This window comes from Thermobia domestica, chromosome 17, assembly GCF_964235325.1.
Source record: "Thermobia domestica chromosome 17, izTheDome1.hap1.1, whole genome shotgun sequence".
Classification (NCBI taxonomy): Eukaryota; Metazoa; Arthropoda; class Insecta; order Zygentoma; family Lepismatidae; genus Thermobia; species Thermobia domestica.
In genome coordinates this window covers 112,801,075-112,945,253 of record NC_137470.1, presented here as the reverse complement: position 1 = coordinate 112,945,253, position 144,179 = coordinate 112,801,075, and the positions used below count along the sequence as shown (strand labels likewise).

Below are 144,179 nucleotides of genomic sequence, written 5' to 3'. Positions count from 1 at the left end.
TTATCCCGTTTGATGCGGTCTTATTACCGTATATGGTCATATGGTCATGTATATAGGTTCATTTCCTATCATAAGACATGAGTACATTGATGCACCCTTTAAAAATTTGGGAGGGGTATCTTGACTCATCCACTCAGTTTTAGAAATTGTTTAATATAAGCATTTGGTATCTTCGTACAGGTCTTCAATATGTACCACTATAAATTTGGATGGTCCACATCGTTCCCTTTCATGAGTAAAGAACTACCAAAAATCAAATTTCGGAGGTTATTGACCCTTTGATAAGTATTTAGCACGTTATATGGTTTATTACCTTTATATGTTTATGTTCTCTTTTAAATTTGGGAATTATAAAATAACATAATTTGGTAAACGTTTTCTAGGACCCATTGTAGATGTTGGTGTTCCTCTTATGGCCAAATATTCAAAATTTAAAGGTTATTGACCGGCTTTATTATTGAATAACTACAGGATTTATTACTTTTTCATAAGACACAGGTGTATTTGTGTACCAATCTTAAATTTCGGGAGGGGTACATTTCTTATTGTCATATCAATAATTGGTAATTGTTCTTAAAATTGGATAGTATCTCATTCATTGGGTAAATCATTATGATCACGTGATCAGTTATTGACCTATGATGGGATTAGGAGTCCAGGACATTGGTACATTTAAACTTTGTAGGATAATTTGAGAATGCGTCATTGGTATTGATTATTACAGCCAAATATAAACGTAAGCAATACGATGTACCACGTGATTGACCTTGATGAGGTAGTGTACAGGGATACATAGCTAACCTTATTGAATCTTATGACTCATAGTCTTAAAGGAATACATGCTACAACACTGGCAAAGTTATTGTTGATGTAATTTGATTGGTTGATCACTATCTTTCGTGCAATCTGATTGGCTGATCACTATCTTTCGTGCAATCTGATTGGTTGCTGATTTTCAAATCTTTGCTGCATTCAGTTTTGTTTTAACATTTAAAAGTTTGAAACTTTGGTTTGACATTTTTTCGTTTGATATTTTTAGTTTAAAAATTTTTGTTTCGAAATTTTTTGTTTGAAAATTTTGTTTCAAAATTTTGTTTGAAACTTTTCGTTTGAAATTTTTGTTTGAAAAGTTTTTGTTTGAAATTTTTGTTTCAAAATTTTTTGTTTGTAAATTTTTGTTTCAATTTTTTTGTTTAAAATTTTTTCGTTTGAAATTTTTCGTTTCCAAAATTTTTTTTCTGTTTAAAAATTTTTGTTTGAACAGTTTTGTTAGGCAAATTTTGTTTCAAATTTTTTTGTTTGAAAATTTTTGTTTGAAAATTTTTTGTTTGACATTTTTAAAAGTTTGTGCACTCATTAGTAAAGAACCGGAACTGTTTAGAACTAAAACCTCTGGCAACATTGTGGTGCAATAGTACACATCAGAATATGGGGTTGTACTTGAAATGAAAAAACACAATTCATTGAAATGGATCATTTTATTACACTCCACATACATCCATACCAGATAGTGGTTCTGGATATTGTCGATACAATGTATTTTTAACTTCTTGCACTAGTTTGACTTTATCGTATAATTTTAATTCCAATTGAAGTCTTTTAAGGTCTATTGCGATATCAATTGGTGGAAACTCAATGTCCATTTGATCACAAATAAACTGTTTATCAATACAGTTATGCACCCACGAACGATGTTGACAACCATCACAATATCTAGATACATGTTGTACAATATGCATAACACATTTTTCAAAATAGTACTTTTTCAGGAATATACTTGTTTTGTTGCACACTTCCGCTGCATGTTTAACACACTGAAATACGCTGATGAATTTGTTCCATTCCGTTTGTGTTAGATACACCATGTTGCGAGGGACATGGAATGTACTCTTTTTACGTAACAGCACCATCTTCTCTTCGAGGACTGTACGCAGCACCACTTCATGATTTGAGCCTAATGATTTGACTATGGTCAGATTTAGCTCATCATGAAAATAATCGTTCATTTGGTCGATTCGTGAACATAATATTTGCTTTTCTTCACAGGTCAGTTGTACACGAAATTGTTCTGCTTTGCCCAATCGAGTTACTGGTTCAAATGTTTTAGCACTGATACCAATCATCACATGTTTTGTTTGAAATATATTTATTGGATAATAGCTTGCGAAGATGAACTCTTTATCGTTAGAAGTACACATCTTTCCTCCTGAAAAGCACTTGCTCAAATGATTTCGTGGGATGACAGTGTATTGGTTGATTTATAGAACTACGGCTGACGTCATTGGAAAGGAATGTGCTGACGTTTGAATTCATGGTTTCATCACAGTTGCTGACGTCATGCTGACCAACCAAATTCATACAACTATGTCTGATGTGCTGACGTTTGAATTCATGATTTCATCACAATTGCTGACGAATCTGGCTGTGTACTAAATTCAAATTGATGACTTCGACCCAAGAATCCTTTGTAACATAAAGATACAGATCCAGTATTTAAGAAACGCAGCAGTTCTTCTTGTTTTGATGCTTCCATGGGAAAATATCTTGCTGGTAAAATTATATTCTTATCATTTTCAAGCTTCACTACGATTCTTAATCCAAACTTTGTAGGGATCGTTTGGCTAGCTAAGATTCTATAAGGTACATTCTGTTGTAAATCAGTAATCTTGGTAAATGATTTCATTACATCACGTGTGTTTAGAAACTGCAGACAAGTAGCCATGATGATGTTATCATGAATACTAACTCGAACGATACTTATATATGACGCAAAACTGATGACGTTGCATCATTTTCTGACGTGTACTATTGCACCAAAATGTTGCCAGACGTTTTAGTTCTAAACAGTTCCGGTTCTTTACTAATGAGTGCACAAACTTTTAAAAATGTTAAACAAAAAATTTTCAAACAAAAATTTTCAAACAAAAAAATTTGAAACAAAATTTTCCAAACAAAACTGTTCAAACAAAAATTTTTAAACAGAAAAAAAATTTTGGAAACGAAAAATTTCAAACGAAAAAATTTTAAACAAAATTTTGAAACAAAATTTTCAAACAAAAAATTTCGAAACAAAAATTTTTAAACTAAAAATATCAAACGAAAAAATGTCAAACCAAAGTTTCAAACTTTTAAATGTTAAAACAAAACTGAATGCAGCAAAGATTTGAAAATCAGCAACCAATCAGATTGCACGAAAGATAGTGATCAGCCAATCAGATTGCACGAAAGATAGTGATCAACCAATCAAATTACATCAACAATAACTTTGCCAGTGTTGTAGCATGTATTCCTTTAAGACTATGAGTCATAAGATTCAATAAGGTTAGCTATGTATCCCTGTACACAACCTCATCAAGGTCAATCACGTGGTACATCGTATTGCTTACGTTTATATTTGGCTGTAATAATCAATACCAATGACGCATTCTCAAATTATCCTACAAAGTTTAAATGTACCAATGTCCTGGACTCCTAATCCCATCATAGGTCAATAACTGATCACGTGATCATAATGATTTACCCAATGAATGAGATACTATCCAATTTTAAGAACAATTACCAATTATTGATATGACAATAAGAAATGTACCCCTCCCGAAATTTAAGATTGGTACACAAATACACCTGTGTCTTATGAAAAAGTAATAAATCCTGTAGTTATTCAATAATAAAGCCGGTCAATAACCTTTAAATTTTGAATATTTGGCCATAAGAGGAACACCAACATCTACAATGGGTCCTAGAAAACGTTTACCAAATTATGTTATTTTATAATTCCCAAATTTAAAAGAGAACATAAACATATAAAGGTAATAAACCATATAACGTGCTAAATACTTATCAAAGGGTCAATAACCTCCGAAATTTGATTTTTGGTAGTTCTTTACCCATGAAAGGGAACGATGTGGACCATCCAAATTTATAGTGGTACATATTGAAGACCTGTACGAAGATACCAAATGCTTATATTAAACAATTTCTAAAACTGAGTGGATGAGTCAAGATACCCCTCCCAAATTTTTAAAGGGTGCATCAATGTACTCATGTCTTATGATAGGAAATGAACCTATATACATGACCATATGACCATATACGGTAATAAGACCGCATCAAACGGGATAAATTGGGCCAAAAACCAAACACGTGATACAACATATTGCTTATGTTTATATTTTGGCATTTTTTTTACTCATGAAAGGGAACAAGGTGGACCACCCAAATTTATCATGATACATATTGAGGTCATGTACTATGATAGCGAATGCTTAAATTGAAAAATTTCCAAAATTTAAGGGATTGGCTGTGGTACCCCTCCCGGGGTGCATCAATGTACCTATGTCTTATGATAGAAAATGGACCCCTATACATGACCATATAATCATATTAGGTAATAGGACCTCATCCAAGTGAATAAATTAGGTGAAAAAAACGAAACACGTAGTTGTACTAAAATTTGGCAATTTCGTACCCATGAAAGGGAACGAGATGGACCACCCAAATTTATAGTAATATATATATATATATTAGGGTCTTATACTATTATACCAAATGTTTAAATTGGGCAATTTCCAAAATAAAGAGGTGGGCCAAGGTACCCCTCCCAAATTTTTAAAGGGTGCATTAATATACCCATGTCTTATAATAGGGAATGGACCAATATACATACCGTATAATCATATAAGGTAATAGGACCTCATCCAAGGGGATAAATTGAGCCAAAACAAACACGTGGTACAACGTATTGCTTACGTTTATATTTTGACAATTTTGTACCCCTAAAAGGGAACGAGGTGGACCACCCAAATTTATCATAATAGATGTTAGGGTCCAGTACTATAATACCAAATATATAAAATGGGCAATTTCTAAAATTTAAGGGGTGGGCCAAGGTACCCTTCCCGGAGTGCACAAATGTACCTATGTCTTATGATAGGGAATAGACCCCTATACATAACCATATAACCATATAAGGTAATAGGATCTCATCCAAGGGGATAACTTAGGTCAAAACCAAACACGTGGTACAACGTATTGCTTACGTTTATATTTTGGAAATTTTGTACCTCTAAAACGGAACGAGGTGGACCACCCAAATTTATCATAATACATGTTAGGGTCCAGTACTATAAAACCACATATATAAAATGAGCAATTTCTAAAATTTAAGGGGTGGGCCAAAGTACCCCTCCCGGGGTGCAGAAATGTACCTATGTCTTATGATAGGGAATAGACCCCTATACATAACCATATAAGGTAATAGAACCTCATCCAAGAGGATAAATTGGGCCAAAAGAACAAACACGTGGTACAACGTATTGCTTACGTTTATATTTTGGCAATTTTGTAGCCCTAGAAGTGAACGAGGTGGACCACCCAAATTTATGATAATACATGTTAGGGTCCAATACTATAATACCAAATATATAAAATGAGCAATTTCCAAAATTTAAGGGGTGGGCCAAGGTACCCCTCCCAAATTTTTCAGGGGTGCATTAATATACCCATGTCTTATGAAAGGGAATGGACCCCTGTATACGCCCATATAACCACATAGGGTAATAACACCTCATTAAAGGGGATAAATTAGGTCAAAAACCTCCGAAATTTGACTTTTTGGCAATTTTTTACCCATGAAAGGGAACGACATAGACACCCAATACTGATAGAGGTACATACTATGGTCCTAGGCTACCATACCAAATTTTTAGATTTGGCCATTTCCAAAATTTAAGGGGGGTGGTCCTATGTACCCCTGCCAAAATTTAGGGGGTGTGCCATGGTACCCCTGCCAAAATTTAGAGGGGGTGGTCCTATGTAGCCCTAGGTCATTGACCCCGGCCAGGGACCTGGGTCCAATACTATAATACCAAATATATAAAATGAGCAATTTCCAAAATTTAAGGGGTGGGCCAAAGTACCCCTCCCAAATTTTTAAAGGAGTGCACAAATATACCCATATCTTATGAAAGGTAATGGACCCCTATACATGACCGTATAACTATATAGGATAATAACACCTCATCAAAGGGGATAAAATCGACCAAAAACCAAACACGTGGTACTACGTATTGCTTACGTTTATATTTTGGCAATTTTGTACCCCTAGAAGGGAACGATGTGGACCACCCAAATTTATCATAATACATATTAGGGTTCTATACTATTGTACCAAAATGTGTAAATTGGTCAATTTCCAAAATTTAAGGGGTGGGCCAAGGTACCCCTCCCAAATTTTTCAATGGGTGCATTAATATACCCATGTCTTATGAAAGGGAATGAACTTCTGTATACGCCCATATAACTATATAGGGTAATAACACCTCGTCCAAGGGGATAAATTAGGTCAAAAACCCCCGAAATTTGACTTTTTGGCAATTTTTTACCCATGAAAGGGAACGACATAGACCCCCAATACGGATAGAGGTACATACTGTGGTCCTAGGCTACCATACCAAATTTTTAGATTTGGCAATTTCCAAAATTTAAGGGGGGTGGTCCTATGTACCCTTGCCAAAATTTAGGGGGTGGGCCAAGGTACCCCTGCCAAAATTTAGAGGGGGTGGTCCTATGTACCCCTAGGTCATTGACCCCGGCCAGGGACCATGGGTCCTGAGGCAGGGACCCAGGGGCCAAAAAGTGTCCTAAAGTAAGGCCCATACTACTGGCTTATTTTCCAACCCCTATTTTAACATAGCAGAAACTACGAACACAAAGCAGAAACATTTACATTTCCGATTCGATACGCCCCTTTGAAGCGATTTGGATAAAACTAGGTATATAGAAGTTTTCGGACATGCTGATTACGAATACCATTTCTTTTTTTACCTGGGTCTGATAGTTCATGTGGGATACGCCCTTTCTATGACAATTTTAATCGATTTGGATGAAACTCGGCATATGGGGGTTTTCGGACATGCTGATTTCGAATATCATATTTATTTTTACCTGGGTCTTATCGTTTGTGGGATACGCCCTTTGTACGACACTTAAAACCCAATCACTCGTAAACGAAGCAACATATTGAGGTGGTGTTTCCACATTTAGCAATTGGTCATCAACTACTACAAGTTCCAAAAATAATGACCATCGAGGTCAAAGGCAAAATACTTAAGACCTAGAAACTCGGAAACGGATCCACATATTGAGGTGGTGTTTCCACATTTAGTAATTGGTCGTCAGGTACTACAAGTTCCATAATGATGAACATCGAGGTCAAAGGTCAAAATACTTAAAACCTAATAACTAAAAACGGAGCCACATATTGAGATGGTGTTTCCACATTTAGTAATTGGCCATCAACTACTACAAGTTCCAAAATAATGGCCATCGCGGTCAAAGGTCAACATACTTAAAACCTAATAACTCGAAAACGTAGCCACAAATTGAGGTGGTGTTTTCACATTTAGTAATTGGTCATCAGGTACCACATGTCCCAAAATAATGACCACCGAGGTCAAATTTAACATACTTAAAACCTAATAACTCGAAAATGGACCCACATACTCAGGTGCTGTTTCCACATTTAGTAATTGGTCATCAGGTACCATAAGTTCCAAAATAATGACCATCCTGGTCAAAGGTCAAAATACTTAAAACCTAATGACTCGAAAATTGATTCACATATTGAGGTGCGCTTTCCAAATCTAGTAATAGGTCATCAACTAGTACATGTGAAAAAAAGTACTGACTTTCGAGGTCAAAGGTCACTGAGCTATTTAAATTTTACCTTCTTCCCTTTTTTTCTGCTTAGTACAAAACTGATTAGGTCACCCAAATTTATTCCTCCTTCGGTTTCCTTTTTGTCGTTGGTGCTCCATTTTTTTTGTTGGTACATGAAAAAATAGTCCATCCAAATTTTATTCGTTCTTCACTTCTTTTTCTTATTTTGCTTGGTACAAAAGTGAATAGGTCACACACATTTATCTCTTCGTTTGTTTAAATAGTACAACATGGTCTAGAAATTCTGAGCTAGTTAAAAATTGATTGCTTTGTTTATTTGTGTAGCTCTTTTCTGTTTGGTACAAATTCTAAGTCGGTTAAAAATGGTCTCGTTGGCACACAAAGAAATAGGACACCCCCAATAAATGGCAGAAAAAACTATAGAATGCTGATCCTTCTTCATTTTTTCTGCTTAGTACAAACTGAATAGGTCACCCAAATTTATTCCTCCTTCGGTTTCTTTTTTATCGCTGGTGCTCCATTTTTTTGTTGGTACATAAGAAAATAGTCCATCCAAATTTTATTCGTTCTTCACTTCTTTTTCTTATTTTACTAGGTACAAAACTAAATATTCTACCCAAATTTATTCCTTCATTTATTTGATTAATGGCCCTTCACTTTTTCCAGTTTGTACATAAGGAAATAATCCAATCAAATTTTTCTGGTTCGAACAAAACTAAACACTCCATCCAAATTTGAGTATTACAAAATGAAATGAAATTCTGAGTTAGTTACAAAATAGTCTTTCTTGCTACAAAATTGGAAATCTCACTCAAGAGATCTGCAAAATTGAATAGGTCACTCAAATTCACCCCTTCGTTTGTTTAAATATTAGAACATGGTCTAGAAAAAATGGCATTTCTCATTGGTACAATATTCCCTCGTTTATTTAATTAGTCAAGAAGAGTTAAAACAGACCTTAGCACAAAAAGGCACATAAATTCTGAGGTAGTTGAAATGGCATTTCTCGTTGATAGAAAATTGAGTAGGTTCCCTTTGTTTCTTTAAATTCTCAGCTAGCAAAAATGGCATATCTTTGCTTTCTTTTTCGTTAGTCCATCAAAATTATTTTTTCCTTTATTTTAAATAACCCAAAAATGTACAGAAATTCTGAGCTAGTTAAAAAATGGCGTTGTTTTGATTTTTTCTCGTTAGTACAATAGCAAATAAGTCACTAAAATTTATTCATTCTTCACTTTTTCTGCTTGGAACAAAAAAAATTAATAGGTTACAGAAATCTCTTGCTGGCTCCGTTTACGAATTATTAAGGCTTAAATATTTGACCTTTGGCCTCGAAAGTCAGTACTTTTTTTCACATGTACTAGTTGATGACCTATTACTAGATTTGGAAAGCGCACCTCAATATGAAATCCATTTTCGAGTCATTAGGTTTTAAGTATTTTGACCTTTGACCAGGATGGTCATTATTTTCGAACTTGTAGTAGTTGATGACCAATTACTAAATGTGGAAACACCACCTCAAAATTTGGCTCCGTTTTCGAGTTATTGGATTTTAAGTATTTTGACCTTTGGCCTCGATGGTCATTATTTTTGGAGCTTGTAGTAGTTGATGACCAATTACTAAATGTGGAAACACCACCTCAATATGTGGATCCATTTTCGAGTTATTAGGTTTTAAGTATTTTGACCTTTGACCTCGATCGTCATTATTTTGGAACTTGTGGTACCTGATGACCAATTACTAAATGTGGAAACAGCAACTGAGTTTATGGGTCCATTTTCGAGTTCTTAGGTTTTAAGTATTTTGACCTTTGACCTCGGTGGTCATTATTTTGGGACACGTGGTACCTGATGACCAATTACTAAATGTGAAAACACCACCTCAATATGTGGCTCCGTTTTCGAGTTATTAGGTTTTAAGTATGTTGACCTTTGACCTCGATGGTCATTATTTTGGAACTTGTAGTAGTTGATGGCCAATTACTAAATGTGGAAACACCATCTCAATATGTGGCTCCGTTTTTAGTTATTAGGTTTTAAGTATGTTGACCTTTGACCTCGATGGTCATTATTTTTGGAACTTGTAGTAGTTGATGACCAATTGCTAAATGTGGAAACACCACCTCAATATGTTGCTTCGTTTACGAGTGATTGGGTTTTAAGTGTCGTACAAAGGGCGTATCCCACAAACTATAAGACCCAGGTAAAAATAAATATGATATTCGTAATCAGCATGTCCGAAAGCCCCCATATGCCGAGTTTCATCCAAATCGGTTAAAATTATCATAGAAAGGGCGTATCCCACATGAACCACAAGACCCATTTAAAAATAAATATGATATTCGTAATCAGCATGTTCCAAAACCCCCATATACCGAGTTTCATCCAAATCGATTAAAATTGTCATAGAAAGGGCGTATCCCACATGAACTATAAGACCCAGGTAAAAATAGAAATGGTATTCGTAATCAGCATGTCCGAAAACTTCCATATACCTCGTTTTATCCAAATCGGTTCAAAGGGGCGTACGAATCGGAAATGTAAATGTTTCTGCTTTGTGTTCGTAGTTTCTGCTATGTTAAAATAGGGGTTGGAAAATAAGCCATACTCTTTTACTAGTTCTGCTATGTTTAAATAGGGTGGAATGAATACAGCCCTACTATGTGTGTTCGTAGTCTTATGTACACCCCCTTTGCTATGTTACTTAGGTTTTCATTGTCTGCTAAAATAGGGGTTGAAAAAAATGAATCTCATGTAATTTCTGCTATGGTAAAATAGGGGTTGGAAAAGTGATCATAAAAGAGAACGAGTATGCCCCTTAAAAAGTGCTCATAAAAGGGAATGAATCTTATGTATTCTCTGCTCTGCTGTGTGTTCGTAATTTCTGCTATGGTAAAATAAGGGGTGGAAAAAGTGGTCATAAAAGAGATCGAATACACCCTTGCTATGTTACGTACATTTATGTGTTATCTGCTCTTCTATGTTTTCGTAATCTTATGTATTATCTGCTATGCTATGTGTTCGTAGTCTTATGTGTTCAAATAGGGGTTGGAAAATGTGCTCATAAAAGGGTACGAGTACACCCTTGCTATGTTACGTAGTCTTCTGCTCTTCTATGTGTTCGTAATCTTATGTGTTACCTGCTATGTTAAAATAGGGCTATGTGTTATCTGCTCTTATATGTGTTCGTAATCTTATGTGTTATCTGCTATGTTAAAATAGGGTTGAAAAATATGCTCATAAAAGTTAATGAGTTCACCCTTGCTATTTTACGTATTCTTATGTATTATCTGTTCTCCTGTGTGTTCATAGTCTCAGTGTAATTTCTGCTATGTTAAAATAGGGGTTGGGAAATACGCTCATAAAAGAGAATGAATACACCCCTAAAAAGTGCTCATAAAAGGGAACGAGTACACCCCCTTAAAAAGTGCTCATAAAAGGGAACAAATACACCCCTAAAATGGAGGTCGTAAAAGATCGTGGGTGGATGGTGCGTGGGCCATAGTGTATCGTGAGACACTGGAAAATTGAGTCCTTGCTCTCAGGAGACCCTGGAAAAAAGGCGATTTTTCAGCTACCTTGGGTCAGGTGCCACCCCTCTACTGTGTTGCTCATGACACGGTTGCATCTCGTCTCGTAATTTTAGTGCATCTCGTCTCGTCTAGATAACGAGAGGACAAGAGTTTTTTATTATTATTACGTGACAACCTTAAATATCGTAACCACCAATATAAGTATATACTGTAGTTCTTAAAATCAAGGCTGAGACCTGCACGGTCGAATTCTTGAGCCCAAGCAGAAGACCAACCCGCGTAGTGATATCAACCGGCTCGGCTCGTATGAACTGAGCGAACAGCTCGAGTCGGCTTGATTGGGATGAGCCATCGGCTCGGCCCAATCGAGCCGATGACCTGAGCCGGCACAGTTGGCACGAGCCATCGACTCGGCTCAATTGAGCCGGTGGCTCGAGCTTTATCGGTTGGGATGGGTCACCTACTCGGCTCATGTGAACCGGTTCGAGCCAGCTAAGTTAAAACAAGTCCATCAGCATGGTACGTCTCAGCTCAACTAACAAGTAGACCTTACCAGTTCGCCGTTGCGTTAGCGAAAGGAAACAACTACTGTTCTAATGTAGTGTTAAATATAAGACACTGACAAAAATTTTAGCTGCTAATGAGCACTAGAAACATGGGAGAACGAAATAGAAATATGAATGTGGGAAAGCCATGTTCAATATAATTTGATAGTTGTAATACCGATTTCTTTTCGAAATAGATCGAGGAACAATAGTTATGACTTCAACTATGTAAACCGAGTTAGGAGGGACGTTTCTATGGCATTCCGGGTCATGACCGCCATCTTGAAATCCGCCATATTGGATGGCCGTCAACTTTTTCAAATAGAAAGAGGACCATGTGAGGTATCAAGCAATAATGATTTTTTCCACCCAATCGCATACACTAATTACTTTATCCATATCTAGAACGGTTTACAACTTACAGTTCCTTGAATGTTGAAAATCTCGTTGTTTGTAGGAGATAACAGATAACTACAGTGACAATGAACATAGCTCCAGAGATAGCATTCTTACAGAACAAAATTACGGCAATGCGAGAAAGTCAAGTCCTCAGCACCTATAAAATGGTCTGACCGGAATTTTGCAGAGCACCATGAGCACCTAATAAGAAATGAAGCGTCACAAATATCACTAAGTTAACGCCGGGAATATTGAAAGCATACTTCTTCGGCACCTCAAACCATTCGATCGGATCCTCAATATATTCTGATTTACAAAATGCACACTGAATCATTCCTGTGAAGCGAGAAGACTGAAATTGATTGTACATAAGGGAGTGCAGAGTGACAATAGTATCTCTGTCATGCAGTTTTGAATGGAAATGTTCGTCCTTTATTGCATAATCACATATGGTACGCCAATATGTTCCAACCTTATACCGTAGCTGCTACGACCAAAAATACCATTGGCAATCAATATGTCTATTCTCTTCATAGTGCTGCCCCTATTGCTTAGAGTTTCAGTTTGAATGTACAAAGGCACATACGAAGTGGCTAGGTCAGAAGCACTTTATGAAAGCTGAGGACTTGCATTTCTTGTATTACCGTAATTTTGTTCTGTAAGAATGCTATCTCTGGAGCTATGTTCCTTGCCACTGTAGTTATCTGTTATCTCCTACAAACAACGAACTTTTCAACATTCAAAGAACTATAATTTGTAAACCGTTCTAGATATGGATAAACTAATTAGAGTATGCGATTGGGTGGAAAAAATCATTGGTGTTTGATACCTCACATGGCCCTCTTTCCATTTAAAAAAGTTGACGTCGATCCAATATGGCGGATTTCAAGATGGCGGTCATGATCCGGAATGCCATAAAAACATCCCTCCTAACTCGATTTACAAAGTTGAAGTCATAACTATTGCTCCTCCATCTATTTTTTTTAAGTCGGTCTTGGAACTATCAAATTATATTGAATATGGCTTTCCCACATTCATGTTTCTATTTCGTTTTTCCAAGTTTCTAGTGCTCATTAGCAGCTAAAATTTTTGTCAGTGTCTTATATTCAACCCTACATTAGGACAGTAGTTGTTTCCTTTCGCTAACGCAACGGCGAAGTGGTGAGGTCTACTTGTAAGCCAATGGCTCAAATCGGCTCGGTTGGGTGAGCTGATGGCTCGGCTCACTTCTCGGTTCGGTTGGTAGTGAATGAGCTGTAAATTAAGCCGCTCGAGCCGTTGAGAAGCCTAAACCCGGTCCCAGCTGTTTTGAACATGTTTGGCTGAAGCCTATAACTTTTAACAATTATGGCTCGAGCCCGAATACTTGAACCTTCGGAATTAAAACCCAGAACGTGACCGATGTTATTGCCTCCTGAAGACTTCTCGACGACCGAGATCGACAGTCAATTAGCTTTTACTATTCAGATACAAACCGCATATCTTTTAAAGATTATACAAGGTGTTGATATAATAATAATAATAATAATAATAATAATAATAATAATAATAATAATAATAATAATAATAATAATAATAATGGCATTAAAATTTTTAAACTTGCCCTAAAATTTGGCAAAACTTACTTAAAAGTAGAGATTTCGGGGAAAGGATTCAGTATGATTTCAGTAACCTTTAGTATCATTCTATGCTAACTACTGAAAAAACTGATTTATTACAAATATAACTTCTTTAGTCAGTAGAGAGGATTGCGTTGATCACGGATCAAAGTTAATGACTATGTATTTTAGTGGGTCTGTGTTGGTCACAATGGTTCAGAGTTGTTTATAGTTGGTGTTGGGTCAGAGTGGGTTATGTTGGGTGAATGGGTTACGTTGGGTGGTGAGTCATTGTGGGTGATAGTGGGTCGTGGGTCACGATGTGTGGTGGGCGAGTATGTTGTTAATCAAGGTTTCATTGACCCACGCCATGTCTGGTTAACATTGTACTAAAGAGGAGTGGCTCTGAAGGTGCTCGTCGGCGATTTTCTCAAATTTTGCACATAGATAGTACCCCACCAGATAGAAAGAAATCTCGAAACGGTTCACAGTACCATCTCGCAGAACTCAACATAGAGGGATTTGTTTGATTGGCTAATTGAAGACCTCAACAATTTATTCTTCTACAAGCGAGATTTTCTTCATCCTTTCCGTGGCGAAGTCAGAAAAATACGCGGCTAGTAAACTTAAGGTTGAAGGTTCGCGCCCAACTTGGGGTACTTGCTTTATTTTCTAGTGTTCTTACTAGGGATGGCCACAAAGTTCCGGTTCCGGCTTAACCGGTTCTCGGAGATCCGGTTTTCAGAGCCGGTTCCAGTACCGGATCCGTTCAGACTCGAAAACCGGTTCCACCAGGAACCGGTTCTGGCCATCCCTATTTTTTACACTCACCTGAATATAAAAAAAATCAGGCATATAGACGATTTAACATATTTTGGGAGAGTAATTTTGTGGTTCGTTGGCGTTTCGTCGAGTCTCTGCCGCTGGTGGTATAACTTTCAAAACAAAAGTGGAGCACCACGGATCGTAGCTGCGATATCACCAAGTTTTGGCGAAAGGTCGTCAGTTGCGTATTGGGGGTCCACTGACGCTTACGGCAAGGGGGCTTGTATCTGAAAACTAAGAGAATAAAGAAGCATGGTATCGATGAAGCCCGTTGGCACTCCTAAAAGTCTGAAATGATGAAACAGATGTCAAAACTGGAAAACATGTATTTTGTAATTTCAAAGGTACCAATTGTTGAGGTAAAAGGATTGCGCCAAGGTCCCCAGGAGGGGTGCAACTCAAAATTTGAAAATGGCAAGGGAAATCAAGTAGTATATCATTTAAAAGTATTGCCAAAATTAAAAGAGATGGTAATAGACCCGAGTCTTTATGCTAAACTTGTGGAAAATAGCGAACGTTTAAGATGGTAATAAATCCTTCATTGAAAACTCCGTGACCACCTCTAGAAATGTGAAACTGTGAAACTGATATCAGAAGAGGTAAACACTTGTCTTACCATTGCAAAAGTATAATGCACCAAGGTAAAACAAGAAGTGCCCCATTGTGGGTTTATTACATCATTAATATTAAATTCTACGTTCCATGGTTGTGTCTTTAGGCTAAAGGACAAGGTGATTGTGAATTATGAAATTAATGGTAGAATACAGAAATGGAAGGAACGTTGGTGCATTATACTTTTTGTTCTACGTTGGTGATTATACTTTGCAATGACAAGACAAGTGTTTACATCTTCTGATATCGGTTTCAAAGTTTCACATTTCTAGACATGGCCACGGAATTTTCAATGAATTTATTACCATCTTGAAGACCCGGTATTTTGCTCAAGTTTAGCATAGAGACTTGAGACTTAAAATATTCCCTCTTCTAGCAAAACTTTCAAATGATTTACTAAATTCCGCTTGCCATGTTCAAATTTTAAGTTGGACCCATCCTGGGACCATCCGAGGGGCCCTTTGGCATATGTTTTACCTCGACACGGGGTACCTTTGAAAATATTAAATACGTGTTTTCCGATTTTCATATCTGTTTCACCGTATGAGATTTTTAGGGGTGCCAACGGACCATGCCGTAAGCGTCGGTGGATCACCGATGGACAACTAACGATCTCTCGTCAAAAATTGACGGCCTCGCAGTGATGATCTGCGATTGCTCCACTTCAGTTTTGAAAATTATAACACCAGCGGCAGAGACACGACGGAACGCCAACGAACGACAAATCTACATCCCCAAAATACGTTAAATCTCCTATATGCGTGCTTTGTTTATATTTAGGTGAATCAGAAGAAACACTAAAACAAATACCCCGGGATGGGCGCGAACAATCAACGTTACGATTACTAGCCACGTGTAATTCTGACTTCCTCAGGAAAACGATGATAAAAATCTTGCTTGCGGTAGGATAAATCATTGCGGTCTTATTAGCCAAACAGACAAATCCCTATATCTCGAGTTCTAGGAGGTGGTACCGTGAACTGTTTCAGATGTACTGCTTTCTAGTGGAGCACAATCTATGTGCAAAATTTGAGCATAATTCGGTGCCAGTTCTCTTGAGTACAATTTTAACCAGAGATGGTGTGGGTCAATGAAAATTTGATCCACGACTCACAATGATCCACCATCATCCATCACCCAAATGACCCATTGACCCACTCTGACCCACCACCAACGATGAACCACTTTGAACCATTGTGACCAACTCCGACCCAACAAAACCCATCGTCATTAACTCTGAACCATGATCCATGTCCTCCTCTCTTTGACTAAAGAGGTTACACTTGTAATGAAACAAGACTGTGAAATTATCGCTTATCGGAGTTTGAATTCCTACCGTCAATCGCTCAAGCATCGCTCTGTTACAACACCGTGGATCTGACGTTTACGATATACATTGGTAAAATATTTCTCATATTCTGAATTAAGATGAATTTAAATTTATCATATATAATTATTTCTTTGTTGGCTTACAGATACATTTCAGTAGAAAAAAGGATGAAATTTGAAAGTCTCAAATCAAGATCAAGTAGACCAACGTAAAAAAAATAGTTTTCATATAATTAAGCATGCCGTACTAATTTAAAATGTCCATGTATTTAAGCTTATATCCTAGAAAAAAATGATGTGTGATTCAAAACCCGAAACTTCAATTACGTTTACCTTGAATAAAGAGAAATATAGAATATTCAACGCTCCTTACCGAAAAGCTCTCTGAATCTAAGAGGAGACTTTTCGGTTGGTTGATTGATTGATATGTATTTAAGTCGTTTGTCAAAAGCGATGATTTACAGAGCGAGAAATAGAGTTTGAAGTTGGATCTGAACCACTTCAGTGCGTTCTATGTTCACTTACCTTGTATCAAACCACAGAACCTCATGCATCAAATATCAAAGCTACTACATCAACAAAGAACTGTGACTTTTGTGGTTCAACACGGAAACATTCATTGTGACTTTTAATGGCATTTCATCTTTTCTTAGGAAATAATACAAGCTGTTATTGTAATCATATATAAAGAAGTCGTCCTGATCTTCGCACAGGCCAAACCGCTTAAGCTAGAAACTTGAAATTCGGACAGTAGATAAGTTTTTCGATCTAAGGTATCACTAAGGAAGGAGTTTTGGGAAATTCAAAGAAAGGAAGGGGGAATGGGGCGGGAATTATTTTAATAAGATGATCATCTCTCCGAATCCCTTAAGGTTAGAAAACTGAAATTTGGATTTTGATTACTCATTTAAAATAATGCGTTTCAACATTTTTTGATATTTCAGTAAAATGGGGAAAAGAGGTGTAAAGAAAAGGGGGCGGGGATTGCAATTATCATAATAAGATATCAATATCTAAGAATCTTTGAAGGTTAGAAACATGGAATTAGGTATATGGACTTCTCACTTAAAACAATTCAATATATATTTCAGCGTTTTGTATTATTATTATTATTATTATTATTATTATTATTATTATTATTATTATTATTATTATTAGAATAAGATGCCTATATTTCGGGATTCCTTACGGCTAGAGACATGAAAGTTGCTAATTTGATTATTCATTTAAAATAATGAAACATGTATTTGAGCATTTTTTGCCACTTAACGTACAGTAGAAAGGCAAAAAAATAGGTGAGGGTTGACTAAAATGCCTTGCGAGGTGTTTGAATTTCGTGACAGCGTTTTAGCTCGATTCAATTATATGTATATGAAAGAAACAGAAGGAAGAACGCGAAATATTGTGGCACAGTACACGTAGAAGCATTTTCTACATTGTACAGGGCCGTATTCCGAACAAATTGGGGGTCTGGGAGCGAAATCCCACCTAGGTAAAGGCTACTATAATAAATTTTATTGTTGTTGTAGGCATACATATTTCTAAATGCTGCTTTTAAGAAATTAATTAATAGAGCCAATTTCCAACACCCTCTTCCTCGTCTGGTCTAATGCTTTTTTTTTTACATACTCAATTATACCACTGCAAAAGCAGAGTATTCGGACAAAATACCCTATACGGTGTTTATAGTCCCCAGTTTGATTCCCGGTGAGGGTACATTTCAACGAAAAATGTGGTTCGGATTCCATTACAATCATTAAGTGCACGTCTCCTTTAGCCGTCATGTCACTACCATGGAACGTTAAGCTCAAGCAACAAATCAAAATACCCTATGTATAGAGGTCTACACTTTTCTAATAGTGCCCTATATTTGTCTTCTTGCTCTCTCCTGCTTAAGTTAAAAATTCCTGAATGTACCAGAAATTGAATTCCTTACACATTCATCATTATATACATCAATTGAGTACAGTTGGGAGCTTTTCTTGAGAAATGAACTATTCCATGCACACACAACGTCAAGGCTTTCAATGACTCCCCAACTCTTTGTGAATCCTGGGTTCTATACCAATCATAGAAATGTTTTCTTCACCTTTGATACATCAGAAGATTTTGGTACGACTTGTGTAGCCGCAATCTTAACGCGCACTTAAGAAAATGTCAATAATGTTGATAAACTGAAATCATGGTGAAATATTGAGTTTAGCAAAACGAAACGTAACGGAAATCCAACATCTTGCCCTCAGGAAATGTTCTTTCCATAGCGCCATAGATCAAAGATCAGATCAGAGAGACAGTGAAAAAAAAATATCATGGATAGGGGTCGACGAACGTCAAGGCATTCTAATGGATAATGAAATTGATAGTTATGTCAAACTTCATGTTTTCTTGCGATCACTTTAGTGAAACAAAGGGAAGCTATATTTATTACACAGAGGAGATATGGGAGGGGCTTCGTGGCAGATAACAGATGACATATAAATGCCATCGTCAATGTAAGTACTTTGCAAGACAGTGCATCTGATATATTGTGGTGACTAAGTGTGAAGTGAATTATGATACCGACACGCCTCCGAAACGGAAGTTCGTATTTAATTTAACTCTACTATCCATTTCATAAAGATAGGCCCCTGACTTGGCGGTGCTGCCGTGACGTCCAGTCAAAACTTATATTACATTGTCGTACCTCGTTGGAATTGTTGGAATGTTGTCTTTTCAATACTTAAGACATACAAATTTTCTTTGTACTGTGTAGTGAGAAAAAAATAGAAATTAATGAAAAAGTGCGTATTTTTTCGTACTTTTTTGGTAAATCGATGTTTATAGGACTATATCTCGGAAAGGAGATAACATGAAATAATTTCCTGTGCACAATATGTAGATGCATCCATTAACTGTAAGGTACGACAATGCAATATAAGTTTTGACTGAACGTCACGGCAGCACCACGAAGTCAGGGGCCTATCTTTATGAAATGGATAGTAGAGGAAGGATATACTTTCAACAACAACAACAAAAAAAAAAAAAAAATATATATATATATATATATATATATATATATATATATATATATATATATATATATATATATATATAATCTGAGAATCAGGTTTACGCCCCCCCTCTCCAGCCCCGGATTCATATGTGTCCCATTTTTGCAAATTAAAATTCTGGTCAGTTTTAGGCTACCTCATCTTTCAGAAAGCGAACCGCACCTCCAAACGATACCTCTGGATCCGCTAGTGCTTCTGTATGGCACAGTTCTATACAATATGCATACTGTTATCGTTGGAAAAGAACCCGTCAAGGCACCCTTGCAAAACAACATCAAAGATAAACGGTTTTATTTATTTTTCTGTATGGCTTAGTTCTATAAAATGAATACATGGTGTTACTGTGGGTGAAGAACCCGTGAAGGGTACAGTGCGTCCCGCGCATAGAGCACTCTGCGAAACACCACGTTAGAGGGAAGTGGTTAGAGGGAGTTGTCCTTCTGTATATCAGTTCTATATAGTAAATTCATATAGTCATTGGCGCAAATCCCGAGAGGATGAGGGGGACATGTCCCCAACCTTGGAACTACGGGGGACTGTCCCCTCAATAATTCGATTTGAAATGTGTTTTTGGGGGAGAAATGTGATGATTTGTGTCCGACTGCCACAAAGGAAAGTGAGATGAAATTGATGTCTCTTGGCTTGTTTCATTTAAAAAAAGAATCGTATTCTTTCATATTTCAAACTAAACTTCGTATCCTGGTATATTTACGTCACATCAATCTGTATTAATTCAGCTCCCGTTACTTGGACACAAATTGCAATAAATGTCAGAAAAGGATATGTGCCTCTCCTCATGCTGGAAAATTGTCTCAGCTGTAGATAGGGCACAAATCCCGAGGAAATGGAGGGCCTGCCCTCCAATTTCAATACATTAAAATCGTCTTTAAATATTGTTAGTCTATTTATTTAATTCCTGTAACGATTCCTGTAATGCTATTGAGATCATCATTTTTCTCAAATAATAGTATTCTTGCGTCACACATAATTGATTTTCTTTCTTCATAGTTTTGGGAAAGTCATTATTTAAGTTATTATAAAATAAGTGTCCTAAAATTTAATTCGGTCTAAGTAGAAGCATACCAATTACAAATATGCATCTATTCAGATTTCAGAATAAGTTCATGGTACTGATTTGTAATACTGATATGTATTTCATCTACATCGCCTGATATATAATATACAACATGTTTATCTTAGAAAGCAGATTCATCTGAGTCTCATCTGCCCCTTCGCCACCAAAAAAAGCCTTAACCCTTAAAGGATCCTGGCTTTTTGGGCTATTTTTTAGACTTTCAGTCAAGCAGCTACTGTATCGTCACTATTTATCCTAGGATCATGGTTCATACCTCATTCTCTTCAGAACAGAGCTGGCTTTCAAATGGTACTAATTGCATGCTCATACCATATACCAGAAGCGGGAAAAAATGTCAAAGTGAAAATTTCGGAGAGAAAATTTTTTTCTCGAACTTTGGCCCCCCCTGGACCCCCTGTGTGATCGTAGTCATCTAAAAAAATCTGATAAATAGCACTTGGTATACTGAATGTGTGTGCCAAATTTCAAGTTTCTATCTTGAATAGTAAGGGCGGGAGAGTTTTTATCAAAAATTCCCACAATGCCCCAAATTACCATAAAACACTATGATCTCAGGGAAAAAATTCCTGAGACATCCCTAATTACCCTAGGACCATAATTCGCCAATCATTCTCTTCAGAATAGAACTGTCTTTCAGGCGGTACCATTCACATGTCTCCATCATGTATCTAAGGCAGGAAATTCCTGAAAAAAGGGATTTTGGGGGCAAAATTTCCCTTTTTTCAACTTTGCCCCTCTGGACTCCCCCTGTTTTTATGCAGAAATCGAAAAAAAACTTCTAGTAAATACTAGTCGGTGGACTGAATGTTTGTGCAAAATTTCAATGTTCTACGTCAAAAAATAGGCCCGCCAAAAAACATTGAACATAGGCTTAGAAAACGAGGAAAGAAATTTTTGACTTATGACGTCATCACCTCCTATGTCTGAAAGCAGGACGGTCTGAAACCATACTTAATGTCTTCTACAAGGCCTCTGGACTTGGAAAACAAAAAAAACCGGACGAAAAAGCTCAAATAGAAGATAAATAACGCAATGTACCATGAAAAACGCGTATGGTACAAATTGTACCATAGGATCCCCAAAGGGTTAAATCTGCCCGTCTTCCAATATTGAAGAGAACTGTGCACCCCAGTTTCTTTGGGAGCCACCCTTGCACCGCCACTGCACTTTATCCGATTGTACACTAATGGAATCTATGACTAAAAATAATGGACATTCACTTTTGCCCAATTTCAATCCGACATTTTGTTCTGGAGTATGGCTGGTTTTGCATTTTTCCGAAAATTTTCGGGTGGTCATCGCTCCGAGGCATTTCTACACCCAGGTTGGTCTATACTTTTCTTTTTATCTTGGAGACAGGAATTAAATCTTCCAAAAGACACAGACACACACACATATTATATATATATATATATATATATATATGTGTGTGTGTGTGTGTGTGTGTATAACGTAATCACGTTTGTATGAGCGCCCTCTTGGTAGACTTGTCCACCGCCCTCATTAGTAAGCCAGCACGGGCCTGGATCTTTGTGGATGTTTGTGATACTGTAGCATCCTTAGTTTGTAACAAAATTTCAGCCTTTTTTACATTATTCTAAAATGTACAAGAGTGTAAAGATAAATAGTCCACTAAGTGTGTTCGTGTCACGTTATGGTTTTATTTTTACTCTAAGAGTGTCAAACACGAGTGTCCTCTAAATAAATCTTATCTACCCCACTCGGGGAGGGGGCTAGAAGATTCAAATGACACCAATGTACAATCACTTACCTCTGTTTCTTTTGTGGCTCCATCTCTGGATCACCCTCGGCGTCAATAATCTCTTCCAGTGACTGCTATCTTGATGTTTCCTGTATAACACCAACGTGTCGTGATCTTAAATGATGCCACAAGCCAGTCGTTGAATTTCGATTGTGGATAATACTTCGACAGTAATTACATTTTGAAGAAACACCATCATTTTCACGAGAGAAATGTTCCCATATATTCGACTTTCCCATTGGAAATACTTCCCGAAAATATCTCTTCTTGCAGTTCTGTTATACAGTATGTCACAATTATATTCGTACACATGGTGATCATAAAGAAAATAGAGAGATGCGCGTAAATAAATGAAGGACATTTATTTCTGCTTGAACATAAATACTTCTGAAACACTTGTTTGTTGTTACAGATACAAAGAAACAATCTACAAATCGATATAATATAAAATGCGTGCGTAACTATCTCGGCTCAGTGGTACAGCGCTTCCTCCGGTTGGCTAAGTAAGTTTCTGGTGGACAAGATCGTACCCGTGCGTTTTAACAGGGTACTCTCGCTTCCTCGCACATTTCATTATACCAATTCTTCTATTATCATTCACTCTCTTCAATCATTGGGCGCAGTGGCTCAGTGGTAGAGCTCTTCTTCTGGTGGGCCAAGTAAGTTTGTGGTGGACAAGACCGTATCCGTGGGTTTTGTCAGGGTACTCCCGCTTCCTCCCACATTTCATTCCACCAATTCTACTCTCGCTTCCTCCCACATTTCATTCCTCCATATATTCTATTATCATTGATTTACTTCAATCCTTGGGCGCAGTTGCTCAGTGGTAGAGCGCTTCCTCTGGTGGGCCAAGTAAGTTTGTGGTGGACAAGATCGTATCCGTGGGTTTTTTCAGCGTACTCCCGCTTCCTCCCACATTTCATTCCTCCAATTCTTCTATTATCATTGACTTACTTCAATCCTTGGGCGCCGTGGCTTAGTGGTACAGCGCTGCCTGTGGTTGGCCAAGTAAGTTTGCGACGGACAAGATCGTATCCGTGGGTTTGTCAGGGTACTCCCGCTTCTTCTCACATTTGATTCCACCAATTCTTCTATTATTGACTTACCTCAATTATTGGGCGCAGTGGCTCAATGGTACAGCGCTTCCTCTGGTGGGCCAAGTAAGTTTGTGGTGGACAAGATCGTATCCGTGGGTTTTTTCAGCGTACTCCCGCTTCCTCCCACATTTCATTCCTCCAATTCTTCTATTATCATTGACTTACTTCAATCCTTGGGCGCAGTGGCTTAGTGGTACAGCGCCGCCTGTGGTTGGCCAAGTAAGTTTGCGACGGACAAGATCGTATCCGTGGGTTTGTCAGGGTACTCCCGCTTCTTCTCACATTTGATTCCACCAATTCTTCTATTATTGACTTACCTCAATTATTGGGCGCAGTGGCTCAATGGTACAGCGCTTCCTCTGGTGGGCCAAGTAAGTTTGTGGTGGACAAGATCGTATCCGTGGGTTTTTTCAGCGTACTCCCGCTTCCTCCCACATTTCATTCCTCCAATTCTTCTATTATCATTGACTTACTTCAATCCTTGGGCGCAGTGGCTTAGTGGTACAGCGCCGCCTGTGGTTCGCCAAGTAAGTTTGCGATGGACAAGATCGTATCCGTGGGTTTTGTCAGGGTACTCCCGCTTCCTCCCACATTTGATTCCACCAATTCTTCTATTATTGACTTACCGCAATTATTTGGCGCAGTGGTTCAGTGCTACAGCGCTTTCTCTGGTTGGCCAAATAAGTTTCTGGTGGACAAGGTGGTATCCGTGCGTTTTGACAGGGTACTCCCGCTTCCTCGCACATTTCATTTTACCAATTCTTCTATATCATTCACTCTCTTTCATCATTGGGCGCAGTGGCTCAGTGGTAGAGCACTTCTTCTGGTGAGCCAAGCAAGTGTGTGGTGGACAATATCGTTTCAGTGGGTTTGGTCAGAGCACTCCTGCTTCCTCGCACATTTCATTCCAAGAATTCCTCTATTATCACTGACTTACTTTAATCATTGGGCGCGGCGGCTCAGAGGTACAGCCCTTCCTCCGGTTGGCTAAGTAAGTTTCTGGTGGACAAGATCGTACCCGTGCGTTTTAACAGGGTACTCTCGCTTCCTCGCACATTTCATTATACCAATTCTTCTATTATCATTCACTCTCTTCAATCATTGGGCGCAGTGGCTCAGTGGTAAAGCTCTTCTTCTGGTGGGCCAAGTAAGTTTGTGGTGGACAATACCGTATCCGTGGGTTTTGTCAGGATACTCCCGCTTCCTCCCACATTTCGTTCCAACAATTCTTCTATTATTTTTGACTTACTTCAATTATTGGGCGCAGTGGCTCAGTGATACAGCGCTTCATCTCGTTGGCCAAGTAAGTTTGTGATGGACAAGATCGTATCCATAGGTTTTTCAGTGTATTCCCGCTTCCTCCCACAGTTCATTCCACCAATTCTTCTATTATCATTGACTTACTTCAATTATTGGGCGCAGTGGCTCAGTGATACAGCGCTTCATCTCGTTGGCCAAGTAAGTTTGTGATGGACAAGATCGTATCCATAGGTTTTTCAGTGTATTCCCGCTTCCTCCCACAGTTCATTCCACCAATTCTTCTATTATCATTGACTTACTTCAATAATTAATTGTGCGCAGTGGTTCAGTGCTACAGCGCTTCTTCTTGTTGGGAAAATAAGTTTCTGGTGGACAAGGTGGTATCCGTGCGTTTTGACAGGGTACTCCCGCTTCCTCGCACATTTCATTATACCAATTCTTCTACTATCATTCACTCTCTTTAATCATCGGGCGCAGTGGCTCAGTGGTAGAGCACTTCCTCTGGTGAGCCACGTAAGTGTGTGGTGGACAAGATCGTATCCGTGGGTTTTTTCAGGGTACTCCCGCTTCCTCCCACATTTCATTCCACCAATTCTACTCTCGCTTCCTCCCACATTTCATTCCTCCATATATTCTATTATCATTGACTTACTTCAATCCTTGGGCGCAGTTGCTCAGTGGTACAGCGCTGCCTGTCGTTGGCCAAGTAAGTTTGCGACGGACAAGATCGTATCCGTGGGTTTGTCAGGGTACTCCCGCTTCCTCCCACATTTCATTCCACCAGTTCCTCTATTATCACTGACTTACTTTAATCATTGGGCGAGGCGGCTCAGTGGTACAGCCCTTCCTCCGGTTGGCTAAGTAAGTTTCTGGTCGACAAGATCGTACCCGTGCGTTTTAACAGGGTACTCTCGCTTCCTCGCACATTTCATTATACCAATTCTTCTATTATCATTCACTCTCTTCAATCATTGGGCGCAGTGGCTCAGTGGTAAAGCTCTTCTTCTGGTGGGCCAAGTAAGTTTGTGGTGGACAAGACCGTATCCGTGGGTTTTGTCAGGATACTCCCGCTTCCTCCCACATTTCGTTCCAACAATTCTTCTATTATTTTTGACTTACTTCAATCCTTGGGCGCAGTTGCTCAGTGGTACAGCGCTGCCTGTGGTTGGCCAAGTAAGTTTGCGACGGACAAGATCGTATCCGTGGGTTTGTCAGGGTACTCCCGCTTCCTCCCACATTTGATTCCACCAATTCTTCTATTATTGACTTACCTCAATTATTAGGCGCAGTGGCTCAATGGTACAGCGCTTTCTCTGGTGGGCCAAGTAAGTGTGTGGTGGATAAGATCGTATCCGTGGTTTTTTTCAGGGTACTCCCGCTTCATCCCACATTTCATTCCACCAATTCTACTCTCGCTTCCTCCCACATTTCATTCCACCAATTCTACTCTCGCTTCCTCCGACATTTCATTCCTCCAATTATTCTATTATCATTGACTTAATTCAATCCTTGGGCGCAGTTGCTCAGTGGTAGAGTGCTTCATCTGGTGGGCCAAGTAAGTTTGTTGTGGACAAGATCGCATCCGTTGGTTTTATCAGAATACTCCCGCTTCCTCCCACATTTCATTCCACCAATTCCTCTATTATCACTGACTTACCTTAATCATTCGGCGCGGCGGCTCAGTGGTAGAAGGCTTCCTCTGGTGCGTGGGGTCCTTATTGTTTCGATCCCCAGTCAAGTAAGTTTTTGGTGGACAAGTTCGTATCCGTGGGTTTTGTCAGAATACTCTCGCTTCATCCCACATTTCATTCCACCAACTCCTGTATTATCATTGACGCGTTAATTATTGGGCGCGGTTGCTCAGTGGTGGAGTTCTTTTTCTGGAGCATGGGGACCTTATTGTTTTGATTCCCGGCCTAGTAAGTTTGTGGTGGACAAGGTCGTATCCGTGGGTTTTCTCAGGGTACTCCCGCTTCCTCCGACATTTCATTCAACCAATTCTTCTATCATCATTGACTTGCTTTAATCATTGGAGAGGTCTTGCATCCTAGAGCATTGCGGTGATATCAGAAATCAGATTCGGTTCCAAGCGTTTGGGTTGTGATGTATATCTTTGCTGTGGTTCAGTCTCAGTATTTTATTACGCAAGATAAACGATCGATACAGATATAAATGTTGTTCTATCTTGCACAACCAGGTATTGAGATTGAACCAATTCGGAGACTTATTTCTGGCGCTTTGAGGCCAGTAACCAATTTCGGACATTACGCTGTCCTCAAGCAACTAGGATCTTTCCAATGTTACCATCCGCTTCGAAAACCCCATGCTTAAAAGGGGAATAAAAAGAACCCGCCTCTAAAACTTTCGGACCCAGTTTCTTGAGGTTCAAGGCTAGGGATCGATTTTTGACATCAAACTTGTGCTCATCGGATCAAAACCTTTAAAATGCCGCCAACGCCGACCAACAACTTCATGTTTAATAGGTGAATAGAAGGGACCCGAACCCATAACGTCACTACCGCACTCCTTGAGCTTCGTGTCCTGGGCCTGATATCTGCCATTACTATTGCACCCAGGGTACCCGGACCTTTGCAACGCTGCCACTCGCGCCCACCAACTCCATGTGTAATATGGTCACCCTGACGTATGGGAATCTACTCCATGATTTTTCATAATTATTCTCCAATAGGATTTGTATACAAGGTAGCAGGTCTAAAATAAGATTCTTGAGAGCGGCTCTTATTTGTTAAAGAATACATAACGATCAATTTAGGCTGTTGCGATGGTTTTTCCAAACGGCTTGGTAAAAAAAATCAGAGTAGCATAACAAGAAAAATGTGTTTCTCTTATGTGTTAAAAATAAAAGCACAGAAAGGAAAAGTCAAAGCTTGGTAAGGTGGGTGTCGGGGGACGCCGAATTCTACTTTGCCGCGTGCAAAGAAAAATTTCTACGTACGGCTCTGAGCTCTAACACTGTCTTTCAGAGTCTCATCCCTTACCTACACCAACGTAGTTTGATTAACTCCGTACCAAAGTACTGATAGAAATATGGGTAATGAATTATGACTATTTTGTAGATCATTCCACTTTAATATCAGAGAAAATTCATCTTCCGGCTTGCTTGGTTGTGAAAAGTTATAGAGTGTTTTGGTATACTATATAAAGTATGAGTACTGTCGCTGATTTGTGATAACAATCAGAAACAGAAGTAAAAGGTAAATTACAGTAATAGTTTTCTGTTAATTTTTGTATTCAAGGGGAGAGGGAAAACTTACTTTTATCTTAACATTTATTTTTCTTAAAATTTCTATTCGGGTTCACACCCTTCCCCCTCAACATTGAATACGGAAATGGAGAACTTATTTAGAATTTGATTGTTGATTCCAGTATATTTCAAGCATCACTTCTCGGACCTGGGCCTGTGATATGTCGATACATCGCTATCGTCGATATCTATATTATCATATATCAACATTCGATATCGCGAATATATGGACATGAATATATCATTCTAAATTTTTGATATCGATATTCGGGGGGAGGCGAGGTATAAGGGGCCTCTAAGACTTGCAAGGGTTGAAGAAATTAAACTTACTTTTTACAATATTTTTTCTAATCATAATATCTCTATTACCACAAATTGCAATGTAAATACATCCACTTGCAAATTTGCAATATTATATGGTATAATTTCTTAGGCGCCAGAACTTTTCTGTTCCCTGAAAAAAGAAACAAAACATCACGTGCAAATGCAAGTACTTGAACTTTGAACTAGTATTTACCATAAGAAAGTTTTTATTTCTCTCTCTTGGAGATTTCCACCCCTTTTGGCCTTTGGGACCGCTCATTGACAAAACGTGCACACATGATCGCTATATGCATTCATGCTCTTAGGCAGAGTCGGAGATTTTGAAAAGGAAATGACTTTTTAATAACAACAACAACAATAATAATAATAATAATAATAATAATAATAATAATAATAATAATAATAATAATAATAATAATAATAATATTACAATGGGGTTTACAACTAGGGTCCCTTTTCTATATCTTGCATGGGAGGGCCGCAAGTCTGCTATGCCACTGGTGTCCCCTATTCTGTGTTTGTCTCTTTTTCGTTTCGTTTAGCTATTTGTTTTTGTGCTGTTAGGCTTTTATATGAAACGTTTATATTATATAACTATTTTTTTAATGAGTTTCTTTTTTTGGGGGGGAGGGGGGAAAGAGATAAATGCTTTCTTCTTATATCTGTTTCTTTCCATTCTTCTTGTTTGAACTGCTTAAGTAAGTCATTTTGTAACTTTTGATATCATCCAACTGCGTCACAATAATAAAATTGTCATTCTTAACAATTTGTTTTATTCTCTTATTTGCAGTTTGCCACACTGATATATTTATGACAAAATTGAAGTTTAGTCCAACACCTTTGAATTTGCAACCAACCCAACCGCCGAGGTTTTTGGGTTGCCTGCTATTGCAGGAAAAGTAGAATTGCAGGTTGTAATGCACTTTTGGAGTCGTGTATACATATGCGCGGTCCAATTTCCGTGAGCCAGAAGCTACATTGTATGAATTGGTGTGGCTGAATCATCACCGATTTTGAACAGGAATTCTATTACTGACCGGAGCCGGATGGTGATGTGTACTTCAGTGTCAATTGTGGTTTATCTATAAACAATAGAAAAATAGAATTGTTACCACTTTGAAACCAAAGAATCAATGTATATTCACTTTAAGTTTCATTATCATATTGGAAATAATGAAAATGTTGTGGACCATCTGTGCAAACTTATTGAACGCCCTTTGTAATACGCTTTTATTTGACGGTGTTTCTCTTGCCGTTAGGCGTACCGACTGGTTAAATTTTGGTTAAACACATATTTGTAACATTCTTTAAAATGTGATGATACATTTTCAAAAGCTTTTACAATTCAACCTTAGCAATCCTCATGATATTCTAAAACACCAAGGAGATACCTACTTACTTTAAGATGAAATTGCTTCTGCAATCGTTATTGAGCTTCAATGACCGATATGTTTTGGTAGTTATTCGAGCCCCATGGTACGCCAAAATCTCATAGGAATGTACGTTTTTTTTTGGACTAAAACTGTTGTGGGAGTTATTGTTAGCCCTCGGTAATTAACCCATTGAAGCCCACCGGGTCGGAAACGACCCACTTACGTATTTTATTTTATTTTTTATTTTTTGCTAAAGCTTATATATATGCCTTCTGGGTCGTTTTCGAACCAGTATCATAATTAGCCAATGGGAGATCAACAAAAAGAAACTACACTAAATTCAACAAGAATAGGTCGAAAACTATCTATTTTCCAAAATCATAATACAAAACAAGACAGATAAGGGCATATATGAGTTAATTTTTCGAAATTGTACTGCCAAGTACGTCTACCCCACGCCCCTATGTAGTTGCATCCACTTAATGGTTTCTCTGTAACCGATATGTATTCCGATTTGTAATTTTCGGGAAACACATATCTAGAACGTTCTTCACAGCTTTGGTAAGTCATATTATGGAAATATTTAGAAATTGGAGTTTCACGAACCCCATGAAATCCCACGGATAGCCCATAGGGATGCACGTTTGTTATGAATTTAGATGTTTTTGGAGTTGATATTAGGCCTCAATAATTGATTTTTCAAAATTGTACCATCTAGTACTAAAATTCCATTAATCTATGCTGTCGCTCTTTATTTACCCATATTTCGGTAACCTCTAGGTGTGTCGACTTGCGGATTTCTTGAAATGAAATGAAATCTTTGAGTTTTACGTCCCACAGTTATGCCTGTTAGGCTAAAGGAGACGGTGATGATGAGTAATGAATGAAATGGTGGAATGAAGAAAGTAGGAGGAAACGGGAGAACCCCGAGAAAACCCACGCACACGGTGTTTGTCCACCACAAATCTCACTTGGCGGGGGCTGGGACCGAACCCGGGGCCCCAAGCACCAGAGGTGAATGCTCTACCGCTGAGCCACCGCGGCCCCATTTGCGGATTTCTTAAACAGATACCTGTAACGTTCTTCAAAACTTTCTAAAGACATGTTTTGAGAATGTTTAAGAAGGGGAGTTTTGCAAAACCCATGGTACCCCAAATCTCGTAGGGATGTGTGTTTGTTTTGGAGTAAAACTACTTATAAGATTGTTGTTAGGCTTCAGTATTTTTTTTCAAATTATACCATCTAGTACGGAAACCCCACACTTCTATGGTGTTGCTCTTAGTGATGGGCAGTGGGAATATTCCCGGGTTTTTCCCTGGCATATAAATTTCCGGGAAGAAACTTATTTTCATTTCTTTATTTTATTTTCTAAATTATAATAATTATATGACTAATTACTTTATTTTCATTTATTATCATTTACTACCAGGTTTTAAATAATTTGGAGGTTAAAATATTGGAATTTGTTGACTGTACTTTTTATAATAGTTAATAATATGATTTTTAAATTTCCATTTCCATTTGTACTATAAAATAGCAAAACACTAATTCATAAATGAAAAGGAACAACTCAATAAAATAATCTAGAAATTCTGTGGAGGTAGAGTTGAAGTACTATCAGTATACTCCGAATTACCGTTAGTAATAGATGTGTCTATCTGCTGTCTGACTCAGAGCTTCTGAATAGGTTCTCAGGTTTCTCTTATACGTGAATTAACAACGCACGAAATTTCGAGATATGGGTAGGAAGAAAGGTCGTGTGTTGCAATGTTACGTCCAAAATTCTAAAGATAAGTCAGTATCTTGCAAATATTGTGGACAAATATGTATGCGCAAATGTTGATAAAATGGCGAGACATGTGTTTTCTTGTAGTTGCCCAACTTAATTTGTTTATAACATTTAAAAATTTAATAGATTTAGAACATCAGTATTAGGATCAACTTTAGAAAATCCACTTACATATAGATATAAAGGCCGGTATTCAGTGAGAATTCGTTAATTATTGACTAGTCACAGACTAGTTAGTGGCATACTAGTTTCGTACTAAATAAAGAGCGCTTTTTGGTATTCAGAGTCTAATTTGAGTACAACTAAAACTTTGATTTGAGTATGATTAACCTATATAAACCCAATTAATCGGTTGAGAAAAATAAATGTTGCAACTACGGAAAATTAGATGAGCGCATGCGTAGTCTGTAAAAATGAAAATACATGAAATATGAAATACGAAATGTTGTGTCTCCCGCTAAACCGTGGGTAAATGATTAGCCTCTGCTCTAGATTAATTAGTCACATGTGATTAACTTCGACTAATACTATGTCCTAATCAGAAACTCTGACTACAATTTTGATACCCATTCATTAGGCAATCCCGTAGTATGGCGTTAATCACACGTCAAAAGGACTCTGCATAAGGCCCAAACCATTTATTGGTGTAAATTATGTGGACTTCCTATACCAAATGTTTTTCAACACATTTACTCCCATAAAATATATTGTAAGAAATATACATTTGTGAGTACTCTCTAAACATAATAAAATAACATAATACCGTTCAGAATATACATTTTAAAGAATCCTGTGGAGACAACAGTAATAAATATACTATGATTAAATTAAGGAATTTGATTTTTAAAACAATATAGTAATAGAATGCAAGTTTCTTTCGTTTACACAGAAATTCCTGGAATATTCCCATTTTTGGGAATTTTCCCTGGGAATATTCCAAAAAAATATATTCCCGGGAATTTACCCATCACTAGTTGCTCTTCCTTTCTCCATAACTCGATAACTATGAGATGTACCGAGTTGCGGTTTTCGGTAAATAGATATCTGTAACGTTCTTTTCATTTTAAAGTCACATATTTCAAAATATTTAATAATGTAAGGCCTTATGCAGAGTTATACTAAAATGTGGTTAGTACCATACTAAAGAGTTCAACTAACATATGATTCCTGCAGTAGTCAGGCGTTTAGTATGACTCTAATTTTACGTCCAAACAACTCTGCATAATTCGGGTAGAAATTAGGTAACTCGGAACTATTGGGGGTACCTCCTACTTTTGCGTGGTAATATATTTTCAATTATTGTTAAGCTTCAATATTTTTTTCAAAATTCATCGTTCTTCTACCCGAAGTCAAAAATCGTGATCCTAACCGTGCAGTTTTACTATATGGAACCATAGTATAAACAGTAATAGGAATAGAGATAGGGTTAGGGGTAGCAGTAGGAGTAGGAACGAGTTAGAAGCCCCGCAGAGGTTCGTTGGGTTCTGTTCTCGACATAAAATGGGCAAATTAAAAACTTCTCCAATTTTTTCTCGTACATTTTACAATCTGTGGATCCGTATAGTAAAACTGCACCACCCTAACTAGTAGAATAAACCCTATTTTAAGGTTGTAGAAGCATATTTCTATAAATTTGAATTAACTTTGTGATGGCCCATATATTGATAAATTGAACGCAATTGAGTGCTATATTTCGTTCCAGTACTTGCCAACATTGAATCTGCAGATGTAAACATACATGGCGGCCCCCGTGAAGGTGTGGATGGAAGTAACTATGAAATTGAGCGGTGTGAGAAAACTTATTTTTATTGTGATTTTGTTTGAAATCATCACTCAGTGGACACATGGTAATTCAACGTTTGTACCAACAAAAAAGTATCCGACGGTGATCATAGCAATTTTCGCGAGAAATAAGGCACATACTCTCCCGCACTTTTTAACTTTGATTGAAATGCTAGATTATCCGAAGGATCGCATATCATTGTGGTAAGTTTTGAAAACTGAATGATTGAGTCTTAGAAAAACTTTATCTGCTTCTGATTTATTTCTGAAATTTTTAGTGTTTGTCGTAAAGTGGTAGTTTACAATGATACCTCAATATACTCAAAAGGGGCGGTGTCGAAAGTGAAAGTAAACAAAAGTTTTACATTTTTAAACCCCGACAAAAAATACTTGTCTTAATCATAGAATAGTAAGATAGTTCTCTGCTTCACAGTTTATAAGTGGCGTAATAGTATTATGACAGTTTCATAAAGTATGAAATTCATTGTGTTTGTGTAAGTTTTCTTGGGATAGCAAACTGCTGGTTTCAGAGATATGAATCAGCTGATGGAATTTTGATGGAAGTATTGTTGTTGTTTAACATTTCCATTAGATACTTGCGTGTCTTTTGTTTTGTCAGTTTTATCCTACTTACAGCGAACTAACACTGAGTTGGTAGTACCTTGGCTTGGCGGTAGTGACGTCTGCAGAGGATGGGGAGTAAAGTTTATAGTCCTTTTAAACGAGATACTATATATATATTGACCTTATATATAGTGCAGGTTAAGTTTAGACACACTACATTTTGCAAGACTTACAAGTAAAATTCAATACTCGGCTTGGGAAGACGTCTTTTCAGGAACAAATTTCTGTATTTGGCAGAATTAAATAGTGAACAACACAGCTGTATAGTATGTGTAAGAGTGTAGGGTTATGAATGTAAAATCATTACAAGTGCTATGGTCAGAATAAGTGAATGTATATGAAAGTGCAGCGTAACTTCTGAAACCATTACAAGTGCTATAGGAACCGTATTACTGCGAAAACTCCAGTGTTTTCCTACCCTCACTTACGCGTATACTCGCCGTATCCGATACTCCTGCTCCTCGAATGTGCTTCTACACGTGCCCTCCAGTTTCATCCTGCTCTGACTCGGTTAGGTAGCATTCATTCATTTTAGTGACCACCTAGCGCAGGTTGATTACTGTTTTGCATTGTAGTTTTTATGTCATATGTCCGGACTTTGTATTTATACGAAAATCATGTGAAGGAATTTAAACTTTTCATCAATTAGTTGTGTTGGTCCCCTTGAACTCTATCTCCTGGGTGGCGTGTTATTGTCACCCAGCGCGATCTTTTGTAGGACAATAAGGATGCAATTAATGACAAATTATTTTTCAGCAATTATTTCGAGTGGCTTGCCTAAACTTGACTTGCACGTTAATATATATACATCGTGGACGGCAACATACTAAGGCAATTTATGAGAGACTTCTAAGTGTTAAAATTAATTATAAGATTGAGCTTCTTTTTCTTCAATGCATTTGCTTGCTTTTCTCAGCCGTGTTTTTCCTGCTTTTTAAATAACGAGACTCAGAATGATGCGAATCCAGAAGTGATAAGATTTTTTTTAACTAATAAAAAATAGCTTGATAGGCCTACTATTTCATTCAGGCGTAATTGTTCTATTTAATTGTATTACACGTAAAGATCTTTATCAATAAGTATATTGAAATGCGTGTGATGAAGCAAAATATAGCAAATTCCAATTCTAGAATCGTCAGTTCTCCATGGCCACTGGAAATACCAGTCTGGAGCCTAACTTTTTTTAACGTTAGAATTCCTAAATTTTACCTGCCACTAGGTGAGGCATTTAAAACTGTTTTTGGAAATATCTGGAAATCTATAAATTGAATTTTAAAGAAAGTTGTAATAACATTTGGTCGTCTCGAAGGGGGACATCGATTAACACTACACTCGGCACCCGTCTTCCATTCTTCAAGAACTGGAGGGGCTTAAGTTTGAAATCTTAAATAGGAACCCCTCAGCTTTATTGCAGATTCGGATTCTCCAGGGGGAAAAAAAAAGGTAACTTTTGTATGTAAGATTTTGTTCTTGTTTTTAGATTTCTTGTTCTTAGCTTGGTGATGGTTTGTAACTTTTATGAGGATATATGTATTTATTAGAAATTTCCTAGAACGTTTAAAGCTACGCGGGCTCCCAAGCAGCCAATTAATAATTTTGTGTATTGTCAAGTAATTGATACCTAGAGTACTAATAGAAATAGAAAATACTAATAGAAATTTTAAAAGTTCTCTTAAGATATAAAAATTATAATGTTCATAACTAAGCTTGCCTTCTTTCATAGCATGAAATAGAGCACTAGGGAAGCTGCGCAGAACTAAGATCCTTGCGTCTAATTACTTAAAGTATCGAATCAGTGAAACGACCAAATGTCAATCTACGTTTCTGTAGCCAACAACAGGACTTAATTGTAGTTTGAAACGCTATTTTCAATGATCTTTCGGCTTTTACAGTTTACGAACTTAACACGCGTGTCTGGGTTTTCCGCACCTTTTCGTAATATTCATCTCCGCCATTATCTTAGTAATATAAAGAACTTTATTAAAAAATTCATATGGTTGGGTTACTCTTAGGGATGAGTCTTTTTCAGACATTTTGCTCAGAAACTGTTCAGTTAATTTGGTCTTGTTTCGTCAGTAAATACTAATTTACAATTCTATAATATACAAATCATTTTGCGTGAAAATTTCACAAGGGACGGTTTGCTCTTGGATGTTTCTTCTTTGATATAGTTTTCCAAAAGCGCCTTTACAATTTTGTTCATATTTTGTAAATGTACGGTTCCGTAATGACTAACGTATGGTATCATTCACTTTACAAAATGAGAATGAGAAAGTTTAGTTAGGTGGTTCTTACCCTTTATTCCGTACTTCTAGAAGGACACAGGTTTATTATGGCATTTAGGAATTGCCGAATACAGTACGGGAATAGCTCGTTGATGATCATTATTTGTATTTTCGTTTCGTTTGGATTAGGATTTCGATGTCTGGGCTTTTGGCAGCTCTGGCCATGTTAACCCGTCACGAATGAGGGATAACGTCTCTTGGCGGTCACACTTCCCGGGGAATTTGAAAGGAAAAAAGGACTGGGGAAGGAAGGAAGCGGCCATGTGAGGTACCATCCCGGCAGTTGTCTGGTGTGAATTAGAAAAATCCAGGGAAACCTCATTCAGGATGGCTGGTCTGAAAAAGCCGTTTAAGTTTTTTGACCGAGTGTTCCAGCTGGGAATCGAACTATATTACTCTTAGCGGTACCGTTGGACGCTACGCTGAGCCACTATTTTCTTTTCGTTTCAGAGACTTTTAGTGTTCATCGTTCCAAGTATTTACTCCGCACAGGCAATATCATCATCATTCTGCTACATACATTGCCAAACACGTATGTCTAAATTATTCCTACCTCCCTTTCCCCCTCACCGCACAAAACACTATACTTGTTAAACCAAATACATATAACACCAGGCAGTGATACAGTTTTTTTGCAGAAAAATTGAAGCACTGAAATAAGCTTTCCAAACGTTTCTCCTAACCTAGACGTAACTGAATATTAGAAGGTAAGCTAAATGCCATGAGGAAATGCTCGAGTATGAATTAAGGCAGGAACGAAAAGATTCGCAAGTTCTGGGCTTTTATTTGTTCCGCTAGTCCTCGCTCTGAATTAGGTTGATAGTTAAGATATTCAGAACAAGATTTGCGAATGTGTTTTGAACAGGGTTGGCAAAAACCATGGTTTTTATTGAAAAAAAAAAAAACAGTTTTTTTTGGTTTAAACCATTTTTTTTTGTTTTGTTTAAATAATTTACTCCATGTATTTATATTAGATATGGGCAGAAATTAGTTTGTTTCGCCTTGGTGTTATTACGCAACAAAAAATTATGTTGGAAGGAATCACATAAGCTTAAAACGGAATCCAAACCGCTTCTCGACTTACATCCAAGAGAAATTGTCCATTTGTACACGAAACCGGGACTAATTGGTCACAGATGCGATTGCCGACTCACTCACGAAGGACTCCTGATAAAAATACGTTGTACTGATCTTTACATAGGCCTACTTGTTAATATAATTGTCAAGAGTCATTTCAAAAGGACAAAAAGGTAAATAGTTACACAAGTAGAATTATATACAAATCGGAAAATTCCCGCCTTAGCCATTGGGTAAATCCTGATTACTTTAAATGTATTTGTATGTAAAATTTTAAGGTCAACGTATCATATTCACTACGCTAAAACAGGTATTAAATTACAAACTTGGTATGTAGATATTATTCAATAAAATAAAAACCAAGTCAAATCCAAGCTGATGTTGGAAGCTACATAGGCAGTTGATAAATTTTGCCAATTTCTATCAATATATTTAAGCAACCGTGGCTTCTTCATAAAACAACAGACATTCATTCAAGTAGAAATATATAATTTGGTTTCATTTCGTATGTTTAGGCTTAACATCCTTATGAAATACCAAAGTTATCACGGAGAAGACTTTCGCTTAGAAGGACACCTCGAATCGCTACTTGATTTACACTTGAAAGATGGGTTGTGGTTCGACCGAGAATTGAACACGGGACCCCTTGATTAAAAGGTGAAAAGTAGATAAACGTAATGCGGATGGTTTGATATGTGGAAACGTCACCATGAAGATCACACGATTTAAAGCATTTTTCGTTCTTTTTTTTTTTTTGGTTTAAACCAGTTGGTTTTTTTGAAAAAAAAAACAGCTGGTTTAAACCAGCCAACCCTGGTTTTGAAAGCTTTCAAACAAGAAAGAATAAAGCATTCCTAAGTTAACGTTAATTACGTAGGAATAACCAGATTTTTGGTGTACGAAATAATTACTGATATTCGGTTTTCTGTAAATAAAGGTAGGAAATCGTTCTGTTTGTGGGAAGGTCTAAGATATTGCAGTTGTTAGACTCAAATCTTAGATGTAAATTTCAAATTTGGTTGAAAATTACTGTCGGGTGAAAGTCAAATAGTAAACAGGCTAAATTCTTGTCCTCCTTGAACACAATCTATAAATCATGAAAAAATCTATATAAATAATAAAAATGAAAGCGATTATTTTTGTGACTTAATAACTCTTGAACCACCCGATCGATCTTGATCAAATTTTCAACATAGATGAGGTTCGGGCCTGAAATGGCTTTTATCATTTCACTTCGACGGTGCAACTTAGGGGATATATATATATATATATTAGGGTGGAGTGAAAAGAAGCCAAAAAAAATTTTTTTCGAAATTCAATTTTGGATACGGGGCAAAAGTTGCATCATATTATAGTACTTTACCATGGAAAATTTCAATTCTCTAAAATAATTTTTAGCCGGGGCGCAATGGGCCTAAAGTTTGATAGATTATATAAGTAAGTGAAAAAAGGCCAATTAAAAAAAAAATCTAAATTCGAATTTGGAAATGGGGCAAAAGTTGCATCATACCCATGGAAAATCTACCATGCAAAATTGAAGGTTTGTAAAAAATTTTTAGTCGGGGCTTAATGGGCCTTAAGTTTCGTAGATTTTGTAAACAAATACATGATTATTGTGTATTTGTGTAATTATTAGACAGTTCTTCACTTGAAGTAGACTGTAATTTGAGGGTGTTAAGATTCGTTGTCGCAACGAGATGAATTTCTAAAGCTACCGAAGTTCATATTCTATGTTACAGGCTGCATCAACCCAGAATTCACCACTAAGAGGTTACTGCCGTCAAGTTCAATCCCATCCACCCACCCGCCAACATTAGATTGACTATTTCATAAGTTTCATTCATGTCTTCGTGCAAAATTCTGCGACTTTGTCTCGAATTAGACACATATTTTCTCGAGTCAATTTTCTAACGAATAAAGACATCTCTCTCTCGTGCCCCACATACTGAAAGAAGCTTCACTAATTATTTTCACTAATCTTACCACTACTTGTGTATGACATTTGAACTCAGGGATATCAACACGTGTATTTTCTGAAGAGCGAATTTCTTGCAATTTTTCATCTGTCACATGAGTCAGTATTGGCGGTTCTGTTATGTTACATTCATTCCAGTTTATCATTTCTGTGTAATTATTAGCCTCGAAGATTAATACTGGCACTTCGAAGGAACGAAATTCAGAAGGTTTACACTACTTTCTGGATTGGAATATTTTATCAGCAGCAAGGATTCATGTAGCTGATCTGTTTTTACCAATCATGGCAATGAGAATGTTTTATGGATTCGCATAGAATGGATTTCTGGAAATTACTTTATTGACTGGAGTCTTGTATGGTTCTTGCAAACCTCGCGAAAGTTTTATGGTCAAGAACAAATGTTTTGCTCCGTATTTGACAAGAGGTTTGAGTTCAGTTGAGTTGATTTTGAGGTTAGCGTCCCTTTCAGCAGCGAAGCTATATGAGACGGGACCTACTGATTAACGTGGAATCCGAACCACATCAGCTGCCGCCGGGAATCGAATCCGAGTCTCTCACGCCAAAGACGCGTATGCTAACCGCTTAGCCACGGAGGAGCTCTGACAAGAGGTTTCAGTTTGATGTTGAACCACACTGGTGCATATACTTTTACCACGAACTTTGCGAGAGTTTTGAGCTCCTCTGAAGGATTTGGCGTTGATATATATAGACACAACAGTCTGTAAGCCATTGTTAACCAGCGAACATGCCCAAGTTTCCCAGGTTTCTTAATCTACTAGGCTTTTATCAAAGTCTCCTCTTATGAAAGATTGGAGTATTTCACACAAGTACCTCTGATCATAACTGAGATTACGCACATTTAGGAGTGTAGATGATTCTGAAGAAATCTTTTCGAAGCCGTGCACTGAATTTGTTTCACAATTCACAAATGATCTACCAATAGAGCCAGGGAAAGTGTAAGGGCCAGTACTTACACTATCGATTTCTTTTAGTAAATGACGAAGTGGTAGTTCAATGAAATGCAATAATCATATGCACCACTGCAGGGGCCTTCCTAAATGGTTTTCGAGCACTCTAATCACTCCTTCTTTTGAACCAACATTAATATTAGTGCCATCGCAGCCGATAGTTACCATATCTGATAGGTCCACATTATTTTCTTGTAATTCGCGGCAGATGAAACTAGCAATATTCTTTGCTGATGCTGATCCGGTCAAAGAGGCACAGCCGAGAAATTTGTTACCCGGTTCTTCACGGATGCAATAATGTTCTTCCATCTTCATATCTTTGACTTCCGAACATCACAAGCGTTTGGGCTTTCTTCCAATCAAAATAGATGGCACGAGGTTTCACTTTATTAACAGTCTCTTTAGTTCTTACACTTACGATTTTTCGCAACCTCTCTTTGAATTTTACTTCTGTAAATTATGTTTTGCGACCGCTCTAGACTCACATATTTAAAATCTTCCAAAACCGCAGTAGCAATTGCTACAATTTTTCTTCTAGTCACGCCGGTTTTCTCCTTCACTTTTGCTAATGTTGGGATGAATTTTCTCGTTTGCGTGCATCCAATCTGTGATTGTTCTCTTGTTTTCTTCAAAGGATTCTTCCAACTAAAATAGGACCTCCTCCAGCTTCAGCGTATTCTTTATTGCCTCCCTATTTTGTTTCCGAAGATGACAAGTAGTCTGAAGATTCGATAATGTAACTAGTAGAGTATAATACCCTTTAGTTGAAAGCTTTAACCTAAGATCACTTTTTGGCTTTCCTTCCTTCTCTTTTTGTGAATTTCTTTGTCCAAGTAATATCGATAATACAGAATATTTTTTACTCACCAGCCAGCGATACAATTAGGCTAGTTGTCGCCCGGGGCAAGAACTCGCTTTAGCCCCCCCCCCCCGACCAACCAAACCAAAACTCTCTCCAACTATACCTGATAGTAGTTCTCCTATTCCATTCTTTCTTCAAATGCTAAGGCTTGATTTCAAAATTGTAGTACATATTTTAATTTTTAGTACAAGATAAAGCACTAAACTACTTTGTAACTGGTTGACAAATAATCTGAGAGTAGCATGCTTGACACATTCTTACAGTCTGAACGAAATAACTGCAATTCTCAATGTTTTTCAAATTATATCGGGATGTGCATATGTGTAGAATAAATCAACAGCCTTTTGCATTTGAATAGAATATTTAAGTATGACAAACAATCAAGCTGTTGTCTCGATTATTATATTCGGACATTTTACAAATCTCTTAAATCGATGTAAGTTAAATGAGAACACAAAAAGCTGGAATTAAAATTTAATCTTGCGGCCTTTTTTGGATGTAAAAGTTTTTATAATGTCCTCAAAACATAGCTTTAAAGCTAACTTATGATCTATGGATATGATCGAAAGGTTGGTGAGTCGTTGTTGTCCTCTTAAGTTTCTGAGGTATTTTTTTTTTAATGATATTTAGTTTGCTAAAACTCCATTCCTTGCCTTATAGTGAAAATAAATATTTGCCCAGTTTTGCGCCCCCAATTCGGCGCCCGGGGCGCAAGCCCCGTTTCCCCCCTTAGTTACGTCACTGTCTCTACCAACCAAACAACTGTACTATTAATAATACTGCCAACAGTTCATTGTAGGATATCAGAAGACTTATTAAATAGCAAAAAGCTTCTTTATGACAAACTCGCAAAATGCTTATAGTTGATCACCTATCGTCTTATTATTCCCAAGTTTCAGGACCATTGCGCCCCGACTAAAAATAATTTTAGAGAATTAAAAATTCATGTTGTTATCTATCGACAAAGGATGCATCTTTTGCCCTCTATGCACAATATAAATTACAGTCTACTTTCAGCGAAGATTTGCTAAATAGTTACATAGTAAACGGAAATTGATTTGCAAAATCTCAAATTTAAAGCACCTTGCGCCCCGGCTAAAATTTATTTTAGATAATTGAAATTTTCTATGGTAAAGTACTATGATATGATGCAACTTTTGCCCCCTATCCAAATTTGAATTTCGAAAAAAAATTTTTTCGCTCCACCCTAATATATATATAAATGATCGAAAATGACCGTTATCAGAGAGTGCTTCAGTAACAGTAAAAAGTGACTGACTAACGGAACATACTACTAATTTTTCATATTTTAACCCAGCGTAGTGGGTTTTTGACGGTAGTCGAAGATATATATATATATATATTTGAAGTCTTTTTGTTTGTGTATAATTAAAAAAAAAAATAAATGAAATCTACGTCCCGCGGTTATGCCGGTTAGGCCAAAGGAGACTGTGATTATGAGAAATGAATGAAATGGTGGAATGAAGATAGTGGGGGGAAACGGGAGAACCCCGAGAAAACCCATGCACACGGTGTTGGTCCGCCACAGAGTTCACTTGGCGGGGGCTGGGATCGAATGTGTATAATTTGAGTTTCAGATTGGTTCATAACGATATTTGCAAGTAGAAAAGACAATGTGCTGCCCATTGCAAGATTTATGTTTGTTTATGTCGAATAATAATAACGATGATAATCGTAATAATACAGTAAAACCTGTAAACTTGGCCACCTCTCTAAGTTAGCCATCTGCTTATCTTGACCTGGTTCGTCTTGAACTTGCATTTTCCCATAAGACATTCGTTACTTATTACTCTGTAAGTTGGTCACCTGTCTATCTTGGAAGTTGGCCGCGTGTTGATAATGGTAAATTTGCCACGCGAATACGTTTTATTTTTAACTCTTTCGTATTCCCGTATGAGATTCAAATGTTCTGTATTTGTTATTGGAGACAGAGAAGCATAGATTCCCACGATTTGTTCTTGGAGGTCAATGGCCAGAACACTACCCTGACAAAGGGGTGGTGAAGGAAGATGCGAATAAGAAAAATCACGTACAGGAATTCAGGAAATAGTTATACGTATTTGTTTACCGTGTCTGTTTTGGCAAAACATTAGCTATATCGGCTCCCTTCATCAGTGGGGAGTTTTAGTAATTCCGGAAAATTTTCAAGATTAATGCTAAACGTCTCAAGTGTCAACTATTGGCACCAGACGGCTTGTCGAAAGGTAGCGAAGGTTTTGAGATATGAATTCCCTTAAGATTTTGTAAAAACGTCTTTCACTCCAAGGGAAACACTTGTAGCTCATGAACAAGAGGTAATTACAACAAAATTAGAATGTTCATATGTGCAAAAAAGAACAAAAGACATATGTATATAATGAACAACCATGAATGAATTTGTTATTAATAACTGATTTGCTACTTTTCGAAAGGTATCTACAGGAAATATTTGTCACTGCCGAAAAAATCACACAAACTGCATATAAATTAGTGAATTTATAATTTTGCTTTTTTGTTTCCAATCTGAATAACTCAGTGTGCTACAATACCAATTTCGATAAACTGCGTTCATATGTTTCGATTTTATAGTTGTTTCTGTGATTGTGTTTTTCATCCGAATAATTCAGTGTACCAGACTAGTTTTCAGGAAGTAAAAGGTACATATATAAAATATACTGTAGTATTTTTTTCTAGTACTGTGTATTGTTATGATTACTCTATATACGTTATTTAAAAGTAGCTGTCGTGGTATTGCTTATTAAAATTTTACAATCAAGTAATACTAGAAATCTTATTCTAAAAATACACCAATCACACTTATTTTCTGTAAGTTGACCACTTTTCAGTGGAACGGATAGTGCCCAACATAGACAGGTTTCACTATAGTAAAATAAAAGGACAATGCTTCTCACAAAAATGAATATGCTTCTCACACGCTATTGAAGCAAGTATGGAAGTTTTATAGTAAGCCAAAGAGTTGCTTACACTTTTTTCGAAGGAGTGTTCCAACCAGGAATCGAACCCAATATCGCTTGCACCAAACGCGCGAGAGTTAGCGGGGCCACCGTTTTCGTTTAGTTTCAGAGATTAGTTAATCCAGTGGACCCAATAAATGTATAACTCACCCTCTTTGGCCTGGATTAACACGCTGAAGAAAGCAGACTTCAGCATTGCTGTAAAATCTCCGTATAACACCGAAAATTCTCTTTCAGTTTATAAAAAATTACTTTAGTTATAAGTTACCAACATCTGGAGTTCACATAGTAGTTATAGTGAGTTATGTATTGGTATAACCAAAAGAAATATTCACACCAGGAGCAAGGACCATTCAGCGGACGGAAAGGAAATTGTTATATCAACATCAGGACTGTTGAGACGTCTTTATGCTACGGTTCATAAAATTAAAGACCTTTCACAACAGTTTATCACTTATAGAAAGATACTTCAGAACCAAATATCCAGCATTGAATTTAAACTGAGGGAACTTACGTAAGAAATGGGAGACTATTATTAACAGTTCGGTTGAATATCGAACATACCTGTATAGACAGGAAAATAATAATACTACAAGTAGATTTTTATTTCCTTTATTTTTTCATTCTTATCATGGGTTACAAAAATTGATTTCAAAGTGTATTGTAAGAAAATAAGTTACTTTTCCCTAGCAGAAAGCTAATATTGAGAAGAGTCGATGGCCTCTCTACTTCGAATTCAACTTTTCATTTACGTCGAGGTATTACGCTTTAGATTTTTCGTAGTTTTTATAAAACTGTAAATTCATATTTTTTCGGTGACAGATTGGGAAAATTTGTGCAATCTTTGAACTTCGTAGTGCATTATATCAGAAACGTTTTTAATATGTTTTTTCTTACTGTTCAGAGTTTCAAGTTGGAAGATTTGAGTGTTTATCGTGATAATTATACAGATTTTGATTGGAACAGTTGTATCTTTTATTATTTTGTCTATGTTGAAGTCGAAAATTATTACAACGTCCTGACGTTTATAATTTCTATAAATAATAAACTGCTTTCTCTATCCTTGCATACGCAGGTGGTTCAGTGATAGAGCCCTTACCTGGTTTGCGGGGTCTTTTTTCGATCCCCATCCAAGTAAGTTTGGTGGACAACACCATATCCGTGAGTTTACTTGGAGTATTACCGTTTCCTCCCTCGTTCTCATTCCATCGATTTTTCCATCATCATTCATTTGTATTAATCATCCGTCTCCCTTATCCGAGAGGGCATAACGTGGGACGTTAAACTGAAAGATTTTATAAGCTTCCATTTTTCATTACATTCTTGTTATTGCTCTTTTTGTTATCTCCACTGCTTTGATTACGTCTTTGTTGTTACTATTTTCTAATTCTAATCTTAATTTCTCAACCTTTTTTCTAACTGTTTCACTTTGTCATTTTGACTTCTACCCTTACTAATACCATGTTGACATTTTCTCTCCAAATCTGCTAAGAATTGCTAGAACGATCCGGATAAGAGTCACTAAATTATTTTTGTTTTATGAATCTAGAGAAGTATGAATAAATGATATACCATTAGTGATAATGACAAAAGGCTGCTTGAGCCGACATACGACAAAACAAGAAAAAGTTACACAAAACTACATTTTTGCACATGATGTTTGTGTCTTTGCCGCTTTGCAACGTAAAAAATAGTAAGAGACGATACAATTTTTCACATTAAAAACGTTAAATCGTACGAGCTCAATCTTAAAAAGCAGTTTCATCGTTGTTGGTACACATTACAAGAGCAAAAAATGGCAAAAATACGGCCCGTGACGTGCTTGTTGCCTACCTTCGGCCGCTGAAAAATTTAATCTTTTTGAGGCAGGAAAAGGAGTTAACCAAGAAATCTCCAATTTTTCATGCAGACTAACCCAAAGACAACTTATCCGTAACTTGCTCAAATGAAATTTTAAAAAAATCTACCCACCCTAATTAATAGTAATAAATAAATGTCGCAATAACGAAACACTCATAAATTACTTGCGCTGGCAGCCGACTGATAAGCTTTGAAAACTAAATGATTCTGGAAGTTAAACAAAAGTGGGAAAGTTTTGAAGTTACGATTAAAGAATACGGTGCCAACAATGGGAAAGGAGCAATAATGAATATTATTTCATAACTAAAATATTCTCTCTTCTGTTCAGTGTCTATATAGAACATGCTATGAAAGAACTCTTTGATGTAAACGAGAAAGGCGTAAAAGTAAATGGCCAGGTTTTCAGCACAATAAGGTTCGCTGATGACATAGCACTGATAGCGGTTAACGAAAAGAACTTGCAGCAAGCACTTTCAAACCTGAACGACCAAGTGCAAAAAACATGCAAAATGAAGATAAGTAAGAAGAAAACCAAAGTGATAAAATGCACAAGAGCAGGACAGGAAAGGGCAAACATATGGCTAGAGGGAGAGAAAATCGAATAAATTCACATATTCCCCTATTTAGGAAGTCTAATATCCTCGGACGGAAGAAGTGAAAAAGACGTAAGTTCCAGAATAGCGCAGGCTAAACAAGCATTCAATAGGAAAAGAAGACTACTAACATCAAGAAATGTGTCGTTGGACGTTCGGAAACATTTTATTAAGACCCTGGTATGGAGTGTGGCGCTTTACGGATCAGCGACGTGGACATTGAGAAAAGGTGAAATGTCCAAGCTCGAAGCATTTGAAATGTGGTGTTGGCGCATATAATGGGCCGAAAGGAAAGGAATGAAGACATACTAAAGGAAACTAATGAATGGCGACAGATCATGAAGATAATAGGAAAAAAAATGAAACAACATGCTTGACCATCTTATTCGGCACTCCGATTGGATCACCGTGTTGATAGAGGGAAGGGCAGAAGGAAAACCAGGAAAAGGAAGACCAAGGATAGAATATCTAGATGCAGTTACGAAGAAGAGACCTTATCAAAGTGTAAAACAGTTCTCCCAAAGGAGAGAAAAGTTTTAAAATTTCTATGTTGTCTACCAACCTATGGTTAAGAAGATGAAAAGAAGAAGAACTAAAATGTAACTATCCCCTTCTAGCCAGACAAGTTCTCGTTATTTGGATATTTACAAATGACAAATTTCCGTGTCATATTCATATGGACATGCATAATAAATTTCTTGAACAAGAGTATGAAAAAAAGCTGGTCAGAGAAAATCCCCCTCCCCTAACTTGTCGCCCTGGGCGATGGTCCATGTTGGCTTACGCGTAAATAGCCTGTCGTGAGGTGTTAAGCTATTTTCCTCCATAATTAGAATTTTTATTGTAATTGACAGCAAATCTCTCTTCTCGTAGGTCGGAAAGCAGCAAACTTCTCAATGGTCCACTAACATTTTAAATGAAATAGTTATCACCTGAGTGGATCTTAAAGTTGAGTGGAGCTTTACGCTCAAACTCACTTGAATTTCGAGCTAAACTCAACTCTTACTGAGTGTTTGAAAGTGAGCTGGCTTTTGATAAATGCCACGGCCCATGAGCACGCTTATTTACAAACCTGGTACTCATAATATAGAAATACACAGATTAGTGTGAAGTAGTGCTACACTTGGCTTTCGTAAGCATGTTACTGGGTTCAGTTCACAGACTTACGTTAGTTGCTTACAAACTCGTTTAAGATCTTAACATTTCACAAACAAAAGAGTTACCTTTCAGTACACTCTGATGACGTACGAATTTTTCATCAAATCAGCTTCAGAGAGAATAGGAAAGAAAAGTCTTCCACACTAACAGTCGTCAATTTTTCTACATTTCTGTGTTATCAGTAAAGCTATGCTTTCTTTTTTTTTTTTTTTTTTTTTTTTTTTTTTTTTTTTAATAATAATACAAAGTCTACTCCTTATGAAGCTGTATGATTATAATGTACTGAGCTCTACGATTACATCTTGCTTCTTGTTGGTAAGTGTAGCTTCATGAATTGTAAGAAAAAACAGAGCTACTTTATTAGCTACGGAATTAGAGTAACTCTATGTCAATACTGTTCATTTAACTTTGGAATTACTGAACTTGAAAATAAAATCTGACCAAAGCAAGTAGTTATTATTCTAATGTGTTACAGTTTTGGCACTATATCGTTTCCGTAATCAGACATACATACTGATAATATGTTAATGAGAATGATATATTGCTGAAATTGTAACATATTAGTAATAATGGGTCTTATGCTGAGTCCTTGTGAGGTATTTAGCGCCATACTAAGGGTTGGACTAACGCATGGTTATCATAAGTGTATTCAGAATCTCTGATTAGCACGTAGTAATTGACTAAGTTAATCACACGTGTCTAATTAATTTAGAGGAGAGTGTATCGTGGTTTAGCCACGCTTTATTGCAGAATAAACTTACATTATGAGAATACAAAGGCAGTTAATTACCTGTCTTTATTTCTTTCCTTTCACCTCATCGAGTGGGTTTACTGTGAGGCAGCTATTTAGACGAGTCCTTTGCAATAAAAGAACTATATCTTAAAGTGAACAGTGAGAGATTTGTAGAAAATTTCAAGCTTTCTGAGGAATACATACAACTGTTTGATAAATTATCTTCCCTTATAATTACAACATAATCCTTCTATTGTCGCTAATATTAATTGAGTTCTGCTTGTTCCCCTGTAAATACATCCCTCAGAAATGGATGCGTTAATAATAATCCGATTTCATAACTATTTACAAGTTGTTGTGAAGTCAAGCCTCAAAGAAAACATTGAGGAAACATTTCGTATTTCATTTATTTTCATTTTTAACGACTACGCATGCTCGAGGTATTAAGGTTATATTAGTTAATCATACCCTAATCAACTTACTAGATGAACTCCAAGCAGACTCTAAATACCAAATGATATACCTTCCTTAGTATAAAACTATTACGACACTAATTATTCGGGTGATTAACGAATTGTCTCTGAATACTGCCCAATATGTCTGCTTTAGTCATATTTTATTTTTATTTAAATAACTTGATGCTTACACTTGAGTAATAGGCCTAATCAGTTAAAAATCGTCTTTGGTGAAAATAGATGAGAGGTATGCAGCGGGGATAATCTTGTAACACAAGTTTTTTTTTTTTTTTTTTTTTTTTTTTAAGCCATCGAATAGCATTAAAATGGATTGTTTATAACGTATTATTGTTTAGAAGAAGTAACTTTCACATCTACTACTGCACGTCACTAACTATATTTTTACTTTTGTAGGATTCGAAGCGATCATAATCAAGATGAAACCCGAGAAATTCTGAAGAAATGGATCTCGTCTATTGAGAACTCATATCACTCAGTGAACTCAGAACTCTTATCATCCCCACCGGAGAAGTTACCTGGAGAGAAAGGAGTGGCTCATTGGCCGTCTTCGCGGTTCACACATTTAATTCAACTACGGGAAGAAGTTCTGTTAGCAGCAAAGCAGATGTGGGCTGATTTCCTATGGGTGAGTAGGTCTCTTCTTTCCAGTAATCGTACAGAGTAAACCCAAGCGAAATGGCATAAGTATTATCTTAAAATTAAAAATTTCACATTTACGTGTGGCAATTATTAAATCGGAAATAGTAATCTTTATTTTTACTGACTGTGAACCTAAGAGGAAGGTAATTATTTTTCATATCTATGTATTTATGTGCTTCTAAGTATTTTTACCAGCATGTGAAACCTAAACACGTAAATAGAGTTTGATGAATGAAATCATCTCTATAGTTGGCTAAGCACTGAACATACAACTGTTGAAATCATGTACGTGTATCGTTAAATATATGTTTCCCTAAGCTGTAAATATGTATATATATATATATATTTTTTTTTTCAAGGTACTTTGTAAACTATACATTCATGTGTAGGTGGGTTCTTCCTAACCTCTCCACATAACCCTCATTGAGATCCAGGCATTTTTTCCACCGTTGAACCAATTTGTCCAAATCCTTTGCAACAAATCAGGGCTCTGGCTATTTAGCACTCTCCTCACATTCTGCTTCACTTCATCTGTTCGAAATATTCGTTGTCTATTGGGTGTGTAACTATGGACAAATGCCTCATTTCGTCACAGTGTGTATGAGTAATGCATTGCCGTCTTGCTAGTATCACATTTAAACCTTTAAGGCTGCAACCCAGTCAGCTGATGAGGAACCCATCCTGCACACATTTTGTGTATTGCAGTTTCTCATGAATGATGTGATGGGCTGTTCCAAGCGAAATTTTCGACCTTTCTGCAGCTTCGCGTACCTTAATTCGACTGTTTTCTTAAACAAGCTCATCCACCCTGCCAGTGTTCTAATCCAAATAGCCAGATTCCTGACTTTCTTACAAAAGGTTTGGACAGTTTGATGTAACGGTGGTAAAATGTCCGACAAGTAAGAGTTTTCTCAATGAGAGTTATGTGGAGAAGCAAGGACCCACCTACACATGTGTATATAGTTTACAAATGTATCTTAAAAATAATTTTTTTCAACTTAGGGAAACACATATATTGAGCGTCCATAGTAGTTCTCTCAGTAGACTGACGGCGCCACGCGGCAGTTAGTACATTTGGAAACATCTACATATCTATACACTAACTAAAGAGACGGCACCAAGATTGTTCAGAACAGTGACTGTTCAGCTAAATGCATTGCTGTTAAGCGTTGAAACCAGGCATTAATCCCACTACGAATTTAACTCTTTGAAACGCTGCGATTAACTGTGATCGCCAATATGAAATTCGCTTTGAAGTACTGTGGTTAGTCTTCTTAATCAGTCATTTCTATCTATAACTGAAAACTTAGCATAGTGAAGCCTACAATTTCGTAGCATGAAATTGATTTTTCTATTCTTCACTAGATGTTACAAGCATGCTATTATGAAACAATTCCCACACAAATTCTTTTCTTTTTGCAGCATAGCGAACTGCTGCTGAAAATTAGTTTAAAAAAAAAATGTCTTATGCATACGGAGGTTAAGTAGCTTTTCTCCTCAATGCTTGAAAGAGTTAATAAAAACTCTTGTTATAATTGAAGCGAACGTTAGTGAGGCTTCTACTATTCGAGTCGATTGGCATTTGTGTGTCTGTCTTCCTGTTCTGCTATAACTCTCATAAATCTTTTCCGATTTCAAAGGAACATGGTACAGTCCTCAGCAAAAAAATCCTGCAACATTAGCATGTAAGTTTGTGAAACGACGAAGTCTTTTGCTCCAAAATAAATGTGCAGGGGAGAACGCCGAGGTTTCTTGGCGTGATTCGTGCCATTTAGACGTTATGTTGATTCTTTGGGCTGTTAAGCGTAGTTTCACAATAAATTTACATGCTCATGTTGCAGGTTTTTTGCTGCGGACTGTACATGCCCTAGTATCGTGTATTGTCCTGGACTTAATTATAGTAGGACAATTATTCACTTCTTATATTACTTGATACCTGAACATGAACCGATCATGCATCATTATTCTCCGTGTTACATATGGAGCATAATGTGGTAGTTGTTGAGATCGAAAATCAGAATAACAGATATGGCAAACGATTTTTTAAAGATGTTCATTATACTATAACACACAAAGAGTGTAAAAGTGAATGACTAAATGAGTTATTACAATCGTCAAAAGGTATTCTCAATATGTGGGTACTGCATTGTCCGAACACAGCAGCTAGGCTGTGGTATAAGCCATGTGTCTGAGTGAAGAGCCTTCAGGAGTGAGAGCGTGTGTGGCTGTTCTGGGAAGCGGATTGGGTGGCGTAGTTGTTAACGCATCGGTACAGCGGACGGAGATCCCGGGTTCGAGTCTTGGTACAGTCATTCACTTTTTCAGTCTTTGTGTGTTATTGAATTCGCACCTACAGAAAATCTGGTGTGTAAAAATAGGTTTAAATTAATTGTTTCCTCCTTTCATTAATATATGCTAATATACTGATTGCTATAGCCTTCTGTTCGTAGCCACACGTCAACAAACAGCCAATTTTAATGAAAACAATACCAGTTTGGTTACCTGACAATTTCTCTATCGGAACAAAACAATAAAATATTCCGTCTTTATTCAGAAGTAGAAGAAGCCTAATGGCCCATGTAAGATACATAAAAGATGTCGTTGCAATCAAATCTATTATTTCTGGACGTTTCCATCCTTTATAAGAGGACTTGTAAATACTTTTCTGAAAATCCATCGAAACTCAAATTTATTGTTAATAGTAGTCAAGAAGTTAAAACAGAATTGTGTGCGTTAGTGAATGCCAATGAACTAAAAATGGCTTCCGTAAACCTAGTAGATATTTTTAACTCTGTACCCATTGCTGTAGCTATTACATGCACCTAAAATTGGTTGAGACTGGATAAATTGAGTGCCCTTGAAATATATGAAATCATAAAAATTCTTGGTGTGTTCGCTTAATAACTGTTTTAAATCCAAAGATGTGTTCTTGGCAAGAAAGGTAGGCTGGCTATGGGAAGCCTCTATCCCAACTGTTGCCAAGTACAGTAGGCAATAGTTTTGAATCGAGTACGTCGGATAATCTGGAATTAAATGTATATAAAATATTTTCGTCTTGCTGATAGTACGCTTATAATTTACAAGACTGGAAACCAATTAAAATATTGCATGGACCAACTTTAGCAATAAGATTCTAAATTTCACGTTGGAATTGAAAGGAAATTATTCTATTATTATCCTGGATATACTTTTTATAGGCTATGCAACAATTTGCAATCAGAAACTATAGAAAACCTACCACTGGTAATTGCTTTGTGCATAAAAAAATCTGGATATCCATAGAATGTTAAGGCGAACATTTGGATTAACATGTTGATTAGAGCATACAAATTAGTGACGTGATTAGCTGACTTAAACAATGAAATTTAATTTAGGTCTCAGTAATGGTTACACAACTAATTTAGGTCTCAGTAATGGTTACAATAGGCACAGAATGGAAGGTTGGCAGCGAAAGGCATAGGATACTGCTGAGAGCTTAAAAAAGGGGAATATTTTAGAATTAGGATAAATAAGTGGATAAATATTGTTTTCTTTTCTGTTATTTTCTAGCTTGTCGTTTAGACAACGAAAAATTGCAATGAAATATAATTTAAAAGTTAGGCTGAAACCATCTAGGAATTCGGAAAAAAATTTGAGCGATACAAAAGTTGATTTGTTTGAAAAAATCTAAGTGGCATTTACGAGATTCCTTGCTCCTGCCTGGATACTCATATTGGTACAATTAGAAGAATATCAACACTAGTGTTATTGAAGCCTGAAAAAAAAAAAAAAAAAAAAAACTGAAATTTTGGGTAAAAAAGCAGTTTTTTACCGTTTTTTCCCGAGCTTGGAATAAAACGGAAAATTTGAGAAAAATGGAAATTTTCGAATATTTTACTACATTATGCTTTCAAAATGAAAACTATTTTATATTTACTAGTTTACAGTTAAAATTATTGAGTATTTATGTTTCTTGTATTAAAATAGAGAAAATTTATTGCAACAAATATATGTGCACCACTCCTTTAACGCTAGCACCGTGATAGAATGGAGTTATGAAATTGAAATGAAATCTTTGAATTTTACGTCCTACGGTTATGCCGGCTAGTCTAAAGGAGACAGTGATGATGAGAAATGAATGAAATTGTGGAATGAAGAAAGTGGGAGGAAACGGGACAACCCCGAGGAAACCCATGCACACGGTGTTTGTCCACCACAAAGTTCACTTGGCGGGAGGAGGGTTTGAACCCAGGACCCCCTGCACCAGAGGTCAACGCTCTACCACTGAGCCACCGCGGCCCCAGAATGGAGTTATGGTACAACAATACTAATATAATCCTAGTTAGATTAATTAATATAAACGCATTTAAATTATATTAAGAAACCTTATGAAGTTTCCGCTTTATGGCAGGGAAGTGTTAAAATAACGGGGCCAGAATCACTTTAGTTAATACCGGTATGTTAAAATCAAATATATATTTTATAGAAATGGTATCTTTCTTGTGCTGTGTAAAATTCCGGACATTTTTGAACCCATTAGAAAAAATCTTTTGTTCCGAAATATTGGCAAAAGTCGGAAAATATAATTTAAAAATTATTTCTTCGCCTGATGCTAATCTTATTTGCTGTAACATGTATGCAGCATATATATAATATATTTCGCTAGCAGGAATATTCGGACCCAAGAGGAACGAGAATGGGGAATGGCGGAAACTTCATAACGAGGAACTACATAGTTTATACGGTTTACCCAACATTGTTAGGGTCGTCAAGGCTAGGAGGCTCAGGTGGGCGGGTCATGTAGCTAGAATGGAAGAAAGTAGAAACGCTTTCAAAGTCTTGACTGGAAGACCCATAGGAAAACGACCATTAGGAAGACCTAGGCGCAGATGGGAGGATAATATTAAGATGGATCTCGCAGAGATAGGAATACAAAGTAGAAACTGGATGCAATTAGCTAAGGATAGAAGTCAGTGGAGAGCTTTTGTGAACGCGGCACTGAACCTGCGGGTTCCATAGGCCATAGAGTTAGTTAGTTAGTTAGTTAGCAGGAAAAGCACTTAAAGCAAAAGATTTTACTTTTAATTTTTAGTTTTATGACTTCTAAAAATACCTCTTTGTCATGTGTATATTTTTCGAACAACTCAAAAAGAGATGATCTTATTTACACACACACACACACACACGGCACAAATGCGTAAATTTCAGCAGCGAGAAATATATTGAAGAATTTAACATGTGAAACTTCCGTTCGTTATTATTAAAGACTTGCAGAATACCCGTTCTTCGCATGGGGAGAATACGTTTCATTTTGGGTATAAAGAGCACCAAATCTGTCATCAATGAACTTAGGGACCCCAAAAACTATGAATTCGACACTAGTATCAGTGATTTTCAATAACTTTTACATGTCACCCTCCCCCTTTAGCAGTATTGATGGGGCCTGAATTTGAATTTAAACGGCATTGGAAATGTCACTGTTTATATCAGCGACCCCGAAAACTATGGATTCAACACTAATATTTGACATTTTCAATCGTTTTTATATATATTCTCCCTCCCCCCAAGTTACGGCCTTGAATTTGGATTTAAAAGGCATCGGAAGTGCAACTGTTCATCTCAATGACTCCAAAAAACTATGAATTCGACACTAATAGTGGTCATTTTCGATCATTTTTATATATCTCCTCTCTGCCCAGCTCCAAGAAATGGCGCTGAATTTAGATTTAAACGGCATTGCAGGTGTCACTATTCATCTCAGCGATCATGAAAACTATGGATTCGACACTAATATCGGTCATTTCGATCATTTTTATATATCACCTTTTTCCCTTACCTGAAGTTAGGGCGCTGAATTTGGATTTAAGCGGCACCTGAAGTGTCACTGTTCATCTCAGCCACCCCAAAAACTATGGATTCGGCTCTAATATCGGCCATTTTCAATCATTTTTATATATCTTTTCCTCCTCAAGTTGCGGGCCTGAGTTTGGAATTAAACAGCATAGAAAGTGTCACTGTTCATTTCAGCGTCCCCGAAAACTATGGATTCGACAATAATATTGATCATTTTCCATCATTTGATATATTTCCCCCCTCCCCCAATTTGCGGAGATAACTTAGGATTTAAACGGCATCGGAAGTATCACTGTTCATCTGAGCGACTCCGAAAATTATTGATTCGACACTAATATCGGTCATTTTTTAATCATTATATATATATATATATATATATATATAGATCGGGTGTTGCAAAATAAGTGTTACAACTCTTGGGAGGTGACTCATGCCACTGAGACAAGAAAAAAAAGTTCTCTTGAACTTTCGGCTATCGGACATAGTTTCGGATCTACAAGGTGCCGAAAGCGTGGGAAAATGACATTCGGACGCCAATAGTTACGAAACTATCCAACGTTAAGAGGGCGGGTAAAAAATTCACTGAAGAAGTCATACCTATTGTATTGAATTTTGCATATTTCACAATCCTACCATGCACGCGCAAGGGATTCCCCAAAGGAACGTAGGGAGTCCCGGATAATCTGCCAAATGAAAATTGGTCTAAATAGATATGAATTGATAAGGTTTCTATCAGGTAGCAATAATTCGTTTGTATTAAGTCGATATCTGGAACAAATACAAAATGGCGGACACCTTCATGCCCGTTGTGTGTGGTTGCATAATCGCCAGGTACGAATGCTGGCCAACAGTGACGTTCTGAGTATTAAGTATAGCGAATTTGTACTCAAATGCTCTAGAAAGACATCTGGAGTGTCGGTAGAGCACAACAGATGAATCAGGGTGATTCACATGTGTGGAAACACGTAAAGAAAAATGCCCAGAAAAGCACTCATACTCACAAGTAAACCATACGTTTGGGTGAATCGAGTTGCTGACTGAGACACATATGAGAAAGTAGTACTAAATGTGGTCAGTATTTCAGTGAAGTTGTAGGTGCGAAGCTCCAGGGGTTTAGGAGATACAGCTACCAGAACATCACATGGAAGTACAGAATATTCTTCATACAGTTAGAGGTAAAAGCCCTGTAAAACCTCTTCTAACGACAAAAGGTGAATAACAAATATATGGGTACATATTAGGACTAGGAGGAAGTCATATAGTAAGGGTATACCTGACGGCGGCCATCTTGAAATCCGCCATTTTGAATTAGGGTTAAGTTTTTAAAATAGGAATAGGATCATATGATACATGATTTAAGGCTCAAATTTAATCAGAAAGACAATGGTGACGTTAATTTTAATTTACGCGCAATTGGTAAAAAGTTACAGGGAAATTAAATATTGTTGCAGCATATGTATTAGTCCTTTACCCCACCTTGTAAATTTTGTGTTAATAATAATAATTAAATAAAAAGCAGGTGGATAAATATTAGGTCTATGGTAAGAGTTGCCTTGATGGTAGCCATGTTCAAATCCGCCATTTTGAATCAGACAAAAGTTTTAAACAAAACGCATAACAGTGACGCCTTATTAATAGCAAATTTTACCATAACTCCAACGGTATAACCATTTTTGCTTTATCATTAACCAACACAAAATTAAATGGATCGCTCCTTACGACTACTGTTTTGACTGAATTGTTAACGACAAATATGTCAAGTGTAACTCGATTGCCTTTGTCAGGTGTGCTCACTGTGAGCAGAGCATTTGTGAAGGTCATGCACTCTATTCTGAACTACATATTGATTGTACTAATTGAGAACTTTTCTGGAAGAAAGACCCAAGTTCAATTATGACTCAATTCCACTTTGGTCATTTTTCCTTAAATTAGCAACTTGTTTATGCGATAACAAATGCTGGTTAATGATAAAGCAAAAATGGTTATACCGTTGGATTTATGGTAAAATTTGCTATTAATAAGGTGTCAATGTTATGCGTTTTGTTTAAAATTTTGTCTGATTCAAAATGGCGGATTTGAACATGGCCGCCATCAAGGTAACTCTTACCATAGACCTAATATTTATCCACCTGCTTTTTATTTAATTATTATTATTAACACAAAATTTACAAGGTGGGGTAAAGGACTAATACATATGCTGCAACAATATTTAATTTCCCTGTAATTTTTTACCAATTACGCGTAAATTAAAATTAACGTCACCATTGTCTTTCTGATTAAATTTGAGCCTTAAATCATGTATCACATGATCCTATTCCTATTTTAAAAACTTAACCTTAATTCAAAATGGCAGATTTCAAGATGGCCGCCGTCAGGTATACCCTTACTATATGACTTCCCCCTAGTCCTAATATGTACCCATATATTTGTTATTCACCTTTTGTCGTTACAAGAGGTCTTACAGGGCTTTTACCTCCAACTGTATGAAGACTATTCTGTACTTCCATGTGATGTTCTGGTAGCTGTATCTCCTAAACCCCTGGAGCTTCGCACCTACAACTTCACTGAAATACCGACCACATTTAGTACTGCTTTCTCATACGTGTCTCAGTCAGCAACTCGATTCACCCAAACGTAAGGTTTACTTGTCAGTAAACGTGAGTTCAAAGCGTCGGAAATGTAAGGAGTAGCATCAAGAACATGAAAGCCATTGCCAATTCACCAATAATATTCCCTAAAAGCGATGCAATATGATGTGCACGGTTGCATATCAATAAGGATGCAACAACTGAGGCCAAGTTGAAGTTGTGCAAGGGGACTCACTAAAAAACTGAGTAAACTAAATGAATGTCACTAGTGGGATTGCATGATTAATAGTGAAATGTGGACAATGTGTGTGCTGAGATCAACATGTAGCTAATGGACAAATGTTAATATGTCCCACCACTGCTGGGATACCGTCCCACGTGCGAAAACTAGGAAAATAACGTTGTACATTCTGCTATTACATCTGGTGCACTTTTTGGTAAAACGTAACTAGAAATCGTTTGTATCAATGTCCCTCTTTGTTTGAGACATTGTCCCATAGTCGACACATATGACAAAAAATCTCTTAATCCATGATTCAAATTCTGATAGAGCATGAAAATAACAAACTTTTATCATGTCCCACGTCTTCTGGGACATATGACGTACTCGAAATATAGGAAAATACCTCCAGAAATTCGTATCTTACACATAGTGCACATGCCAAGACAAAGACGAGAATGAACCAATTTGGCACATGTAACACTACTGCTGGAACACCATACATATGGAAAACAAAACGACATGAGAAATAGGAAGAAACGTCTTAAGGCTCTGATTGTTTACAACTGTGCGGTAGGAGTAACAAAATGAAACACACAAGCATGTCGGGAGGCTATACAAGAGCGCTTGCCAAACAAAGTGGGTACTCCTCAAAGAATTGAATACAGAGAAACTGAGGCTCCCTCGAAGCCTCAGGGCTAGAGCGCTCGCTTTCGCTCGCGTGGTCGCAGTTTCCAATCCTAGTGGGAGCCCAAGGCCTCAGATTCAGGACCTGAGTAGTTATTTTAATATTTTTCGCACGTGGGACGGTGTCCCAGCAATAGTGGGACATGTTGACATTTGTTCATTAGCTACATGAAAACATCAACACACACACTTGCCACATTTCAATATCGATCATGCGATCCCACTAGTGACATTCATTTAGTTTACCCAGTTTCTTTGTAAGTCCCCTTGCACAACTTCGACTTGGCCTCAGTTGTTGCATCCTTATTGATATGCAACCGAGCACATCATACTGCGTCGGTTTGAGGGAATATTATTGGTGAATTGGCAATGGCTTTCATGTTCTTGATGCTATTCCTTACATTTCCGACGCTTTGAACTCACGTTTACTGAGTATGAGTGCTTTTCTGGGCATTTTTCTTTACGTGTTTCCACACATGTGAATCACCCTGATTCATCTGTTGTGCTCTACCGACACTCCAGAAGTCTTTCTAGAGCATTTGAGTACAAATTCGCTATACTTAATACTCAGAACGTCACTGTTGGCCAGCATTCGTACCTGGCGATTATGCAACCACACACAACGGGCATGAAGGTGTCCGCCATTTTGTATTTGTTCCAGATATCGACTTAATACAAACGAATTATTGCTACCTGATAGAAACCTTATCCCAATTCATATCTATTTAGACCAATTTTCATTTGGCAGATTATCCGGGACTCCCTACGTTCCTTTGGGGAATTCCTTGCGCGTGCATGGTAGGATTGTGAAACATGCAACATTCAATACAATAGGTATGACTTCTTCAGTGATTTTTTTACCCGCCCTCTTTACGTTGGATAGTTTCCTAATTATTGGCATCCGAAAGTCATTTTCCGCTTTTGGCACCTTGTAGATCCGAAAGTATGTCCGATAGCCAAAAGTCCAAGAGAACTTTTTTTCTTGTCTCAGTAGCAGGAGTCACCTCGCAAGAGTTGTAACACTTATTTTGCAACACCCTATATATATATATATATATATATATATATATATATATATATATATATATATATATATATATATATATATATATATATATATCCTCCCCTACCCCCAAGTTGCAGTGTTGAATTTGGATTTAAGCGGCATTGAAAGTGTCACTGTTCATCTCAGCAACCCCGAAAACTATGGTTTGGATACTAATATCGGTCATTTCCAATATATATCCCCTTTCCTTCTTCCAAGTGGAACCTTTAAAGTGAAATGATAAAAACTATCCCAGGTCCAAACCTCATCTATTTTGAAAATTTTATCGAGATAGGTCTGGTGGTTCAAGAGTTGTTAAGTTACACATGTAGTCACTTTCATCTTACAGATAATTTGTCGCACTAGAAAACAGGTATTTGTATACATACAAAATTTTGTACATAAAGTTTATATAAAAGTCTATCTTAGAATATTAAAAAATAGTGATTATATGTTTTAGAGCATGAATATTAGTGAAATTTACCTACTGCTCTCTCTTTTAAGAAGCAATTTGATTAAAATTAACAAAATTTCACCAGATCAAAGAGCACCTTAAGAACTCAGTTTCATTCAAGAGCCCTATTTGTTGCAACAGAAACGTTTAATTATGGTAGATGTGTATGCAACTGTAAAAGTTCTGTAATTGATGCATAACCACGAATAAACGACTTAAAAAGACAAAGAAAATGAGTGCAGACTATTAAGTTTCAAGAATAATTACAACAGTTTTATTTTCGAATGCTTCTTTTCGAAATATTCGCAATATTGAAATTTCTCAACTTAAATTTTCACGCATTCGGAAAAAAACGGTTCCATTACTAGTAATATTAACCTATAACAAAGATTTTTGTTATTTTCCCAATTTTTCCAGAAAGAAACGGTTTTTTACCAACAGGTTCAAAATTTCCGGAAATTTTACAACACTAATCAACACTAGACTGAAGGAAGACTGTAGAGCGCTTATCTCTGGTGCGTGAGGTCCCTGGTTCGATCTCCGACCAAGTAATTTAGTGGTGGACAACATCGTGTCCGTAGGTTTTGTCGGGGTACTCTAGTTTCCTTCCATTTTCTCATTCCACCAATTCTTCCATTATCATTCACTTGCCTTAATCATCATCTCCCTTAGCCTAAAGGGCATAATCGTGGGACGTTAAACCGAAATGTTTCATTTAATTTTTTCATTAGCAAATTGTTAAAAATTTGTCTCATTCAACTAGGATTGAAAAAAAATCACAATTTTTTGAAAAAAAAAATTAAATCAAAACAAACAAAACAAAATGGAAATTATGTAAAAAAAAATCATAACTTCGGAAGTGTCAGGTTTCTTTTATGCGATTTTTGAATAATTTTCCTGATATATATATATGTTATGTTTTATCCGAGTTTTTTCTCACAAGTGATAATTACTTAATAGCAGTACATTATTGTTCTCTCCAGCGTATAAACAGTAGGCGCCACAGCAATCCTCAGAATTCACTTCACAATAATTGGACGAAACAATGATAATTATGAAATTATGATAATCTTAGTACATGCTTCTTTCTTAGCGTCTTAATCAAGTGAAACTCCAAACTAAACCAGTTGAGAATGCTCCAAGAGCATTGCCAGAACGAACTTAAAAAGAATGGAACGGGAAGGATAACTGTCATTGTTCCTAAATGTAAAAGTAAATCTTTTCATCCGCACTTTCTCTTTCTCGCAAAAATTAGCAAAATATCATTTCTCTATCACTTACAGTTCTCGAGATATGGGTGCTTAAATATCTAGAAATTCGAACTTTTTTGGCCAATATGTGGAGAAAGGTGGTCAGTTGGCCAGTAGACAGTTAATCAGTGGCCACCGGTTACTATTTGGCACTAAAATATTCACCATCCACTTAAGCATTGATCAACTCCAATATGATTTCTGTGTGACTTACGGTTCCCGAGATTTGGCTCCTTAAATCTCCCGAAATCCGAACTACCTTTTACCCAATATCACGGGAACAGTAAGTCATAGAGAGATTATGTTGGTGTTAATCAATCCCTAAAGAATGTTAAACATTTTCGTACCGATATTAATTGATGGCCACTATTCAACTGGCCACTGGTCAAACCAGTGGCCAGTTGGACAGTGGCCATCGGTTACTATTTGGTACCAAAATATTTATCATTCTCTTAGGTATTGATCATCATCAATATCATCTCTCTACAACTTATGGTTCCCGAGCTACGGCTTGTTAAATATCTAGAATTGGCCATTTTTGGCCAATATCACCGGAATGGTAAGTTAGAGAGAGATGATATTGGTGTTAATCAATCAATAGTAGAATGCTAAACATTTTCATACCGATAATAATTGGCCAAACTAGTGGCCAGTTGGAAAGTGGCCACCTTTTACTATTTGGTACCAAAATATTTACCATCCTTTTAGATATTGATCAACACTAAAATGATCTCCCTATGACTTACGGTTCCCGAGATATGGCTCCTTAAATATCTGGAAATCAGCCATTTCTTGGCCAATATCTTTGAAACGGTAAGAGTGACGCGAAAAATTTAATCACTTTCTCACAGCGGCGGCTCGTGTCTAAATAAATAGGTGAAGCACAGAAAACCGGGTCGTAGTGTTCAGTGGCGATGAAACTGGCTCTTCTTCATCCCCCCCCCCCCCCCCGTTGCAGGATTTTCCCTGACTTTCGCGATGCTAGTAATCTAATAATCATAGTATGAAACCAATCACTTGAGGGCGACATAAAGTCGAGGTTTCGCACATTGTAGAGGCGTTATTGGCGTTAATTTATTCAAAAAGTTGATTTAGTTTTACTCAAAAATATAGGTGAGGCCAGGCCTCACATGGCTCACCTGATGAACCGCTAATGCTTTCTCAGATAGTTTTTGATGCTCTATCGAATGCAGGGTTCAAAATTGGAAAAGTCGCAAATAACAGACACAGAGACATAGAGAATTCAGTAACAAACTTTTTAAGTTCGTTGAATATATACCTATAGAATATGCTATCACTTTCCAAACTGCAAAAAATTTGCATTGCGTTGCACAGTAAGTATGTATTCTTTTTAGAGGTATATATAATATTTAAAAAAATGAATGAATTTTTTTTGTACTTCTTTCTCATAATGAATATCATTATGTTTTGTTTTAAAATTGTAAAATTATTCAAGATGAACTTGCATATCAACATGAATTGTGTATGGATATAAATATTTGATTTTAAGTTATCTGCAGTCAGTATGACGGAAATAATACCATAATATGTAAGATTTTTTAGTATTAAGATGTTGCTAATCAAGAACTGCATTTTTTTTAAAATACATTTTTCATTTTTCTTCCTATTTATAGTATTAACAACTAGTTAAAATGCCTGTTCCTAGCACGAGAAGACCACGTTTAATGTAAATATATGAAAGTCACTCTCCTTATAATTCGTAATTGAATCGAAATGTAAACATAGAAACCCAACTCGATCCAAATGTTAACTATGTTCATAAAATCGTTTCACACGATGCGGCCGTTATTGTTTGCGAAAAATTTACCTACTTTCCTCCCTTTAGAAGACGGATTTCAATCCAGGTGTAGAACTAATGATAAATACCCATGTCATGTTTAAAAGTTGAGATTAAAGTCATGTTTTCACTTTCGTCATTTTATAAATACAAAATAGGAATATTAGAGAAATGTTCCTCTTCTACAGGCAGAATTTTCAAAAACCCTTCAACTTGTCAAAAAGTTTCAACTTGGTTTTAATAAGGATTTTATATACCATGTTCCATCTACCTAACTTGAATGACTCGTGAGATACATAATTTGGGTTAAGTTTCGATAAGCCCCGATGCGCCAAACCTATGTGCTAAGTAAGTGAACGAAACCAAACCTAACCTAACTTATTCATAAAGACATTATTATCATGTTGAAAAGCTGACGGGGTTAACGGAATAAAATCTTGTGTTGTGTTGGATAGCTTAAATTTCTCCTAACAAAATTACATTATGTTTTTTGTTTCTTTCTCTCCTAGTATTTGGACTGCGATGTATTTGTGACAAACAATCAGACTCTAAAGTACTTGGTGTCACTCGATTATACTGCTGTGGCTCCAATGTTGAACTCTGATGGGATGTTTTCGAACTATTGGTGTGGGATGACCGAGCAATACTACTACCTACGAACAGAGGACTACAAGCCAATTCTTGAAAGGGAGCGAAAAGGTTGCTTCGAAGTGCCGATGATTTACTCAGCAGTGCTGATCAATATGAGGCATGAGGAATCAACACGCCTAACGTTCGTGGCAGAAAATATTCCCAATTATGATGGACCTCAAGACGACACCATTATATTTGCGTTATCTGCCAAAGCATTTGGTAAGAATATGTTTCCTGTCGTATCTATATACAACAAACTTCTCAGTGCGTCACGGTAATCCCTAATAGTAGTCACGCTAATATACTTTGTATGTCGATACTAGCGGTATCGCTTGCTTGTCTGATGCTAATAGATATCTCTAGCATGCTATTTAAAACTATTATGACTTTTCAATTGCTGCTTAAAAACTGTGTTGCTTCAATTATTTCAAAATAGAACAAAGGTCTATTAAATTTTAGCATTAATATTTGTGTATTTCTTCAGTAATACATTGTAACAGTTTAATTGTAGTTTAAATTGTATTCTTTCAATTTAATTAGTTCAAAATGGATAGTGTTGATAGTGAATATGAACATGCTTTAATGTTTATTATTAAGGCAAGGACCATAACCATATTTAAGATTTGAGCATTAATAGTCTTGTAACCTCATAGTGGCGCGATTTTAACTATAGTGTACAGCAGACCGAAGATTCGGGCACAACAACTAGTTAATATAATGTTTAGATAGTTTAGGAGTTTGCCTTGGGGGTCCTTTGTACAAAAATCAGGCATGGTAGACAACAACATGTCTGTGGTTTTTCTCGGAGTACTCCCGTTTCTTTCCATATTTTCATTCCACCAATTCTTCCATCATTCACTAGCCTTAATCATCATCTCCGTTAGACTAACAGACATAATCGTGGAACGTTAAACTGAAAGATTTCATTTCATGATTTCAAAAGTCAGACGTGAGCGAATAGGCATTTATGTCTCTCTCTCTCTTTTTTTTTTTTTTTTTTTTTTTTTTTCCAAATCATAGATGGTACTTCTATTACAGTCACGTGAGGATGGTAAGTAGAGCTCGAGAATTTCACTTTATACTGACGGAGTCTCGTTGAAAAGGGACGCTAAACTCCAACAGACAAACAAACAAAAAATTCATCATGGTGACTCGCTCTCCAAATGCTGCTCGTAAGCTAAATAGGTTTTTTTTGTGCCCACAGATGTAAATTCAGGCTATGACATGAGAAATTTGTATTCCCTCGTTACCTAAAACGAGTTTTCCAGTCGTCTGTAACCTCAGAATTTCAGTAACGGAGCCGCCACTTAGTGAGTAGTAGACAAAACTTAGTGACCATCAGTTCAACCATTTACAGGATTACTCGACCCAAAGACACGTCAAAGCGAACACATACAAAAGTTTTGCTTTAGTTCAGTAATTTAAGAGCTTATATTTGAGTGATATTCAGACGGTGAATTAATATTCCAAAATGTTGAAATGCACATAAATAAAACAAATAGAATAGGAAGCTTTGTACTCAACCGCATACTTTTAAGGTGAGTATAGAACTTTCTTTTGTATCTGGGAGGCACAGTGGTTCCGTCGTAGACCGCTTACCTTTGGTGCGTGGGGTCCATGGCTAAGTAAGAGTATGGTGGACAACATTGTGTCCTTGAGTTTTCTTGGGATATTCCCGTTTCCCCCACATTCTCATTTCACCGATTCTTCGATCATCATTCACTTGCTTTAATCATCGATCCCGTTTAGCCTAAACGGCATAATCGTGGGACTTAAAACTGAAAGATTTCAGATCATTTCTATTTTATTTGTTTTATTGACTATTTTTACCGCTCGTAATTTGTACCTGTGTACATAAATAAACTTAGTCCATAACCAGAAATAAAATTTGAACTTAAAACTGTTCCGTAAACTCAAAAGGTACTCATCTCGCTCTTCTGTATGTTATTATTATTCAGTTCAAACAGTTATATTAAACATTGAATTTTCGTTGATATTAGTGGGTGTTGGATGTATATGAATTAATTACATAGAAAATAACAAAAAAGAAGAAGAAAGAGAAATAATAGAAATATTTACACTAGTTAACAAAAGCTTCTTGAGGCTACACCGTATGCAATATTTGTGCTCTTCTTGTCGTTAATGACGATTGTGAAGGTGTCAATAATGTTATTCCAATTTATGTCCAGCGTGCCATGTCGACATTTAATTTTGATTCCTTCGCACGAATGACAAATCTCAGATATGTCTGTCTTTTTGTGAAAGATGATGATTTTCTCATCATTCTTTCTTGATCGATCTTGTGTTTTGTCTTTCAGGTATTTTGAAAGGCCCGATGTTAGGGTATTATTGTATTTGGCATCACGAATATGCTCTTCTGCACACCTGCATTACCCAGCGGATTAGTGAACAAACTTCTATAACCTGTTAAGTTTTATTGTGATTTGCAGTTACTAATGTGTCAAAATTATGCTACCTGAAAACTTTCTAATTCGTATGAAACGTAATGAAATAAAGGTATTGTTGGGAATATAGGTCGGGCACAAAGTGCCACAAAATATATACATGCATTAGATGCAATTGTAAGACATAGTCTGTGTAAATAATAACTTCTACGATGATTTCAAGAATAGGAAAATTATTATGTTAATATTTCTCATAGCTTAAGATTAAGATAAACGATTATTATTATGTAGAACAATGAGAACACAATTAATGAATAAGATATCTCGTATCGTAGTGATATCTAGAAAGAAAATAAAAGAGGCTTAAAGATATAGTGTTTCTTTTTAGCAACAGACATTATCATAAGAGTAATTACGATAAACTTACGATTGAATTTGGGATATTACTGGCACAGTGAGAATGAAGTAATCTACGTTCCAAGAAAAAGTCAATAATACCTAATTTTCCTCCTTTCAATATTGAGACTGACCGCCTTCGATAGATTTGAACATACGTGTGTAACTACCCGATTCCCAGAAAAAAGAAAGGTTTCCACATTATTTACGGTACTGAGGCATACGATCAGCTCTGTAATATGTAAGGCCATTTCTACCGTCCGATCGAAAAAGAGATGATCGGAAAGATCGAGAAAGAGATGAAGAGTTACTACGCTATCAAGGTAAATATCATCTCTGAAGCATACCAGTTTCAGGCGATGGGATAAAAGCCCCGTCAGACAATAGCAGATTTTGTGCTAGATTTAAGGAAGAAATCATCGTACGGTGATTACAAGTAGGATGAAAATTTTCTGATGAGTTTGTGTTTGGGGTAGCAAATGAAGAAATACGTCGCAAACTGTTAAATACAAGAGATCCTACGTTCCAGAAAGTTAAAGATTGCAGAAGCCATGGAGAGCACTGAACATCAGTTACATTTCTATCAGTCTTTCAGTAACGAGGATCTTAATGTGATTCAGCCTGTTACCAATTGTAATTACGATTACCGTACCAGTCAGGCACCTAATTCCAGTGTGTCGTCACCAACAGCTTCACCTGAACTTATTAGTGCGATATCTATTTTGCAAGTCACAATACAAGAAGGGAGCCCGCCTCGAATGGGGGAAGACTTGCCTGCGATGTGGATAAAGAATCATTTCGCACTGGTATGTCAGGACGATGCCTTCCAGTCATATGAAAGTGAACAGCAAAGTTAGGTAGTAGAGAAAACTGACTCGCAAGAAACGCCAGTTATAGGACAGGAGCGTATTGAAATATTAAACACCTTATTCAACCTGATACACTTAGACACAATAACCCTCGGTGATCCAGACACTGAATCTCGTTCAGACGAGTATAGAGACAACAGACTGAGAGAGGTATTATATTTCAATCCTAGTGAAACGGAACAGTGCAGAATCTAAGAAGAGAATGTAGAGCCTAATGATGAAAACACATACGAAATTGTGAGATTTTCAGAAAGGGAGTTAATTGATAAGAAATCAATTCTGCTTAGCTTGTCGACTTTCCAAGCGGTATGTACTGACGAGAGCGCAGGAGATATCTCCCGGAAGAGTGATAAAGCAGTGTTGCCTAAGAGATTGAGACAAAGAAGAACAAGGTCAAAAAATTTAATTTAGCAATAAAGGGAGACATGATCAGAAACGAAACCAGTTCACCAAGAGGAGAAGTGGTGACGCAAACAGAAGCAAAGACAAGAATCGTAAGGCAGCTTCAGTAATTAGATCAGACCTAATTTTGGCCGAGCTCATAAAGAAGCAAAACAATATGAAGGTACAGATAGATTATCTGTTAGCTAAATACAAGGAGCAGAGGAAGAGAAAGAAGGACGATTCATTGGACAGTTCATGGCAATGGGGTGATTCATTCGGCAGTTCATGGGATTCCGATAAATGAAACCAACACACGTAAAGAAAAATGTTATTTGTGTTGTTTCGAGTTTTGAATAATTATATATATATAAAGGGGGAGAGGGTGTTGGGAAAGTCGGGTAGGAAGAGGCACAAAATGTGCAATTGTGAGAGAGACAGTTTGTGTAAATAATAAGATATACGACGATTTCAGGAATAGGAAGATTATTATGTTAATGTTTGTCGTAACTTAAGATTAAAATAAATGATTATTATAATTTAGAATTGTGAGAACTCAATTGACGAATAAGATACCTTGTATCATAGTGATACCTAGAGAGAAAATAAAAGAGTCTTAAAGGTATAGCGTTTCTCTTTAGCAACAGACATCACCATAAGGGTAATTACGATAAACTTACGGCTGAATTTTAAAGGTATTAATTACACCTATGCATTTCATGTTATCATCTTTTGTTTTAATACTATCCATTTTGAGTGATGTTACAACTTAATTTAGCCATGTTTTTAGTGTCATTCCTGTAATCACTTCTCTTCCCAATATTTAATAAAAAAGATGATTTTAGTTGTTCTGTTGTAATGGATGAGGCATAGAATTGAGGCTCTGTAAAAGAAATTCTTCCAAATATTAGCTTCTGTTTCAATTTAGTGTGCCAAATTTGCATGTGTATATTGGGTGCTTGCTGTATCTTCGTTTAATTTCGTATGTGTGGTGAGTCCAGGAAATTTGTACAAGTGTTGATTTAAACTGCTTTTGTTACGTCGATGTTGTGGTGTGTGGAGTTTAGACTGTTATATAGAAGTTCTAACCGTGGGTCCTTCTTATATAAATGTAATGCATCATCTACAAAACGGTAGTGCGAGGGTCGTCCAGAAAGTAAAGTTCGTTTGAACATGGTTAAATGAAAACAAACGCTATCAGCACAAATCTTTATCTACAAAGCCACAGGACCTTGTTCTACTGTTCTATGTAATCGATAGAGATGTTAGGACACTTGTTATAACGTGGGACAAGTTTTTCAATGTCGATGTTATACTCATCTGCCTCCAAATATTTGAGCCGGGCTGTCACTGCTTGCTTGAGTCTCTCATTGTTTCCAAACTGTTTTCTACCCACGGGAATAAGTGAAAACCACTTAGTGCCAAGTCATGTCTTCAGTTCTTCCGTAACAAGTTACGGCCTCCCACTCCGATCTTCATCATACATGCTGGTCCTTCCTTGATTAAACATAATGCTCCTTTTCCTCACAGATGACTCTTTCATTGCATTATCACCATAAACATTCTTTATTTGCCTATAAATTTCAATAGTCTTAACTTTTTGTGTGTTCAGAAAACGAATGACACTCCGTACTTCACATTTGGCGGGATTTTCGATTTGCGCCACCATTTTGAATCGTTTCAAAAACAAGTAGCGTGACCGCACAGCATTGAGACTCGGTTCACACTGAGATGGAGGAAGGAGCTAACTGCCGCGCATGCGATCGCAGTGGCGAGGGATCGGCGCCGCGCGCGATGCGCAATTATTCTTTATTTTCTGGACGGCTCGTATTTTGTGTGTGGTTTGGAAATTTTAAAATTTCATTTTGGAAATGATTTAGCTTTGTATTAGTTAATAAAGGGGATAAGGTATCTTCCCTAGCTAGTCTTTCATTCTATTTGTGCACTTTGTCCGGAAATTGGAAAGCGTTGTTATTTAGGCAGTATTTCAAGAGTGTTAGTGAGGTGAGGTTTGATTCCCAGTTGGGCACTCGGTCGAAGAGGTGTAACAGCTTTTTCAGGACATCCATCCTGAGTTAAGTTTTTCCTGAGTTTTCTTCATTCATACCAGACAAATGTTGGAAATGGTACCTACCATACAGGTCCCAGGCAGATTCCTGTCTTCCTCCTTCCCCGGATAGTGTGCTCTCCTAAGAACGTCATCATCCATACATTATGGGTCTGTCACAAATGCCAGTAATGCGCAGAAACATGTATACTTAAATAAATAAATATTCATGAGCAACATGATCTCTTCTTTGGTAATCTCAATGTTATTCACTGCATACTTGAAATGGATGGTTTAAAATATCGGACAACATATTTTGAAAGAAGATAAGATGAGATTACCAAAAAAATATCACATGTAACACATTCGACACACTCAAATAAAACAAAAATTAAGATTTGGAAGAATTTATTTCGCAGAGCCTTAGTTCTAACTTAGAGTGATAACGACACAACAAGTGAAATCAACTTATTATTAGGCACTGGGAAGAAAAAATTGGTACACGATTTTCACTTGGAAATAACAGTAACCCTGAGAACCTGTAGTTTCTAAATGTTGTTGTGATTATACTCGCCTAGATATCAGTCAAGATAGCAGTGACTTCAAACATAAACAGAAAAATTATAGAATAGAAGGAAACTTAAAAACAATTGACTATGAAAACAACACTGATGAAGTGGACGTTTCTGTGTCAGGAAAGAAAATTTCCGAAATTGTTCAGAAAATATGTGAAGTGATGATATGAATGGAACCCCAGTAAGACTGTGACAAGATTCATTTATAGCATCTTTCCGCCATAAGCGCTATGGCTTAAAGAAATGATGTCAAGTTCGCCAGACTAAATTTAGTGACTTTTCTGTGGTTATAGAATGTAAGTATAGTATGCTGAATTGCAGTTTATTACAGCACAGTATATTTAAAGTTAGGAAAATTGTGAAAATTTCTTCTAACTACCGTATAACATTAGGTTTCATTACATCGCGACAAGGTTATAACGCGGGTGTAAAGCATGTCTCCCAACGCGCGCGTTACAATTGGTTTCTGTTGTTCTCATATGTATAAATTGTGGTTGTACTGTCTAAACCAATAACGCTATTTCATTATATAGAAATCTTACGCCACTGATCGAATGACTAACTAACTAACAAACTCTATGGCCTATGGAACTCGAAGATTCAGTTCACATAATCTCTCAATTGACATCTGTCATTAGGGAGCTGAATCCAATTTCTATTTTATATTCCCATTTCTGCGAAATCCATCTTAATATTGTCCATCCTCTGGACGTAAATCTAAGTCTTCCTAATGGTCGGTGTCCGATTTTGTCGGTTTCCAGTTAAAAGTGTGAAAGCGTTCCTACTTTCTTTCATTCTGGCTACATGATCTGCACACCTGAGCCTCCAAGACTTAACCGTAACAGTGATTGGTAAACGGTATAAATTAGGCAGTTTCTGATTATGAAGTTTTCGATGTCCTCCATTCGCGTTCCTGCTGAGTCCGAATATTCGCTTCAGTATTTTATTCTTAATTACTTTCAGTTTGCGTTCTTCGCTCGTAGTAAGCGACCATGTTTCGCAACCATACAGCACAGCAGGCATGGTTATCGTTTTATATATTTTACGCTTCAAAATTCCTCGAGAGAATTCGCGAAGACAAAAGGTTTAATGAAAGTCCTGATCTCACTTCAAGGACTCTGCCACACGAAGTTAAGATCTGAGCTATAGGTAGCGAAAGTCTGGAATTTGAACACTCGTAACGGCTGCCTAGGATCCACGTGTTGAAGAAAATTCAAGGAAATCTGGAGATCAGTTGAGAAAGTATGGGTTGTAAATAATCTGTGGGAGAGGATAACCACTGCAATGGCTGTTCAAGATCTTCACATGCTTAAAAGAATTTAAAGAAACGTGATGGAACGTCTTACTTTAAGGTAGTGTGTATATCCATTTTGACGTAGGTTTCAGACTTTATAGGCCCCTCTAATATTTGCTTACTAGCTATATAACTTTCACAAATAATAGTCATGGGAGTACGAAGAAAAATAATACTGCATTTGATTTTTAGTTTATTGTGAGTTTTTCTTCTTTGTTTTCCAGTTACCTAGTGTATTTAATGTATATTTTATTTGCAGGTATTCCTCTATACGTTTGCAATGAAGTAGTATACGGGTTCGTTACAGTTCCGCTAGATGAAGAGCAGGAACTTCGCGAAGATTATGAACATCTAAGAAACATTAAGTTGGAAGTGCTTGGTAAGAAGAAAAGAATAACTTCGTTTATAATATGTAAAGCAGAGCATGCATTAAATTAGTTATTGCTTTTTTGATAACGATGTTGCTAAGCTTTCCAATTATTTTGTATCAACGATTGAAAACTGTGCTAAGACACAAGGGTATCTGAGTTGAATTGATTTTGAGTTTAACGTCTCTTTCAGCAGCGAGGCTATATGAGACGTGGACCTACTGATTAACGTGGAATCCAAACCACATGAACTCCCGCCGGGAATCGAACCTAGGTCTCTCACGCCCAAAGGTATCTTATTTGTAAATGTACGTATTACTCGTACAGTTATAATTTTACGAGGTTTGAAAATGAAAAAGAAATGATATTAAGAAGAATCGTGCAATTATGTAATGGGTACGTTAGTTAATGGGTAGGTGCAACATTCAAGAAAAGAGTTATTTCGAAATGTCAAAAGAATTGCGTGATCACTGTTCTGAATTTATTTCATTTCCGTTAAAATATCTTCTAGGAGCAAAACATTTATTAACTTTAATATTAACTTCAGTAGAGCAGACGTTTACTCATGTAGTTGTTTCATATCTGGCTCATTCCATGTGAAATGAACCAATGCCATTTGCCCTTATGTCATGGATTTTCTTCATATTTTTTCTTTGGGTAGATACACATGAGAAATGACCACAGGAATATTTGCAGATTTTTATCTCTTAAACGGACCTCAGGAAAAATAAATGAATATCTGGCATTTTCCGAGACTTCTGCCGCGGAAAAATCGACACGTAATGTTAAAAATTCTGTAACTCCCTTATTTTTCGGCCAATTGAAGTGTTTCTGGTGTCAAATTAAAGCTAATAGTCTTTACTATTCAGAACTACTGTTGAATCAGGAAAAGTGGTTCACAGAAAAGAGATACAAACTCTGAAACACAATTTGTATGATTTATATGTTATTTTTGTAAAAAATCATATCTGCTAAATCACTGAAAACACAACCTTCATATTTTTACCTCAGATTCACCTAAATATGTATGTTCAATAGTGCAAAAATGAAAAAGGTGTTTTTTGTGGTTTGTCAGTAAGAAATTATAATGCAGGGACACGACTTATGGCACGTTATTAACATTTAACATTAACATGTTATTAACTATAGAAATGTTGCATTTTGTTGGAATGTTTACTACATTGGTTACATTTGGCTTGGTTGAGATGAACGCGTAACGTGCAAAAATTAATATATTGAAACATTATTTTATGAATACGGAAGGATATAATAAATATTGAAGGAAGTCAATTGCAATGACATTCTCGCTCACTCACTCCCCATCACACATACCCACGTTACTATTACTAGTGGGTCTAATGACCAGGTGCCTCACGTGAATTTCAAAAATTGCGCCGTATAGAGTGGATGGCCGCCATTTTGAAACTGTACATTGGATCACTTGATTGTTAGATACACTAAATTTTATGTCTTTTGCTTCTATTCTCAAAATTTCAAGTCAAAACACTGAAAATTACGACCTGGAGTGTAGATGGCCGCCATTTTAAAAATCGACCGCCATTTTGAAAGTTGACATTGCTCCACTTTAATGGTACGCACAGTAAATTGTATATGTCTCATGCTTCTATTCATAAAATTTCAAGTCGAAAACCCGAAAACCGCCATATAGCGTGGATGGCCACCATTTTGAAAATCTGGCCGCCATTTTGAAATTTTACTTCTGTTCTATTCTATACAGCAAATTTCGAGCGTCTCACGGTTCTTACCTCAAAATTTCGTGATTTTTGTAATATTTTCCTTGTTTTTTTTTTTTGCTAAATACACAGTGGTATTGAAATAAGACACTATGTCTTGGATACTCCATGATTCAGGGACAAGGGTTAATATTTGGACTTTCTCATCAACACTGCTGGCAGAGAACTTTGCGCAAAGTTTCTCCATCAGACTTTCACAATCTTTGCATTTTTTGTCTTCATCCACCTCATTCTTATAGGACTGGGGCCCTTCAGTACCAAAAGCGTTTGCTGCTAACCCTGTGAAACTGGCAGCAAGACGACTAGCCTTATGTGTTAAGTATGTGCCTCTTATGTCCACTTTTCTTTTGGTAGCTTTCAGTGGTGAACAGTTAAGTAATTCACACGCTTTATTAAGTTTTTCTGAGACAGATTCATCTGGTTCGTAAGCGTCATCAGAATCAAAGTTGATTTCACTGTCCGATTTGCTGCTGTTTGCTATCACTGCTTTCCTGCAAGATATACACAATTTTGTGCCAGGAATTAGTTCAATATCTGTAAATCTTCTGGAAAATGCCAGCGAAACAGATTTTAAACTTTTCACTACCCTTTTCTTATGCTTTTGAAAAGGATCAATGTATGTTCTCTGCCTGTCTTCATAAAGAGATAAATACTGCTTTAAATGGAAATCACAAATAAATTTCAAGTCAGAACATTTGGCTCTAAGTCTGGTAAGTTCCACATCACTTGCTTTCATATCACACACGGAAGTTACTTTCCTGTCTGGAACTTCCTCACATTCCTCATACTGCCTGCAAACCGAACACTGGTCACCTGGTTCCATTTGTAACATTGTTAGAGTAACTTCAAAATACCAAATAACGGTCACTCAGTAACATTTTATATATATATATATATATATATATATATATATATATATATATAAACTAATTGCCGAACGTCAGTGAGGCTCCTACTTGGACTCGATCTGCGTTTGGATTTTCCTGTGTCTGTCTGTTTGTGTGTCTGTCTGTACCACGCTACAGGGCGCAATTTTCGGTATTTTAATACGAAATTTTTAGGATAGGACTACGAGATACCCTAAATTTGCTGTCTAGATTTTGGCGGTGATCAAAAGTAAAATTTCAAAATGGCAGCCATCCACTCTTTACGGCGCAATTTCCAGTCTTTTAACACGAAATTTTGAGGTAAGAACCGTGAGACGCTCGAAATTTGCTTTATAGAATAGAACAGAAGTAAAATTTCAAAATGGCGGCCAGATTTTTAAAATGGTGGACATCCACGCTATAGGGCGGTTTTCGGGTTTTCGACTTGAAATTTTATGAATAGAAGCATGAGACATATACAATTTACTGTGCGTACCATTAAAGTGGAGCAATGTCAACTTTCAAAATGGCGGTCGATTTTTAAAATGGCGGCCATCTACACTCCAGGTCGTAATTTTCAGTATTTTGACTTGAAATTTTGAGAATAGAAGCAAAATACATATAAAATTTAGTGTATCTAACAATCAAGTGATCCAATGTACAGTTTCAAAATGGCGGCCATCCACTCTATACGGCGCAATTTTTGAAATTCACGTGAGGCACCTGGTCATTAGACCCACTAGTAATAGTAACGTGGGTATGTGTGATGGGGAGTGAGTGAGCGAGAATGTCATTGCAATTGACTTCCTTCAATAATTATTATATCCTTCCGTATTCATAAAATAATGTTTCAATATATTAATTTTTGCACGTTACGCGTTCATCTCAACCAAGCCAAATGTAACCAATGTAGTAAACATTCCAACAAAATGCAACATTTCTATAGTTAATAACATGTTAATGTTAAATGTTAATAACGTGCCATAAGTCGTGTCCCTGTATTATAATTTCTTACTGACAAACCACAAAAAACACCCTTTTCATTTTTGCACTATTGAACATACATATTTAGGTGAATCTGGGGTAAAAATATGGAGGTTGCGTTTTCAGTGATTTAGCAGATATGATTTTTTACAAAAATAACATATAAATCATACAAATTGTGTTTCAGAGTTTGTATCTCTTTTCTATGAACCACTTTTCCTGATTCAACAGTAGTTCTGAATAGTAGAGACTATTAGCTTTAATTTGACACCAGAAACACTTCAATTGGCCGAAAAATAAGGGAGTTACAGAATTTTTAACATTACGTGTCGATTTTTCCGCGGCAGAAGTCTCGGAAAATGCCAGATTTTCATTTATTTTTCCTGAGGTCCGTTTAAGAGATAAAAATCTGCAAATATTCCTGTGGTCATTTCTCATGGGTATCTACCCACAGACAAAATATGAAGAAAATCCATGATGTAAGGGCAACCATAAAATCTGATATTGGTTCATTTCACATGGAATGAGCCATCTAATACGTGGAACCTTTTGTGAAATAAGTAATTTCATTATTAAACGTAATTGTATACCTGGAAATTTGTAACTATTCTATCAGGTCTTATTTCCTTATTGTCAAATTAAACACAACAATAGACTCAGCAAGGGTGTGTGATAAAAATAGCTAAAAACATAAAGACGTAACAGATTCAACACACTATCGACACTGATAGGCACTGACTGTGCCTTCATCAGACTTCTACTTCTTCTGGCTATTTGAGGGTTAGTCACCACTTATATACGAGTACATTCAGGAGAGTAACTTTTAATTACATTCCGCTCCTTCACTAAAAAGTAAGTGTTTTAGAGCCCTTTTGTGTCTAAGCGGTTAGCATACGTGCCTTTGTCGTTGGAGACCCGTGTTCGATTCCCGGCGGGAGTTCATGTGGTTCGGATTCGTTAATCAGTAGGTCCCGTCTTATATAGCCTTGCTGCTGATAGGGACGTTAAACTCAAAATCAACTCAATTCAACTCAACAGTTGTGTTTTTCCACTTTCACAAGTTCAGCTGCACACTTGTGAAATTAAAAATATATCTTTTACATATATCTTTTTCGTTTGTTTTTGATTTTTTAAATACTGTATATTTTTATCACATAGCCTTGCTCAATCTGTTGGGTTTAGTCTATAAATTTAGTAGAGAATATAGTGAACTAAAATAAACCATAAACGTAGTGAGTTCTCTTAGAGGATATGTATTTATTAAGATAAAAGGAAAGGCGTAGTGGGCTGTGTACTCTTTTCCTGTCTTTACTACAGCTTGTAAACGAAATTCTAGAATAATGTTAGCGTTTAACTGGAAAAACTTTGTCCAAATATGAGACAAATACCAATCGATAAACCTAATTCAGTTAAACAAAGCGATATGGGTATATAAATCTTGTGTGTCGTTTTTGAGAAAATCGAAAAAAGAAAGAAAAAAACAAGAAAATTGGAAAAACCAAAAATGGATCAAAAGATTGCGATCTTGGCCGTAGTTTTTGGGTTAGGGGCCACAAAATTTTTGAAGTGCCCCTAAAATCGAGTTTTCCTATTTTGTACGGAATAAGCACATCATACTGAGTTAACTGATAACTTTAGGTTTGGCTACACTATATGTAGTTCTCCAGATATAAGGCTTACAAGAAAATTTTTGCCTGAAATATATGGAATCTTTTGGGCCAGTTGGATCAGGGTCCACAAAATTTTTGAACGGCCCCTAAATCGAGTTTTTGTATTTCTTGCGGAATAAACACATCATACTGAGTTAAATGATACTTTGGGTTTGGCTACACTATATGTAGTTCTCTGGACATAGGGCATACAAGCAAATTTTTGTTTGAAATATGCTGGATATTTTGATCCAAGAATGTATTTGTAAACCTAAAAATTGATGTTCGATAACCACTTCACGTATTAAGATGAAATTCGTAGCGAAGCATACTCGCGTGAAGCTTTTCATTACGACACTAGCAAGATGATGATGCGTAGTATGGTTAATGAGAAATTATTCAAATTTAGATTTAACTCTTTTAATTTTAAGTTTTGTTTACGTTTAATATTATGCAAAGATGAGACATATTCCAATCTATAGAACACATCGAACTGAACTGAAATGAAGTCTTTCACTTTAACGTCCCACAATTATGCCCTTTAGGCTAAGGGAGACGATGATTTAGGCAAGTGAATGATAATGGAAACATTGGTGAAATAAGAAAGTGCGAGGAAACGGCAGTACCCCAAGAAAACCGACGGACACAATGTTGTCCACCACAAACTTACTTGACCGAGAATCGAACCAGGGACCCCACGCACCAGAGATAAGCTCTTTACCAGTGAGTCACTGTGTCCCTGGAATTTTTTTGAGGTAATACATATATAAAGCAGGATGTTAGAGAGATGAGTGACAAGGGTTCTTATTTAATGTAATTAGCACAAGGTAGGGTTGAAATGATATATGAAATGTCCAGTTTAATGTCCTATGTTTATGTTCTTTAAATTAGCCAAATAATTAATCAACTTAAATGATTATGAAAGAATTTGTAAAATGAGAATTTAGGAGGGAACGGGAAAAAATTCCAAGAAACCCTACGGACACGATGTGGTCCACCACAAACTCACGTGGCCAGGGATCGATCCAGGAACCGCACGCACCAGATTTAGGCACTTTACCACTGAGCCACCGTCCTCATATCAAACTGAACAAGACGACATGTTTGAGGGAAAATTTCTTGCGCAGTTTTTGAGAAGATCGAACAAAATTTAACTGTTATTACGCTAAGAAATATGTGATTCGTTCTTAATAATAGTGAATGTTTTTATTGTACTGGAACAGATTATTATGGTACACCGTAGTCTAGCGGTTACAGCGTTGGACTCATGTCCAGGTGGTCCCGAGTTCGATCCCGTGCCTGTGCTTCCCAATTTTCAGCGTCCACCCAGCGTTGTGAGGCAAACTGGGGAGTCACGTGAAAACAAGATGTGACGCCCACTAGGTCTAGAAAGCTTCTGATGCGCCTTTTAGGGACAGGGCGTCATAGCGCAGTGACCACGTGCTCGCCGATACGCTGGACGTAGTGCAGTCGGTCGCTAGCAGATGGCGCTGGAGCAAACTTAGGCGCAAATATGGGTTGTTACGCTAACTGGTTTGGTTTGGAACAGATCTGTTTTCCAAACGTTGGAGAACAAACTATTGACCTGGTTGAATTCCCAAGAATATATTCGCAGAGATAAATGTATTTATACGATAATTTAGAGCCTCAGTGACGTGGGTAGTAGGGCGCCTACCTAAAAACCGGACGGTCTGAGTTCAAATCCCGGGTCTAGATCTCTTTCCTATTCAAATTCTTATTCCAAAAGAGGTGAGGGCTTCACCCAACCTCTATAAAAAATACCTGGGAAACGTGGTTCTAAGGGCAGCAAGAGCATGGTGCTGACTATATCACCTCTTGTACGTGTCGAGGTCAAGGATTGTGGAGTCACCTCTCCCAAATGGTAGAGCACTCGTTATCTTTTGTATTTATTTTGTAGGATTATAAATTAGATTTCAGGGCTTTCGGTATCAATGGTTAACCTGTCACACATATGACGGATTACGTCCCTTTGTGATCACACTTCCCACAGAATTGGGGAGGATGAAAGAAATGGGGAAGGAAGGAAGCGGTGTGGGACCATTATGTTACATACCATCCCGTAATTTGCGTGGTGTGAATGAGGAAAACTCATGAGAAAACTCACTCGGGGTGGTTGGCCTGAAAAAGCTGTTACACATTTCCGACCGAATGTCCCCACCGTTAATCGAATCCAGGAACACTCGCACGAAAGGCGAGAGCGTTACCGACTACGCTCCGCGGGGCCACATTTAGTTCGTAATGTTTATTTATATACATTATTTATTGTACTTGTCGTAGCTCGATCATATCGAGGGGGGCGCGGTGGCTCAGTGGTAGAGCGTTCACCTCCGGTACTTGGGGTCCCTGGTTCGATCCCAGCTCGCGCCGTGTGGACTTTGTGGTGGACAAACACCGTGTTCGTGTGTTTTCTCGGGGCTCTCCCGTTTCCTCCCATTTTCTTCATTCCACCCTTTCACTCATCTCTCATTATTACCGTCTCCTTTAGCCTAACCGGCATAACCGTGGGACAAACTTCAAGATTTCATTTCATTTTTTCGATCATATCGAGTATATTGTGCTATTAAACGAGTATCCACTACTAAATGTTTAAATATGTTTTTCAATATGAGGACTTAGAAGGAGTATCTTTCATTTGTTTTTATTTTTCAGTTTTTAATTTCCGTAGTTTGTTTTTACAGTTTTTATTAACTAAAGTTGTGCTTACCAAAAATACCAAATTACAATTTTACCGTGAACGTTTCGGCAAAAGGTATTGCCATCCTCAGCCAGGGATCTTTTCAGAAGACTAACATTGCTCGGTACATGTGAGTACATAATATTACAGCTGATCCATTTACAGAATAATTTTTCACTGAAATTCTCCTACCTTCATATCTCCTGTTCCTGTGTATAACCTGCATCCTCTAAAGTTGGTGATTAATAAATAATTAATGAAACATTGATATGAAGTCTCACTTGTTTCACTGGGTTCAAGTTAGTTTTCTGAAAGAATCCGTGCTCAAGATGGTAATAACCTTTTGCCGAACGGTCACGCTAGAATTGTAATCAGGGTATTTGATAAGTACAAGTTTAGTTAGTATTATATATATATATATATATATATATATATATATATATATATGTAGATAGATAGATATAGATAGATACATATTTAATTTATGAAACATTGATGCTCACTGTAGTATACACAAAGTAAATTTACTGGAGTAACAAAGATTTAATAAGAAGAGCTCCAAAGCTGTTTCAACATTAATTTGTTGTACGTAAGACTTGTGTGTATGTCACTATATAGGTGTATGTGTTGTATGTGTATGCCATTACGTGCACTTTATTTTATACGTGCATACCATTTCTTATCTAACCAGTATTATTTGCAGTCAAGTGTCATTTAAGTTATCTGTTATGATGCGGATAAGGTGGGGAACGGGTTCGTAATATTTTTTGCAGGATATTGGTATAAATCGATATCTCAAATAAATAAATATAATCGATATTTTAAAGATTTTAGGTTTTGCGTATTTATATAAGTAAATTAGTAAAGACTAACCTTATGTACGTTGTTTGTTTTTCGTTTTACCCAATATTTTGCGTTCCTTTACTTTTTAAAGCATTGTCCAGGGTCAATTTTTCTGAGAATAAAATCTTAAATGTCCTCTTGCGTTTGCATTGCGGTTTTAATCTTCTTCATGCAAATATATGAGAATTCAGCTCGTAGTACTAACAAATTTAGAAATTTAAGGCAATTTATGAGTAAATCTTGTAAAATAACACTGAAGAACAATACCAATAATAATCATATGAAATGTTTGCTTTTTCCGAAGTAAACAAACGAGAAATATTAGGTAAAAAAGTATATAAAGTTAATCTTTAGTTATTTAGTCGATATTCTGAAGTTATTGCCTTTTGTGTGCAGAAGGGTTTTTGAACTGGTTTGTAGTGAGAAAAAATAGGGATTATGTAGAAATGAGACTTGTTGGAACATATTTTATTAAAAGTACAAAATCAAATTAAAGTTAGACACGACTCTTGTAACAGATTGTTGTTTATTATTGAGCATCACGTGTAAAAGATACCCTCTGAAAGAAATTTTAAAAAAGTTACTGATTAATACCAAAGTACATCGTCACTACCTTACCGTCATAGATATCCCATGAGGTCATGGGGGATATTAACTGAAACCTCGTAGCCACGGTCTCGCCTGGTGAACACCTCGTAGCCACGGTCTCGCCTGGTGAACACCTCGTCGCCTGAAACTTGAGGGTCAAAATCTCGTCTGGCCAAAACTTCTTCATAACGATTTATTCAGTGTATAATGTTCAAAATATTGGTGTATGTATATATTATTAAAAATATATAATTAAATTAAAATAAGAAAGAAGATAATGCGTAACGTATGGTTGGAAAGTAATTATAATAATAAACAGTGGACCAGTTGTAGAACGTAATAAATGGTTTTTATTATAAAGGTAACCAAGAAAGTTCTGTGGCTTTTTCACCCACCGACTTCGAACATGGACATGTCACCTAAGACGTACCTGGAAGATCAAAAATAGTCCCCATCAGCATCGACAACCTTCTGCCAACGTTCTGGAAGGCCATGGATTCCATCGCGGTAGAAATTGGTGGGCCGTGAGCGTAGAAGGTGTCAAGTGCATTTTGCACCTCTACTAGGGATTTTAACTGATGTCCTCAAAGGTGATTGTCCAAGGAATGGAACAGGTGATAATCGGACGGCGCAATGTCCGGTCAGTATGGCGGATGCAATAGTGTTTCCCATCCAAGGCGTAGAATGGTGTCCCGGGCCATCCTAGCCACGTGGGGCTTAGCGTTGTCCTGTAACAGGAGGACCTCTTCGCGGTTCAGAAGTGTTGACTCAAGAGTTTTGAGTTTTTCTTGAACACGGCTCAACTGCTGACAGTACACAGTTGTATTGATGCTCTGAGCAGCTGGTAGCAGTTCTCGATGCACGATGCCGCGAGCAGTTCACCAAACACACAGGAGGACTGCGCATTCTTCTGGTGCAGTGCTGGTATCGGCTGTTTGGAACCGGTTCATGGGATGCTAACCAATGATGACAGCAGTGTGGAGCTTCGTACAGGACGCACTTCTCATCACATGTCAACACTCTGTCCAAAAATGTTTCTTTCCTCAGACGAGACAGCAAAGAAATACAGGTGTCTGGTCACGTTGCCTTCTGGCCTGGAGTCAAATCATATGGGAACCATCGGCCAAACGTGTAGTACTTCCCAATTTGATGGAGGTGCTGCCGAATGGTTTCTCCACTCACACTGAATTGTAGTCCCAGTTCCTCACATGTCTGGCCACTGTTCGCCCCAATTGCTGCCAGAAGATCTTCATTTTGTACATGTGTTGGTCTTCCGGCACGCGGTGCGTCTTCGAGTGTTTCGTCACCGTCCTTAAACTTGTTAACGCATCAGCACGGTATGCCGGAGATTCCAGGTTCGAGTCCCGGTCTAGTCATTCACTTTTTCATTCTTTGTGTGTTATAAGACGTGTCAATTAAGGGATCACATTGAAATGAGCAAAGTAACATTCTTGTCGGTAAATTCTCATGCGTAGTTCTCGAGAAAATCGAAAAATGTACCAAAATACACCCTACTAACTAACAGATTGTGTCTACTGTTGTTTGACTTTTCCTAACGGTGATTGCACATTCACTCCTTTACGCACATACTATTTATAAAGATATGTTGATTTTGTATGAATCGTTGTGTACATCACCCACAAACAATAAGATCACTAATATCGTAATACTATTAATATGTATGGCGCTTGTTGCAGAATCTGAACAGAAAATCAATAAGATGTTAGAAAATTTGAGGAAGGGCCGTGAAGAATATGGAATGAAAATAAATGTTAAAAAGACAAAAGCCATGGTGATTGGAACGAAGAAGTTTGGTGTCAAAAATAGAAGTAAAAGGGGAGAAAATACAACAGGTGGCTAGCTTTCGATATCTGAGTAGTATTATTAGTAAAGATATGAAATATGAAATAAAAGCAGGGATAGGAATGGCGAAATAAGTCTTTAGGAGGAAGACAACGCTATTTTGTGGGACCTTGAATAAAGTGTTGAGAAAAAGATTAAAATACTTCGTATGCAGTATTGTACTGTATAGGTCAGAAACATGGACATTACGTAAAAATGATGAAAAGCGACTGGAAGATTTCGAAATGTGAGTGTGGAGGAGAATGGAGAGAATTAACTGGTTTGAGTGGAAAACGAATGAGAGGTTGTTATAAATGGTTTGGAAGAAAATAATAGTTTTAGATGATATTAAGGAGAGGAAGAAAAATTGGTTGGGACATTCGCTAAGAAGAAAGTGTATCATGAGGGACGTACTAGAGGGTGTGGTGGCAGGAAAGAGAGGGAGGGGGCGAAGGGGACTATAATCAATGGACGATATCAAAAGAAAAAAATCGTACGTGAAGACGAAGAGGTTAGCGGAAGACCGTGGAGCCTGGAAGCTTCTCAGTTGCGGCAAGTGACCTGCCAATAGTGGCAGAATATCTATGATGATGATGATGATGATGATGATGAATATGTACTCTGGCTCATGTGTTACATGTACGTCTAAGATATAGTCTGTAGCACCACTCAGTATGAAGTTTACTATTAAAACTTAATGTCGATAAATAAATAAGTAAATAATAAAAAAGTTAAATTTCATTTTATTTTCTTTTTAGTGGAACATCCACCACTTCCAGTAAATCCTATATTGTCAAAATATGTAAGTGTGCCTGAGAAAGACACTCTTAATTTTGATAAGATATTTATGATTAACTTGGTTCGTCGACCTGAAAGAAGAGAGAGAATGATGGAGTCGTTCGATGTACTGGGACTGAGGGCGACTGTCGTGGACGCCGTCGACGGAAGGTAAGTACAAATTCTTTTCATTGCCATCTTCTGTTGAACCGTTATATTTCTCGCCTCGTTTCAAACTAATGCCGCGGTATTTCAAATTGATTTATTATTTTTGAAATGAGCCTATTGCTGAATTTATGAAACCATGTGTTGAATTACCATACAATGAATGACAAAAAGAATCGAAAAGTTTTTGAAGAGGTTACTGCTAGAGACCTTCACTTACGTTTTATGATGTTCCGAAATTCAGTGTGCGGAGATTCAGTTTGCTTTCCACTCTATGAAATTAATGTACGGATGATCCGAGTTTGTCGATGGGATAGATAACTAGATTAAACTCAGCTCACGTGAAGGAAATGCATTCTATGCTATTTCTCGGGTGAAGACTTATATCCCCGTTCTTTCATCAAAACCACAGTGACTAAGCTGTCCTGTCTGGATGTGCTCTAGAACTGGCTATTTCCATAGTGGGATAAACATTCCAGCGAATACATTTTCCAATAGTTTGGAACGCCACTTCATTTGCACGTGGATATTCGTCAATATTTTAACGAAATTGTTCTTTGTCTTTGGATCGGTCGTAGCATACTACATGACTTGGTAAAATTTCATTTCAAAACATGACGTCCTCAGCATCAGGAGACATTCGTAGAACTCACCTGCCCACATTCCTTAACATTGAATAAATTACGAAACTTCGAAGGACGACCCTTAGTTGAACTCTTACTGGGATCTTATAGTTATATCCCCACTTCTTTCAGAAGGTGTGTAACGAGGATTTATCTTTGGAACTAGAGTATACTTGACATGTCATCTGATCCCTTAGGTTCTCTGGCTTAACACCATGAGACTTTTTCTTCGGAAATAAATCGTAAGTGCTATATACCTACTATTATTACCAACTGCTGATCATTAATGATCTTTAGTCAGCGAAAGAACATGCTGGAACCAGTATGATAAGAATTCTATTATCATCTTAATCTTAGTATTGATAAAAGAAGTCACAGGAAAACTATATAGGTAAGTAACAAATATCTTAAGTTTTTCATAAATGTTTCAATAAATCACTCCGTTTGTATAAACTTCACATATAGAGACACTTGCAATGATTTGCTTAAAAACTAATGTTTAGTGGCGTACTTTGTTGACTTGGAAGATTACAAACCTTAGAAACTGTCAATGACAAGCTCATTTGTTCCAATTCCTAATAAGCAGGAGACTCCAATGATGCGGAAAATAAAACGGGAATAACCCGCACATACGCATAGAGGTTCGTGTGAGGATTTCTGACATACGAATCCAGTATGATACTTGAAATAGAGGAGCTCCTATACTACAGGATGGATGGGTTAAATATTGCTTCTGAAGCCAACTTTGTGTGTCTGTTGAAGCTTGTGTTATAAATGTAGGGTGACCATAAAACTTTTAGCTGAAATGGGACAGGTTCTGGTTTATTAAAAATCATGAGAAATGAGAAACAAGTCAGTGCGTAAATTAGTTCCTATTTACCTTAGCAATACCTAATACATTTATATTGTAATATAACAATATATATACGCTATGAAATATTAACAGCATTTAACTTACCATGTAGTAGGACATAATGGTTAGGACATGTAGACAACGAACACCTCAGTTTTACCAACTTTTGCATTGTTGCCAAGCTATCTGTCGCCAGGTGCCAAGCTGCCAGCATCTCTTGTCATGCCCGAAAGAAATTTGGCGTTAAAAGATTCATGTTTAAATCTCTCCTGCCTACATACAATTTACTAATAATAACTATATTTTTTAGAGACGTAAGAATGAATATGAAATTTGGGTATAAAATGGCTAAAAGTGAAAAGAATGTGGCTAGGATTACTACTGGTGCTGAATTAGCAACCGTGTACTTTTAGGGCTACCTTTGTTCTTATCAGCCCCCAGATATCAGAGCTTCCCCTCCTCTCTCTCTCTCTTTTTAACAGGGCGGGATCAGGGCGTAATTCGATACTTATGAAAAAGGAAAGACACGTTGAAGTTTGTTCAACAAACAAGCAACTGCTAAAACCTCTGCTGCTCTTCGAACAATACTGCGAACTATAGATCATGTTTAATGTATGGAATTTCAGTTCAATTCTTGACTCTTTGTTATTATTAATTATTAATACCATTACAAGGACTAAAGGTAATGGGTTTGTTATTTACTTCTTTCACTTGCATAAAACGGGAGAAATACTATTTTTTTTTTCATCTACTGACGGGACGGCCGGGACATGCCCCTAAAACGGGACGTATGGTGGCCCAATATAAATGGGTCACAAGTATGGCTTGGAAGCGAAGTTGGTCTTCGCTATAGTAGTAAGGTGACTACTACTCATCTGCTCATAGAAATACACCAATATTAATTCAAATATTTCCAGCCTTTCCAATAGCATTTTCTTTGTTAAACCTGACGAACTATGTGAGCGTAAAATTAGTTATTGCAATGCCTGATAGTAATACACATTGTTAGTACACAATTTTTATTGTGATAGCTTTGATGCAGGAGAAAATAGAAACGAAGGGAAGGGTAGTGAAGGATAGTCGGGGGAAAGGGACCTTATCCGACTGCGAATTATGGAGGGAAAAAAAGTAGTACCTGAATTTCTTCATTCCCTTTTAGACCCCCCTAAAAACTAGAAATATCACTTTCGGCAATTTCCCTTTGGGTTAGTCCTGGAAGGCTACAATCTTGCCAAATGTTGTTGTTCAAATCCTGCTGGAAGTGCCTAAACATTTTGGGGTGTAGAAGATGTCCCATATAAGTGACACGAGAAAGATTTTTCAGTTCTCCATAAAACCACTCTAAATTTGGATATTTTTATTTTTAGTGATTTTGTTAAATAATCCTATTAAAAATGTACAGGCATACCGAATTTCAATTTTTCATTCCAATTTCAAGTACCTAAAACATGAGATTATAGGCCCAAACAAGGCCCATTTAAATAAGATGGGGAATTTCTTTATCCCCCCTTAGATTCCCTAAAAATTAAAAATATTCATTTTTGGCAATTCTCCTGTGGGTAAGTCCCGAAAAGCTACAATCATGCTAAATTTCAACTTTCCATGTCAACCGAAAGTACCGTTATTTTATGTCAGTTCATGTAGTTTTATATATGGTCAGGATAGGATTAGGATATATGTACTTATAGAGAGACGAATACTACAGATATAGATACCCATTTACAGTATTAACAAAAATAGATAAGCATATAACAGTATTTTAAACATACAAAAACATACAAGTGATAATTTTTAATGACTGATTCACCATCAAATCTGTCCTTAAAGAATTTACTGCTTTTTTAAAATTTAGTGAAGGACATTCTGAATATATCAATATTTGGATCAACCATACAAAGTTTGTTGTAGAGGTCACACATGCTCCAAATATCTTAGTTTTTCATTATATTGGTCTTTAATGTTCTACAGTGAAATAAGCCAGCTTTTGGATGTCTTCTGACGTCGGGAATTTTAAATTTCAGAAGTTCAAGTAATTGCGACATTTGGATTTTGTTGTTTAAAATTTTGTATAGAAGGCAGAATAACCGAGCTTTTCTTCTCCTATCGAGGGATACAATGTTCAGTTGTTTAATGAAAAATTGGGACGTTTCAGATTTAGGATATGTGCTTGTTACCTTGAAAACTAAATACCTCACGAATTTTTATTGTATCATTTCTATTTTACGGCTGTACTTTTTGCTTGCAGGGTTCCAGATTTCGGCAGCGCATTCCAATTTCGATTTAACGATTGCATTATATATCGTTTTTGATGTGTCTTGTTTCTTGATATCTCTTCCAGTTCTTATCGTATACCCGAGTCTTTATAAATTCCACAAGTATTTATTCCATGTTTAGTAGAACATAATTTAGTAACTAAGCAATATTATATATAAATTACAGACCGTCTTTTATTCAACACAACCTGATTTTAAGCTATTCATTTATTATATTTTATAATTAAAAGTGATCATTTCATTTTACGAAACGTTATACATTTACCTACAACTAGATGCTTCTACTGTGCGTATTAAGAGTAGGTGTACCAATACAAAATAATTACATATGTCTCACCTTTTGGACAAGATAAACTTCTAATATCTTCAAAACTGATATTCTAATGATAAAATGATATCTTCAAAGTGACGTTATATTCTTCGGTGCAAGTTTACCTTATGAGAGCCTTAATCATTATGGCTGAAATACAGCTTTCTCTGGGATGGAATGACTCAAGATCCTTAAGATTGAACTAAAATTATTTTTAGTGTAAACTTTCTTCAGATAATGGCAGTGTCATACATACATATACGTTTGGGAGGTGATTCCTGACACCAAGATAAGACGAAAAGTATAGGCTGCCGAAAACATGAAAAAATGAACTTTAAAGGTCTATAGCTTTATAACTATGGGATCTACTGTAGTCGAGTCAAGACTTCACTTAAGAACTAATATGTGCGCTATCCATTAAGACGTGTTTCAGAATCCTAAGGTACTCACGCAACAATTTTTATAGAGGCAGTTTGGCTACGGGCATGTAATTTAAAGTACTCACCAGCTACCTCTATAAAATTTTTTGCCGAAGTACAGCAGAATTTTGGAACATGGATATTTGGATAGGGCATATACTAGTTCCTAAATGAAGTTTTGACCCGACTACGGTAAGTCCCACAGTATTGAAGCTATGTACCCTTAAAGTTCATTTTTTCATGTTTTCGGCAGCCTATAACTCCGAAAGGAAGCATTTTTGCACCCAGGTTGGTCTAAACTTTTCGTCTTATCTTGGTGTTAGAAATCACCTCTCAAACGTTGTCGGTGTTGTTTTGAAACACCCTATATATATATATATGTACCAGGTGTGCCTAAAGTAAGTCCGACTTATTTTTTTATTAAAATAACTAATATATATATATATATATATAATGAATTATTTTGTATTACATGATGCACGGGTCCTTAAGATTTTGTGGTAAAATGAAGTCATTACATGGACCTAGTGTGAGCGCCGTGTGTGACAAAGATCGATACGGCAACCAGGCTTTTACCAGACTCCGGTTAACCTGTCAGGTGTGACCGTAACTGCAGCTTCTTCAATCCTCATGCGTAGTTTGTAAAGATTTGAGGGAGAGAAGACACGTAAATGCAGTCCTTAATGTAATCTCACAAGAAAATAATCTTTCAATCAGTTTGTTTTTCTTTTAATTTTATCACGCGGAACGCCTCTTTAGCTTCACTAAACTGCATTAAATGTTGCTTTGATAAAGAGTGCCTCTAGCTTTCAACTTTGGAACTGCAACAAGAACCTGTACTGAAACAACAGAAAACCACAGGGAACTGTGTATCATATGCAACTAATAACATAAAATAAAGTACAATGGTTTTCTAATAATATATAGTATATATATATATATATATATATATATATATATATATATTAATGTATGGATGAATATGTGTATATTCCAGCATAACTCTGGAACCCTTGGAACAATTTCAACCAAATTTGCTACACATATGACTTACAATGTGGAAAAAAAAAAACAGTTTGTGTAAGACACCCCTAGCACCCTCTTACGGGTGGAAAAGGGGTGACATATAAAAATAATCGAAAATGACCGATATTAGAATCGAATCCATAATTTTCGGGGTCACTGAGATAAATAGTGGCACTCCAAATGCTGTTTAAGTGTAAGTGTAGCCTTTATCGGCATGGGAGGTGAAAATGATTAAAAATAAAATGTCCAAAATGACCAAGGCTAGTGTAGAATCCATAGTTTTGGGGATCGGGAAATCGCCTGATCCGTTTGAAATGACTTTGGGAACATAGTTGATACCCATCTCAATCTGAGTGTGTATCATGTCACTATGATTGAAGGGCGTATTCTAAGGGGATAGAGTGTTTGAAAATTTATGGCAAAATTAGAGTATCTGAAGGATTTTTATTATTATACTGTAATTGAAAAGCGTATCCTAAGGAGGAAGGGACTCAAACACTTTCAATAAAACCATTCTCCCTGAGCGATGAACGGACATTTCAGCTCGTTATAATAATAACAAATTTGAATAAGTACATAAACAGACAAGGACGGTCTTTGGCTGAGCAAAGCGTCTGTGCTTGCTAAAACATTTACAACAATCCTTCCGATTCAGGTAGTATGTGCGTGACTTAAACGTGAAATGCTATCACGTCTCGACTACTGTGATGTATTCTCATATCATACAGGTGAATCAGCTGAAGGTTTACAGTAGGTTCAAAGCACTTCTGTTCATTTCAATCTTATTATTCCTTTCCCATTATTTTAGGTAAAATTTTTGTGAGTACCATTAATTTTATAACCTTATCCTTTTGCATAAATAACTCAGAATTTGATAGCCGTTGTTACCTTTACTCACATCATTTTGTAAATTATACTCTTTAAGTTTCTCACTGCATCCCGAAAGAATTGACATTCCAAACTTTTTCTTACATCCGTTCACCGTACAGGTCAAACCTTAACCGTCTCATTAATGTATGGTATATAATGTAGAATCTTTATACTTAAAGAGTTACTAATTTTAGAATATTTTGTTGTAGTCTTCCAGTCATATCCGAGTGAAATACAGGGTTCCTACTGGTCTGAGAAGTCAGGGAGAACTCAGGGAAAATGGTGCAGGTCAGGGAAAAAGACTGGAAATCAGGGAAATTTTATAAAATATATATTTTTTTAACATTAATTGTACACTAATTTCAGATTAGTCAACCATTATAATACCTATTTGATTAGGTAGGTGCAATGTACTTATGAGTAATTGATTATTATTTGTCTCTATAGAATAAATGTTCTCATATATAAATATTCACCGTTATTCATTTCTTATTTATATGTCAGCGTCATCCGACACCTTTCATGAAAGCCAGGGAATTTCGTGCCAAAGGTCAGGGAAAGTCAGAGAAATATATTTCCGCAGATCAGTAGGAACCCTGAAATACCAGCTAGTACCCATTTGCTTACGGGATAAAAGGAATTTTACATTTTAATTTAAGATCTTTAATATTGACCATATGATATATACGTGAATTCTCTAGTATGTTGTTGTAAGGCAACATATCCTCTTGTATTTTTTCATTGTTCCCAGAGCACAATCTGTCTTCATGATACTTTCCAAGGTTAGAGGAAAAAAGAAACACGAATTATCAAATATTAACGTTCGCTAAAATATGTAGGGTGTATGCATTGAGCTCAGCACCTGAGCATTACTTTTGGCCTTTCTTGGGAACGTTGTTTATCTAGAAGTTTCTGCAATACCAAGGCGTGCGTTTCTTAAAAGAAATCCAGAGGCGAAAAGTTAATATTAACATGAGTCGTAGAAATGAAATCTCTAAGCTTTACGTACCCAGGTATTCCGGCTAGGCTAAAGAGACGGTGATGATCAGAAAGGAAGAAAATGATGGAATGAATCAAGTGGGGGGAAACGAGAGAACCCCGAGAAAACACACACATAGTATTTGTCCGCCACAAATTCCACTTGGCGTAAGCTAGGATCAAACCAAGGAGCCCGTGCTCCAGAGGTGAACGCTTTACTACTGAGTCACCGCGGCTCCAGCAGGAGTTGTAATTCGTATTCATTTCAGTGTTGAAAATTACTGAAACTTGAGGTTCCATATTCTGCCCGTACCTCTTTCTCGTTCTCACACACTTCATTTCTTGCACATTTAACTTGCTAAGAACCCTTATCGTCAGCCATTGAAAACTCTTAGAAACTGGTTTCTCAGCAAGAAAACGTAAGTGAAATCACGAATACGGATTGATTGCTTAGTTGACTAGCAAATTCTTTTAACTTTATGTTACAAAAAGTGATATGGTTGCAGTGGAAGTTTCTTCAATACTAACGAAATTGAGCGCACCAAAAGCAGTCAGATTTTTTATTTATTAGATACGAATGGTCTCATTTTTGTGAACAAAATAATTAACGTGCCGTTGGTTTTCTATATGTTGTAGTTTGAAATTTTTTGTTCAATCTATATTTGTATAGGTCCAGAAAAGTAAAGCCTTAGTCTGGTTCTTTTTTGATGGAAGCTTTAGTGAACTGTCAGTGTTATTGAGCTCCATCAGGTGGTCATTTAAATCTTTCTCCTCTTTGTATACTAAAATTCTACCGTCCATGAACTTATGGTATCTAACAAATTTGAATTTATCTTTTTGCAAAATTTCGGATTCAAAATAATTCACGGGGAGCACGAAGGCTCAGTGGTAGATCGTGGAGCGTGGGGTCTCTGGTTCGATCCCCGGCCAAGTAACTTTGTGATGGACATCATGTCTGTGGGTTTTCTCGGGGTTCTCCCGTTTTTTCCTAGATTCTGATTTCATTAATTCTTCCATCATCATGCACTTGCCGTAATCATCCGTAGCTTAAAGGGCATGTTAAATTTGTGGGATGTTAAATTGAAAGATTTTGAACATAGTTAATATAGTTCGTTTCTTTAACCGGAGTGCAGTGTGTATATAAATACTGCCGCCTTCTACTTGTGGTGGCTCGTGCCATAAATAAGTCTTCGTCCGGAGGATCTTGTGGAAGACGCCCTCGATAACTAAATGGCCAATCAGAACCCTCATTTGAAATAATTGATAGTCGCTTGTCAACTCCACGTGGAATCTTAGTGGCCACAGTTCCAAATGCTGTGCTGTAAGTTAGTTCTCGATTCCCTGTTCCCAAGACCAGCTTCCTTGTTATTACATTGCCTGACATCTGTTTCATATTGGGAAGAAAGAACAGATATAGTGGGTGTTAAGACGTTACAACCAAGCAAATGCGGTCAAAAAGAGGGATGAAGAGAGGAAAGGTTGCTGTTGTAAAAATCAGCATGGGAACTTGAAGGAAATTTGCCGGATTGCACTTCTGTTGAGTAAACTCACTATACCTATCTCAAGCTGAAATTTTATCGTGTAACTTTGCTTAAAAGGCATATCCTGAGGGAGAAGTGAGTTTTAAATTTATGTCAAAAATAGAATAGGTTTTTGTTATTACATTTTCATTGATATATGCATCATAAGGGAGAGAGGAGGCTCAAATATTTTCTATGAACCTACCTAGGTAATTCTCCCCATGCAAGCAACGGGCATTTCAGCTAGTCTGGAATAAAAACCAATGCGATTACATTCCCTTTATTTGTAGTATATACACGCGTGTTAATACAAACAAATGATAAAATCTTTCCCCATGTGTCAGTTAATTACAAATCGAAAACGCTTCACTTAAAAAAGGAAATTACTAAAGATATGCCTCTATCTTCTGAACACTAACGGCAATCAGATCGTGAAACTCCCGAATTCTTCTTGTGTATCTGGTGAAGTACGTGACTTATAGTACAATTATTGTATATTACATAGGGTCTTTAGTCCTTAACTCTATTGTAAGGAAGCAGATTGGCAAATGGAAATAAGAATTATTATGAATAATAATAATAATAATAATAATAGGAAGAAGAAGAAGAATTAAAAAATCCTTTTCTAACATTTCAGTTTCTCAAAAAAGAAAATGACTTTTTATTTTTTAAAGACATCGATTTAATAAAGTTTTTTTTCTTTTTTTTTTATCTCTGGCTCCTCAACTTGAGGTACCACCATATTATTTGCCTGGCGTGTTTTGAGGGAAACTAGAGTAATTCTTCAGTCGGGATAACTAGCTAAGGGATTTGAATCGTATTTCAGGATTGTCAGCTCATCTAAAAGCAGCAAAACGTGAGATACAATGGGTGAAGATTCTGAAAAGATGCTATGAAATCATTTTAGCTTATGAACATTTTTTTTTTTTAAATTAAAGTTAGAAACACGAATTTTAAACGAGAATGGCGAGCAATTTGAATGAAAACCGGACATCACCAGATCAGCTTATTGATTTAGAGGATAAGAATATAACAGGGACGGAATGTTTGGGGAAAATATTGGGTGCTGGTCAAATCAATGCTGCTTCGGAAGTTGGTGGTGAACCTGACTATATTGACACATCTACCGTCAAGCGTTAAGAAGAATAGGACCTTACAGAGCTCTCTCGTGGCTTTATAGTCATTATAGGCACCTTCGGTGTAGAAGAGCCGGGTTCACACCGTTAATCATAAAAAAACGAATCGTTAAATATTTGCCGTGTAATTCGATAATTCTCCCATTTTTAATTATTTATTTTTCTTTTGATAACCTACCAAAGAAAACAACCGTTTATCGAAACATTGGGGATATTTCATGTTGTGCAAATGATAGAGGACCAATTATGGTAAGGTTATATTTAATTAGCATATTTCTTATTGTTACATTTTTTGTTTGTATGCATGTATTAATTTTGCTTTCTTCTGTTCGCCTGTCTACAAAATTTAATTTATTGCATGTTTTGCATCATACTTATTATAACTGTCGCTTTTTTCTTTCTATTCACTAATAGGCTAGGAACTAAGGAGGAGTGGATTTCTAAGATACTAAGATAGCGGAAAGGTTAACAACACAAATTATTGAAAATACTAACAACAGGAATGATAGCAAATGCATTTGTAACGTATGTCCTGAATTTTAATGGGATTGCTGTGTGCGCTTACGCTTATGTTGAGGAAGGTTAGTTTTGATTTTAAAATATAGTACTGATGTGTGGCTGTACTGTATTATCCAGCATACTTCTCACCAGATTCATTTTTGTCATCAACTACAGGGTGTTGCAAAAATGTTTTACAATATTTTGGGAACAGATTCCTTACATCAAAATAGGAAAAAAAATAATAATAATAATAATAAAGAGTTCATATGGACCTGTGCTCAAAAGTGGATAGTTTCTAAGTTATAAGATGCCGAAAACGTGAACTTTAAAAGTTCATAGCTCCACTACTATGGGCCTATCGTAGTAGGGTCAAGACATCACTGAGGAACTGGTATGTGAAGTATCCACATATCCGATGTTTAAGAATACTCCAGTACTTGCACACCAATTTTTAGAGAGGTAGGTGGAAAACTGATCAAGTACTCCCAAACAGCCTCTCTAAACATGATTGTACAAGTACCGGAGGTTCTGAAAGATGAATATTTCGATAGTTCACATATTAGTTCCTCAGTGATATGTTGACCTGACTATGGTCGGTCCTATAGTAGTGAAACTATGAATCTATAAAGTTCATTTTTTTTTTTTTTTTTTTTTTAATTTTCGGGACCCTATAACTACGAAACTGCACTTTCGACCACAGGTCCATATGATTTTTTTTTTCTTATTTTGATGTGAGGAATCTATTCCCAAAATGTTGAGACAGATTTTTCTAACACTTTGTATACTATGGAATCGTCAGGGGTTTGCGGTTTATACAAGGCTGTACTAAGAAGTAATATGAGGAATCAGAATCTCCCGAAATATATAACTTTATACTGGATAAAGCTTCATTTTAAGACTTTCCCTCCCTTTTTTTTTTTTCCGGTATCATCTCCGTTATAAGTTCTAACATTACACCTTAAGTGTTCAACAGCTGTTATTTCTATCAGGGTTTTCCTTATTTTTCAAAACATTACACAAATTGAAAGAACGATTTTACAATTTCTCTGTGTACTTTTTTTTTATATATATATATATATTTACAAAGTAGAAAGTAGTAAAACAGTCAGTGTTTTCAAAATGATCTTCATTGTACAGTAATTCTTCTCGAAGTTCTGTGACATCGCAACTGATTTGATGAGAGATTTGTTGACAAGTAGGGCCATTTCAATTTATGTAATTACTACACAAAATGGTAATTAGATAAATACAAGAAAATAACGCAAATAGTTTAACATTTTCTTTTTTATGTTTTTTTTTTTAATTTTTGTAATGTATTTTTAAAAATATACAATAAAAAGTGGATGAATATTGATGAAGACTGAGGGATATATTAAGTGTTTGGATTGAGCAGGATCGTATAGATTAATTAATTAGAGGAATATAAAATTACACGCGTAAATTAGGGCGAATTCGTATCAAAAAAAAATAACTATCATATTAAAATATTCGTAACTGCAAGTAATTTTTCATATATGAGAAACTATATCTTAACTAGGCCACAGAAGAATTATATACTACGTAAGTACTTAAAAACACAATACCAGTTGCAGAAGAAAAAAATGTGCGATAGTAGGAAACATTTAAACATATTACTATATAATGTATTTTTTCAGTACAGTGATCGGTTACTAACTCTTTTAAGTTCAGACGTTATTTCATCATTCATTTCATAAGTCTAAAGTTCACAATAACTGGAGGAAATGTTATGATATTTGCATAATATTTTATTTTATCTTTATGCATTCACATATCTTGATACGTTATCTCCTTTATTTTTATTGGCTTTCAATAAAAAAGAAAATATTTCTTAGTTACTGCAGAATTTATCCTGGGTTGTCGAACGTTTTTTTTTTTTCCTGATTTACAAAACAATGTAAAAATTCATCCAAGTTTTACTTATTTATATTGTTATTAAAACAGAGTAGATTACTATAATTTGCAAGTTCGTGAGCTTTGTTTCTTCTGCAGTTTATATATATGGTGCATGCTTTATTGACGTGGGAAGTATGTATTTTCTGCCTTGACTTTCACTGTATTAGTAACTGTTTCGTTTGGTTTATCTAGATGAGATAATTACAACAAGTTTGCTACTTCCCAGCTTTCAACAGAATTTCTCGTATGTCCTCAGCAGTTAAATTTCTGATTTGTCTTTCTCAATGACTGGGATAGTTTTCATTGTATTTGCAAAATTTTTGTGTGTAAAATGACAAAGTACTGTTAAATTTCTTCTACAGAAGTTCGTTTCAGATTTATGGTAGCAAATTTGGTACCCTTATCAGCTTCTGCGTTGAAGCACAGTTTCATCAAGTGTGTTTCATTTTTCTTGACAAACTTTCCAAAGACCGTCGAGTATTCACGGCTTTTGATGTCCTAACGCTCACTTTAACAACGAGAACCAACAAAAGTCCATAAGGGGATTTCACAGGAATATCTGTACAAGAGATGGCATCAATTCCCATTTATATGCCATCCGTTACACGTACATCACCGTTGACTTTTCCGTATAGCTGTACGCCATGCCCTGGTGAATGACAACACGACATGTCGCTGCCATGTAGGGATGGATATCTTAGCGGTACAATGACTCCAAAATGTTCATCTGGGGATAAACTGCATTGACTTTAGACTTTTTGTCCACCCTGAGTAGCGTTAAGTTTGCCACTATAGCAGTAACCGTAAATAAACATAAAGTCGCATGGAAAATTTAGGTATCCAGTCAGAACGATCTCTGGAATCAGAGGGATGATAGAAGTTAGCCCTCATTTTTATTACATGCCAACAGATACACCATGTCTCTTCCAGAGTCACTACAAACTTCGATCTGTCCCCTGCAAGATGCCGTTCTACAGTTTTCGACCGTTCGTCTTCCTCTTCATGATTTCTGAGGGACGGGGCATATGAATTCGAGTCGTATGCTTCTTTACCAGAGGTAAATCTTGTGCAATTATACGATTTACGGTTGCGGCGGAACGTTGCACTGCCCTTCCTAATGTCTTTTAAGTTGATTTTGAGTTCAACATCCTGTTCAGCAGCGAGGCTATGTGACACGTGGTCCTACTGATTAACGTGGAATCAGAACCATATGAGCTCCCTCCGGGAATCGAACCCGGGTCTCCCACGCCAAAGGCGCGTACGCCAACCGCTTAGCCACGAATGAGCTCTAGTGTCTTTTAAGATGGAAGAATTTTTTGGGGTCTTAATAATGACCACCCTACAAGTCAATAGGCAATACTTTGGAAATATTTACAACTTGTTGGGCGTGTTCACACGTGCTGTTACCTAGCGATCGTTTTCGTTACCTTAAACCTAAAAACGACCTTCTGTAGTTGATTGGTCAGTATTTTAGGTATTTTTCCCCCCACAGAAGTCTCTAATGTTTTTCACGGTATTCATACAGTTGCAATGTATTTAATCTAATATATATATATTTGGTGCGAACACGAGATAAAGATCTTATATATAGTGAATATTTTCATCAAATAGTACTGAAAATGTGAACCACAAACATTTTCGACGAAATCAGATATGGATTGGAGATCACGTCTCGGAGTTTGGTCACTGAATGTCTAAGCATACTGAATATAATGTGTCTGATATCGTTATAGATTTAAATGTTCGTATTGTGGTTAAGAGATTTTGTCTCACACTTCTAGTTTCATATTTACGCTTTTATTGTTATTAACTGTTTCTAGCCTTATACTTGTGTTATGGAGAAACTTCGTTCATTCTCTCCTAACACATACAGTATATCAACTGCTGATTGGTCATTATACAAGTTGACACAGTGCTGGTGGCTAAATTATTAATATTATTGCCTCTTGTACTGTAAACTTCAGTTTAATTCCGGTTGGAATGCACCGGAGTACGAATCCAACGTTATACTGAAGGTTTACATTTAATAAAGCCGCGATCCTTAAAAAGAGTTCAAAGAAACTATTACCATGCACTTTCATGTTGCTTGTATCTTACAGATTCGCAATCGGGTTTTTACTAAGTTTTTATTAGGAATCAAACGGAATTGAATCAGTTGCAACTGACAAGACTACTACGTGAATCAGTAGAGCAAGTGAAAACCGACAACACTGTTATCAAAATCGAACAGATAAATGCTACAGTTACTAATACCAGTTAAAAACATACCAAAGGCATAGGAGCCAAGTAATAATATGTATTTTTAATTAGCACGTAATTAAAAATTTTAAAAAATGATTAAATTTTAAAATTGAATCTAGTAATTTGCCCTTCATCTGTAATTGTCCAGCATATTCAATCTTAATTTACTGTACTAACATTTATTTATAGAAGAAATGAAAATATTTTCTATCGTACATATTGATGGTCCCATTGTTTTCTGGTAATACATTCATGTAAAAAGTGGCTTATTGAAAAAATATGTCATACCATCACTCACTGTAAGACAGCCATTTCTTATATTTTTGTATCAAAGTGATCTGAACACGGGATAACTTGCATGCTTCTGTTTCCATGCATGTCAAAACTGGGCTTTGAAATTCTAATTTTTCTTAGTGAGGACCTGCTCTTTCTGTATATTTATAGTTAAATCTAGTGAAGTACAATGAGCATGTAGTACTGGAATTTATTACCTTTACAGGTTTCTGGATTGAAAATAAACAAACCCGTAAGGACATGGAATATGCATGTTAGGTAGTTTTGCCGTATTGGCTGGGAATTAAATTATTGTGATAAGAAGAGAAGATAATTTTGCTCTGAATCATGTCATTGTTTTTTAAATGGGAAATTAAGTAATTGTATTACCTTGGTGTAATGTCATTACTGTGCGTCACAGTCTTCCGTATTTTGTTGTTGGATTTCTACGAACCTTCTAAAAGCTCCGAACTCCTAGCATCATGTGAACGAAGTTGTGAAAGCGTAAGTTTAACTTACGAACGTCCATACTATGAGTAAAAGAAAAGGTACTTTTATGTTTCATTATATGTACAGGGTGATTCTTGTAGAACCGAGTCCGACTAAAATGAGCTGTAATATAAAATACGGGGCAGTCAAAAATTCCCGGAATTTTATTGTAGCTCTTTATTACTATAACATAAGTACACATTTAATTAATCTCCTTCAAAGTTGGCACCTTCGGAAGAAAGAAAGAAAGAAAGAAAGAAAGAAAGAGAGAGAGAGAGAGAGAGAGAGAGAGACTCTCTCTCTCTCTCTCACACTCATTCACTCACTCTCTCTCTCTCTCACACACTCTCTCTCTCTCTCTTACACTTGTTCCACCGTTCCTACGATTGGTAGAAACACCGACGAAAGGCCTCTTTTGGTATCTCCCGAAGTTCAGCCGTCGCATTAGTTTTCATCTCTTCTATGTTGGCGAAATGGAAAAGGCCCATTTTTAGCTTTGGAAAAAGCCAAACATCCAATGGTGCTAAACTGTTTTAAGGCTATCAAAGTCCCTTTAGCAGATTTTCCCCAATTTGGATATGAACTTGATGTTTACGCGTTGCTTGATCTGCAAAATTGCACAACTGATCACCACACATTCCTTCGTTGAGCTACATTACTCGTACACTGCTTGTTATGATCTGTTCACACGTATCAAATTCATAATTAGGCAACCTAAGGACTGCACGGCACAAGATTCATTGTGAATGCATCGCAAATGCCAAAACTACATGAATATTCCGGGAACTTTTTGATTGCTCCTCGTATACTGTATAGATCGTAAATATACCGTATAGCTTAGCTCACGAATCTCTGTCGCGATTCTAATTCTTCGTTGGCGTCAATCGCGGCAGAGATTCGTGAGCTAAGCTGTATCATATCTCACTGAATGCTCTATGACGTCACTGTTTACTGCTTCCCTTCTGAGCAAACCACTGGAGAGGGGAAGAAGCTGCCAGATATTTTGTCATTGATAAAATAAAATATTGACAGTCAAACAGGAACCTAGATACAGTAGTTGATGGTTTTACTAGCATAGTATTCATGAATCCATGATTACGCGTACACTACCAACATTTGATTATTCCGTTCTTCTGCATCATTCCTTCCTTTCACGGTGAGCATGGTGGCTCACTGGTAGAACGCTTACCTCTGGTGTTTGAGAATTCTGGTTCGATTTTCGACCAAGTAAGTTTGTGGTGGACAACATCGTGTTCGTGGATTTTCTCGGGGTACTCCAGTTTCCTCCTATATTCTCATTCCACCAATTCTTCCATCATCATTCACTTGCCTTAATCATTCGTCTCCCTTAGCCCAAGGGCATAATCATGGAACGTGAAACAGATTTTCTCTCCTTTGATTTGCTTATTGCATTTCTCTCTGTTTTTCCCAGATTGTAAAACCCCGTTTCTACGTCACACATCGATCAGTTGGAAACAACTGATATATTCGCATACTTTTAATATAGATCTGATTCCAATATACGTTACAGAACCCAAGGTAAATCTTGTGCAAATTAAATAATGCACCGTTTTCATCAAAGCAAGCTTCTACCCGCTGTTGTATATTCTTTGTAGTGTTTCTTCGGTGGTGTTTCTGGTTTCAGTTGTTGTAACTTGCTGGATTTGTTCCTGTCTTTAGTGACCCCGCGTAGCGCAGTCACTAACGCTCTCGCTTTGGTGCTAGCGGTCCGGGTTCGATTCCTGGTAAAAGACACTCGGTCGAAAAGTTGTAACAGTTTTCAGGCCAAACATTCTGAGTGATGTTTTTCCTGGTTTTTCGTCATTCACACCAGGCAGATGCCGGGATGATGCCTTAATGGTTCAGAGCCGCTTCCTTTCTTCCCCACTCCTTTTTCCCCACTCCAATTCCCCGGGCCACCGAGGGACGTTATCCCACATATGTATGACGGGCTAACATGACAATAGATGCCGAAAGCTCAGAAATATAATCCCTTCCCCTGTTCCTGTTCTTCAGTAAACTCCATAAGAAAAATCCTTTAGAGATGACACGTTTCATGTCCTTGAATTATGCTACCAGTTGTCGGGCCATCTACACACCATTTGACTCTGCAAGGCCCTCAGAATAATTTGTAGTAATTTTGATCTGTAATCAACTGCAGCATTCTCAGCTAAGTCATAGGGCGATTCTATAAGAATCACTTTTATATTAATATTCAATTGTAGTGTTTGTAGTTTTTTGTTTGTTTGTTATTTAAGAGATCTCTGTGGATTTGATTTAGATTTTTATTTTCTACTTTTATATGAAGTTTTTTAAAATATTATTTTTTTACGATCTTTTGTTCACAATTGTTAACATTACGTAAAAATTAAAACTAAATACAATAGCAAAATTTTGGCGTTATACCGGTCTAGTACTTAAAAAGTAAGTACCGTGAAACAAAGTGGCCACTGTATGTGAGATATTTCTGATCAAAGATGTATTGGATATTTTCTTTCTGAATGAACTGTTTATGACACCATCGGGTAACACTAGTCTTGAGTATGAGTAAAAATCTCAGTAGTATTAGTTACGACGAAATAAACAGAAAACAGTGGCGAGAAACCCTGCTTACTTAGCAAAGAGTAAAAAGTACTTTTCATCGGTTTAACATACCTTCATCGTCACTTTTTGACAACCGTATGTTAGCCGTTCACAAAACTTCAGAGAATATTTGTAAGGGAAGAATACATATAAAATTAATGGATTTATCAAAGGTAATTGATAAAATAAGTAAAGTGTATAAAATGTCATGTTAATTAAGATTCCTTAGTTTAAAATATAATATATATACATACGAAAATGGTAAAACATGATATGTATCCTCGTCGCCATAAGTGCCTTTACATCGCAGTGACGGGTATGTGACCGCGCAGTACTCCAAGGAAGGGATGGTTGTATAAGATTTTTTTATTAATTTTGAAGAGTTTTTATTTTGACTAGGGAATTAACATAGGTGAAGGGAGTAAAGACACAGATTTGAAGCTTCAGTTCACTGTTATTGAAGCATCAGTGCACGAAAAGATTCGTATTCTCAGTTTTTCTATTTATTGTTTTATATGTTAAGTTAAACACCACAATATGTATCACTGATATCGCAGATCGTATTATTTTTTAAAATCGTGTTTGTAACCTATTGTCAAAACATTCATCTCCAGACATGATGTAGAGAGAAGAGAAAGAGATACGACATCTGTAATATATGTATATGTGATTCACTAAGTAACTGTAGAAATTAATTAAAGGACACATAAGAGAGCGAAAAGGAGCTCTAGAAGTCTGAACTTTTTAGAAACGTCCTAGATAGGTGAAAATATAGTTAAAAATTGCAAAGGATATCATGTAAATTACCTCTCTTTTCTTATATTCTAGTATACTTTTTCTTTCACATCCAAACATCTCTATTCAGAATTACGAGATAAAGGTGAAGAGAGAAACATTCCCATTTCAAGAATTATATAAGGAAAAAAATCTTTTGACTTAGACTAGATTCGAACTCGGAACCCTTGAATCCATGGCTCTGCGCTCTACCGATTGAGCTAACAACTTCTCCTGGAAAAACCTGATTTCTACAACTACTGGTTGCTGAATGGTGTGTATTAACCAAGTTTGCCGAGATAATTGCTTCATATAGCTATTGCAATAATAATAATAATAATAATATTAATAATAATAATAAAGCAGAAGAAGAAGATCAGAATTTAAAAAGTCGCATATGTTAAAAGTTTGACGTGCAGAGTAAGTCCTAATATGAGATTTTATTAATTATACATAATAAATGTAAGCGTGGTTTATTCGTGCGTGCTACTCAAACTGCGCAACTCACCACCTAGTCCCATAAGGGTTGTACAGTATGGTACAGTAGCCTTGGGTTTGGGTACAAAACCTCGCGGCCAGAACCTCGCGGCGACAACCTCGCGTACCAAAACCTCGCCTGGCCAAAACCTCGCCTCCCAAAACCTCGCGGCCCAAAATCTCGCCAGGCCGAAACCTCGCCTGGCCAAAACCTCGCCGCCCAAAACCTCGCGGGACAAAATCTCGCCGGGCCAAAACCCCGCCTGGCCAAAACCTCGCCGCCCAAAACGTCGCGGGCCAAAATCTCGCGGGGCCAAAACCTCGCCTGGCCAAAACCTCGCCACCCAAAACCTCGCGGGCCAAAATCTCGCCGGGCCAAAACCTCGCGCACCAAAGTCTCGCATGACCAAAATGTAAATGTTCCAACAGATGATAAGGATGACGGTATAAAAGACGCTGTTTCAGAAGAAGTATCACGGGTATTTGACCAAGTCCCGCGATACCATATGAAAATTCTATTTCTGTATTAGAGGATTTCAATGTGAAGGTAGGGCGACAGGATGTTTTTAAACTGGTTATAGGGAAAGAAAGTCTGCATAAGGAAAGTAATGACAACTAACGAGGTTAGTTTCGTGAAATTTGGAACATCCAAAAACTTAAAATTTTAACAAAAATCTAATAATATTTATGAAAATATGAAACAATATATGAGTTTTTACGACGTCCCTTGATTATGTCCTATAGGTTAAAGGAGACGTAGATGACCAGGATGAAGGAAATGATCGAATAAAGAAAGTGGGAGAAAACGGGAATAACCCGAGAAAGCCCACGCACACGATGTTTTGTATCTTATTATTATTATTATTATTATTATTATTATTATTATTATTATTATTATTATTATTATTATTATTTGTAATGTGGAATTGCATATTAGGAAACACATTGGGTAAATTTTAAAGAAAAGTTTCATTTGCGGCGAGGTTTTGGCACGGCGAGATTTTGGGCGGCGAGGTTTTGGCCCGGCGAAATTTTGTCCCGCGAGGTTTTGGGCGGCGAGGTTTTGGCCACGCGAGGTTTTGGCCCGGCGAGATTTTGTCCCGCGAGGTTTTGGGTGGCGAGGTTTTGGCCACGCGAGGTTTTGGCCCGGCGAGATTTTGTCCCGCGAGGTTTTGGGCGGCGAGGTTTTGGCCACGCGAGGTTTTGGCCCGGCGAGATTTTGGCCCGCGAGGTTTTGGCCGGCGAGATTTTGGGCGGCGATGTTTCGGCCGCGAGATTTTGTCCGTATACCGTAGCCTTGCGTCCTCCAACCGTGAAGAATGTTTCGGTTTGAACCTATGCGTGTCCTAAGAGGAAGGAGGAGATTGAAAGAAAGAGAAGTGGTTTAGAAATTATGCAAACGTAGAATATCTCACGAGGTGAGGTGATATAGAGTTCATCGTGTCTTTCAGCTACTACTCTATACAAGACATGCATCTACGACTTAACGTGGAACCCGAACCACACGACTCCTGACGGGAATCGAAACCCGTATCACCTCTAGTTCTATTATGGGAGACACAGGAACATGTAAAAATAATCGAAAATGAACGATATTAATGTTAAATCCATAGCTTTTGAGTACATGAATTATGTATGATACCCTCTATATCGTTCACATCAAAGTTTAGCATTATCTGCATGGAGGTTTAATGGGAGGCGTGAAAATTAAAAATTCCTAATTGAAAGATATGATTGTCTATTCAATAGCTTTCGGGGTCGCTGAAATGAATAATTACACTCCCGATACTATTAAAGCCCAAAACTTTACTCTTTCGTTAGCAGGAAGTTTATTCATTTACTTAACTCAGGACACCTTAAAGTTAAGGATATGAAACTCGATTCATATATTTCTAATTCAAAATTATTAGATACGTATTGTAGGTTAGACTTCTAAGGAGGGGAAGGGACAATTTACGCAATGATTTCCTTCACATTCGAATAAAATACTGCCCCATTATATTGCAAAAACTCATTTCGAGTGGTGTCATTGCTAATAGTGTTCCGTATTTGTTTATATCCCTACTCATTTATAACAGTATCTCACTTTTCCTGTGACGGGAGCAACACCTAAGCGAGCATTCAGTAAAGTAAATGTCATTAAAATCTATATTCATAGCACAGTGGTGCAAATAAAGTCTGAGCTCTTTGGCAATCTTTAGCATGGGAAGCGAATAAAGCCACCACATTGGCGAGCATTCAGTAAAGTAAATGCCATTAAAATCTATATTCATAGCACAGTGGTGCAAATAAAGTTGAGCTCTTTGGCAATCTTTAGCATGGGAAGCGAATAAAGCCACCACATTGGAAAAGTAGCTAATGAATTCCTCTCCGAAAAAGATCACCCCCAGATTTATTTTACAGGTGGTGGTTTATAGCTATACTTAAGTTTGTTGAAATTGCTCCAGTGGGGCGAGACGCTGAAGTCATTCGTAATAAGGGGGGAAGGGACATGTAAAAGTAGTCAAATATGAACAATATTAGTATCGAAATCATAGTTTTCGTGGTCGCTGATGAATAGTGACGCTGTCGATGTTGCTTAGGAACAAGTTAAGCCTTGGTTGGCATGGAGGTCAGAGTGGGAGGGTGACAGGCAAAAAATAAATAAATAAATAAATAAAATAAAATCGAAAATATCCTATATTTGTGTCGAATATATATTTTTCGGTATCTCTGACATAAATAGTAATATTCCAGATGTGGTATATGACCAAGGCCGGCCCCATTTGCATGCGGTTTCAGAGGAGAGAACCGGTGAAGATTTCAGAACAGTTCCTTTGACTTAAGTTTCAGTACACTGAGAGTGAAGAGTTTTAACATACAAATACTGGTGTCACATCCGGACCTATCAGAGGTATGATTTCTGGGGAACTGTCGTTGCTCCAGGGAGGCATTACCCCCTGATCAGTCCCTAAAATTCTTACTGCTTTACAGGGACATAGGCAGGAATTTATTTCAGTGATCGAAAGCATTTTTAGGGGTAAATTGTCCAGATGGTAATGTATACGTATACTAAATTCATTTGAAATCCCTCCAGGAGCTCATGTAGCATCGTACGTTCAACTGTACTTTTTCTGAGTCAAAACTTTGTCTCTCTCTCTGTCTCTCTGTCTCTCTCTCTCTCTCTCTCTCTCTCTCTCTCTCTCATATATATATATATATATATATATATATATATATATATATATATATATAACAGTAACAGGGTCGGTTGTAGACATTTCGTAACTGTAAGCAAACAATATTTAGGCGCCCCGCCTATATGATAATAAAATAATAGAATGCTGTAATGGACAAAAATTCTTCAGATAATTGTTACAATTACAAATTTCTTCAATATATAATAATTCAGTCTTCCTGTGAGTATTAAAGGAAAATGGCGAAATTAAACCTAATTAACTGTGGATGAATCATGACCAAAGTTCCAGTTTTAATAATTTATATCTTTTTTTATGAAATAAGCACAGGAAACAACTAAAATGTATACCTAAGATGTATTTTGACAAATACAGTTGAAACAAAAGTCGAAATAGAATAAAACTAATGATCTTCAAGTCTAACATTATCACAGGTTTGATTTTGACAAAGAGATATGCTCTTACACTTCATTAAAAGTATATTTAAATAGTGTTTTCTAGTGATACAAATATGGTAATTAGCTTAATTTCTCGTTTCCTTTGTTACTGTAAAGTTCATGTTATAAAGACACTTTTCTGGCTTTCAATTTGGCACAGTCTCTTATTATTGCATCCATATCAATTTCATTCAGAATGTCATTTTCAATGGCCATCAAAGCTAGTCCATTTAATCGTTCGTGAGATATACTTGATTTCAAATAATTCTTTATTAATTTTAGTTAAACTAGTTCAATACACAACAAATGACAAAAGTGTGTGTCTTAATTTATATGTAATTTGTCCCCGATCAGTGGCAGAACTTTAAAATCAGGTTTCTCCGCAAAAATTCTTTTCAGGGCCCTTTATGCCTATAGAACAATTCAATTCTTTCATGTTTCTTTCCAACATAGACGTTCGAAATCAGGCAGTAACACAATGTAAACACAAGCAATGATGCACCCAAGATTTTTCTTTGGGGTCCGAAGAGTTTTTCGGAATAGCCTACAAAATGCAAATAATTTTGTGTATTTGCCCCCTGAAATTGTGCTAATTGGGAGATCCAGACTCTCAGACTACCTGTTCAGTGTTTCGTCCACACATATTTTAGGGGGCCACTCCCCCCGGGAGGAGATCAAAATAATACGTCTATAATATAAAAATAAATAAAAGAGTACCAGCAGTGGCCCTCTGAATACTAAGTGTGCCCCCCGGAAGATTTTTTCTGAATGGAAAACTGCACCTATTAGGAATGCGCACGATACAAGATTTGTGGCTGTCTCGTCTCGAAAATGTGCTGTAAAAGTGATGGCTCGACTCGAAAAATGTATATTTCTCTATTGGAAGAGCCGTGTCTCGACTCGAATTTAGTCTGGAAAATCCTGTCTCGACTCGTCTCGTGCACATCCGTAGCACCTATGTCGGTGCATCCCTGAACACAAGTAACTAATAATCAAAACTCTACTTTGCATTAGAATTATTACTAATTATAGCTCCATCTAAATTTATTAGCAGAAAATGGATTAATAATTATTGTGGAGTGGAGTGGATTTTAGTTTAGCGTCCCGTTCAGCAGCGAGGCTATATGAGACGTGGACCTACTGATTAACGTTGAATCCGAACCACGTGAGCTCCCGCCGGGAATCGAACCCGGGTCTCCCACACCAAAGGCGCGTACGCTAATAGTTATTGTTATTTGTCATAATAAAACAAGCATCTGTATACGCTGCTGTGATTGAAAGTGAGAGTACTGAAAATAATACTTGTCATCCAAATGACCTTTCGTCGCTTTCGATTTTATCCTTTCAAGTTATATACTTATATGCCACGGGAAAACTAATTGTATTCAAACAAATTTTGAAATACATGAAATTTAATTCAGACCCGTAACCGAAATGACCGTATCGTTCCATTTTAATTCAACAATTAAATTACTGTAATCAGGTAAAATAAATTTACAGAGTCAAAAGAATGTCGACCTGCAAATTCTTTCGTTAACAGTGACTGATATTGACAACTCCCCACCTCAATATTTGTATGATTTTGTCCAGCACTCGAAAGAAACTTTTTCGATTCCCGGCGGGAGCTCATGTGGTTCGGATTCCACGTTAATCAGTAGGTCCACGTCTCATATAGCCTCGCTGCTGAAAGGGACGCTAAACTAAAATCAAATCAACTCGAAAGAAACTTTTTAGAGCCTTCGGTTGCCTCTTATCTTCTTTCACGTTTTGTAGCTTTCTTTTACTATAAAATGCTCACTTGGTTTTATATCGTTGGTCGAGTAATGAATGAAATGGTGGAATGAAGAAAGTGAGAGGAAACGGGAGAACCCCGAGAAAACCCACGCATACGGTGTTTGTCCACCACAAAGTTCACTTGGCGGGGGCTGAGATCGAGCCCGTGACCCCAAGCACCAGAGGTGAACGCTCTACCACTGATTCGTTAACTTTGTAGACGTATATGAAGAAATCACTAACAGAAAATAGCTGATAGCTTTACGCCTAACCATCTCAGCGACCTCGAAACTATGAACTCTACATGAACATCGGTTGTCGTTTTCGATCACTTTATATGTTACTCCATTCCAAGGTCGCAAGGTGTCTTGCCCCTTATCCCAATGCATGAAAAGCAAATGATATTTTCGCAAACAGCCAGGGAAAGAGTAACAGAACGCACACAGCTCGCTGTATGGCTTTAGGGCAAATACCTAAAGGCATAAGCAATAGGCCACTTGACCAAGAGCAATGTTGCCAAACGTAATACAATGTAAGCCCACGCGCAGCCTGTCTCTTCGCGTGACATTACCTTCGACACAAAATCACTGACCCTTCGAACAAGATAACATTGTTGCGCTCTCAGAGTCAGGTTTTAATTGCATTTGTGTTAAAGAAATGAAATGAAATCTTTAAGTTTTATGTCCCACGGTTGTGCCGGTTAGGCTAAAGGAGACGGTGAGGATGAGTAATGAATGAAATGAAGAGAGTGGGAGGAAATAGGAGAACCCCGAGGAAACCGACGCACACGGTGTTCGTCCGCCACAAAGTTCAATTGGCGGGGGCTGGGATCGAACCCGAGGCCCCAAGCACTAGAGGTGAAAGCTCTGCCACTGAGCCACCGCGGCCCTAAAGGAAAAGAAAAGAAAAGCGCACCCAAGACAATACCTCTAGAGTTGTGGGGAAACTTGTCCAAATAGACTTTTCTTTTTTCCTTTTATCTATACAGGATTATGCGCGGTCAACATTATAACTGTTACATTTTTCATTCTCTGTTGCAAGAAAATAATTGACATAAGGATAGGACCTGTACTTAAACGCAAAATTACATAAACGGTCTGGTAGTTTTAGTTAGAACGATCCGTCAAGTGGAGGTGGGGTAAGTTCTCAAACATTTAAATATACGACGTCTTATATACTGTAGGTGCACTACGCAACCAGTTACTAGAGAACAAACCCCGAAGTAGCACTGCTATCAAAACGAGACAATACGAGACTATTTACAGTATTAGTCTCCTTTCAACCGACAAATAGCGGTCTCAGTCTCGTCTCGATAGTTTCGAAATAAATTATATGAAATTATTCCACACTAAATTCGACAGTAGATAAATAAAATACACCTCCAATAGTTCTCCCTATTGCTTCAGAATATATAAAGGATGCATCATTTTCTACTAGATAAAGTATGAATTAGCAATTCATATACAACATTTAAAAATACATATGTCTGTTTCCATTAAATATACTCATTGTTTCTTAAATTATTTATTTACTAATTGAAATACCCGGCGTTGCACGGGAAGAATAGGTTTATATTTCAAAGATATATTTGAGATTAGTTTTCCCAGTAGAATACCTATTTGAATCGGAATGAAATAGTACGAATCCATTTCCAGCAGGAGCAAATGAATTAACTTGCCGCTAACGAAGAATAAAAAGTTGGGCTTTTATGGTATCGGGAGTGTCATTATTCACTTCAGCGACCCCGAAAACTATTGAATAGACACTCATATCTTTCAATTAGGAATTTTTAGGACCTCGAAAGCTATGGATTTAACATTAATATCGTTTATTTTCGATTATTTTTACATGTCCCTGTGTCTCCCATGATAGAGCTAGAGGTGATATGGGTTTCGATTCCCGGCAGGAGTCGTGTAGTTCGGGTTCCACGTTACGTCGTAGATTCATATCTTGTATAGAGTAGTAGCTGAAAGACACGCTGAACTCTATATCACCTCACCTCGTGAGATATTCTATTTTTGCATAATTTCTAAACCACTTTTCTTTCTTTGAATCTCCTCCTTCCTCTTAGGACACGCATAGGTTCAAACCGAATCTTTCTTCACGGTTGGAGGACGCAAGGCTACTGTACCATACGCGTACAACCCTTATGAGTTGCGCAGTTTGAGTAGCACGCACGAATAAACCACGCTTACATTTATTATATATAATTAATAAAATCTCATATTAGGACTAACTTCGCACACCAAACTTTTAACAATGCGACTTTTTAAATTCTGTTCATCATCTTCTTTATTATTATTATTATTATTATTATTATTATTATTATTATTATTGCAATAGCTATATGAAGCAATTATCTCGGCCAATTTCGTTAATACACACCATTCAGCAAACGGTAGTTGTAGAAAGCAGGCTTTTACGACAGAAATTGTTAGCTCAATCGGTAGAGCGCAGACTTATGGATTCAAGGGTTACGAGTTCGAATCTAGCCTAAGTCAAAAGATTTTTTTCTGATATAATTCTTGAGATTGAAATATTTCTCTCTTCATCTTTATCTCGTAATTCTGAATAGAGATGTTTGGATGTGAAAGAAAAAAGTATACTAGGATATAAGAAAAGAAAGATAAATTACATGATACCTTTTGCAATTTTTAACTATATTTTCATCTATCTAGGACGTTTCTAAAAAGTTCAGACTTCTAGACCTCCTTTTCGCTCTCTTATGTGTTCTTTAACTAATTTCTACAATTACTTATTGAGTCTAATTTACTTATAATTACTTATTGAGTAATTATATATATATTACAGATGTCTTATCTCTTTCTCTTTTCTCTACATCATGTCTTGAGATGAATGTTTTGACAATAGGTTACAGACACGATTTTACAAAATAATACGATCTGCGATATCAGTGATACATATTGTGGTGTTTAACTTAACATATAAAACAATAAATAGAAAAACTGAGAATACGAATCTTTTCGTGCACTGATGCTTCAAATCTGTGTCTTTACTCCCTATACCTATGTTAATTCCCTAGTCAAAATAAAAACTCTTCAAAATTAATAAAAATTTTTTATACAACCATCCCTTCCTTGGAGTACTGCGCGGTCACATACCCGTCACTGCGATGTAAAGGCACTTATGGCGACGAGGATACGTTTGTTCAGGCAAGGGAATTACAACCTTATGAATTAAATTTAAAATACGTTCAGTTTGCTAGTGAAAGCGAAATATATTTGTATTGCTAATACGGAATTTTTAATGTAGTCATTTATAATTCTCACGTACTCAGAGTTCTTTCGTTCAACGACACTATATGAAGTAGTTTCTGAATATACACACATTTATATATATATATATATATATATATATATATATATATTTCTCTGTGCTATGGGTGGGAAGGTTATTTGAGCACAGTTTGTAATGTGGTGCCTTAATTGTTTGAAATCTACAAATAGTGTGTTTTCATGTTATCTCCGCATTTCTTTGGTGCAGAGATAAAATTCCAAAACACAAATTTTGTAAGAATTTACCTCCGCTTATTTTTGTTAGTTTAACTTCCCATATATAATTAAATTATTTATTTTTGAATCTTCCACACTGTCATTCCTTTTCTTCGTAAAATTTCTCAATAGTTGATGCAAAACTGTTTTTTATAGTTTGGTTGCTAATCAATTATACCAGAACGTATTCATTTTCATTATTTTCAGAGTAAGGGTTTTTTTTTTTTTTTTTTTTTTAATTTATTACCCATTTTATCATCCTTTAAAGAAAATACGATACTATATACTGTATGAGTTCAACCGAACGCATCTAACTGGGATCAAATTTGACATGCTCGTAGACCGTGATAACCTATAAAAGCATGCGAAACCTTTTGTTTTGCAGACTATGTTCCCGAGTTATGGGCGGTCAAATGTTGAGTCATGTTTTCGAAAACATAAAGTTATACACTAAACTCACCCGGTTGGGGTCAAACTTGGCATGGTGGTACACTTGAGCCTGGTATAGCAGCGTGTGAAATAATGTGGTGTGCAGGATTTTTGTTCCTAAGTTATGCACAATCAAAGTTCGAAATCAATACATTGGGTATAATAAAAACTTAATAAATGCTATTTAAATGACAATTAAAAGTCAGCTTTGTGCAGAAAAAAATACTAAATACTATTTAAATAGCACTTAAAGGTCAGTTTCGCACAAAAACTATAAATACTGTTTTAAAACATTAAAAGTCAATTTTGGATAGAAAAAGATGACAAATACGGTTTAAATAGCAATTAAAGGTCAGCTTTGTGCAGAAAAAAATACTAAATATCGTTGTGTACATATGCTACTGAGTCTTACCTGATCTCAGGGGCACAGAGCACACTTAACGTTCTTGTCTAGATGAGGTTTCCGTACCTGCAAACCTAGAACGTATCTTCATTTTTATGTTATTAGGGAGAGCATTTTGGGTGAATGAAAGGTACACAGATTTCGAGGAGGAAATGTGCGAGTATAAAGGAAACATTCATTCACAGCAAAGGCAGTGTGTGAGGCTTTAATGCGAGTGCCTTTGTTTTCTAAAACGAATCTAATTTGAAATTTAGTTTCCGATAAAATTTTGGGTTAGTGTTGGATTGGAAACAACACAACCCAAAAGGAAACATTCAGTTATGAAAGCAGAACGGTGGGTATATGTAACAGAAACTGCAACTGACTCGGATTTGTCAATAAATGAGTACTACTTACGGATTTAGTTCTATCCATTCTAGTTCGTTGTAGTCGGTATTAACACTCACACTAACACTTCACTAACACACAGTTATTGGAGGTTGTTCAGTGACACTTGTCTTAGTCCGAACAAGGAGGTGGGAAGGTCTCTAGTCCATTAAACATCTAAATTGCTTGGAGATCAGCCCTGGGCGACGACCAATTAGGAATCTGGACTCTAGCTTCGTAGACTGCGAGGCAACCATCTCTTCCTATTTTTCTGTACGGGCGATGTTTTCGGCAATTTTCCCTTTTTTGGGAGGACCACGAGGGTCTCTCCTAAGGTTCTGAAGTACCCTAAAAATCTATGACAGTCCTTTTCTCATTTTGGGTATTTTCTTCTTCATATTCGTATATGCTTTAGTAACAAAGTAATACAAATCAGAGTATCTCGCACACAGAGATGTTGCGCGGTTGAATTTTCGTGGTAAAAAGATTAGTGTTACAAGTTGTTGCTTCTATTTGTAACTTCGCTTGGCGTTGTTCGAAGGATCTGGCGTCTCTATCTCAGCAAATCAATTGCTTGTGATGAGAACGTTCTCTTCAATGTGTTTCCATCTTATGTCTGCAGTTTCATTGTTTTTTTTTTTTTTTTTTTTTTTTTTCTATCTTCTGCTCCATCTGCATGTTTGCTTCCGGCTAATGTTGAACGATTGAAAGCTAATTGCATGAGACACGAAAAGTAATCGTTTCTATGCAACGGAAATTAAATTTAGAATAATCGCGTTTCTTGATTATTTCCTTTTTACTCTTTCTAATTTATTTTGTTTTCTTTTTTGAAATTACAAATTAGATGAGTTTTATGATATTGTTTATATAGCACTTAGTTCAGATTCTGACGAAAAAAAAATACTGTTTAAATAGCACTTACAGTTCAGTTTTGGGCAGAAAAAATAAATCCTGTTTAAACAGCACTTAAGGATCAGTCTTAAACAGAAAAATAATGAATACTGTTCAAATAGTACTTAAATGTCAATCTTGGACAGAAAAGAAATAAATACTGTCTAAATAACAATTAAAGGTGAGTCTTGAACAGAAAAAAATACTGTGTAGGTAGAAATTAAAGATCGTTTTGGACAGAAATAAATTATAAATACTGTTTAGATATCAATTAAAGGTCAGCTTTGAACAGAGAAAGAAATAATAAATATTATTTAAATAGCAATTAAAGATAAGTTTTACACAGAAAAAATAAATACTGTTTAAATAGCAATTAAAAGCCAATTTTGGACAAAATAAATAAGTAAAAATCGAATGATGGACGACTTTTTACGACTATTTCACTTGTTAAACTTTTAATATATTTGGTTATCTCACTACTAAAGGAAAATATTGCGTTAGTTTACTTGTTATACCATAACAAAGTTTCGTCAGTAATTTGGCAGTTGGAATTAGTTCCTTTTATTCATATCATTAGTGCTTGATTTAAATAATGCATTTATTCAACATTACTGCTCAAGTGTTCATTCAGTTTGTTAAGTTTCGAAAATATACCATCAGGTACCAAACTTTACCAGTTATTTGAGTTATCTCTGACAGGAACAAATGAGCTTTGGAATGTATTTGCGTGCGAATATGTGTGGTTTTGAAACTTCTGTTTAAATTGACACTGCCCCATCACAGCCCCATTTGGAGATGAGCTCTAACTTCAGACGTTCTTCATCTGAGAGACCACTCAATACGTCCTCCAAGTATTGACACAATCTTGAAGCAATGTGATCCAGAACGTTTAGTAGCTTGATTTCGACACATGGTTTCTTGACGGTAATAGCATCTTCACAAGGGTAACATGCCTTTTAGGCATCTTGCACGCGGGTAAATATTCTTATTAATCTCAGGAATCAATTTGTATTGTTTCCGCATGAGATCAACCTCCACTAGAAGTGTAAGGACTTCTGACGGTGTACATGTGCACGAACTTCAAACGCATGTTACACGAGCAAGAGGAAATATGTGGAAAATATTTCTTTGGGAACCGTCTCATGAACGTCTACATATACTGCTCACACGCACACTTACACTCGACAAGGCCTGGAACATCAAAAACAACACCTGTATTTTTCAGATTTTCCACCTTCTTTGTACTTTATTTTACTCTTGCTTGACGGCAGTCATATACTTGCTTGTATTGTAGTCAACATTGGCATTACATTGTTTATATTCAGGTACATACCTTTCACTTTCACGGCCACCACGCTAGTTTTCCAGCTCCATTTCAAACACACACAACATCTCATTCCAAGTTCCCGTGTTGACTGACCACAGCGCGACCAACAGCGGCAGCACACGGAACAGGTAACTTCCAACTGCTATTCTGAATCAGGTTTGGGCATAACGTGACTGCTGTTGCCATTACGTGACGTCATGCTCCTTCAGCTGACCAAACCCGCGTATTGCTCTGCTGTTTGGGGCATTTCGTGTTTTGTACTTTTGTCCGCGTTTTGAGGGCAAATACTCCACTGCGCAGCGGTAGACAGTACCTGAAATACTTCAGCTGCTTCAGATGATATTTGTGTTATGCTGTAAACTTCTAATAAATTAACGTAAATTTGTACTGTTTGTTCCATAGTAAAGAATAGCTAAATAATTTTTTCTTTAGCACAGTTCAGTCTCAAGCTGCTTGACGGCACGAGTGAAATGTGTTTCAAGTGTGCATTTTCCTTTTCCACACACTTAACAAAACGAAGTGCAGCATTTCGTCTAGCTGCTGTGAGAACATAGAACGGAATGTTCATGATGTTTGAACCTTCACTTCCGGAATATTGTGAGGCTTTCTTCTGACTTTTATTTATTTATTTATTTATTTTTTTTTTTTGAGAAGAACTCTTGAAATCCCAGCGGACATTAGATGTTTCTTTTAAAGGAGGTTAGGTTCCCTGGAAACCTGGAAAGTTGTCGTTAACCTGAACATTTGTCTCGTCCTGTTGAAACCAGATCGTGCTTATACCTGTGTTTATTCTGTATTGGTTGGATAACAAAATCTTACAGTATAGTCACGTATCGTAATGTTCCTCTTCATTCTCAAAGAAGTAAGGACCCACAAGAATGTCAGCGCAAAATCCCCACCACAGAGTAGTTCTTAGTAATTGCAGAAGCATCTCAAAGTTTTCATCAGCAGTTCCTTTTTTCCAAAATCGAAAAATCTATTTGTTTATGCGTTCATGAATCTACACATGACACTTGTCAGAGTTTTTTTTCTTAAAAAAGTTAGTCAATCTAATCTCTTTCAACCATTTCCAATACTTTCTCTCTGGAGTATTGGCAGGGCCGCTCATAAACGGGGACAACAACCCCATCAAATGTCGGAGGCTTCCGGCATTTTGGGTCTCGTGAAAAAATCTTTCTTTTAATTTCCATTAATTGTGATTTTTTTTTCAAGTTTGAAATTCGCGACAGCGATAAAATAATCATAACTTTTGTAGAAGTTAAAATAAATAAAGTTAGATAAAAAGAGATGCAGTAACTTCCTTAGTAATCATTGGTGACAAGAATAACGTTTAGTCCATTGATAGTACAGGAATTTAGTGACTTTTGAATTCTTGCGTGGCTGTTTTTATAAAAACGGAGTTGAGAACTGTGGGAGCCCATAACATTTGTTGGGGATTCATGAAATCTATACACAGTTCTAATATTGGTGTCATCTTTGCTTATTCATTTTGAATAGCTGCTCAATGGACTGAATATTATACAAGAAGAGATACAGTTCTCGTCGGAGGATTTTATATAACGTCTTTGTAGAAATGCCTACTTGGGTGGATCGCTGTTGATTAGATTTTTTAGTAGAGCATTGTAGCACACACTGTCTCACTCGCTCCAATTTGTCGTCCGTCATAGTTCTCAGATCACCTATTGATCACTTACACTTCTTATTTTATTGATTTATTTTTTCGCAAGCACAAGAATTGTTTTTCTATTGGAAATGCTTTCTCCAGACCTTTTTTTCGAAAATCCGTTTGTATGAATATTGTTGATTTTCTCTGCAGGTATTTTTCCACAATAAGAACATGATACTTTCTCCTTACTTCGTCACCATCTCGAATGGAGTGCAGTGCTGCCAACTTTTTGAGGTTACCTGTATAAAAAAGAATAAAAGTGAGTTATTTCTCAGTTATGGAACAAATGGTTTTAAAATTAAAAACATCATCATCAAAATCGACTCCACGGAGAGCAACTCTTAAACGCTGTAGTTTTATTTGTCTTGTATTTTGCTTTTGCCTTTGGGTCAGTTCATTTGAAGTGGTCTAAAAATAGTGAAAATGGTTGCTTGACCATCTTCGAAAATTATAAAAATTTGATTGTGACGAACCGTGTTTATGAGAAGGTCAATAACATCATTTACGCTTTCGTATGTGCAAGTGTTCCTGAATGGCGGCCATCTTTGTTGTCGGTGAAGTGCCAATTTTTGCATTTGTAAGCGTTTACGAAAATCACAGTTGCTCAGGACATACAAATCAGACAAACACCAAACAAAAACGAATGCTTACAGGAGAGACTGAGGTACACGGAGAATATAAACTTTTGCTTCTAAATAAATGTGCAGGATTGGAAACCAATACATGAAATCACCAGAAGAATTACACTTTTGAAGGGGCTGTATTTTGGAATGGCATAAAGTGGGGGGGTTCATAAGTTTTATGCTGAATACTATTGCATGTAAAGAGTTCGCAGAAATATTCTCGGCTATGATACTACTGGCACCGTAGATTTATGGGGGTCCGACAGTTAAAGTTTGTGATTTTGATGCAATTTTTGGGGCGTAATATCTCAGGAGGGCAAAGTGCTAAAAATTGCTGCTTATACCACAAAGTAATTCTGTATATGAATAAACTATTGTAAAAAAATCATGACTGATATTACATGGATAAAAAAGTGAGGACATGGTAAAAATACGAAGAAAGCACGTTCGTGACGATGGTTGTAGCCCTGAAAAATTTAAATGTTTGGATTATGTTTTATGCTAGATCTCAAAAACTATGCATGCTGGAGCTATTAGGCCCGCTTTTGTTTGTGTTCAGTTGTGCAAAAGCTTGTGAATGGTGTTTGTTCCATCTTCCTAGCTCCATGATCATTACCACGTCTATATGGTAACTCAATCAGCACCTCCCTCACCATGTTTCGACAATCACAGTCCGCCGCGAATTACATGACATGAACTTACGGGTTCGTGTTGCACAGGCCAAACCGCTCATCAGGGACCATAACGCTTTCGCACGCCGCAAATAGTGCCGCGGCCATGCAACTTGGACCGTTGAGGACTGGAAACGTGTGATATGGTCGGATGAGTCATCCTTCACCCTATTCCCAACCATGGGCTGTGTTTATGTGTGGAGAACGCCCAAAGAAGCTTATGATCTGCAGTGTCTCCGCCCAACTGTGAAACATGGCGGCGGCTCGGTGATGCTGTGGGCCGCCATATCATGGTTTTCATTGGGTCCTGTGGTTACACTTAGCGGACGACCACTTGAGGACCATTTTAGGAGACCACTTGCATCCTGTGGTCCGGATGTTGTTCCCGGACAATGACGCCATCTTCCAGGATGATAATGCACCCATTCACACAGCTGGCATTGTTGCAGCGTGGTTTGAGGAACATCGGGATGAAGTTCAACACCTCCCCTGGCCCGCCCAATCCCCAGATCTCAACATAATTGAACATATGTGGTCCGTCTTGGAAACACGACTCCGGCGACGATTTCCACCTCCATCCTCTCTCACAGAACTGGCCGATGCCCTGCACGAGGAATGGTGTAAAATTCCACTTGCTACCATTCACGACCTCTGTGCCTCCATCCCACGTCGCATCAAGGCTGTTCTGAAGGCGAAAGGTGGCCCGACACCATATTAATCTGGTAAGTTGCAATTTCGTTCAGGTGTTTCCATTTTTCTGATCACCATCTGTATCTTACTAGATTCAGATGATGACGTTCTTTTTAGTTAAAATTGTTCACAGTGCGATATTCAAATTTCTGCATTTTCTATGTTTTCATCAGTGCGCTGTCCTCAAGGACATGCAAAAATAAAACGAAAAACTTCGGAAAATGAAATGGTTGATGATGATAAAATTATACATTATGAAAAGTACCATTTCGCTGCTGACCTACGTATTTTCGTGGTTAAGGTCAAAACTTCTCAGTTTCTCCACCTTCAGTTTTAAGTTTGTAAATATATTCAGCTTTCAAACCTCTGAGTTAATTTTACTTGGAAGCGAGAAATTACGGAACGAAATACACAAACTCGTTGTCCTCATCTGGAACAGGAAGGGATTACCACAAGAATGGAAAGAATTGATCATTGTTCCAATTCACATGAAAGGCGACAAAACTGATTGTAATAATTATCGAGACATCTCTCTTCTGTCAACATCCTATAAAATCCTCTCAAATATACTGTTAGCAAGATTGACCCTATATGCAGGTAAAATTACTGGAGATTATCAGTGTGGATTTTGGCTAAATCGATGTACTACCGACAAGATGTTTATCATTCATCAAATATTTGAAAAGAAATGGAAATACAATACTCTGGTACATCAATTATTTATTGATTTCAGAAAAGCCTACAACTCATATAGGAGCAGAATATTGTACTGTAACCACTCCGTGTTCGAGTCGCTGTTCGTGGTTCATGGTCCTACCAATAAGTATTTTCCTGATACCTGAACTTACCTGGATAGGACGATGAAGGACCTCTCCAAGATGGGTTACAAATTGCTTCTAAATCGCTCGTCGGTCTCAATGATGAGACGAGCATTAGGCACTGAGAGGTTCGGGTGTCTCGTCTCAAAAACCTCACGGACGATCAGACGGTCATCCAGACCATAACGCACGCAAACACCACTCACACAAACAACGAAAACACACTGGATTAAATAACACTATACTTCTTTATTAGAATGCTATTGTATAAAAAAAATAACGAAGAGAAATGAACACAACACTCAACACATAATATGTAGAATAATCTTCATTACTAAAATCACACTTTGCCCTTTTAATGCAATGTAGCCCTTTATATATATATGAGATTATATCTGAAATTTCACTACGAATGCTTCTCTCACACCATTGACGCACTTGGGGGATTAGCACTGGGGAAAAGTTGCCGGGATGATCCCATGTAGAAATCCAGTTGCTGAGCCAAACAATCCTGAAGCGTAAAGATGAGTCTTCAGCAAATTAGAAAAAGAAGAAAGTAGAATGCTGATGTTGGAGGGCGCGTATATAACTGACATGTGCGCACAAGGTCTAAGAACCTGGGACTTCACTAGTTGGGGCTAGCCGTAAGAAAACGTCCTTCGCCGGCTAATAGCTTGTGCCCCTCAACACAAAATCATACTTGATTTCCGACGCAACGTGCGTGGTGGCTGCACACAATACCGGGGTCAAACTCCCTCAGCGCTAAAGCTCAAGGTACGAGCTGCAGTGGTCGACTAAAAACTGTTGGCAGTTCATTCCAAAAATCACTCAGTTAACTCACCTGTATGCACACGCAAACGGAATATAGAAAATAATTTATGTTAATTTTAGTCTACTGGCTACGATGCACGAGACACTGCGATAACTCGGGCGTGAGAAAGTACAGATAAGGAACTGCAAAACCAACGTGACTGGCGTCACTTTGGTCACTTGAACATCTGGTCAGCCAGTATTTCTCTAAACTGTTGCAATATTTACATAAGCGATTAAAGAAAGCACTTAATTCAGTTCCAAATAACTGCAGAATATATACTGTGCATAATAATAAGTCAGGGAGAAACACTGAAAAGATTCGTCATTCGCTGAAATGTTCTCACCAAAAGCAACGTTTTAAATATATATATATATATATATATATATATATATATATATATATATATATATGAAAAAGCAATGAAAGTCTTCTTTGTCCAGTTGTGTGGGAAAGAAGCAATTCCCACCGAAGAAAGAACTGATTTGCGTCGCAGAATAAAGTATAAATCGAAAAAATAGTCACTGTCTCTACGAAATATACAGAGCGTCCACAAAAAATATTTCTATAACCTGGTAGCGGTTATAGTACAACAGTCTTGTCAAATTTGATATACCGAAAAAGCTAGTTAGATTAATTAAGATGTGTTTAAATGAATCCCAAAGTAGTCCCAGTAGGAAAATTGTTGTCCTTGAGCTTTCACTTCGAGGATGGCCAAGGAGATGCGTTGTCGCCATGATTATTCAACTTTGTTTTGGAGTACGCTATAAGGAAGATCAGAAATAGCAACCAGGTTCTAAAGCTGAGTGGTATTCACCATGCTATGGCGTATGCTGATGATAGAAATCTGATAGGGGATGATAGGAGAACAATAGAAAAAATGCAGAGGTTTTATTAAACGCTTGCAGGGACATGGTAAATGGAGAGAAAACTAAATACATGGAAATTCACCAGGATCTAATACTGGAAATTATGGATACGTCAAAACGTCAAATAATACTTTCAACATAGTGGATACTTTCAAATATCTTGAATCAGTATTAACATACCAAAACCATATCCACGAAGCATCAAATGCCAACTAAAAGTGCGAAATTCGTGCTATTATTCAGTCCAAATTCTTTTCTCGTCGCGAATTCTGTCGGAAAAATTCCAAGCTTAAAATATACAGTATAAAATAGTAAATTATACCTGTTGTGCTGTATGTTTGCGAAACATGGTCGCTTACTTTGAGGGAAGAATGCAGACTGAAAGGGAAGAATGCAGTCTTAGCCTTGACGCACTAGATGTACAAAATCTTAGTAATAACAGAACTTAATTAGAAATGAAAAAAATAAAATAATAATAAAAATAAAACTTTGTGAGTGTTAGATGTAGGTGAAACATCAGTAATCATTTGTAATGAAGTGCAATATTAGTCCAACAAAATCTAACTTCGGTGAATTAAAATTCAATCTGCAACGTTCTTTGAAAACAAGTTTTTTTAAAAGCTTATGATTATATTTATTTACTAGCATATATTACCCGCTTCGCTGGGTTGAAATAAATAATTTTTATGCACATCTTTGTATCTCATCTATTTTATTGCCATTAATTTTTTATTGTTTATTGCAGCAAGCATGTTTAAACAGTTTTTGTTCATGTTTGGGCGCGTTATGACGTAGTAACAATCTTTTCTCTTGGTTGTGAATTAAGTGTGATTCGTGTTCTAATACTGCAGAAATAAATATTTTTTCCGTATTCAATATTTCAATAAATAAATATTTCAATTAGTGTTCATCTCGGCGCTCGCAAGAACTATAGATTCAATACTAATATCGGTGATTTTTGACCATTTACACACACACACGCACGCACGCACACACACACACACACACACACACACACACACATATATATATATATATATATATATATATATATATATATATATATATATATATAACATTTCCCTCTCCCCCATTTTGTGGGCCACGGCATCGGAAGTATCACCGTTCATCTCAGCGACTCCAAAAAGTGTGGATTCAGCACTAATATCGGTCATTTTCGATGATTTTTAAATATCTCTTCCTCTCCCTCCCCCAAGTTGCAGGTTTGAATTTGGATTTAAACGGTATCGAAAGTATCACTGTTCATCTAAGCGACCTAGAAACTATAAGTTCGACACTGATAGTGGCAATTTTCGATCATATATATATATCCCCCTCCCCCAAGTGGCGGGGCTGATTTTGGATTTAAACGGGATCGGAAATGTCACTGTTCATCTGAATGATCCCGAAAACTATGGATTATACACTAATATTGATAATTTTCGATCAGTTTTATATATAGATCCCCCTCCCCCTCCTCCGTGCTGCGGTACATGACATCAGAATTGTCAACGTTAATCTCAACTGCTCCTAAAACTAATTCGACACTAATATTTGTCATTTTCGATCATTTTTAAATGTTTATCCCCCTCCCCTACGTTGTACCCTCCCCCTCCCCAACTATTAGGGCTGCTGAACTTGGATTGAAACAGCATCAGAAGTGTCACTGTTTCTCTCATCGATCCCGAAAACTATGGAATCAACACTAATATCGGTCTTTTTGATCATTTATACATTTCTACCCCGTCCCCTACGCTGTGTTGTCAAAGTGAATAGACTAAAGTAATCCTGCCCCTAAACTCATGTATGTTGAAAATTTGATTGAGATCGGTCGTGTGGTTTAAGTGTGATGAAGTCACAAAGGCAGTCATTTTTATTTTAATTTTTTACATATATATATATCCCCCTCCCCCTCAAAGTGAAACGATAGAAAACGTCCAAGGCCCGACCCTTATGTATGTTGAAAATTTGATCGAGATTGATTGGGTGGTTTTATTAGTTTTTATTTATACGTCCCCCTCCCCAAGAATCTACCGTTAAAGTGAAATTACAAAAATGTTTCCAGATCCGAACCTCATGTATCTTAAAAATTTGATTGAGATCAGTCGGATAGTTCAAGAGTTATTAAGTTACAAAAATAGTCACTTTCAGTCTTATATAAATTGATTTTTATATATCTTCCCCTTCTTCTCGTCCCCTACGTTGATCCGTCAAATTTAAATATAAAAACGATCCTAGGCCTGAACGTCATCTATGTTGAAACTTTGATCAAGATCGGTCGAGTGGTTCAGGAGTTATTAAGTTTTATTTATTTATTTATACCCCCCTCCGCCACCCCTCTGTTCTACCATCAAAGTGAATAGCCTAAAACCAGCCCAGCCTCGAGCCTCATCCATGTTACAAATTTGATCGAGATCGGTCGGGCGGTTCAGGAGATTTAGAGTCACAAACATAGTGATTTTCAATTATATATATATAATTAGATTTGTATTAAAGAAGGAAATTACAACCAATATTATTACTCTGAACTCCTATTTTCACAACATTAATTCAACAGACAGTGGAAATGCATAATGGTTTAATATAACAAAATTTAAATACTTTGGTAGGTTACAATAAGGTGAAATTAAAAAGAAAAAAAGAAAGAAAATACCATTTCCTACATTGTATTTGACGATAATTATTTAAAGAGAAATGGGTACCCTCTAGATTTTACACGTTATATTTTATTTAATAAAAGGAATTGGTTACGGTACTCCAAAATTTCCATATGGTATATTGAGAATTATTGAAGATTGGAAAACAAAGAATAAGGATTAGGTAGTTCAAGCGAGCATTAGCTCACATTAAGGGACTAAATATTTTTATCTTATAATATCTTTGTATTTTTGTGTCAATATCTGTACATCTCATTTTGTGACTTTTGTATCTGAAGACGAATGAAGAAATTAACGAAGAAAAGAGAAAAGTATGTAAGTAAAACACTTTATAATTGAGATTAATTCCGCAAAGAATTTTTCTTTCAGTTGAATCGTTTTCATTATAAATTAGGTTAAATGTGATATTGTTGTTTGCAAACTTACTCTTGTAGAGCATTAGTACATATTCGTTGAGTATTAGAAGATTATGATACTCATTATAGCAGAAAATATTGTACTTAAAACTTTTATGAAACACTTCAAATGTTTATGAACTACTGTAAATGTTAGAAAGTTTTTTTTTGACCTGGTAATTGAGTAGTAAAATATTGTCGGCACATCAAATCAGTGTTTTATTTTCTTTTTCTCTCTCTCGCTCGCTTGCTATATATACCAGGTGTGTTAGTTGAAATTTGCCGTTTTTTTCGAGACAGAAAACACTGAATATTCAGGGAATCTCATAATTGCTTTATTCAAAATAATAACCATTGGATTCTACACGCTTTGCCCATTTTTTAGGCAAATCATGGATACCATCCCAAAAAAACTTTTTCTCTTTCGAGCCAAACCATTCGACGAGCCATTTTTCAACGTCTTCAAAATTAGCGAAGCGCTCCTCTGCAAGTGAGTGTCCCATCGAGGCGAAAAGGTGATAGTCCGACGGGGCGATGTCTGGAGAGTACGGCGGATGCGGTAATACTTCCCAATTAAGTGTTTTTAATGTGTCCTGCACCAGTTTAGCGGTATGAGACGGCGCGTTGTCATGTTGCATGATAACCTTGCCATGTCTTCGGGCCCATTCCGGCCGTTTTTCGATCAACGCATGATTCAAATTAATAATTTGTTGTCTGTAGCGATCCGTATTCACTGTTTCACCAGGTCTTAATAACTCGTAGTACACCACACCATACTGGTCCCACCAAACACAGAGCATTGTCTTACGGCCAAAGCGATTTGGCCTTGCCGTCGATGGGCCGGCTTCACCAGGTGCAAGCCATGATTTTTTTCGCTTCGGGTTCTCAAAATAAATCCATTTTTCGTCCCCTTCACAATTCGATGCAAAAATGATTTCCTTTCGAACCGTTGAAGCAGGATTTCACACACGGTTTTTCGCTTTTCCATTTGTCTATCCCTCAGTTGGTGTGGCACCCATTTTCCATACTTCTGGATCTTTCCCATGGCTTTTAAACGTTGGGAAATTGCTCCTCGAGTCACATTTAGTGTTTGTGCTAATGTTGCTTGCAATTGGGTTGGGTCTTCATCTAATAACGCCTGCAATTCCCTGTATTCGAACTTTTTCGCTGCACCGGGATGTTCCTTGTCTGTCAAATCGAAATCTCCACTTACTTTTAAATTGACAAAACCATGTCTCGCATTTTCTAATCACTGGAGCATGTTCACCGTAGGTTTCTACCAGCAACCGATGAGCTTCAGCTGCTTTTTTCTTTTGATGAAATAAGAACAGCAATGCATGCCGCAAATGTGATTTACTTGGAACGAAACTCACCATATTCACTGAGGTAAACAACTCTGATGCTATTCTGTTGGCTGAATGTGACTTGTGTATTTTTGAAGGTTAATGTTTACAGAAACAAATGACGTACATGCCGCATCATAGAAATGTATACACATTGCTAGAGACATCTAACGGTAAAACCGGCAAACTTCAACTAACACACCATTCTTTCCAGTCATTGACGCGATTTTCCAAGATGACAATGCGCCACTTCACTTTGCTGGAGCCGGTGTTTCATGAGCAGCAGGGTGGACTAAAATACTCCCCCTTGCAGTAGCGTATGCAGGAATTTATTTCGGGAGGGACCAAACTCAATATGGGGTATTTTATATTAAAAATTCTAAAATTGCCCCTAAAATTAGGCTAAATTTACACAAAAGTCGATATTTTGGGGGATCCGGACCCCCAGGACCCACCCTCTGCGTACATCTCTGCCCTCTTGGCCAATCGAATCCTCAGACCTCGACATTATTGCATACCTGTGGTCAGTTCTAGAGTTCAGACGCCAGAGCAGATATCGTCTTATATCCTTGTTGACGAAATGAAGTGCTTCACTGCATGAATAATGGTGCAATATTGCTATGAAAACCATTCATGACTTTATTCCACATGATATGCCTATATTCCACGACAAATTAATGCTGTTTTGCAGCATCACCGTGGTCACTCCTCGCCGTATTATGCAGTAAGTTGCATTTTTTTCAGGTGTTTCCTTTATTTTGAAAAACATCTGTGTGCATATCCTATCCTATTCCTAACTATATTATAAAACTACATGAACTCATTCACTGACGTAAGATAACGATTACTTCCGGTTGACGTGAAAAGTTCAAATTTGGCATGATTGTAGCTTTTTGGGACTAACACACAGAAAAATTTCCAAAAGCGAATCTTTTTAGGGAGTCTAAAGGGGGGCATGAAGAAATTTCCCATGTTATTTAAATGGGCCTTTTTTTTTTTTGGTCCTATGATCTCATGTTTTAGGTACTTGGAATTGGAGTAAAAACTTGAATTTAGATATGCATGTACATTTTCCATAGGATTTAACAAAATCACTAAAATTTAAAATTTCCAACTTTAGAGTGGTTTATGCGGAACTGAATAATATTTCCCATGTTATTTATATGGAACATTTTCTACATACTAAAATGTTTAGGCACTTCCTGTAAGGCTACAATGACTAAATTTGGCGTGATTGTAGGCTTCCGGGGCTAACCCACAGGAAAATTGGCAAAAGTGAATCTTTTTAGTTTTTAAGGGGTCTAAAGTAGGGGTGAACGGTTCCTGAAAACGTAAACCGCGTTTTCGGTTTGCCACTTAAACCGGTTTGGATCGGTTAACCGAAACCGAACCGATCCCAAACTGGTACCGAACCGTTCCGAAACCGTACCGTTCAGAAAGCGAACTAAACTGTCGTCAAACCGAGCCAAAGGGTTTGAAACGTGGTTTCTACTATTGGCTATTGAAATGTTTACTATTGGCTAACCAAAACTTATTCGAACTCCGTCAAAGCGAATTCAGCTGTGTTCAGATGGAGCTGAATTTAATCTTTAATTCACTCGTAACATACGAATAGTCAGCAGATTTGTGTATAATATTTTTACATGCCAAAATTTTTACGTATAAACAAATTATTTTGGATATTTGTAGATCATAATTTTGTTAAATTTTGTATTAAATATTGTACTGTTATATACGAATTGATATTGATCCAAACATTAACAATTTACAAAATTATATTGTACGTAATGATCATGGTATTTGTCTGGATTAGGGGTTGATGCATATTTATATTTAAAATTTAAATAATAATCTTTTCCACTGTCCTTTACCTAGGGAACAATAACAATAAGTCCTAGGAAGACGAAGTTTGGTAGGCAGTTAGCCTAATGCTCAAAGGAGTGGACTAGTATAATGTGCCTGTGAAATTCGCAAACGGTGGAGTGCGGAGTGTTTTTCACAATCAGAGTGACAAACCTTTAACCCCAGAATACCTAGAAATACGAAATTTGTAGGTAGATATCCTATTGTTCAAAGAAGTGATACAAATTGTTAAATTTTAGGTAGTTTTAGTACTCACTTAAATAGTATAACTGTAATATTTCCATTGTGCGGTAATATTTCCTTCATACTAGAATATGATTTAGCACTGTTAACGTAAAGTAGTTCCCAACTACCTCAGTCGATTAACATGAGTATACGATTCTCATAATAAAATATCAATAGATAAGAAACGAGTCAGTCTTTATTCAAAATTACTTATATTTCCTTTTTCCTTGCATTATATCAGGTAACAAGGAAGTTCGTGAGGTTTTCGTTACTCAAACACGGCCCACAAAAATCTTAAACACTCAATTTATTCTTTGAAATGATCACCATTGGCTTCAATGACATGTTCCCAACGAGACACAAGCTTATAAATGCCTTTTTGGGAAAAATCCTTTTTTCAGGAGTCCAAAAATTGTGAGACAGCCTTTGTCACATCGTCGCGTTTTCGGAGCTGCTGTTCCCGGAGGTGCTTATCCATGGTCAAAAAACAGGTAATAGTGCGATGGAGAGATGTCCGAGGAATAGGGTGAATGAGGCAGAACTTTCCAGCCCAATGTTTTGATCACATCTTCAGTTGTGTTTGCCGTGTGAGGTTTGGCAATATCATGGAGAAGGAGAAATCCTCTTCTGTTGACCAGTGCTGGCTGCTTCTGGAGCAGTGCAGCTGAAACTCTTTGCAATTGTGACGAGTAGACCTCAACTGTTATGGTTTTCCGGGTCTAGGTCAAAACCCCCACACTCAAGAAATGTCAAAACGCCCACACGATCGGTCATAACTCCCACACAAATGGACAAATCTCCCAAACGCACGAACGGTCAAAACCCCCACAGCCTAAGCTCCCTCACTCAAGAAATGTCAAAACGCCCACACGATCGGTCATAACTCCCACACAAATAGATAAATCTCCCAAACGCACGAACGGTCAAAACCCCCACAGCCAAAACTCCCACACTCAAGAAATGTCAAAACGCCCATACAATCGGTCATAACTCCCACACAAATGGACAAAACAGCCACACATAGCAACGGTCATAATCCCCACATAAATGGACAAAACTCCCACACAAATGGTCAAAACTCCCACATGCAGAAATTGTCACAACTGCCACACAAATGGACACAACCCCCACACAATCGGACAAATCCCCACACTCTGAAATGATCTTGATTGCACGTCTTTGTTGCGGCTCTTTATGACGCCCACTTTAGTGTTTCTGTCATTAGAAAACAGTGCAAGAAGAATAGTTGCAACATCAGTCTAAGTGGAATAAAAAAATGTTATTAAAAAGTACAAGGGCAAGACAACCGGGATAATTTCAGAGTGTGGGAGATTTGTCCGATTGTGTGGGGGTTTTGTTCATTTGTGTGGTAGTTGTGACAATTTCTGCATGTGGGAGTTTTGTCCATTTGTGTGGGGGTTTTGTCCATTTATGTGGAGATTGTGACCGTTGCTATGTGTGGGAGTTATGACCGTTGGAAGTTATGACCGATTACCAGTGTGGGGGTTTTGGCTGTGGGAGTTATGACCGTTCGTGCATTTGGGAGATTTGTCCACTTGTGTGTGGGGTTATGACCGTTTGTGTGGGCGTTTTGACATTTCTTGAATGTGGGGGTTTTGGCTGTGGGAGTTTTGACCTGTTCCCGGTTTTCCGCTTTCTAGATATTTATGATGGACTATGCCAACGCTGATCCATCAAACACATAGCATTACCTTCTTTTGTTTAATGTCCGGTTTAGCAGTCAACAAGACCGAACCAGAAGTCGTTCAATTATGCTTCCTCTTCCAGTTATCATACATGATCAATTTTTCATCATATGTCAAGATTTGGTCCAGGAACGAGGCTTTATTATGTCGCGACATCAACGATAAGCAGATGTTTAGCCGTTGAGCATGTTTCCCTCGGACAGGACATGAGGAACTCATTAGCTTTCATGTCATCCTAAGGTTATGAAGATATGATCGAAAGGTTTCGTCATATACTCCCATCCTGTGTGCCAACTCCTGTAAAGTTTGATGAGGATTCTGCTGATTTCCTCCTCTAGCTGGACTTTGTAGAGGGTGGATGGACGACCAACATGATGCTTGTCTTCAAGGCTCTCGTCTCGGAAGAAAAACAGCTCCTTCGTGCCTAAGCGGTTAACATACGCGCCTTTGGCGTGGAAGACCCGGGTTCGATTCCCGGCGGGAGCTCATTAGGGTTGGATTCCACGTTAATCAATAGGTCCCGTCTCACGTAGACTTGCTGCTGAAAGAGACGTTCAACTCAATCAACTCAACTCGGAAGAAAAACAGCTGAACCACTTTTGAACAATCCGTTTACTCATTGACATCCCTCTAAACTCGAAGCATATTCTTCTAACGGCTTTTGCATCTTTGTTTCCTAATTTGTACTCGTAAAGCAAAATAGGCCTCAAAATCTCCCTTTCCAAGGACGTGCTCTTTCGAAGATTTCGCTTAATACAAAACCGATAACGAAACGTGCGTTGCACTGAACAACTTTCTGTTAAATAAGGTTTGAAAGGAAACGTCATCGTAATCAATTTGACCACACTAACTCGACAAAAGTAACTGTTTTCAAAAAGAGCACAAATTTTCTTGGTTACCTGATAATATAGCACCATGATAAATTCCACATACAAGGCGTAACGCATGCCCTCCCCCCGCAGTCATTTCAGAATGAGTTTAATGTTTCATTCTAAACGTAGCTTCTTCTGGAATATCATCCACCCTTCAAGTAACCCCCCCTTTCCAGTGTATATCTCCTAAATCTGCCCATGCCGTAAAGTTGTATTCCAACTTATATTAAGAGTTTTATTCCAATTTCCAAAGCATCAGTGAAAGTACCTCATCGAAATAATTTTAATCTGAATAAAGTTACACCGAAAAACATAACATTCAGCCTTATTATAATGTCTGGGTGGATGGTTCCTAATAACGCAAACTGCATTTCCGTCGATTTCGAATATTGAACTGAAACCGGACAAAACAGTTCTCAAAAAGAGCCCAATAGTTCTTAAACCGAACCGATCCATTCTACAAACCGAACCTAACTTTTCCCAAACCAAACCGAACCTTTCCCACACCGAACCAATCCCAAACCGTACCGAACCAAACCGGTTTGAAGTGCAAACCGATTGATTTAGTTTAAACTACAAACCGAAACCGGTTAACCGGTTTTTGGAACACCCCTAGTCTAAAGGGGGCGAAGAAATTTCCATGTTATTTAAATGGCCGTTTTCTTGGGATAGAAAATCTTATTGTTTTTTTTTTTTTTAGACAGTTGAAATAAGAAAAGAATCTTGAATTTGGCCATTTTCCTAACGATGCGTAGGAAAATCAAAATAATGTTCTGTTATTCCATTTCCGTATCATTATGAGTCATGAGTACGTAAAGAAGGGACGTACAGTTATAGAGACTGCTCTTTGGATGTTCTCCCAGATCTACGTGACGCTCTTCGCCGAGGATGACTAGATCCGTGGAACTCGAAGACCGAGCAACTTCACCAGGATAATGCTCCCGTTCATGCGGGTCATGTGATTATCTTCTTGCATATAGAACAGCATTTCGATGGTCATCATTCTCCCTATTTTCTGGATACAGCCCCTTGCGAGTGTTAGCTGTTTGCGAAAATCAAAAGGCTCCTGAAAGAAACGCGCTTTCACACTCGGGAAAGCATATACCACAGCGCATCTCGAGGTGTTCCAGGCCTGTTTCGAGCAATGGAAAGATAATTGAACTTGGTGTAGAAGCAGGAGAGAACTAGTTTGAAGGAGATTAGGACGACGAAAACACCAGGTGGGTGTATTGTTTTTTTTTTTTGGAGCCATGATCTGGTATTTTTGAGGCAGGCCTTGCATATGTATTATCTTCATTTGGTATTGTAGTGTGTATGTATTTATACATATGCTACAATATAAAACGAGGGCAGTAGTTTTTCCTATGAGAGAAATGGGAGTACATTTTTTTAGTCTAATTTAGTAAATATTACCTGGGTACTACTTATTTTGAGATTAGCAACAGTTGTGTATGTACAAATCTGGAAATATCAGGGAAACTCAAGGATGTTATAAAAGAGAGGATCTGCCCATACGTATCTTCAACATATGAACTCAATGGAGCCAAACCGAGCATCATTTGAGCCTTCACGTCTGATTGGCTACTCTCGTTTCCGCCATGATTGTTGGCTCGAAACATTGCGATCTTAGTGGCGCGGAGTGGGCAGAGTAGGTGTGGCGAAGCAGTGACGTATGGCTTCACGATTTTGTTGTATGGGCAGATCCTCTATTTTATAACATCCTTGGGGAAACCATATAATACAAACAGAGTTATTGTTTCCGTACAAGAAGCATCGCTTATTATGTTAGAAGACTTACTGTACTACAGACTTGCTATTTTTACTCTCATCACGGTGACAGCTGAAAGATACAGATGCCCCAATATGACTACTGTACATTTCTTTACAAAAATCGTCCACTAATGCCTTAAAATACGTTGTTTTGTTAGCGACTTTCCACTTTTACTGGATTTACTTGCATGAGATTTTCTTCGTGATCCGCTGTGCAGTGCTGAGACTGGAGAAATAGTGAACAATTGCAGGAGAGTACCGCAGATATTTTAGGGTGGCAGATCCGCAGGTCAGGGCGCTATCTGCTGTCATCCTCACGTATAATACGTTGCAGAAATGTGTTTAGGTTGTTGGAGTGAACTGAATGTGTTCATTGCTTTCCTAATGAAGGCTTACAAGTTAGTGAGACCTGAACCTACGAAATAAGGGATAAAACGCAGAATCTCTAGTCGTCGTCGTGTGTTTCAGCAAACACATCCTGTGGACACTCATTATCCATTCTCTCATTCATTGATGCCAACTCCTGTTGAATTAATGGTGACGACACAACAGTAGTTGCAATACTAGTGAAAATAATTGGCAGGTACGAACTGCTGTTTCTCAGTACGATTCATCTCCAGCCAAGAAGAACGCCCTGAATCCAGTTGAAAAGCATTCCAGTTTCTTCAAAATTTGGTGGCGATAGTACAGGGTGTTTCATCCAAAAAGCCGTGAAGGTTTTGGTTTGGTGTGCTGTATCAAAACGTGGCATAATTGAACCTTTCTTCTTCGATGGCTATGTCACAGCAGAAAATTATTTGGAAATGCTTGAGCATTACTTGTATCCAGGCCTTCGTCATAAAAGGTGTCCACTTCGCGGCAATGATTCCAGCAGGATGGAGCTAAACCGCATACAACAGAACCTGTCCTTAATTTGCTTCACACAAAATTCAACAATCGTGTGATCTCTAATCGCCTTTTTTTTTTGGGGGGGGGGGAACAGACTTAGAGTGGCCTCCATGCAGCCCAGACATTAACTGCCGTGATCTTTTATGGGGTCATCTCAAGCAGGAGGTATTCAAGCTTAAACCCTGATCTTTAAATGATTTAAGAGCAAAAATTGCGCAGTGTACGGTAGCGGTTAGTCACGTCACCCTTGGTAAGGTTTTTGATAGCATGTGTATCAGGGTCAGGGAAGTGTCCCATCGTCAGGGTTGACACTTTGAACGTGTGTTACATTAAATTTTAGTGTTACATTGAACTTTAGTCTTTCACTTATTGTACCATGTAAATTTCTCTTACTATGGTCATCAATAAAATACGGTGTTGCGCTTCAAAATCACGGCTTTTTGTCTGAAACACCCTGCATGTAAAGTACTGGCACAATTATTATGGATTTTTGAAAAAAAAAAAAAACATTTTTTTCTACAAAAACGCCATTTAAGCAAACAAACAATAATGCAAATAAATTTTATTCCCAAATAATGAGTACGTTAATAGTAAACAACTATTTTAATATTTAGTTTGTCCACCCTTTGCATTAACAAGTGCTTTAACACGTCTGAGCATTCCAGTGATCAACTTTCTGCACAATTCCCTTATTCTACCTGAATGAACCCATACTTTAATAAGACGTTGTATGAGTTCTGTTTTGGTCGTTATGGGAACTTTATGTATTTCATCTTTCAATACAGACCATAAACTCTCAATCGGATTCATATCCGGGGAATTTTCAAGCCATGAGAGCACTTTTACACCATTTTCTTCAAACCAGGTCTTAACTGACCTTGCCGTGTGACACGGGGCAGAGTCCTGTTGAAAAATCCAAGGTCTATCCGCAAACCAGTCCCTTGTTTGAGATAGCAAACGTCTTTGTAGTACTTCTTTGTACTTATACTGGTCCATGGTGCCGTTAACAATCTCCAAACGACTTGTTCCATGCACAGAAATGGCTCCCCAGACCATGACCTTCTCAGGGAATTTTACAGTCTTCTTTAAACATTCCGATGTAAATTGCTCACCTGATCGCCTTCTTACAGTCTGCACACGGTCGTCATGCACTGCAATGGTAGACTTGTCAGAGAACACAAAATAAGGCGTCGAACAGCTGAAGAAAGTGATGGAAGCAATTGAATAACGAAAAGACTTAATGACATGAAAGTCTGCAAAGCTTAAAATTGGAAGTAAAGTTTAATATTTTGCATAATTTTAATCATTTGTGTTATTAACGTTTTTACATGAATATTTTAAACTCTTACCTTCTCCCATTGCTCAGATGTCCATTCAACGTGAGCCTCTTCCTAGGCCTTACGAGCCTGTTTCATCTTGTCAGTAAGGCGAGGCTTTTTTCTGGGACGATATGCTTTTAGTCCACCTTCCAATAGTCTCTTATTTACTGTTCTGCGAGCAATGGTAATGCCCTCTGCTTCAAGTTGGTTGGAAATCATTCTTCAAGATGCTCTTCTGTTGTTAATTGTCATTTTAATTATTTTTCTGTCCATTCTCGGTGTTGTTTTCTTAGGTCTACCACATTTTCCAAGCCTATTTGATGCCAAACTGTGGCCATATTCCAATTTCTTCTTGATATTACTGACGGTTTGAGTTGAAAATTTAAGTTTCTTCGCTATTTCTGTCTGTTTTAAGGTGGTTTCTTACAATAAAACACTAATCTGTCCAACCTTGCGAGGACTCAAATCACGAACATTGCCCATGTCTGCTCACATTAGAAAATCTGAACAAAAAAAGTTGGCATTAAACTTAAATGCGCAAATACACAGAACTAAAGTGATCACATGCAAATGACAGGCAGACAATGCAATAAACACACATTTCTTCACACAAATGCCAGACTATTACTGAGCTCTCTCCAGACAATGCAATGATTGTGTCAGGTTTATCAGACGTTTTCTCTCTGTATTGCCAGACACTCCCATATAAGACTGTAAAACCCACTTAAAATAACTAATAAATATTTGTTTGGTACTGGTGTGGTAAAGTAAATAAAGTATTAGTTAATAAAATTGTTTGCAAGACATTTTTGCACAAAAGTTTTGTTTTTATCAGAAATCCATAATAATTGTGCCAGTACTGTATACACACGTCTCTAGTCTGTGTGTTCATCGCGTGACAACGATACATTCAAAGATTGAATTAGAAAACTTGGGATCTATTTTTACATATGCTTGTTACAGTTTATAAATGAAAACAACTTTTCACTGCTAATACTTTTAAACACTAACTTACGATGAACATTTCTTAAAAAATATATATTTGCAGTTGTAAATTACATACACTAAATAAAACGTAAGAGTTTGTATTTAGTTAAAAATTACAAAAATGTGTAAATACGTAGACATACTGGAAAACCAGCATATGAGTTCTGTATTTTCGTTTGCACGTATGTTATCAATTCAATTATGTACATTTTGCTGATCTGTGAAACGCAGTTCCTTGTATATTTTAGTTAACGACCATTCATTGACCTTTTTGCACACAGACTGTTAAGAGGATTATTATTACCTTCGTTGTCTTTAAAAGTAATTATACTGTACATTCATAAAAATAAAACATCGAAGTGTGTGTAATGTTTTAAAAATAAGAATGTGTAATAAACAATTCATATTGAAAAAAATGAAATCTTTCAGTTTTACGTCCCATGGTTATGCCGTGTAGGCTAAAGGAGACGGTGTTGATGAGAAATGAATGAAGAAAGTGGGAGGAAACGGGAGAACCCCGAGGGAACCCACATACACGGTGTCTGTCCACCACAAAGCTCACTTGGCGCGAGCTGGGATCGAACCAAGGACCTCATGCACCAGAGGTGAACGCTGTACCACTGAGCCACCGCGGCCCCAATTCATATTGAAATATTAATATGTAAGTCCTGTATTGTCTGTTACGTGTATGTAAGTCATTATATTCAGACACTTGTGTGTATTTTCCTGATCAATGTAACACAACTCTTTGAAAAAGAAACAAACATCACATCACCACTGGATTATTTGTTATTGCCATAGTAAGTTTTCCACGCCCGGAAAATTGTCATGATGTGTTGGATGGCAGCTGTTTTATTTGGAAACAAGGATTTAGGAAACTAAAGCATTGGGTCTTTCATGTCCCGGGCATAGTAGAATACTTGTGTATATCTATATAGTCAAGGGTATAACTATTATTGATCTTTCGCAGCCAACTGTGAATGGCACAGGGAATGCGATCTATTTCTCAACTTTGGTGTACATAGACAGTTCTTTTGATATACAGATGGAGTGCTGAGGAACCCCAACAACTTTCAGCAGATGCGTTTTAATTTCAATTCTAATATGATGTGTGGAGATGACTGAGATTGTTCGTAAAACACAATTGCATACATTAATTAAGTAAACCATTATATATTTTTGAATAGAATTAAGATACATAATACTATTCTGTATATTCTGTGTAATACTGAATTTCGACTCCCTGAATGTTGACGCTATCTTCAACTTCATTTAGGTCTTTAACTTATTTCATCTATAATATTTCTGTACCACCTCCAAAAGTGACTATCAGTTGAGCCCAAGGGATCCACGATGGCTTAATTAAAAAAAAAAATAAATAGTTGTTATAAAACTTTAAATAAATAAGAAGGTCGTACAAGTAATCTCATCGCCCTTTAATCAAAGTGGTGATTAAAATCGAGCTCGAAGTAGATTTGTAATGTTCCAAAACTCATTCCAAACTTTTCAGACATTATCCCTTGATGTGATTACAAACAACAGATAACATAGTTTTGAATGTGGAGGAAAATTAGAAAATTCGTCTTTCCTGTTAAAACGGGGATTTTTAAAAACGCTGGGACACATGTGCGCTTATTTTTAATGAGGAATTTATATGGCGAGACTCATCTCCTTAACTTCAGGGATTTATGTAGTACTCTATTCTGGGAAAAACATTTGAATCCCCTTTACCTCCCTTAGCATACGTATTTAAAAAAAAAGTCCTTGCTTATTTACTGCTGTCGTAACAAAAAGAATTTTCTCTCCAAATCTCACGTTTCTAGATATATGGCCTGAATTTCCCGTAAATCACTTTCACTTTCATATGATCGTAAATATTGCACCCTTCCCCTTCCAGGAACTGTATTTTCGAAAAATGCAAAAAGTTTAAAGCAGAACTTCCCGGTGTGCACGAAGGAGGCGGCCAAGGGTGGATAACTATAGCGGCAGACGACCTTGCTGAACCTGTGAATCACGTAGTTTGTGAAAGGCGTAGATTGCGATTTCTGAACTGTTTACTGAATTCCCTGAAGTTTAAAGTTTGTCCCCTGGAGAAGTCGAATTACGCTTGGCGTTCTCTTTGATTGCACTCAGGGACCGCGGTCGCTCAGTGGTAGAGCGTTCACCTCTGGTACTTGGGGTCTCAGGTTCGATTCCAGCTCGCGCCAATTGAACTTTGTGGTGGATAAACGCCGTGTGCGTGGGTTTTCTCGGGTTTCTCCCGTTTCCTCCCACTTTCTTCATTCCACCATTGTATTTATTTCTCATAATCACTGTCTCCTTTAGCCTAGTCGGCATATTCTAAGTGTGGGACGTAAAACTCAAATATTTCATTTCTTTGATTGCACTCAATATATTTTAAACCTCGCTACTCCTGATGAGCATCAGAGTCTGTTGATGTGGGGGTGGGTGATGTACAATGAACAGTTTCATCTTGTATTCGTTTCTTCATCTGATGTGATTCTTCTCTGATGGCTCAGTGGAGGTTGAAAAAAAAGTAACCCTCGTACGTATGAGTACTGGCAGCCAGTTCGAGAAACGATCGTTACAAAACATATCATAAATATTGTCTGGTTAAAGGAATTGATCATTTTATTGTCTGTTATCATTGATCATAATGGGAGCATCCGTTCAAGTTAACAAATCGTTAAGCTTTCACCGAGTTATTAGTTTAACAATAGGTGAAATAATTTAACGAATCTGGTTAAGTATTTTGTTCTTCCATAAGTGATTTATCAAATTGAATCAAACGAACTTACGTGTTGTTTATGCATTGAATCCGTTGTATTTAAGTTAGTAGGTCTTGGCTGGTGTGTTCTTTGTTGAAAATTCACTAATCTTGGCCAGACATTAATCAATGTCACTTTTTTTTTGTTTTGTCTCGTGTCTCGTATCCGCGAGAATGACATTATAATTAGCTATAGAAGGCTGAAGCCTTTCCACTATATATACTTTCTTTTTCCTATGCATAGCAAAATGAACGCGAGAGAAGATGATAAAAACAATGCAGATAGCTATCCGTATTGGAGGTGTCAGTACGGTGAATTTGTGTATACATGGCTTCGCAAAATATAATAGGAACTGTAATTATCTAGTCGACGGTTATGCAGTTGTGTGAAATAACAGGAAACGAACGCCTTTTAGAGATCTATGTATACATATTTATTAAAAACAATCTGCTAAATTAAGCATAAAACATACGGTGGTTTGTACTGATCATCCATTTTCTCGTGTACATTTTATTCTTCTTTCTCTTTTTCTTGTTTTAAAAGAAAGGTTAAATAGGAATCCGTGATTTGGTAAGTTGGGTTTTATTGTTCGTTTCTTTATTATTATATATTATTTTGTTTGTCTGTATCAATATACGGGATGTTTCGAAAGTCCCAGAATACTCTTTATTTCCTCGAAACGAAGGAGGTGTTCGTCATTCTGAGTACATCATTGTACACCTAAACACTAGTCTTATGTTTGAGGATGCTTTTGTAAAATGGAATGGAATCACGTTGGGTTATCAAATAACACTTTAAAAAGTCATCTGAGTCTGTCTGTGGAATCATATTTAATGTATGTGCTACCATTTGAAAATTGTGAGTAGGGTTTGGATTTTTGGTGTTCCACCAAATCGGGAGTAGGTTAATGAAACAGTGGTTTCAAGTTAGCATATGACTTTTGGTGTTCCAAATTCGAAATTTATGTCCAATAAATTCCACCAAAGAGAGCTTTCTCCATCCAATCAAGAAGTTCTCACTAAATCACCAAATTTTAAGTTTCCATTCGTTCTTCGTTTATATTGTACTGATGTAAATCTAAGTTCCTCCTTGTTCCCCGGCATTATTAATGTTGATTTATAACGTCCTTACATTATATACAAAAAGCACGTAATTTTGTTGAAATATGTAAAAACGTAGTCTCTCTCTATTTCAAGTGTGCTCTCGGAAACATACTTTGGCCGCACTCCCGCCGCCCTCTTACGGAAGAAAGCTTCCCTCTGCTTCGGGGGAAGAAGTGGGTGACCTTGGCTGTGTTACCAATTTGTCATTCAGTCGTTTAGTCTTGGCGAGTGAAGATGGTACGCTACTCAGAATGGCTAACTGTGCACATCGAAGCCCGTGAAATAATTCGATGTGGCAACACTGTCCGCATCCAACTAATAAAGGACCTCGGTCGCAGCAATTTGTCCCTCCTTTTCCGAGGAAGGTACGGGAAAACACATCAACAGCAGCGACCATCTGGTAGAAAAGATGTCAAAACGTAAAATCAGGAAGGCATGAGGTGAAGGAATTGAACAGGTTTTCCTGTCTCGCTTACATTGCCGGAAATATTAAAAAATTGCTGAAATTATGAAATTTTGCTACTTCGTTCTAGAAGGATTAAAATTACAAATTATCTTTGGTGAAACAAAAGAGCTTCAGTCAACGTTAGAAAATAAATATCTCGCTCCTACTTGCAGTATGAAGTATTCCTGGACATTTTCCAACATTGAGATGATGAATGTTGTCAAATCAATTTCTTTCTATTTCACTGTTCCACGCCTTAAAATGTCAACCAATTGATGGTGAAATTGTGATTTCATTTACATCTTCTCGATGTTCAGTTAAAGACCTTTTCAAAGGATCCAGTATCTAGACTGAGAGAATTCGATACAAAAATATTAAAATACTGTTTGGGGCCTAGTATAATTATTAATTAAGTTTTGAATTCCATCAAATTTTCACCTTAAAGTTTTTTTTCTTTTTTTTTTTTTTGTCTTTCCACCCGCCAATTTCGGCACTTAGTTCCATCAAAAATCCTAGTACTAGTTATGAACAATGACATTTAACATAACTTACATTTTTGTCACCGAAGTTTCATTGTGCAGAAAGCTTACAGGTAGGGATGGTATCGAGACGAGACGAGACCTTGTACAGTCTGGTTGATAAATTGCTACCTTGGTCTGGATCTTGTCTCGAGTCAAAAATCGCCGTCTCGGTCTCGTCTCTGTGAACAGATGCTTGTCTCGATCTCGGTCTCGTCCCGAAAGTCTCGAAATAAATAGTGTGAAATTAAAATTGTGAAAGTATTATTATCGTACAGTCTGTCGTTTACGCTTCTTATTTTATGCCTTCATTCTTGACTTAGAATTATAGTATGGTGTACCTCTTCATAGCTAGTTTGCTAGCGGTAATGCTTTCCATGTGTGTGTTCCAAGTTCAATCATTGGTGGGTATGTCATACCTGGGGTAAAACTCTAATAGTAACCCATATTTCACTTTTAGCAATAGACTTTGTCTCAAATGGCCTCAGTAGAGTCTATACAATGAAACACTATTAAATTAACTTCAGTACTATGCAGTAGTTTATTTCCTTTCTTTGAATCAGAATTGTTCAATACTTCCGGTAGGAGGGTAGATAAACGGGCCCTCGGATTTTCGCTTTAAATTTGATCACAATGTGTTCTCGAGGTGTCAAATAGTGTTTCCGAATATTTCAGACCGCGGAAACTTCAAAAAGTTGCCCAAAATTACGATAGAATTTATCATATATTTGCAGGGTAGATAAATGGGCACTAGGATTTTCGGTTCAAATTTGATCACAAAATGTAAATCAGATTTCAATTAATGTTTTCAGAAGCATTTAAGTGAACAGGTTTAAAATTTGAATAAGTTCATTCAAATGATAGTTTCTGTTTGTGAGATGTTCGTACTACGAGGGTAAGTCAATAAGTATCCGCAATCAATTTTTAATATTACCACAAAAATACATTATTCTTATTCATATTATTTTTTTTTGAACGTAGTCACCATGGTTTACAATGCACCTGGTTCACTGTTGCACAAGCTTTCCGACACCTTCTCCAGGAATGTTTTTTGGTGGTGCAGGAAGCAGTTGTGCTAACTTGGAATCAAAACTCGAATCCTGACAATTGGAATGGAACAGAAAGATTTGTACAGACAGCGCGAAATTCGACAACATGCAAGAGGACTTTTTGCCTTCTTTTGATATTACGAGTCACCTTCCGCAGTATGTGCACATCTGTCTGTTCCGTTCCAGTTGTCAGGATTCGAGTTTCGATTCCAAGTTGGCACCCGTGGCAGGAAGCCACAAATGCACCACTTCCTTCACCTGTTGATGGGAGCTGAATCGACAGCCTCTGAGAGCATCTTTAAGTTGACCAAGCAGATGGTAATCCGGCGAGCCGAGATAAAGATTGTATGCAGGATGCTCCTACACCTCGAACACAGCGTCTGAAGAGTTTGAGCGGTGTGGACAGCGGTATGTGGATGCACATTGTCATGCAACACACGAATGCCTTCCAACAATATATCTCTGCTTTTATTACGAATTGCCTTAACTTACCAGCATGTCACTGTACCTTTTACTGTTTATCGTTGCCCTTATTCCAGATAATGTTTCAGGATTTTACCTTGTGAATCCCAAACCACTGTGAGAATCACTTTCCCTGCAGAAAGCTGACGTCAATTTCTTCTTGACGGAAGATTCGGGATGCTTCCATTCCATACTCCGGCGTTTGCTCTCTGGTCCAAAGTCATGAATCCACTTTTCATCTCCAGTGATGATTCGCCTGAGAAACGCTTCACCTTCATTAGCATAATGGTCCAGTAGGTGCTAACAGATTCTCTCACGGTTTCGCTTGTGATCTTCATCGAGTTTTTCGGAATCCTTCTCGCGCAGGCTTTGTCAAAGTTGAGCCTATTATGCATGACGCCATATGCAGAACCATGACTAATCTGCATATGGGTTGCCACTTCATTAACAGTTACTCGTCTGTTATTCAGAATCAAGGCATGGACTTCTTCAATAACATCATCAGTTGTTGCTGTAGCTGGACGCCCTTCTCTTTCCTCATTCTTCACGCTCATTTGACCACTTTTAAACTGTTCAATCCACTGGTAAACACTTCGCTGCGGCAACACATTGGTCTTCTTGTTTGGTAGACACAGAGATAGGCGCGGCCATCTTTACTTCGCAACAGCACAAAGTAAACTGATGTGATAATGCTGCAACCTACTACAGGCGAAACCAACGGTGACACCTTAACGTCCGTTAAACACACAATGTCGTAGAGCAAACTTAGAAAGAAACTAATAAATATTGCATCACTTATTGACTTACCCTCATATCTAGAATCAATGTTTCTACGCACATTTTGCATTTAGACCGTCAATTTTTTTAAAAGAAAAACACCGTGAGACATCACGTACACAATAAGATCAAATTGCATCAAACGAATCGCAGGTTACCTTCCTTATCATTCGCCCGATGCAAAAAGAGGTATGAGCAACCAGGGAAAGAGTGAACACTTTTTGTAAATCAAAGAATTGCGGTGGAATGGCGACAGAGAAAAACGCAGTATATTCTCTATGTGAAAGCCTGTTATCTCTAATAACATATACAGTTTAATTGCGGCAAATCAAGCAGAGGATACAGAGGAATAACATAGTTTTGACGAAGAAAACATAGTCTTGCCCCATATGGTGAGGTAAGAGTAAACAATGGTTGGGGCAACGATGTACTCTACAGTCGCATCAAAACATAGAAACGTAGGCATAAACACCAAAAAATACATTGAATCTCTTTCACACACACACACACGCATATATATATATATATATATATATATATATATATATATATATATATATATATATATATATATATATATATATATATATATATATATATATATATATATATATATAAGGTAAATGCGCCTGAATTCGACAGGCACCCGAATTCGACATACCTGTGCTTAAATGTGAAATAAGCGTAAGATGTCATCCCTGCGATCGTGAATAGAAGTGGCAACATTATGGGAGTGTCTTTTCTCGTGTCAAAAATGCGGT

The 144,179-nt window shown here is 37.0% G+C and overlaps 1 protein-coding gene across 2 annotated transcripts; it reads left to right on the top strand.

Moving 5' to 3' along the window:
* The first annotated feature begins 33,249 nt into the window (after positions 1-33,249).
* Positions 33,250-128,872, top strand: LOC145674297 (glycosyltransferase 25 family member-like). 2 transcript variants are annotated; one of them, XM_081744147.1, is made up of 7 exons: positions 33,250-33,523; positions 49,299-49,530; positions 63,928-64,270; positions 72,278-72,397; positions 84,366-84,555; positions 94,972-95,138; positions 99,713-102,830. In XM_081744147.1, the coding sequence occupies exons 1-6, from the start codon at positions 33,276-33,278 to the stop codon at positions 95,012-95,014; spliced, it is 1,176 nt and encodes a 391-aa protein (XP_081600273.1). In that variant the 5' UTR covers positions 33,250-33,275; the 3' UTR covers positions 95,015-95,138; positions 99,713-102,830. The 2 variants fall into 2 exon arrangements, with proteins under 2 accessions (XP_081600273.1, XP_081600274.1); XM_081744148.1 differs by lacking the exons at positions 94,972-95,138; positions 99,713-102,830 and adding an exon at positions 128,542-128,872.
* Positions 128,873-144,179: the final 15,307 nt, after the last annotated feature.

What these genes read in the sequence shown, in the direction of transcription:
- LOC145674297 (XM_081744147.1), top strand. Translation starts at nt 33,276, where the DNA reads ATGGCGGCCCCCGTGAAGGTGTGGATGGAAGTAACTATGAAATTGAGC. An exon ending in GTTATCTGCCAAAGCATTTG is followed by an intron (nt 64,271 to 72,277) that starts GTAAGAATATGT and finishes TTTTATTTGCAG; the next exon opens with GTATTCCTCTATACGTTTGC. An exon ending in CATTAAGTTGGAAGTGCTTG is followed by an intron (nt 72,398 to 84,365) that starts GTAAGAAGAAAA and finishes TTTTCTTTTTAG; the next exon opens with TGGAACATCCACCACTTCCA.